The sequence below is a fragment of the Gigantopelta aegis genome, chromosome 4 (assembly GCF_016097555.1).
Source record: "Gigantopelta aegis isolate Gae_Host chromosome 4, Gae_host_genome, whole genome shotgun sequence".
Classification (NCBI taxonomy): domain Eukaryota; kingdom Metazoa; phylum Mollusca; class Gastropoda; order Neomphalida; family Peltospiridae; genus Gigantopelta; species Gigantopelta aegis.
The window spans coordinates 17,219,976-17,342,947 of NC_054702.1; the positions used below are offsets into that span (position 1 = coordinate 17,219,976).

Consider the following 122,972-nt stretch of genomic DNA (forward strand, 5'->3'; position numbering starts at 1 on the left):
TTCTAGGCAAGTCTGCATTACATATACAATTTATCTGTCTCACAACAGTTCATCTTAAAATAGCTAGGTTTTTTGTTGCTTTTTGTAATATTTTAGAATTGCAGTTCTATTTATATTATGCTTAACTTATGTTTTGGTGTATATAATTGATATCTACATAGAATATTGTCATCAGGCAAATATTTAGCACTATAAAAATCTAACTTTCATTCCCAATTCTCAATCATTTTATGTGACCCAAATATGATATATGTGAAGTTTACAATTTTCTATTTCTACATCCTTCCTTTTATTCTATTAAGTAGATGTTAATAACAATTACAAAACAATATAATATGAAGTATGAATAATTATATACTTCTCAAAATAAGTTACTAGTAAGCAATGCCAGAAATGTATTAATTTCTATGTATACACATACTTAGGATTGCCTGAAGCTTTTATTATTAAAAAAACAAATTGACCTGGCTTTTTTCTATAACATATTGAGGCTTCATTATTTAAATATGGTTAAGTATATGGAGTTTATATACTATGTTCACAAATTTATGAAGATGTCCCTCTGTTCTTAGTACCAACCAATTATAATTACCTTTCCTCGGCATGTGTGTTAAAACATTTACAATTCATCTATCTCACAGAAGCTTGTACTATTTTTAAAAACATATTTGTATTTAAATTGTGCTTAATTTATGCTTAGGTTTATATAATTGACATCAGATATAGTCATCAGGCATATCTAGTACTTGACTTTCTTTCCTATTTCAGTCTTATCATCTGACTCAAATATAATGTCTATTATGTTCACAATATCTGTAATTTCTTATTTTGTCCTCTGGGCCTTTGCTTTTGTTCCTCCCTCAGTATGTCAACAGCTCTTGTTATCAGATCACAAACCATCCAATTCAGCTTCAGTATTTCTTTGGACATTTCTCAGCCATTTCTATGTGGTTGAGGAATACCCTGGACTTTGTGATATGACTAATACCATATGAGACCATGGCAATTTGCTCTATTGGTACAGCATATTTTCAGGGAATATCTACTGGATGGAAGGTTTACAACTAATCCACGGTAGCATAATAACAGCATTCGTGGTTTGGCACTAAATTTCTCATGTGAAAGGGGTTCTTCCAAGCCACACTTGATCTAAGGAATCCCTACAAAGGTCTTAAGAGACTGGAAGACCATTTAAATGAAAAAAAGAAAACTCTGCCCTCAGCTTCTTGGGAAGAGGGTTCTATTTGTGAGACAAAGTACATGTTTCAAATGCAAACCATGTCTGAGGGTGTTGTAAAGTGCACAAGAAGATGCAGAAACAAAGATTATACTTCAATGTCTGTACATTGCTGCCAGTTCACCATCCCAGATACGGACATTTGTATACTCTCAATTTGGCAACAAGAGGCATCTTATAGATGTGCACAGCATCATTAAGGATGCAGGGAAGACACCAACTAGCAATTCCAGCTGTGCTTGCCATTACTGGCTATGATACCAACAGTGCTTTTATGCAGAATGGAAAACTGGAGGTTTTGAATATTCTCAAGCAACACCAAGATTTCTTTGAAATGTTGTTAGCTCATGGAAGTTCAGCAAAAATTGATGTTCATATATTTAAGAAGCAGATCATTTCATATACCTTCTCTATGGGAGTGCAGGTGCGAATAACATACAAAAATATCATGACTTGAGAAATATCTGGAAATGTTTGTTGCCAAACCAAGGATGATAATATTGAACTACAGTAGAGTATAAATCAGCCTTCTCCACTCTACATGTATGCATTCACTGAGAATGCTCTGAGAATGCACATAAAGAGAACAAATTGCCAAGTTGTCATTTGGTATCAGTCATGCCAGGCATACCAGGCTATTCCCCAACCAAATTGTCATATGGCTGAGAAATTTTAGAAGGCACACTGGAGATGAAATAGTGATATCATACCATGAGAGCTGATGAACATACTGATGGAGGAACCAGAGTAGAGTCTGGAGAAGGAGAATACCAGAAATTGTGAACATGACAGACATATTTTAATTGCATGAAAATGCAAAGGAATATGAAAGGAAGTCAAAACTTTCCTAGACAATATTTGATGTAGAAACTAATTATATACACTTGAGCATAAGTTAAGCACAATGTAAATATAAAGGCAAATCTGAAAATATTACAAACACAGACTAGTATAAGATGAACTTCTGTGAGATAGATGACTTGTACATGTAATGCAAAAGAAATTATGGTAGGTACACAAAACTGATGCTTTAAATTTTTAACACTGGTGTTTAGTAAAGAGGGACATATTCATAATATTGATGCACATACATGTATACTCAACAAAATTAATTAAGGGCTAGTAAACTTTTTTATATTATAATATAATTCTTTGTTACTGTCATATTATTTTAGCATATTTTGGTCATATATATGGCTTCTATACATTGTTTCAGTAAACTTTTACTGGTTAAACACGCAAAAAACACTGGGTATTTCACATACTTACAAAAAATATTGAAATGAGCATTAGGCAAGTATTTGTTACACATTTGTTCAGAATGTTTTTTGACATTGTGTTCCCTCAAAATTGTTATTTAAGTCATTAAGTTTAAGAACATGCCACAATGCTGACAACTTTCAATGGAAGAAGTTGTATTTTCCCCCATATTTAAAGGAAAATGCTAAAATATCTATTGGACCTTAATTAATTTTGTTGAGGCACATATACTGAACCATATTTGAATAATGCTGCCTCAATATATTAAATACAGTGCAATTTTTAATTGTGAAAGGTCCAAGCAGCCCAAAATATGTATAAATATAGAAAATAATGCATTTCAGGCATTGCTTAACTTTTGCCGATGAGTATATCATTATTCATACCACATATTGCAGTGTTATTTGGTTTGTTACTATAAACATCTAGTATAGGATGAATATCATTCATTTTGGCCTTATATCTGTTAAAAATTTATATGGATGACAAATTTATCACTATATTTAATTTTTCAATATAGTGTTTTTGGAACACAAATGTGCAGCGGTACCCCCATTCAAATGGCGATATTTTTTTTAATCCACCAACATTTTTGCTGCAGACAAGCAGATATTAAATTCATATATAATGAGGTATCTAAAAATAATTGTCTTCAAAAATCCCTGGGGGGGGGGGGGGGGGGGGGGGGGGGGGGGGGGTGGGGGGGGGGGTGGGGGGTGGGGGGGGGGGGGGGGGGGGGGGGGGGGGGGGGGGGGGGTTCGGTATCTGGCCCATGGACTATGATAAATTACCAGATTTTTCGCCTAGCCCTTTTTATACGCTGAAGGACTTCCAGAATTATGAAAGTTTGGATGCATATGACCGTTTTGTGTGTGGTTGGGTGAGGGATGTTGGTGTTTACATCCATTTTACTGTCCGAACCAAAATGTTAACTACAAAAAAATTCTCTCCTACCTTTATTTTTCGTTAGATTTTTCTCACATTTTGTCCCGACAGAAATCAAAATTATTTTCAAATCACTTGCATGATTCTGCAAGTAAGGTTTTGATTGGTGGACACGAGCTCCAACTGGCTGCTGTTAGATCCACATGTAATAGTGGAGCTAATTTCGATTAGATTGGACAGACATCTAGGAAAAACCATTGCAATGACACAGATTTCACATACTAGATGATAACCATGTCACCAATATCGACTTCGCTAAGATCGCATAGGGCAAAAAGCATGTAATTTTGTGCTGGCTGCCATTTTGACTTTTTATGGAATATTCTTCAAGAGGGGTGAAAGGATATGACTTAATCTAGCATCGTCATAACATGTTATGATATAAAAGCAAACGTAATGACGTCATATTAATTTTTTAAATTATTTTTGGTTTGTTTAAATATACCACTAATAGTCCAGTCAAATTAACTCAAAAAAGTGGTCGACCCACAAGAATTGCAACAGAATTGATTTGAATGTTTTTTAAGTCCGAAATACCTCATCTACAACATATTAAAAATATCAAGGCATAGTTGATGGGGAAAGTGCATAAAAATGTATGTATATGACCCATATGAGAAATATTGGCGAGTGTGTTTTATTAGAGGGTAGGGATACATTTTCCAACATAACTTTCTTATTAATTGGTATATTTTTAAAAATTATTTATCATCTTAAAGATAACAGACTTATTCATGGCTACTTCCAATGTATTTGATACGTCACTGTCAATGTATTATTTAATTTATTCATAGCTACTTCGTTTATTTGATACGTCACTGTTGGCGTATTTTTAGATTTATTCGCGGCTACTTTCAGTGTATTTGATACGTTACTGTCATTGTATTTTTAGGTTTATTTGCGGCTACTTTCAGTCTATTTGTTATGTCACTGTCACTTTATTTTTGAATTTTTTCATGGTTACTTTAAGTCTATTTCATATACCATTCACAGTAGTCGACTTCACTCTTTGTTGAAATCGGAGAATTGGAACCACTCGTACAGCGTCATTCTCCGCAACCGACAGAACATTCCATATCCGTGCATCGTTTTGTGTCGCATGTCAACTTAAAACACCTATAGCAAATTATCTCAAGCAGCTTTTCTATGGATCTAACTCAGCATCGTTATCATTTACGCTAATCCATTGTCGATATTGCCAAAAAACACAAAAAAAACACACACTCGCTTGCTGTGACAGGCTACATTTGATTTGGAGGCACGGTTTGAATTTGTACAGATAATTTCTAAAATTGTTTTCTGCATCAGCTATGTAAATCATACTTAACTGCAATGTCTTTGCTTAAATCTTCTTTCAGAAAGTATGCAACAAAACTCTTGTAATTTTGGTGGACAAAAAATAGTTTTAAGGACTTCTCCCTTTTCAATACAAACAAGCTTTGATGTTTTATCACAAACTAATTGCGGATATTACAAGAAGTAAGCAACACATTTTTTGCCTAAGCACCATCTTCATTTTCTAGATATCCCACACTTTGGTTTATATTGTTAGTCTAAAAGTATTGTTTGCTTGATTTAATAGCAGCATAGCGGTACAAGACGATAAGAAGGTTTGTGTCTTCAATGATAAGTGACCAGCTGTATGCATGCACCAGCTGCTTTGGAAATCACCGTATCGGCATCACCGGCAGCATGCATCGTTGAACATTGGTTATCGTGCGAAGAAAATTCAGCCCAAAAGCGATCACGTCTTCGTAGGACATGATGACCAATCTTGAACATAAAGTATACTCCAAGGTTGTCTTTTTCCAGATCATGCATCTTGTGAGTAAGATAGAACTGACAGCCGCATTCTTAAAATAGTTCTTTGGTATCCTTTTCCTCGTCTACCCTCACATCTTCTATCTGGGTGTGTATTTCGACATCTACGTTTGAAACTGGAATTGGCTACGGTTTCATCTTCAACACTTTGAGGACTGCGCTCTTTACCTAATTCAGTATAGGGCAATGTAATTTTAAACGTTCGAGAGACAAGCAAATCTTGTATGGCAGTAAAGAACAAGTTGTACTTTTACTGTCTTTCCTCTCCGTATGTGATTGACAGAAATAAATGCATACACTTTCTGTATAATCTGCTCATTATATAGCCAATGCAGCAAATAAAACTCATTTCTGTATGTAACCCTCCCAACCACAAGGCAATAGAGCAGAGGGGACTTGTTGGAGGTTCCTTGATGATAGTGTTTGCTTCCCAGTACAATGGCTGATCAAAGGTTAATACTGATGTTGATCCCTATCGCTAGGAATGATTAGATACAAAGACCATCGTTGAGTAAATACAGAAAATATCGCTAGCATTCATGTCGATCGTTGGTACGAAAGTCACAGATGATTGTCCTGGGTATAAACCATTCTGGCACATCTGCGTACTTCCAGACCATCCTGGAATGTGTAACCTGAGTGGCAAACTCACAGAAGACAAGATATGATCTGCTGTTGTGAGATGCTTCAGTTTATCAAATTTCATAGTTGACATGCTATTTGACGTTGGCTTGTACGAAGACATTTCAGTTTTCTCCAAGTGTTATTAATTCGTTTTGAGACACAAGTGTTCGTCTTTTGGATCCGGGTGTAACAACTGTTATTATTCCAGTTCTGTCGAAGGTGTTCTTTCTATCAAGTTTACATGAATTGTGGTCTGCAACACACTGTACAAAGCTGCTAGGCAGAAACAAAACCAAGTATATCAGTCCTTGGGAGGCAGAAGCACTAGTTTCAAGGGTACTGAGTATATCGATAAAACATTTGGACCCAAATTGATGGTGAAGTTGAATGACAAATCAAATCAGTAAAGGAGCTGAATGTAAACGAGGACTAGATACCTATAGAGTTGCTGGACCAACAGACAATACTTTCAGTTGAGAATCCTTTACAAGGAATATTCTTTTCAGAAGCTCACGTAAATTTTGTGTAGAGGAGATATTTACTATAATAAGTAATAAATACCCGGTACTATATCCAGTGTATAAGCAAGCAAAATAAACTTTGAAGAATATGAAGGCAAGCTTTGATATTATAATAAAATTAAATTAAACTGTGAAAAGTGTAAGTTATGGAACCAAATAAAAATGAAAATAGAACAAGCCGAGTGAAGTAGAATTATACGAAGAATAAAAATATTTCCAGAAATTAAAATGAAAAAGAAACGAGTCAAGAAAATAAGTCAGTGACCCCAAAATTAACACTAACAATAAAAATGTAACAAACAAAACATGCGTCAAAGCCACAAAACAGATGAGGTAACACTTGTGTTTTATTAGGTTGTAGACCTCGACATGAAAATAACTGAGGGAACTGATTATTTGCTCCCTAATGTAGTTTATGGGGGGGGGGGGGGGGGCAATTTAAAATATTACCATATTGATACTACATGTATATAAATTCACATGCCAAAGGAAACTGTATATTATTCTTCTTGAACTAATTTCAGGTGTGATGGGTAAGTAGAGAGAGATATTGCCCCCCCTAGATGTCAAGGTCTGAGGATGGCTATATTTTATTATTGCTATTTTTTTATTTTATTTTTCCTGCATTCAACCGGTAAGGAAGGGCAACATCATGTGGTAATTTTGCAATCTGTAAAAACAAGCATTTCATTATTACAAGAAACTGTATTTTGTTTTAAGAATAAAAAAATGTATTCAGTGGAACATTATAACTGTTGCCATTACATCTATACAATAAGATATGACAATAATACTATTGTAATTTTGAAGTTGTAAAGTAACAACTTTGCCATTGTTTAATTATTACATATTATTTGGAAATGAAATAATTATTGAATCATAAAAATAATTAACTTAATCATGCATACAAATTTTATTATAAATACAAATTATATATTTTGTAGCCCACATCATAATTATTATATTAATAATTATCTTATCATTTCAAAATTGTTAAAATTTATAATTAACATTACCTGAAAATTGCATCAACAAAAATTATATTCTGCCCAACCTTCTCCCCTCGACATTCAAAGTACACGGAAACACATCGGTACTAAATATAGATTATACTAATTCAGATTCTCGTTGTTCGTTTCTCTTATATGGCAACCCAAGCTGTTATAATACACATAAGACGTATTGTAACTATGTGTTGGCTACAAAAAATAAATGACAATATGCAAGGCATGTAAAAAGTTAATATGATAACTTTATTCTATGTAAACCAGTAATCACTAAGGCTTTGCTTCACCCCCAAAGACCCGGATGATCGGTAACTAGGCCGTGTGACGTCACGCCGGTTCCGAGAATGGGCTTCCATACTTTTAAAAAATGTGAACGAGCAACTTTACAATATTTTTTTTTTAAACAGCAGAACAAAAATGCGTTTTTCGTAATATTTGTTATCAGTACACAATTGTTGATGTTACAGTTGAATATTTGGATCGATTATTCAGAATTATCATAAATCGAAAGTTTTTAGAATGTAAACAAACCGTAGTGATGATGCAAACGAATTTGAAAGCATGCGCCATGAAACTTTATTTTCTGATGTAAAATAAACACATTTGGACTTAATTTATCACATTAAAGTTTTAAATTCTCAACAAAAGCTTTCAGAAGATGTCATATAGTAAAATGATCTTTTATAGCACTAAAAATGTCAACAATTTAAAATGATCATATTTTTTATAGGGCACAAAATTAAAATGTTCAACGAATTTAATGTCACATACTTTGTAGGCTTTCACTGGACCATTTTTTATATTTATTAGTCACATACTTTGTAGGCTTTCACCCCTTTTGAAGAGTATTCCATAAAAAAAAGAGAAGGAAAATGGCAGACGGCAGAAAACTGCATGTATTTTCCCTATGCTATCTCAGCAAAGTCGATACTGGCGACATCGTTACAGTCTCATATATGGAATCTGTGTCACTGTAATGGTTTTTTCACAACTTGTGAGTGGACAAAATTTGGAGGAAATGTAACGGTAATTAAAGGTAGGAGAGTAATATTTTGTAGTTAACAATTTGGTTCGGACATGTGATATCCACGCGGTATGGGTTTTGACGCAGATAAGCAACGATCTCGCGTAGTGTAAAAATAATGATGCTTTTCTTGTTAATATTTACAGAGACATAACCTAATGTATATATATCATTGAAATATAAACATTAAATTCAATATATATTGAAATTTTTAGTTTTAGTTTTAGCTTACATGTGCATACACATACTGTAATGTTATAACCTTTTTGATGTGGTATGTATTTTGACGCGAAACATCCAGATAACTTGTGAATGACCAATATTCAAGGAAAACGACTCCAAATAACTGGAAACGATGTCGATAAATTCCATATTAATAATACACGTCAAAAATAACACAATTAAAATAAATTTTAACCAGATTGACACATGTAAACCATATAGCCCAGTGCAAACATAGTCACTATTTGTACATTGATCGGGTGGGAGTAAATTTGACAGCCATTCGATACTTTTTTGTTTGTTTTTTATAAGTATTATTCAAAACAATGTCCACTTTATATTTCATGTGAAATAGATATTATTTTAAAGGTAGACTAAACTCCAACAAGAGCCTTATGTGTTGGAAAAATGCATACCCGGACTACCGACACATACCGACACTTTAACAAATGAAAAACGCGTAATTTTAGAATAATAAAAAACCGTGATTATTCCTGCTAACTGGGGGCAGCCATTTTGTTTCGTTTTTGTGACGTCCGGTGGTATAGCTTGGGGCGAAGTGACGTCAGCTCAGGTCCAACTTGTCTATTATGCACAGTGTAAACAAATGCTCTAATTTACGACAAGGCGCTTCGCTTTCATCAACCTGACTTGTAAAACAACATAAATGACTTGATAGTATAATAAACTATTTAACTAAATATATTTCAGTTTGCATCAATATAACGAAATGGAGTTATAGTATTTTTTTCTTTTAAATAATCCGAAGAAAAAATGCATATTATTAGGCCTATTGGTAGGATACGTTCGAGCAAAAACGACCACTCACGATACCCAAGTGATAATTTTCTTTTCTCTGGGACTACGTAATTGGTCAGTTTTGTGATTTTAGATGGGAAAGTCTACTTAATCGAGGGTTTTACAGAATTACTTACAGTAATAAAGCTGGTAAAGTCCATTACGATTTGAAGTTATCACAGAATACCCTGTGATCTTAATAAAAGAGGCACGTCTTTTTAGTGTGTCTAGACACAGTGTCTAGGGACCATCTAAATATACATCTGCCAATCAAGAACCACAGGTACAGGCCACGGAAAGAAAAGACCAATTAAGCAAAACACTCCCGACTATTATTTCAGTACGCGGGTTAATTAATATACAAAATATAATACACTTATTTCAACACTTTGACAATGGTGGTTTATTTTGTATTGAAAAATAAACCACATATACACGTTTCTGTGTTACTGGGATAGATATTATTACCGAATATTGCGAATCATTCGCAAAAATCAGGTATGTTTTGTTTCTTCAGTTCGAAGACTAATTCCTGACGTGACACGTTAGGTATTACGTAACCACCAGCTCGCCAGAGGGCGTATTCACTGGGATGGTACAAAATGGCTGCGCCCGTTATATATAATAGCCGTCACATTTAACCGTTTTATTAATTAACTATACGAGTATACTTGTTGATATTAAGCAATAATGTGAATTACCGTATGTATCGTTGAATATGCACACCAGTCCAAAAGCCTTGCTTTAGCATTCCTTTAACTGTTTGTTTCATGTCTTAAAATTGGAGGTTTCAAATGTCATATTATCATATGCAAATAATGTTCACCATACATATCTTTTTAGTCACAAATTAGATATGTCCTGACTCCAAAAGAATCACAAATACGTTTGTACATTTTTGTAGCTTTTTCTCTAAATGCAATAAGGAACACAGAGTCCCCAAATCAACTCTTTTCCACCAATCAACCGATCAATCATTTATTTCCATATATGAATTATACAGACATGAACAATACTATCAACAGCAAGAAAAGAAAAACAAGACATGTTATAATGGTTACACTATTCTAGCACAATTATAATATATAATATACTTGTAACAATATTTAACAAGTGACAATGTCGTTAGGTAGGAGGTCTATCAACTGAAAGTAGAAGACGTCTTTTTTCAAACATGTCGTAGTAAATGACCATATGAAGCGATTTTGAAAACCAGTAAGGCATACTAGTAATAGATAGCATAAAACAGTGATATATTCACAAGGAAAATGAGTATTTCTTCAGGTTATTAGACCTATTGTATGTTGAAGAGATATTTTTATTTCTCAGCTAGTGAACATCACAATAAAAAAGTTAGTTATGCCAAATGAGAATTATAATCAAGTCATATATATTCCTTACATATACCTTACACATTTAACATCCATATATACCTTAATTATATATATACTACTCAAAAGAATTTAAGGGTCAAAAATTTATAACCAAATAAGTTTCAGAGTGTATTAGATTGATGATGTAAACTACACCAACATTTTTATTTATTGTTCCATATTTACAAAACCCCCACAAATAAACGTCACTGTATACAAGAAAGTCACATGACATGCTGTCAAGTTGAAGGTTGTCAAACATGGATTTTACACATTAGAACATTCGTTTAATAGTGTGTGAATCCACCCCTGGCGCGAATACACTCGACACATCGTTGCCTCATGCTGTTGATCAGACGTCTGAAGAACTCTTGGGGAATGGCCTGCCACTCTGCCATAAGAAGTTGACCCAGATCATGAAGGTTGGCCGGAGGGGCATGGTTATCCCGAACTCTCCTGCCTAATTCGTCCCAGGCGTGTTCTATTGGGGCCAAGTCAGGCGAATATGCTGGCCAATCCATCCTGGCGATACCTTGTTGTCTGAGAAAGTCCATTACCACCCTGGCGCGGTGGGGTCTGGCATTGTCATCCTGCAGAACTGCCCCGCCGCCAATCTGCTGAAGGCCTGGGAGAACCAACGGCCGGATAATCTCATTCAGATAGCGGATTCCATTCAGATTGCCATCCACCACATAGAGGGGGGTCCTGTGGTGGATAGAGATGCCGCCCCACACCATGACGCTGCCACCACCGAACCGGTGACGTTGTCTAACGTTAACGTCAGCGAAGCGCTCCCCAGGACGTCTGTAGACACGAACCCGACCGTCGTTGAACTGGAGACTAAACCTGGACTCATCAGTGAACATCACTCGACCCCACTGAACACGTTACCACCGCAGATGAAGCGTGCACCAGTGACGTCTGGCCGTTCTGTGACGTGGTAGGAGTGGTGGTCGAACAGCCTGGCGACGGCAGCGTAGATTATTGGCTCTCAGACGATTGCGTATGGTTTGATCAGACACTCGAGGTCCAGTCGCAGTCCGCAGATTGTCACGTAATCGGCGTGCAGTGGTTGTGCGTTGACGTAGAGCCATATTGGTGATGTAGCGGTCCTCTCTATTTGTAGTGCTTCGGGGTCTTCCCAAACGTGGACGATTTCGAACAGAATTCGTTGCTTGGTACCGTTGCCACAGTCGGCCAACGACACTCTGACTGACACCAAGTCTCAGAGCAACATTTCTTTGCGTATTGCCATCCTGAAGCCAAGCAATAGCCCTTCCTCGATCTTCGATAGTCAGTTGAAGTCGTACCATTATCGAATTTGGAGTGTGCACCGTACACGAACGCAAGCTCCAATTATATGGAAATTCAGCATTGGGAACATGGAATACACGTGCAAAGCGTGCAAATGAAGCCCTTTGTGAAAAAGTAAGTTATGGGCACTTAGCAGACCTTTCGCTTTCGCCCTAATTTACGTGCAAATGCCATGATATATTTCTTCCTATGGAACTTTTCCAGAAAAATTACTTGACCGTAGACTTTTAAAAATAAATTTGAATCAAATTTATCTTTATTAACATTTATTTAATAATACTGTGGTGCAAACATACCTATTATGGATCACTGGTCGGTGCAAGTGGTTTACACCTACCCAATGAGCCTTGCGGAGCACTCACTCAGGGTTTGGAGTCGGTATCGTGATTAAAAATCCCATGCCTCGACTGGGATCCGAACCCAGTACCTACCAGCCTGTAGACCGATGGCCTGCCACGACGCCACCGATGCCGGTTAGTTTCAGTTGGAATAAATTCTATAAAGAAAGTCACAATATTGAGACAATACTGTGGTGCAAACATACCTGACAAAGCGATCCTCCCAAAAACTCCCACAAAAACAAAACGAATCGAACGCCGTTAAGAAAGAAAGAAAGAAAGAAATGTTTTATTTAACGACGCACTCAACACATTTTATTTACGGTTATATGGCTTCAGACATATGGTTAAGGACCACACAGATTTTGAGAGGAAACCCGCTGTCGCCACTACATGGGCTACTCTTCCGATTGGCAGCAAGGGATCTTTTATTTGCACTTCCCACAGGCAGGATAGCACAAACCATGGCCTTTGTTGAACCAGTTATGGATCACTGGTCGGTGCAAGTGGTTTACACCTACCCATTGAGCCTTGCGGAGCACTCACTCAGGGTTTGGAGTCGGTATCTAGATTAAAAATCCCATGCCTCGACTGGGATCCGAACCCAGTACCTACCAGTCTGTAGACCGATGGCCTACCACGACATCACCAAGGCCGGTCGAACGCCGTTAAATTCTTACACCTACACTCGATGACAATCTAATTAAAATTAGCTCCATTATTACATGTGGATCTAACACCAGCCAATTGGAGCTCATGTCCACCAATCAAAACCCTACTTGCAGAATCCTGCCAGTGATTTAAAACTAACAACACTGCGTAGTCCCCAATGTCCAGGTAACATTTCGTCTGTAAATAATAATTTAAATATTGACCAATCAGTCTTCAATTTTACATTAAAAATTATTTATTTTATAAAATAAAACATGTTTTAAGGCATTCGTAATTCACACGAAATATGTCGTATACCCACAGGATAATTCGGAATGTTTTCAAATTATTTTTAAATCACTGGCAGGATTCTGCAAGTAAGGTTTTGATTGGTGGACATGAGCTTCAACTGGCTGGTGTTAGATCCACATGTAATACAAGAGCTAATTTTAATTAGATTGACTCGATGACACTATCATCATTATTTAGCTTCGTATTCAATTCGTTTTAGATATTTGATCGTAATTGCACTTCGTATCCCTTTTTTTTTTATAGGTACAGTTGTTTAAATTACATTTTTTATTTTTCAAATACGATCAGATGCATTGGTAATCATCAAATTTAAATACGAAGTAACGCGACAAAAAAGTAAATACGATTTCTATATTTTCACTAGCTAAAATACAGTGAAAATATGACTTTTCACTGATATCACTTTTATGGTTTCCGTAGATCTATATATTTCATTGCTATGTATATAATAAAGTACTATATTTGTGTCCGTTAAATGACATGTATGTTATGTTACATTGTTACGATTGTACAACTCGCTATTTCCTAAAATGACGCATCACTGAAGTCTATGGAAACTGTTTCGTCGTTCAGACCGACATTGTAGATTAACGAAGTTCCAGGATTCGTTACAAGTCAGATCGTTACGGTACGCACGATGAAACAGGAGTTCATAATTTTGACCCTAAATGACAAAAAGAAAGTTTGCAATGGAAGCACTCCATGGCTCTCTCTCTCTCTCTCTCTCTCTCTCTCTCTCTCTCTCTCTCTCTCTCTCTCTCTCCAGAAAAAGAAATCAAAAGGTGTTTTTTGTGCGAGTGCGAATAATTTTTACATGCTCATATACCACTAGAGTTTCGAGCATGTCCGTCTCTGAAATTTACATCCAAAAATTAAATAGTGGGCCTTTAAAATTTTGATGCGCATCTCTAATTAATATAATTAATAAAGAAAATTCTACTCATTAAATTTGGTCGCTAGATTAGATCGGGTGGGGGTTTTTGTATCAAAAATATATGATTTTAGTTTTGTGGGATTCTGAAAGACTGTTAATGATCGCTTACCTCCAGAAAATTTACAGTTTGTTTTGTTTAACGACACCACTAGAGCACATTTATTTATTAACCATCGGCTATTGGATGTTAATTAAGGCACCACATATAGGCCTAGGCTACTATAAATGGGGATTACTATGCAGTTACATTGAAATGGTTGTGATATGTTATTAAAACCAAACATCGTGGTACCCTGGAGTAAGACATCATGCTTTTATATCTCAGTGCGTCAGGTTACACGTCTCAGCTCAGGGTGGTTGTTTGTTTTGTTTGTTTGTTTTGTGTTGGGATTTTTTGTTGATGTTTTGTTGTTATCTGTTTGTCGTTGTTGTGGGAGAGGGAAATTGGTGGGGTTTTTTTTAATGTTTTTTTCTTCTTCATCTTTTGTTTGTTTTTAATTCTGCAGCAAATGGATGTTGTTTTGAATTGCTTCCTCACCCTCCTTATTCCTCTAACCATATGCACTTTCAGACGTTTATCAGTTTCCTAAACAAAAAGACAAGTCACAGGAAAGCAATTTTGCTTCCAACGATGACATCACATATACAATATTTTTTAAGTAGTGACTAATTAAATCCAATGAGGTCAAATGTGGTTACTTTTTTAAAACATGCATATGGTTCCCATGGAACCCACAGGGCAGAAGAGAAAGAGGCCGCCTAAAGAACACATGGTGAAGAGACCTCCAGGTGGACACCAAGAAAACAGGATACACCTGGAGGCAGCTTGAAACCAGAGCCCAGGACAAACAACTCTGGAAAACAGTAGTCAACGGTATATGCCTAGTAATATGGTTTCCCCATGGTATTACATCAAAAATAATTTTAGTCAGTAATACAGTGTTTGTTGTCAAAAATAGATATCTGAGCAATAAATACATGGAAATTTATATCATCTACTACCAATGTGTGGAGTGCCCTTGTGCTTGAAACATGTATATGGTACCTGTAACTACTACAATTGTGTGCGAAACTAGGATTAGTAATATTGAAAATGAGACATGAAAGGTTCCACTTTCGTCAATTAATACTTTTGGGGAGGGTTGTAGTAGTCATATGTCATATGAGTAGTAGTTTGACAGTATCAGGAGAACCACCATCGCGTGCAGGTCTTCTGCAATATACTGCATATAAATATTGTCTAGTTAAAGACTGAAGTGGATAGTTTATATTCTGGTATGTGTAGCTTATGTTCTGAACAGTCCATTATTAATTGATTAGTTCCCGTGCCTGGAAAATTCCTTCCCAATTACTTGGCGACTGGATCAGTTCTTTGGCTTTTTTCCATGTAAGTCTTGGAGTTCATAGCATACAAATAAGATTATGTGCATGTCCTCTAGTTCACAGACAAACATAGTGGCGAGTCAGCGGACTGCTTGGCAACGTCAGCCTGGAGCCTATACTGTCCCAAAAGGAAAGGCTCTTTGCTATACATAGGCATATGGGCTCCCATTTTTGTGGGGGGGGGGGGGGGGGCAGGCTGAATCTGGATTATAACGTTTGCATTACTGCCAAACAGCTATATAGGGTTGCGAACGAATCGCCACGCATTTTTACATGGATTACAACTAATATTGTGGGTAGAATGGTGGAAATACATGGTGAAAAGTGTTCAAACCAGCTCATTTTCCCCTAATTTCTCTTTTGTTTTTGCCCGAATTTGAGGATTTTCTCTAGATAAGATATTTGGATTTCAATGGGCTTTCTGCCATCATGCCCGTTCTTTTAACACTTCCCTGTTCATCACAGAAGCTACATCAGAAGCATTAGACCTGAATATTACTATTTTTGTGGCATATTTAGATGCTACGTTAGTAAATGTAATGTAGTTTGGCATAAATGTGTGCTGGGCAAACTACATTATATCGGGCGCTATATCGTGATATGTACAGTAAGTTCACATCCTAGGTCAAATGGAATGGCCATGCATCTTGTACGCTTATGTTGGTGCAAGCACGCTGGATATCTCTAGGGGAGTCGTTGACAGAATCGCACAATGCGACCTATTCTGCAGGCATGTAGGTTGAGATATCCCGTCTTGTATCACACTTCAAAAGCTTAGTAGACCGGGCAGTAATGTAACGTTCGAGGTTGTTTTACACTGGAATTTCGGTGGTGGGTTGTTCAGTAACCCGTAGGTAGGTCATATAAGATCAGGAGCTCTTTCGCAATATTGATTCAACTATGAGACGACGAATCTTTTACTGATAATTATCTCGCAATCCCTTGTGTCCCACTGTGCCCGGCTTTGCAAATAGAGTCAGAGTATACCGTGCCAAGACGTCATCAACTGATACTTTGCCGAGTGCTAGGTATAAACCAGACGTAGCTGCGCCTGGTGGTAAATGCAACAGTCGTCTCATTCCAATAGCCGATGATTAATAAATCAACGTGCCCTTGTGGTGTCGTTAAACAAAACAAAATTTAACAGTTATCTCATTGTCTTTGGTAGACAACACTATTGTCCTTGAGAGGAGCTGTTAATAGTAAGACATGAAGGCCATACCTTAACTCCGGCAGTATCTAGCAGTTCCGGAGTTTAAGACGGGCACCAACAGGAAGTCCGCTGAGGTCGTGCATCCCAGCACTTATAAGTGAGTACGTTGTGCGACGGGCTGTCATAATATTGGCATTAACTGTTTTCTGGCTTCTTTTTTTTTGGTCTGGCTTTACATATAGCTGAACGTTGAATACCGAGGTGAGTTTCAATCAGTGTTACATTTAAGATGTGAGTATTACTAGACCACATCTGGTAATGTTCCCAGGTAGAAATATAGGTCCTGCTGTTCATCGACATTACTTCAGTCTTTGAGTCACTAAGTCCATACCTATCCTGATTTGCGTCATAATCAGCCATGTGTATCAGTGCTTGTAAGGAATCAGATATGGGGCCATGTGCAAGTAGAGAGACGCCGTCCGCATACTTGGATGGTGCCAATAACAAAGTCCAATCCAGAACGCGACAAAGTCTGGAACATATTATTTCCTCGGAGCTCGAATATTTCATTGGATGGTAGAAAATGTACTTTGGCCAGCACACATTTATGCCTACTACATTAAACTTTACTAACGTAGCATCAAGATATGCCACAAACAAAAAGTGGTATGCAGGTCTTATGCTTCTGGTGTAGCTTCTGTGATGAGCATGGCAGTGTTAAAAGAATGAGCATGATCGCAGAAAGCCCATTGTAATCTAAATATCTTATCATGTAAGATCACATTATTGGGGATGAGAAGGATCTTCTCCAGCAGCTTACCATTTGTACAAATAACGGTGATGCGGCGATAGTTGTCTGTCAAGATATCGGGTAAACTTGTTCTGCTTAACACAGGTTTTATCAAGCCGTGTCTCATTTGGCTTGGGTATGTTCGCTCTCTTACAGTGCGATTGAGGAGAAGCGTTATGATACTGATGACTGATATATGTCAACAAGAACCAGAAGTTGAGATACATTTTTAACTAAATGCCTAAAGAAACATACTATGTTATAAAGTAGGTCATATATGTTCATACTTATGTCTGAACTAAAACAAGAGTACTAGTGAGGTACATGATACGCCCGTCAGGACTTTGATGGAAAACCATATCTATATTAAGGAATATGTTTTCGGTCTGATTTAATTCTATGTGAAATTGCAATGGGATGAATGAACAATTTGTTTTGTACCAACCACCATCCCAAGTTGTTCCATCATGTGGTTTGATGATCCTGTATGCATCTGTATGCAAGATATGATCTAGACAAGGATTTACTGTCATGTGCAGTAGACCGTGAAAACTAGGTCACAGTAACTTAGTAACAGTACGCGACACACCGTCATCCCAAGTTGTTCCTACATGTGAGGTTTGATGGCCCTGTATGCAAGATATGGTCCGGACAAGAAAAAGTTAACAGACGGACGTACGTACAGACGGACGGACGGACGGACGGACGGACAACACCATACCATAATACGACCCAAAAATGGGCGTATAAAAATGAGTTTTCCTTTTTGACAGCCCAGGACAGGTAACACCAATTGTTGGCTAATTCTGTTATAAAATGTTCAACCAAAGGAAAAATTAACATACCAGATCCTCTACCACAACACCAACTTGAACTAACATATATACACACTACGTATACATACATGCACATATCGTATACACAGTATATAATATTCATTACCATCGTTACTATTACTGTATATATCAGATTTAACCATTTTAACCGTTCTTAGTATGTGGTCCAATGTATGCTTTGTCATTTTATATAATCCATATATGAAATAAATGATTTGAATTGAAATTGATATACACTCTTCAAAAAAAAGTAGGGGAACCTGAAATATTAATGTTAATATCAACTATTAGTCTGAACATACGTTTTGACCACAGACATCCTAGTAAAGAACGTTCAGGTCTGTTTATCAACACACCGAAACACATTCCATAGTTTGCACATGCATCACGCAGTTGCCCCGTACACGTGCGTGGGGTGTCATTTTCGATTTTGACCATTTCCAGGAAGGTCGATTAATCACTGTGGAACATTATTTCTGTCAATCTTTTTCATTCTGTTGATCATACAGTTGTTATTGTTTTGTTTTTAGTCATTTTTATTGTTTGAATAAAAAACGTCAACTTTCAAATTTCACTTCTGACCCCAATCATCCTTCAAGATCTGTGCCAGTTTGGTGGTAATAAAACCTACTGTAATACTGAACTACTGGTTGTAATGTTTGCCCAATTAATTCACTATTACCATATAACCATTCCCCACAGCTAATATACCCACCCACCCCAAACCCTTTCCTGTCCAGGACTGAGGAGTCGGCATAGACCGACACCTGCACCCATGACAGGCGTGCGCTACAACAGCTTGCTCTCAATGTGCACATTAAGTCCTATGGCCTGACCTGACCTGTCATCCTAGTTTGTTGTAGCTCAAACCAGTTTTCCTTCCAATAATTTGGTACGTACGAAAACATAGTATATTACGAAGTGAAATGAAAAGACACAGCTACAGACATCAGCACACGATCGCAAACACATTGATATTCTAAACAATAAAATCTCTTGAATATATTTGAATATGTAAATTTTGGTCACGAGAAACACCTTTAAAAGGCTGAAAACTCAGGATTAACGTCTATTGGATTTAATTTGATGTAGTATCTTAAAAAAAAATATATACAGAACGATAGATGTATTCGATCTAGGTGTAGAAGTCTATAAAATCGATTCGAAAATTCCTGCCCACTTACGGATTCAGCCGAGGGGTTCCGAATAACAATCCCGAGAAATGCCTATCATTATCTATTTATAACCACCAATGATCATAAGGGAAAATTATTTTTAGAATAATATTAAAGAAGAAACGCCGGAAGTTACTCTGATAAACAAAATGAATGAAATCGTTGTCAGTGGAACCAGATAGAAGTTGGTTTAAAATAAGAATATGGAGTTCCTGCAACATCTGGCGACATCTTTAAAACGTGGAAGAACAGCTGAGTTGCCACCAGGTAAAAAAACATACAGACGTGAAATTTTATAAACTGTATGATCTGCATTACGCTGGTAATTAGTCATTTTATGTCGGTTTTTGGAGATATTTTTTTTTTTTTTTTTTGAAGTTGTAACAGTGGGGGTGGGACTAAGGGAGGGGAACCTGTTCCCTAGCTGGAGGGGCCAGAGTTAGTAAGGGCCAGAGTATGCTTTGCCTCTTCCCCTTCCCATCCCCGTTGAAGGGCACTCTAGTCTTTCCCACAGCTCACAGGGAACACCTTTTTTCATAATGATACTATGCCTATGGATTCAAATTTAAATGTCCGTCTAGCTCTCTTACAGTCAGAGTACTCGGGCTAATTTACTACAAGTTATTTATTTCTGAGACAACTGTTTTCTAAATTGCACAAAAAAAGAGGTTATTATTTTTGGAGGAGGATGGGAAATTCTGACTACCAAAAAAACCAAACCCAAAAAGACAAAAAACCCAACATCTACTGCGATTTTTGCAGTCCGCAAACTAGGTTCGTAACACTTCGGTTTGAAAAAAAAAGAAAAAAGTTCCTACCTACCTACCCTATTTTTTCCAGAGATGAAACCTGAAACACATATTATGTTTTTGGCCTAACGTAAATGAATATTATTATTTTTGAAATTTTCTCTAACTGAAACAGTACAAGAATGTAGCTCATAATGTTACATAATCTAGTGGTACATGCTGTTAGAAACCAGAGTTCGTTACAAACATTCTGAATTGTTTTATTCAATTTTATATCTTCATTTTATCTGTCTTGGAGCAGATAAGCAATGGTCTTATTTGTTCACAACCATTATTCATGTGATGTTATATTTTTATATGTTTGTTTTTTCCAGATTTTAAACAAGCTTTCTATTTGTTGATGCCAATGGTGATAGCCAACCAACATAGGTAATATACATATTAGGTCAAACAAAATATATTGCTTGTCTCTGGTCAGCGCACATGTCGATTTTGACCCTGCGCATCAATATACATGTGTATATATTTTAAAAAATCAAATTTACCACAGTAGATACAACAATACCATACATACCTGTACCGTACCAGAAATAAAGCCACAATTGTGATGCACCGTGACATTTTGGTCCAGATAAGCTCATTTGGGATAAAGTTGAAATCATTAAAGTTGCCTTGGCTATATGAAAAATGTGACGGAAAGCATTTCGGGTACCAAGGCAAATGAGACCAATGAGAAGTGACTATGGCAAATGAGAATTACATTTAAAAAGCTCAAATATACCCGCCTTTTCTGTCTAATCCATGCTTTTCAACAACAAAAAAAAACATTCTGAGAGTACTGCTAAAGCAATACATGTTCCCTACTGGACCCAACAAATTTTTGTTTCTCCTAAGATCAAGGGCCATAACTCTGTAAAACAAAATGAGTAAATTGCCATGAAAGTTAAAGCTGATCTTTAACAGTACATGATAAAGCTATATACAAAATTTCATTTCAGTATCTTCAGGTATTGCAAAAAAGGTCTAGAAAACATGTTCATATCTCCTAAGTTAAAGGGCCATAACTCTGTGAAAAATGGGTAAATTGACATGAAAGTCAAACTTTGTTTGTATACTAAAGCTATATATAAAGTGTCATCTTAATATTTTGAGGCATTGTGGGGAAAAAAATCTGCAAAACTATATGTGGGACAGATAGATGGACAGAGACAGAAGGATGGAGATTATGGAGATTAAACCTATAGACTGAGTATAGTCCCCTCTGGTTGGACCGGTAAGGGACTCGTACAGAGAGAAGAAAAAACTGCATTACCAATTATTATTTTACCAAGGACATTAAAATAATTGCTTTGCTGTAAACCAACATTAATTTCTAGTACTAGATTAGTTTATTTTTCTGACAGAGGGTATGTGGTTCAAATCTCAGTACTAGAAGTTAAATTATCACTTAATCTAATTATATATATATTATTGAATATTTTTTTAATGCAATTGATCTCCATGTTACATAATGCACTTAGGAGCTGTTCACAATCATCAAAATGAAAATGTTGATAATTGTTATCAGCCCCATCAATGGCTTCATTATAGATCATTTCTCGTTCCAGCCAGTGCACCATGACTGGTATATCAAAGGTCGTGGTATGTGCTATCCTGTCTATGGGATGGTGCATATAAAAGATCCCTTGCTTTTAATCAAAAAGAGTAGCCCATAATGTGGAGACAGTAGGTTTCCTCCCTCAATATATGTGTGGTCCTTAACCATATGTCTAATGACAAATAACTGTAAATAAAATGTGTTGAGTGCATCATTAAATGAAACATTTCCTTCCTTCATTATGGATCTTTTTTTTAACTCTTGAAATTGTTTTCAGGTCTGTGAGTGATTTGTTGTGCAAGTCGAAGTATGACGTCAGTTATTCATGTGGAAGAGCTCACAGATCGCTGTTGCACATTGCAGCAAAGTTTGTATTACAGATTTTTTTTTTTTTTTTTTTTACAGATTTCAAATTTATGCAGACAATTATTGATCAGTACTTAATAATTATTAACGTTCATGAAAGTATGATAGCAACTGGATTCGAATCAGTACCAGTTTTAATAAACCCGATAGGTTAACCTTTGCACATTTAAAATCATTTTAAAATAAAGGGTCTAAGATACACATGACTGCTTTTGTTTCAAGCATACATGACATTGGTATTCTTGCTGGTTGTGTCCAGGTCAAAAAAGAAATTAAATTAAAATCTGTCCTATACATATATACATGTAATCATGTATTTCTGTGCATTGGGGTGGGACATAGCCCAGTGGTGTAAAGTCCACGCCTGATGCACAGTTGGTCTCTGATCGATTCTCGTCTGTGGGTCCATCAGGCTATTTCTTGTTCCAGCCAGTGCACTATGACTGGTATATCAAAGGCCGTAGTATGTGCTATCCTGTCTGTGGGATGGTGCATATTAAAGATCCCTTGCTACTAATGAAAAATGTAGTGGGTTTCCTCTCTATGATAGTATGAATGTGTCAAAATTACCATATGTTTGACATCCAATAGCCAATGATTAATAAATCAATGTGCTCTAATTGGTCGTTAAACAAAACAAACTTTAATTTCTGTGTATTATTCCACCCTCATTTACAGAGACCCAGCTATATTATCTGTTTCATCTTTTCAGTTGTGGATCATATGAGTGCCTGTGTCTGCTGCTGAAGAAAGGAGCTGGAGTGAACACTCAGGACGTGTCTGGGTGTACAGCACTACACCTTGCTGCACGTAATGGGTTAGTTGCCATAGAAACAAGCTTTTTTTCAGTTGTTATTTGTTCATCTTTACACCTTGCTGCACGTAATGGGTTAGTTACCATAGAAACAAGCCTTTTTTCAGTTGTTATTTGTTCATCTTTACACCTTGCTGCACGTAATGGGTTAGTTGCCATAGAAACAAACCTTTTTTCAGTTGTTATTTGTTCATCTTTACACCTTGCTGCATGTAATGGGTTAGTTGCCATAGAAACAAGCCTTTTTTCACTTATTTGTTCATCTTTATACCTTGTTGCATATAATGGGTCAACTGTCATAAAAATTAGCCTTTCTTTCAGATATTTGTTTTACATCTTTATACCTTACTGGATGTTATAGGTCAGTTGCCATAGAAACAAAACTTTTTTTCTTTCTTTTATTATTTGAACACCTTTCCTCGTTGCACATAATGGTTCAGTTGTAAAAAAAAAAAACCCACAAAAAACAAGCCTTTTGTAATATTATTTGTACATCTTAACATATTGCTGTGTGTAATTGGTCAGTTGCTATAAAAACATTCATTTTGTTGTTATGTGGATCAAGATTCAATAGTTACAGTATGAGAAAGTTTAAAGATGTGATTGACTCAGTAGTAGATAATCTAACAGATACTCAAGATAATATTTTTGCCATACTGGCAGGTCAATCCCACCATGTGACCGTATTCTATTAATTGTCATGCTCCCCTCCAGTCAGTTTTCCATGATCTGTACTGTCTGGTTGGAAAATGTATATCATGGCTCATTAAATGTCTTTGAACCACGAACGGCATGGAAAGTTTTTCTCTCATACAAGGGTTGAAATTGGCTGAAATTTCTGCCAGATCAAACAAGATCATAAAGTATAAACATAAAATAATTGCTGATTTAACTTTAAAGAAATATTTTCTGACCCTTGGTGATGTTGACCGGCAAAAACACATTAGGATGGCAGTATTTAGATCCTTGCCATAAGTGAGATGTCTTAAAGTTGAAAATAGGTTGGGCTGCTCAATTATATTGGTATGCACTTTGTCATGTCTACATGCAATGAACACTAAGTTACATATATTTCTTTACTTTATTTTGGCAGACATTTGAAATGTTTGAATAAACTGTTGGAGGTAAAATCAGACACCAATATTCGAAACAACGAAGGCTTGACGGCAGTAAGTTTTTGTCTTTGTATTATAGTGACTTTTTATACTTATTAAATGTATCATATTAACCCACAGATGCTTAATAGCTTATGCCATTCTTAAAGATGTGCATGTTAGTTAAATACTTGGTTGGAATTAAAATAATGTTGGTTTCCTCAAACCCATCTCTACATTTGAAACACTGGTTAAAATGTAAAACTTAATTATTTTTTTTTTTAAATACCAGGGTTTCATTTTTTTTTCTTTTTAGTAAGTAAAACAAAACTGAAAGTTCTGTGATAAAATACTTAAAAATAGGCTTGTGTTAAAATTATTTTAAAGTTTACCAACTATAACTTGTAGACTTGTTTTGGGTTGGGTGAAGTCATTTTTTTGTGGGTTTTTTTAACATTATGAATTTTTTAATAGATTTATGAAATATATTTTAATAATATGTGGAATTATTTTTCTTTCACCAGATCCACTGGTTGGCTGTGAATGGCAGAACAGAGTTGCTGCAAGCTCTATTTCAGCATGTTAGAGATGTCGATATCGAGGTATTTCCATTTAGAATTCATATTATTCACATGCTGGCTAGTTAAATAGTCCATCATTTTAGCATCCTAATTAGATAAAAACATATCCAGTTAGATTAGTTCGGCAATATCACTTGTGATGGGATAGGTGTCTGCGAACTTTATCTTTGTAGGTGGTTCCAAATTATTTAACTTTATTGGTGTGGGTAGTGCTTATTATAAAAATATATGTGTGTATTATTCTTATTAAACATTAGTAATAGGTTTTGCATTTAGTGTTTGAAGCTATAGTTAAGGACTTATATAGAGGATAATAAACAAGCTACCAGATATTAAATTTATGTCCCGATTGAAATAATTTTCATTTGTCACGTCAGGGCCGTAGCTAGGATTTTTTGTGTAGGGGGCAACTGAGTAGTTAATAGTCTAAAACTCCTTAAATGGTTAAGAAGAGAAATTTTTTTAAGTTTCTATTATTCCCCCCCACCCCCCACCCCCACCCCAGTAGCTACAGCCCTGCACGTGCTTTAGTGATTTTTTTTTATTTATGGGAAACATAAATTTGATAATAAGTGGTACCGAGTTTGTTATTCTATTTATTACCTCAGCTCTTTGTTTTCTCTAAAAGCCTTTTTTTCAAATTTAACAATAAAAACTGAGAGGCATAAATGCAAGCTCTTTAAATAATGTCACGTCATTATATAGTTTTGTCAAATCGCGATAACATATTTAGTACACATAAAGTCATTGGTTTGTAAGTGCCAGATCATCCAATACTATTGTACGTTACACCAATGCATAATAATTTCTCACTGAGAAATTATAATTATATTTCCCCGGTTATGAGTGCCCGCTGGTGTAATAAATATTTTTAATAATTATTATTTTATTTGTAGGATTCACAGGGTCAAACAGCTTTACATGTTGCTTGTCAGAATGGTCACAAATCTGTAAGTATTTTAGTCCGAATTTATGGAAAGTGTATATAAAAGTTTCCTTGCTATTGTCTGATAGCAGTTACCTATCTGGTAGAAGCAGTTTTTTCTTTAGACAAAGTGTTAGACACTAAATGTGCTGAGGTATCTTTTTAAAAATGTTTTAGTCTAAAAATGTTATATACATCTGGATATTTTTTGGTGTCAGGGTAGGTCACAAGGAAATGGACAAATTCCCTCTGTTCAGTTTGGCAGGTTTAATATATTAGTGGTTTGCTTAAAGTTTATTATTTCGCCTTCATGTAAAATTCTTTAATCTCATTGGTTTTTTGCCGTTGGACAAATCCCTTATACCCCTGTGGGCGGAGCCAAATTCTCTTATACCCCGTCTGTAATTTCCAACAGTTTCCAGCCACCCCAGTTAATGCTAAAGCAATAATTAGATTATAAATAACATTGATAATCAATCAAGTATACATAATTAATTTTATTTTTACTATAAAATACACTATTTCAATACTTTTAAAAGCTGCAATGTTGAACTCGGCCACCTAATTACGGTCGTGGTGTTATTGTATTAATGCGCGATTAGCAATATTCTTGTTTTTTTTTGTTTTTTTTAATATTTTAATTTTTTTTACTACATACATTTCTGATAAAAAAAAAGTTTTATTTTTTATTTTAATTAATATCTGTTTCAGATAATTTCGTATTACAAACATTTGAAGTTAAAAACTCGTTTATCGATGAAACTTTTTCATTACTGGCAAGTGGTTTCGTTCGCGTCGGCGTGGTACGGCTCCGTTAATAAATTATTGTCTGGCGTTATTTTGATTATTTGGCTATATGGTTTAACATGTCGGCAAGATAAATTCGTTGTAGAAGCATCTCTCGGGGTACATGGCTTTTTATGTACCCTCTGTGTGCTCTTTTACCCCCTCGCCTTCGGCTTGGGGTAAAAGAACACACAGAGGGTACATAAAAAGCCATGTACCCCTCGTGATGCTTCTACAACTTATAATGTTCAGGGTTTCTCGAATTTTATAAAAATCCACTAGCCATGGATCAGTGATTTAAAAAATTTACTAGCCATGATTAAAAATTCACTGGCTCCACTTTAAATAAATACAATTTTACTACTAATAATAATCAGATATGTCACATAAAGAGGGAGATAGAGCTTAGAAACCCTTAGATTGGGTGTGGGAAGAGGGGGCAGGATATTCATATTTATAAAATAAGACTTAAATGCAGCATTTGACAAGGGTTTATTTTCCACTAGCCATCGGGCTAGTTATGGTAGTAATTTACTAGTCCAACACTGAATATCACTAGCCATGGGTGTGGGGCTATTATAATCTAGAAGCCCTGATGTTGATACACTGCATAATGAAACTGATGATCTCGGTAATGTGAATACATTGAGTTGGAGTTACATAAAACAACAGGCTGGATATTATTTCAGACCTTGCTGTGTCTTATAGACAATGGAGCATCTGTTAACAGGACAAATCATAATGGATGGACGGCTTTGCACTTTGCATGCAGGTTCGTATTTTTGTTATTATGCATCGTATTATACTTCATGACTTGACCAATAAAACACGTAACACAGGAGTATTAATGTCTGCAGGAAATATTAGACCAAAAAAAGAATGTTTTTTTGTTGATTGTGGGGGTTTTTAATCGAAAAATTAACTAAACAAGAATATGTTTTGTCATAAATTTCAGCGCATGTTTTTGTTTGGGTTTTTTTTGGGGGGGGGGGGGGTGTGATTATTGAAAAATGAACTACACGAGAAGATGTGTCATGTATTTTAGAAAATGTTTTATTTAAAGAACAAATAGCATGATTTCTTTTTCATCAGAGCAAGGTTTTTAATACTAAAACATTTAATTTAACTTGTGCCAAAGTGTAGTTAAAGATTCATTCATTTATTTTTATTGTACACAACTACTGTCTTAACTTCCACAGTCATGGGCAGCATGACGCGGCTTCCATCTTGCTACAAAGAAAAGCACAAATTACTCTAGAAAACTTTGGGAAATCTCCCATGGATTTGAGTACAGAGGTAAGAATTATTTTTCAATAATATTTAATATTTTGTGGTAGTTGAATGTTTCCATAAAAATTGTTCTCTAATTGCATAAATTTCATCAAATCTTCCTAATTTTGTTTCTGTATTTATTTTAATTTATATCCAATTAAGGTTCAAACATGCTATCTTTGGTGCGCACATTGACTAGCTGGGTTATCCAAAACAGAGCTTAAAGGAGGGGACAATTAAGGCATTTGGCCTGGTATGCATATTCAACGATATATAATGCACATTATTGCTTAATATCAACAAGTATAATCGTATAGTTAATAAAACGGTTAAATGTGACGGCTATTATATATAACGGGCACAGCCATTTTGTACCATCCCAGTGAATACGCCCTCTGGCGAGCTGGTGGTTATGTAATACCTAACGTGTCACATCAGGATTTTTGCGAATGCAACGCAATGTTCTGTAATAATAGCCATCCCAGTAACCCAGCAACAATTTAATTATATATTATTTTTCAATTCAAAATAAATCAACACTGTCAAAGTGTTGAAATAACTGTATTATGTTCGGTACATAAATTAATCCATGTACTGAAATAATAATCGGAGTGTTTTCTTGGTTAATTGGTCTTTTCTTTCCGTGGCCTGTATCTGTGGTTCCTCATTGGCAGGTGTATATTTAGACGGTCCCCAGACACTGTGTCTAGACACGCTAAAAAGACGTGCCTCTTTTATTAAGATCACAGGGTATTATGTGGTAACCGTACGGATACCCCTTCAATCGTAATGGGCATTATTAGCCGCCCTGCTTTATTACTGTAAATAATTCTGTAAAACTCTTAATTAAGTAGACTTTCCCATCTAAAATCACAAAACTGACCAATTACGTCCTCCCAAAGAAAAGAAAAGTATCACTTGGGTATCGTGAGTGGTCGTTTTTGCTCGAACGTACCCTACCAGTAGGCCTAATAATATGCATTTTTCCTTCAGATTATTTAAAAGAAAAATACTATAACTCCATTTCATTCTTTTGGTGCAAATTGAAATATATTTAGTTAAATAGTTTATTATACTATCAAGTCATTTATGCTGTTTGATGAAAGCGAAGCACCTTGTCGTAAATTAGAGCGTTTGTTTACACTGTGCATAGAGGAAATGGACGGAGCTGATGTCACTTCGCCCCAAGCTATAGGTTCCATAGACCAAATCAATTCCTATTGCCGATAATGTTAACGTTTACTAATAAAACTGATATGAGCAGCGTTTCAACACACCCAGGAAGTACAGCAATAGAAAGTGTGGCACCTCACATCTAATCTAGCTGAAAGAAAATGGGGGGTCACGTATCATTTAAGAGATTTAATTTATGTTTTTAATAGCAACCTTCGTATTTGCTGAAAATTGCAGTTCCATTTTTGGGGGTACCCTGCATTAGTTTCAACCTCTGGTATATACTGCATAACAACTGTATAACAAATAAAAGTGTATTTATTTATTGTCAATGGATAATAGTATTTGCACAAATAATCAATGTCACATATTACTACCAATCACACCCACAGCTGCTTTTACTCCGTAAATATTTGACGATGCATGTCAAACTTTGACACGGTACTCTCTTCTTTGGTACTATGCAACCTATATCAACAAAAAAATATTTTTCAAAAAGTGTCCAATTGGGTGTTTTCATGACTATCAGGATCTTCTGTGTTCTGATATGATGTGACAACATAATTGAAAGTGTTGTTCCTACAGTGCAACCTGATTTAATGTACACCTCAGGAAGCATCAGTGTTATGCAAAGTTGTATACAAATGCAATGTATCATATTTAAAACAAATAATAAATAAAAATACTACTCTTGAAGATACATACTATGGGTTGGTTGTGTATGTCTAGTTGTATATGTAGTGTGTGCATGCATAGCCAGAGTCTCATTTCCAATAAATAATTACTTTAAAACTCATTTATTGCAGTGACCCTGTGTTTTGAAAGACTTTAATGGGCATATGATAAGAACTTCACTAGAAAAAAAGCATATTACATGTGGTATCTGAAATGAACACCACTGCATCCACAAATAATAGTAGTAAATGAATGTGGTACACATCATGGTGGGGTAAACACCCAAGGTATGGACTATGCTTGGATGTCAAGTCACTGAATGCAATATTTTCAAACCCTTCAGCCTAGTTGGTTTTTATATATGCATTATTAAATCCACTGACAGCTACCAATATATCTGTTGATATTTTATTAATAATCTCCAGTGATTGGTGCTTACAGACATGTATCATATCTAGAGTTATCATTAGGGTTTTACATCTTTATTTTTTATTTGTCATAAAAAAAGCACATTCAATCCATCAAAAGAGTGCGAAAGTCATTTTTCTTTAATTATTTTCTGTTTTAACTGAATATAATATTTATATTGTATGCATTACTACAATCTGTAATGTAACACATCATTTACATAGTAATATTGGAAAATATAACTTTACAAGTGTGGTAATAGTGGAAGATAATACTAACACACTCCTAGGTAGATTAACAAATGTGTCAAAATTGGTCTTGTACTTGGTATATACTTCAAATACCCTTTACTATAGAAAACTCACTGAATATATGGACAAGATTTAATGAACTGACCTAAAGCTATCATTACCAAGCTTATATTTGTGTACAAATAAAGAAGAGAATGCAAAATGGCTACACAGAACCCACTTCTGTAGATTTTAATGTTTTTGCCAAACTCACAAAAACAATTGTAAAAACTCCCATATTTGCCTAAAACATAATTCACCAACCTAAAAAGTATGTTAAAATTACAGCAGAAATCAGGTTATTTAAATGTAGTCATTCCAGAGCCAATTGCATTCAAATACACATTGTTAATGGAGATCTAAAAGCTTAACCTAATACCGTATCAGCTAACATTATTTTTTAACTAAAAATAAATTATTACTAATAGCTTATTTCATCTTGCCTAGACTTATTATCCTAAATAAGATCAGTGTTATATGACATGTCCATCACCTTGGATAAATAAGCTTTAAAATATTTTAAGTAAAAAATATGGGCCAAAATCTCCAATTGGTCAGCACAGACTTTTTTTCAAACTCTATTCTCAGCAGTGCACAGTAAATTAATGCCAAGGTCAAGGACATTATGAACTCCCATGCCTGAGTGTAACCTAATTAAGCAATTATGACTGTCAAATAACAGTAAATGGCACACAGTATAAAAAAATGATAATATAGTGAATATATGCTATAGGTTCCATTAGACTAAATCAATTCCTATTGCCGATAATGTTAACGTTTACTAATAAAACTGATATGAGCAGCGTTTCAACACACCCAGGAAGTACAGCAATAGAAAGTGTGGCACCTCACATCTAATCTAGCTGCAAGAAAATGGGGGGTCACGTATCATTTAAGAGATTTAATTTATGTTTTTAATAGCAACCGTCATTTTTGCTGAAAATTGCAGTTCCATTTTTGGGGTACCCCGCATTAGTTTCAACCTCTGGTATATACTGCATAATAACTGTATAACAAATAAAAGTGTATTTATTTATTGTCAATGGATAATAGTATTTGCACAAGTAATCAATGTCACATATTACTACCAATCACACCCACAGCTGCTTTTACTCCGTAAATATTTGACGGTGCATGTCGAACTTTGACACGGTACTCTCTTCTTTGGTACTATGCAACCTATACCACTGGTCGTCACAAAAACGAAACAAAATGGCTGCCCCCAGTTAGCAGGAATAATCATGTTTTTTTATTAACTTTAAAATTACATGTTTTTCATTTGTTAAAGTGTCAGTATGTGTTGGTGGTCCGGGTATGCATCTTTCCAACACATAAGGCTATTGTTTGAGTTGACCCTACCTTTAATGGTTAGTGCTAGTTGTTATTGAGAGAAAAGCTGGTATACTGGGCCTTACACTCCTTACTAACCTATTAAACTCACTTTGGGTTGGGGCCAGTATCAGAATATGAAACCAAAACACCTACCAACCTTAAAGCTAATGGCTTAACTACTACACCACTATGAGCTGGTTTTGTAAAAAAAATCTTCTTTTTTTTTGTGTTGGTTAAAAAATTACAATATTATCAAGGAGCTACCAGACATAAAAACCAGGAGCCAACCATCTTAAGAAGTCGGATTTCGATACTTTTTGAAGTAGTTGCAAAACATATTCAGTTGTAATGTTTCTTACTGACATAAGTGTACAGCAAAATCAATAGAGATCTTCGAGCAAAATGTGCTAACCTGTGGCCTATTTACTGTGTATTTCCATCATTCTACTCGCAAAATTAGTTGTAATTGATGTAAAAATGCATAGTGATTCGTTTGCAACCCTATATAGCTGTTTGCAGTAATGCTTAATATGAAAAAATGTGACCCAGATTCGGGCATTTTCGTTTAAATTGGGCAAAAACCAGACTGCCCCCTACAAAAATGGGAGCCTGTATGCGTATGCTTATTGAGTATTTTGACCATGTTAGCTTTATTATCATATTCCTGATATTATAGTCCTGATGATTTTTTTTTTTCTCAAGGAAAATTGCAATATAGTTTCTATAAACTAAATTGTTTTCCAGGGTGGATATGGTGAGACATGTGAGGTTCTGCTACAGTTCTGTCCTCGATTGCTTTCAGCATTGTTGCAGAGCGTACAAAAGCCTTACATTAATGAAGAGTCGGTAAGTAACCTTTATTTGTAATACAACTATCACCAACACTGCAGCAGTTACAAGTGTTTTGGTCATCCTTAATACACCATGCCACTATTTCCTGTTTGGTTACTACATGTAGCAGCTGTTTCCTTCCTACTTGTAGCAGCTGTTTCCTTACTACTTGTAGCAGCTTAGTGTTGTCCAGTTTAGAAAATAGCTCTTTGTTAAAAATATTAGATCAAATACAAAAAATACCATTTTGATTATGAGTAGGTTTACCTTTGTAGAATTTAAAATAAGCAGTCATTTTTAGTTATATGTTACTGTTTTATTAATTAAGTGTACTTTTGGTATGCTGTAACTTGGAAATAGATATATAACATCAAAATATGATCATGTTTAGCTTAAGGCTGTTAACTAAAAACAGTTGTGGTTAATCTGTACTAAAAAAAATTCAAATCGGTTGAAAGTGATTAAAAGTGTACAAGTATTGCATACTTTAAATAATGGTGGTGATATATTTATCTCAATATTGTGACTTTCTTTATAGAATTTATTCTAACTGAAACTAACCGGCATCGGTGGCGTCGTGGCAGGCCATCGGTCTACAGGCTGGTAGGTACTGGGTTCGGATCCCAGTCGAGGCATGGGATTTTTAATCCAGATACCGACTCCAAACCCTGAGTGAGTGCTCCGCAAGGCTCAATGGGTAGGTGTAAACCACTTGCACCGACCAGTGATCCATAACTGGTTCAACAAAGGCCATGGTTTGTGCTATCCTGCCTGTGGGAAGTGCAAATAAAAGATCCCTTGCTGCCAATCGGAAGAGTAGCCCATGTAGTGGCGACAGCGGGTTTCCTCTCAAAATCTATGTGGTCCTTAACCATATGTCTGACACCATATAACCGTAAATAAAATGTGTTGAGTGCGTCATTAAATAAAACACGTCTTTCTTTCTAACTGAAACTATGGAAATTCATGCAACAGTGAAGTATGATGTCCCATAAATTTAGTAGTCAAACAACTTTTAAATCAACTCTGGGTTTTTTAGAAGAAATATTAATTTTAAATAAATAAATTTTTTCAGCTTTTGAAAGTTTTGAGTTATCTTTCCAAGGAAGATAAACATGTGAAGGAGAGAATATTGCCTGGATTGGCTGAACAAGCTTCACTTCTGGGACACAGGGTTCTAAGGTAACTATAGTCCGTCCATTTCACCATCCTACAAAAATGTTTTTTGTAAATAATTTCAGTTTGGTTTGATGTAAGAAGAAAAATAAAAGTGTTTTGGAAATAACAAAAAAAAAACACCTATTTTTGTGTGCAATTTAGAAAACAATTGGTTGTGGGAAGGACTATAGACTTAAAATTCATGCTTGTTTATAAAACATTTTAAAAAAAAAATCATTTAGCACATTTTATTGCACAAATAACAATATATAGTGAAATATGTCAAAACTGTACCCTCTATAAACCAGTATTTTTTGACAGTCCCTTTTTAAATATATAGAATAGAAACTCTCTAAACCTGATTCCGTTCAAAACCGGACAGTTTACAATATAGTATGAATGGTGACAATATTACATAATGGTACTTTTACAACTTCATTTCAATAGCATACAGTTTTAGTTTAGTAAAGCATCCTCATGAGGTGCAAGAGAATCTACAATCAGCTTTTTTTATTTTTATTGGGCTATTTCTTGTTCCAGCCAGTGCTGGTATAATAAAGGCTGTGGTATGTACTATTCTGTCTGTGGGATGGACGTGCATATATAAGATCCCTTGCTGCTAATTGAAAAGAGTAGCCTATGAAGTGGTGACAGCGGGTTTCCTCTCAATATATGTGTGGTCCTTAACCATATGTCTGACACCATATAACCGTCAATAAAATGTATTGAGTGCATCGTTAAATAAAACATGTCAACAGCCTTTTGGCTTTATTTTGACAGCTGCAAATGTTGCAAAATGCATTATTGTGCATGAAGTCACCAATAGAAAGTTTGTTTTGTTTAACGACACCACTAGAGCACATTGATGTTACATCAGCTATTGGATAGTAATAGAGAGGAAACCCGCTACATTTTCTCATTAGTAGCAAGGCATCTTTTATATGCATCATCCTACAGACAGGATAGCACATACCAAGACCTTTGATATACCAATTGTGGTGCATTGACTGGAACGAGAAATAGCCCAATAGGCCCATTGACGGGGATCGATCTTATACCAACCGCACATCAGGCATGCGCTTTGCCAGTGGGCTATGTGCCGCCCCCATGAAATGACTAGTTCTAGGCCCCTAATAATCAGTGGACCTCATATCATATATATTTAACGTTGTACTGTTTTGTATTTTATAGGATTAAAAAATTAAAATTAATAATAATAATAATATAATTATAATAAGTAAAACCCCAGTACTTGTGTTTTGCAGTGTATCAGGAGATGGGGAAGCGGATGTGACAAGTTTGTTGAAGTGTGTGAACATCATGCAGAAACTCTCGGCTCAGCAACACTCCCAGTCCGTGACCCGGCTGACGGAATCGGCCCGACAGAGGTCGTCGTCTCAGGAGTCGGGCAGCTCCAACACTGATCTGACCACACCAGCGGCCTTTCATCAGTTTCAGGTTAGCAATACATGTATCTCCAATGGGTGTTTTTAATTATCAGTTATTAGATATTAACTACAGGCTCATATAGACTGGATGTGGTGAGTGTGTGTGTTGTGTCTGATGTGTCTGGGTCTTGCATTTTAGACATATACACCATATTTGATTATTTCATTAGGCTGGCATTTTGCAGATGCAGGCATCGCATGAATCCAATCTATAGTCTGTCTCTATAGAATGCCTTTTTTCATACTACGGAACTTACTACAAGTTATTTATTTTTGAGCCAATTGTTTTCCAAATTGCGCAATATTTCCAAAACACTTTTACTTTTCTTCTTATGTCAAACCAAACTAAAATTATTCACAAAAAAACATTTTTGTAGGAAGATGGGATGACTATAGATGCTCATATTGAAACTAATTTATTTTCATTTCTTTTTATCCAAACTGCACCCATGTACCACATCCATTCTATATGAGCACTAAAGCTGTAATCATACTTTACCATGTTCCATCATTTACCAAGAGTCCATTCATATTATCAACATTTTTAAAAGCATATAAAGCATACTCCTTTTTTGCTTCTCCTTGCTCCTTCCTACAGCTGCCTTCATACAACATAATCACATGCATGTAAAGCATACTACTTTTTTGCTTCCTGCTGCCTTCATACAACATAATCACATGCATGTAAAGCATACTACTTTTTTGCTGCCCAATAGCTGATGATTAATTAATAAATTAATGTGCTCTAGTGGTGTCATTAAAAAAACAAAAAAACCACTTTTCTCTCCTCAAAGACGCCATTATTCAAGTCTGTTGCCATATTTTAATACAGGTACTTTGTAAAAGAATCCAGTAGAAAAGCACCCCATTTTTTACTGTTAATAAGGAGAATTATACATTTCATTTGTCCCCCATCCACACAACCTTTTGATTTTCAGTATTGCTTAAATTCTGTGTATACTCTTATCCTGACTGTTAAGTCGCCTTATTTGGAATTTCCCCATTTTTTAAAGTAATATGCCACCTACTGTTTGTTTACGTTCCAAGTCTCTCAATTAGAAGTGCAAACAGTCAAGCAGCCAAGAAATTTTAAATACAGTCAAACCTGTCTTAAGCGGTCACACATGGGAGTAGAGAAAATCGACTGCTTAAGACAGGTTGCCGCTGATTACAGGTTGCCACATATACAGTCTTTTAAATGTTTGTTGTTGTTTCTTTTTTTACCATCTGTACTACTAATTAATAGTTGTGGGCTCCACAGTTGACAATAAATTAACTTTCATGTATAGTCATAGTATGTGCATCTACAATTGTCAAGCTTAACCTATCCAGAAGCAATAAGATGCATTCCAGAGTCGTACTTTCTTAATTGATTCACAGTAGAGATGTAGGAATTGAATGGGTACTAGTATTCCTGATGGTGTGAAGATCGGTTATTTGCTGCACCTTGTCACTGTTGTTAAAATATCCCTTTTATATAATAGTAAAACTTCACTGTGGCTGCTTAATACAGGTATTTTAGTGATTTGAGATCCCATTTAGGTAGCCGCTGGCTGTGTTAGACAGGTGACTGCTTATTACAGGTGCATTTACATTAAAACTCGTTTGGGAGGGGAAAACCTGGCTGCTTAAGGCAGGTGAATGCTGAATACAGGTGGTCGCTAGGACAGGTTTGACTGTATATCCATTTTTTTTTTTTAGGTTTTACGTTTTATCTTCAAAATTATGAGATTCTCTAAAATATTGGTTTGACCCACTCCCCTTAAAATCTATGTAAAAACATTTAAATATTTGTTCAATACAGTAAACTAATTACTTTTAATTTTTCCAGCCACTTGAAACTTTATGGCAGCTTTTAGAAGACTGGCTTCACTTTATGTACCAAGAAATGGAAAAACCACAAAACATAGAAAAAGAAAAACATAGTTCCAGTACATCAGTGATAGATGAAAATCATACAAATCTGGCTGCATCAAAAACCACAGAAAGTGTTTCCAATACATCACAAGAATTACAAGACAGTTCTTCAGGCACAAAGACAACTGATCATGCTAAAAACAGTAAGACAATGGGAATTGAAAATCATGAAAGTTTGGATGCATCAATGAAGCCAGAAGTCATTTCGAATTCATCACAGAAAGTGCCTGATGGTTCACAAAGTGAAAGTGTATCTGGAAATGATAAAGAATGTAAGGCAGTGGGCACTGAAAACACAGCAAATGTTCCAACAACGTCACATGGTTTACACAGTAGTCTTCCTGGTGGACTTGCAGCTGTGCATGATGTAGAGGGTAAAGCAGTAAGAAACGAAAGCCTTGAATCTTCACAACGTACAAACATTGCAGCTAAATCACATGAAGTACCGGATAATTCCTCAAGAACTGGGCATCAGGAGGACAAATACAAACAGACTGATACGCCCATGCTGGACATAAAGGACAGAGAGCGGAGTCAGTCAGTGGGGACCATGTTGAGAGAACAAGACATTGTGACAGCTGCGTTTCCCAGAATCTGTGCCTTGATTCAAGCCTACTACGTCTGCAGCCGGTCCAGTTCGGAAGACACATTGTCATGGTATTTCTTATTTTATAAATTAAAGTCTAATCCTTTGACAGCCACTGAATGTTTAAACATGGTTGGAGATCCAAAGGCTGGGTGTTGGTGAGTGCACATCTCCCCAAACTTTGAAGTATCCTGATAATCCAGTCTTTAAGAGAGGGATATGGGCATTGTTTTATTTTATTGATTTATATTTTTATTTTATTTTTTGGTGGGAGAGATGTAACATGTGGGTTGATTGGTATTTTTGGAGATGCTTATTTGTGTACTTTGGATTAATTTAGGAGCTTTTTTGGTTGCATCTTCTTCCAAGAAAACTCTTGCATCTGTTAGGGACCGTAACAAAAGTATATTGAAGCCAGAGAGACTAAGTCACTTAGTCTTGATTCTGACCCCCCACCCTCCTCAAAAAGACTAAATGGGCAGTTGACTTTGGCTTCATCCAAATTGACGTTACAGAACAAGGTTTGGAAAAGACCAAAGGAAGACAGTAGTAATATAAAAGATACAAACAGTATTTATTCATGAATGCACATAGTGAAACAATGTTTTTAAACAGTGATATGAGGCCAACCAAGGCACTCTGAAAGGCTTTGTAACTATTAAACTATACATCCAATGACAATATGCCCATTGGTATCTTTCATCAGATGCCAATGACATAAGCTCCAAGTTGGCCTATTTCTCAAGTCATATTTTCCAGCAATTTAAGATAATTTATGCTTCTTTTCTCTTCTTTTTTTCTGTTGCAATTGCCGTTTTTCGGCTCTATTCCAGCGCTTGATGTGCAAGGTAGAGATTTTTTAAAACAACTTGTATTGTTGTTAATATCTTGATGCAGCAGAGTTGACTTGTTCCTGTCAAGTCTCTTTTTGTTAATTAGAAGTTACAATATATCGTGAAATGTTTTAATGCGCTGTTTATTGGGAGAAAATATCACACCCACCCGCGACACGACGCCACACGCAAATTTCGATAAGTGAAAAAAAGAGAAGTGACTCTTATTAAAGAAAATCATCCTAAACACGCTCAAGATGTATAACAACAATTGTTTGTTTGTTTTGTTGTTTTGTTTGTTTCATTACTTTATTATTTATTAGTGTTACACATGATTGCCAAACCACTTGTCATACTAAGAGAGCTAACTCTTTACGATCGTTACAACGGCAAGACCTGTGTGGTACCAACATGGCCGTTATAACGAGAGTTGACTGTAATACATACCTAGCCACCTTGATATCCTGGTTTGCATGGGCAGTAGGTCGACAATAAATACCTTGACCAGTGTTTTGAAGCCTTTTGGGTTGTGTTTGTATGATGATTTTCAAGTTGAAAGCAAGTGAAGCCAAAAGTGATAAAAAGACTAAATGGAGATGTTGAAATCGTAAACCCCCTCCCCCCCAGACTAAGTGACTTAGTCTCTCTGGCTTCAATATACTTTTGTTACGGTCCCTTACTGATGCATGGGGCCAACCTCTAGGCTTAGGTTCTGATTCTCTTGAAGATGGATGTTGTTGCTGTTATGTTTATGTCTTTTGTTACTGAAGTGTTGTTAAACAAACTTTCCTTTCTTTATTATTGATTCAACAATCAATTTCTTTTATTATTTTTGAAATGACAATGTAGTTAAATTATATTTTATTAATAAAGAAGAATTAGAAGATTCTCACAAAAAAATTAAGAAACCCTTAATAAGAATAAAAAATTGAAACATATCAGTACTATATTATTTTGAGGGAAAATGTTTTGCTTGTCTTATAGCTATTCGATCTTGTGTATTTTATCAAGTGTTTAGTGTTTTAACATGTTTGACTTATTTTTTTCTTTCAGTTCTGCTGAAAATGATGAGTTCTTCAGTTTTGTTCATCGCCATCTTCCTGTTCTGAGGATGCTTGTTGCAAGGTGTGATAGTGAGAACCATTCTGTTATGCTGGAAAATGTTGTCCAGAGTGGGCATTATGTATTTCATAATATGAGGCTGCTTATCCGAAGTAGAACTCTTTGTTAAGTCCTCTGAACCATTGTAATTAATCTGTATTTCATTTCAAGTTTAATTTTGGTCGACTTAAGGTGCATTTATCTTAGCTATCTCTGCCCAGATTTTCAAAGCTATCGTAGCGCTACGAAATCATAAACTGTCTCAAGCTATGACGTCACTATGGCATATGCTGTAGTGACGTCGTAGTCTATGATGATTTTACGATTTTGTAGCACAAAGATAGATTCAAAAGTTCCTAACCAGGGCAGAAGTTAATGGTCAGTTGTTAGTGGTTTAAAGAGATTAAAGACAATATTTATGTATTTTAATGATTGTTTGCAAAATATTAGTCTTTTATCAGTGGTGAATCTGGGAAGGAGAGAGTAATAAAGGACCATGGCCACATAACTTTTGTATTTATCATTTCAATTTAATAATTAATGAACAAGTCAGTTGAGTGCTTGGCTGAGGTGCTTGCGTTCCAGGATCGAACCACCTTGGTGGATCCATTCAGCTGATTGGGTTTTTCTCGTTCCTACCAGTGCACCACAACTCATCAAAGGCCGTGGTATGTGCTTTCCTGTCTGTGGGAAAGTGCATATAAATGATCCTTTGCTACTAATGGAAAAATGTAGTGAGTTTCCTCTCTAAGACTGAATTACCAAATGTTTGACATCCAATAGCCGATGATTAATTAATCAGTATGCCCCAGTGGTGCTGTTAAATAAAACTAACTTTTAACTCTGCAAGCGCTCTACCTCCTGAATACGCCATTGCTTTTTTTTTTTTTACAGAATGTTAATGAGGGTTTTTTCTTTAAGTGTCAGTCATAAAACATTTTTACTTACAGGGAGCCAAAGCTGATTTTTCGCCATTTTAATTTCTTGCTTGACTGCAGCAGTCTAATGCCACACTTCCTACCAGTAATACGATTACAGGTGAGAAACATCACTAACGGTTACACACCACCATTAATTACTCCGTGCAGTTCAATACAATTTCTAGGTTAAAATATATTCTATGAAAAATACAACACTGTCGAGAGGGTCATGTGACTACTAATTTTAGGGAGTGCTCTCAACTTACAAGTACTGTGTAAAAAATCAACATGGGTCGACCACAGAAATGTTCAGTTAACAGCCCCCATGCCTTAGCATTGCCTTGTATTGCTGTTATACCAGTGACACTATACCACTTGCACAGTTGTTATCAGTTAGTACTAAACATAACAAGTAACTTCAGACCAATGGGTTATTTAAATACTACTTACGTGTAATCATCAAAGAAAGATTTCAAAAAGCATATCAGAATTTTGTCTATTTTTTTTATGAGGAACTATTTCCTAAACCAGATTATTAAGCTACTACAATAAGTAATGACACGCCAAATGGTGATGTGTTGCCTAAAGTATTGTTAATTCATTTATGATCTGTTTTCTCTTTATCATACCATAATAAATAATACAGGCTTTTTTTAATTATAACATTCCTTCTGGAAAACAAACCCAAATTGGGTTTAGAACTATACCATAGGGGAAAAATATGAAGAGTTTAGGCACTAAACACGATATATCCATTTTTCATTTTCAGTAAAAGTGATTTTCTTAATTGGAGTATATCGTGTTATGATTAAAAAAAACGGGATTTATCCAATACAATTTCATAAGGATCAATCACGTTTTGCGGCAAATCAGCGGGCCTATGATTAGCCCTTACTGACATACAATAATGGCATTAACTAAAAACTAGAAAGAAAATGGTTTATATCGCGTTTTGCACTTGAACTCTTCATATACAGATTTTGAATGAGTTAGTGTTAAGAACTGTTGTCCATATTTTTCAATGTTTTGGGTTTGGGTTTTTTCACATTTTCAGTCCTTTGACATGCGCAGACAATGGTTTTATGACAATCTGGGACCAGATGATCATGACAGTTTGATACCAAATACACAGGACTTGAACATGATAACAGTAAGCAGAGGTGTGTACCAGTACAATGTGTAAAGATTGTAATCGTTTTTTAAACAATGTATCTTTTAGACAAGGGGCGGGATGTAGCTCAGTGGTAGAGCGCTCGCGTGTTGCGTGGTCGGTCTGGGATCGATCCCCGTCGGTGGGCCCATTGGGCTATTTCTTGTTCCAGCCAGTGCACCACGACTGGTATATCAAAGGCTGTGGTATGTGCTATCCTGTCTGTGGGATGGTGAATATAAAAGATCCCTTGCTGCTAATCGAAAATGGTAGCCCATGAAGTGGCGACAGTGGGTTTCCTCTCAATATCTGTGTGGTCCTTAACCATGTCTGACTCCATATAACCGTAAATAAAATGTGTTGAGTGCATCGTTAAATAAAACATTTCCTTTCCTTTCCTTTTAGACAAATGTTTTAAACAGAGCAGAAGATTTTTCCAAATTATCGTTGAAAAAAAAAAATCAAAAATCAAAAACTGCATAAACTCAATGGTTTTTCAAAATAATATTAATCATTACAAGAAATTATTTATACAAATTAAAATAAAATTCACCATTTATTTTTTAAATTTGAAATTGGCAAATTTGGCAAGTGAAGAGCTAGTCTCATTTAAAGCTGCAGTAACTTTTGGAATAGATCATCGACTTCACGTTTCTTCCCACAATGCACCATTCTTCAGTTTAAATCTAGCTTGTATCTACTGTCTAGGTCTCGTAGCGTTACACTGTTAGTCATTACAAAGCTGAGATCTTCACTTGGTCAATGTGCATATAAAATTATCTCTAATCCCATGTATAAGTCATTTTGTCATACCTGTAGTATGTAATACTCATTCCTTTAGTTTTTATACATTAACCTGACCTCAAATGAGTGCATTTCCTCTCCTTTTACCATGACACAATAGAAGATAAAAGCTATTGAGCTTTTTATGCCAGTCCATGGGGAAGGCGTGTGTAGGATTGCACTTACAGTTAAGTTTTAAATTTTATATTGAATTTAGGGGTATCTTCTGATTATCACGACTGCCATATATATATTTTGCAGAGCGCTTGTTTCACACCAGTTGTAAAGAAGTGCTGAAGAAAAGCCCAAGTCTGTTAAAACAGAGTTTTCTGATCCAGTTTGATGGGGAAGACGGAGTGGTATGTATGCTTTCCATTATATATTCTGTGATTCTAATAATAATCAGAGCTACATTAAACAGAAATTATTAGAGTTAATACTTACAAATTTAGTATCTTAATATTAATTACACTAAATAAGAAGGTACATGTTGCGGTAATAAGAATTAAACCAAGCATTGTTGGTTCGACGGAGTGGTATGTATGCTTTCCATTATATATTCTGTGATTCTAATAATAATCAGAGCTACATTAAACAGAAATTATTAGAGTTAATACTTACAAATTTAGTATCTTAATATTAATTACACTAAATAAGAAGGTACATGTTGCGGTAATAAGAATTAAACCAAGCATTGTTGGTTTTTGTACCACGCTTACATTGTTTTCCCATTAACATACTTGCTTACTTAATCCCATTTGTGCTAAGAAGCACATACAGCTGTAACCAGAGCTCACCACTGCTGCCTGTCTTTTGCCAGCTTCTCCAGCAGCCCCCAGCTCAAACTGCCCTCTTGGATTTCCTTCACTACTGTCCTCCTCCATTAACATAAGTGTGCAATAAATCTGTATAACCGCACACCCTTTAAACCTCACCTCTCAGTAAGCAACATTTTCTTACCATGTCATGCACTGTGACTTAGAGGAATGGTACACGTCTGTTACTGCATAAACTTACTTTGGTTGACAGCAGATAGACCCTCATGTTGTCGCAGTCGATACTATTGGCTGTCTAAACAAAACATCAAAAGTGTGCAACAACCATGCATACCACTCATAAGTTTGTGAGGTAACTTTAGCATACCTTTGTTTTTTCTTGTTCTTTAGTTTTTTGGTACTGACCTTGAACATTGTCCTTGAATAATTCAAATTAGCCTTGTGAACCTACTTACTTGCTTATTAGTATTTGATGTGACTATATATCCAATTAAGGTTCAAACAGTCTCTCCAAGACAGAAAGGGGGTTGGACAAAAGGTGCTATGTCATTATTTGGTTAATTAGTGGTATATAATCGATAAAATTAGTGAGAGTATATTCTAAATGTGACCTAAACATATTGGGCCAAAATTACGAAGCCTGTCTTTCTTGGACACAGGTGTTTAAAGCATAGTCAATGTACGTATAAAGCAGACTTTGTAAATTCTGCCCTTTTGCTTCTTTTTTAGGGCCATGGTGTTGTTCGAGAGTGGTTTGATATACTGTCAAAAGAAATCCTCAATCCCGATTATGCCCTGTTTACCCAGTCAGCGGATGGTACGTTTCTTTATCTTCTCATGATTACAAACTTCCCGCTGTTATATGATTTACTCATTCTCATTGGATGACCTCACTGAAAAACATAATGTTATCCTTTCATAAAATGCACGACTTGTATATCAAAGACTGTGGTGTGTGATATCCTGTCTGTGGGATGGTGCATATAAAAGCTCCCTTGCTACTAATGGAAAAATATAGCGGGTTTCCGCTCTATGACTGTCAAAATTACCATATGTTTGACATCCAATAGCCAATGATTAATAAATCAATGTGCTCTAGTGGTGTTGTTAAACAAAATAACTTTTTTGTTTGTTGATAAAATGCAAAACAATTAAATATCATTACAGAAAATGGACATGACATGAACAAACTAATTTTATTTCTGTATACTACATGAGTTTGTATTATTTGTAATTTTAAGAACTGTTTTTTATGTTTTGTGAATTAATAACAGTCACAAATATGAAATATGTACACAAAAATTTCTGTTTATGAATGTTCTTAACTGTATTATTCTTCATTCTTTTCAGGTTGCACTTTTCAGCCGAACAGTAATTCCTCCATTAACCCTGATCACCTGAGTTACTTCCAGTTTGCCGGGCAGGCGTTAGGACTTGCTGTCTACCACAGGCAGATTCTGAGTGTCTACTTCACCCGGTCCTTTTACAAGCATATTTTAGGTAAAGTATTTAACTATGTAAAAAAAATCTGTAAATATATTGACGATCAAAAGAATGTTTACCGAAACATTTTTATATTAAACTGCACGTGTGACCAGGGCCCGTGCATATAAAACATTTAGAGTCCAGACTCAATCTCTAATGATGTCACAAACATAAAATTTGTATGGCGTGGTCATGACAATACTGTCTCAGAATCTATTAGAGTTTTGAGTCTAGACTTTAAAAGTATTATAAGCACCAGGCCTGGTGTGCTGTTTGTGAAATGTGAGGTACATACTGTATAATACTTTATTTTCGCGTGGAATTTATTTTCGCATTTTTCGCGTGTGAATGAAATTCGTGAAAATATATTCCACGCTGTACGAGGCTAGTAGTAACAAAGCAGTGCTCCCTACTGTCACGGAACAAACCACAAAACACAAAAGCTGTTTAAAACTTTAAATCAAGAACACAATTGTAAGTATATACATGATAATAAAACAATACTAACACTAAAAAGCTTTATGCTGTTTTCTTTCGCATGTGCTAGCGATCAGTTTATCAGACAGAGTCTACATGTGTTCAACGACGGAAGTAAACATGCATTATCACAGTATATTAAAAATGTGGAAGTGAAAAAATCCGGACTGGGCTTTGTTCAGATGTTTCACAATTTAAAAAAAAAAAATGGCCTGTTAGCCAATCACAAACCGTTTTGAACTAGTATTTTGACGACAATAAATATTGTTTCAATCAAACTTAAGTTACTGAGTACTAGTATCTTGTGCCTTCAAATTTCGTTTCATTTGTTTTCGGTTTTTGTTTTTATAACAATTATAAGGATTAAGAAAAACTGTACGCGGTAAGCACCTTCTGTAAGCTTATTAACTTGTAAACAATAAAGTCTTGATTGGTTAAAGCAGGAAAACTATTGTTTTATGTGTATAGCACTCGTGTGTACATGTAGGATTAGTTCTACAGATTAGCATAACAACTGGCAAAACTAAGTTCTGTTTTTAAAACAAAATTATTGACATCTGTACTTCATTTTTTCATTGATGGGGTTTGGGAGATTCGCGAAAATAAATGTTTGCGAATTGACCCATTTTCATTAAATCGCGAAAATTTGATCCCGTGAAAATAAAGTATTCTACAATAGTTGATGAATTTTAAAATCTATAAAAAAAAAAAAATATGTGTCATAGCTTCATATTGCATGTTATTATATCAGATGAAACAATAAAAAATATTAAGACGGACAGATTTAATAAAAAACAAAACAAAAAAACCTCTATATAGAGAATAACTAGCTAATGACGTTTTCGGTTATCGGTTTTATCCTGTGAAGGTAAGAATGGAAAATGAATGGGAAAGCCTATTATTTCTGTTATTTCAGCTATATTGTATGATGACCTAGAGGTCAAATGATCAATTTTGTAATGTAGCTATGCGTGTGATGTCATATGAGTGACGTCAAAAGTCATAATCTACTAGTATACGCTTATGACTTTGCTTTAATCGGTCATCATAATCGGCCACTAAAAACAGTGGTTGCAGGATAAAAGGTCACATATTGCTCTCGACTGGAATATGAAAAAATAACACCAACAAAAGTATGATTCTAGACTGATATTTCTGTTAATTATGTTGGATATTTTACTTTATTTTCAGGAATTCCTGTTAACTACACAGACGTAGCCTCCATTGATCCTGAATATGCTAAAAACCTTCAGGTAAGTACAGACACAATCACAGCTCAAATAATAAACTTCTGTATACAATTAGTTATAGTTTGTGATTGCTGCAGTTGGTTTCACTTTTTTGTCTTTTTATGATTTCAGTGGATTCTTGACCATGACATCAGTGAGCTTGGCCTTGACCTAACATTTTCTGTAGAGACTGATGTATTTGGAGTGATGGAGGAGGTGGATCTGATACCAAATGGAAGAGAAATTGCTGTTACTGAAGACAATAAAGTTGGTTTTTGGAAAGTCTTTGTGTATTATCTCCCCTTCTATGAAAGTCTAGGACTAATCTTTCCCAAAATTATTCACTACATTTAGGCCTTTGTGCAATATTTTTAATGGTAGTGACTCAGTTCTAATCAGTATTCTTGTGAAACTCCACAACACGAAATAACCACAACCGCAATGTTCAACACACCAACACAACAACACAAAACAACAACCACAACCACAACACAACACAAGAAAAATAAACATGAAATCACTTGGGTTTTCCTCCATGTATTAATGTAACTGGTATAAAATGAAATATTACTTAAATGAGACGAAAAAGAGATAAACAGGATTTTTTCATATGCACTGTCATCAATGTCATCACAGCAATTTTCAATTTTCCTTGAAAATACAAATTACTGATTGCAATTAATATGAAAATGTAATTTAATATAGGGATCTTTTTTCTACTGTTGTGTTTTCAGAGGGAGTATGTTCAGCTGGTGACAGAGCTGCGAATGACTCAAGCCATTAAACCTCAGATTGAAAGTTTTCTGTCCGGATTCCACGAGTATATTCCTCATGGTCTGGTTCAGCTCTTTGACGAATATGAATTGGTAAAATCTTAATAAATAATATACAAAAATGTGTATATTAAGCCCTAAAAACAAATGGTATGTTTTCAGGAATATGTTGAAAACTTTATATAGGGTAGGTCTTTTTTTTTCTTCTTTTTTTTCTAATTATATACTACATTTGCCTATGTGGGTTCAGATTAAATGTTATGTATGAACTCTTTTCACCTAAAATAGAAAATTATACATTCAATAATTTTAGTTTTCTCCTGAAACACACTATTTTGGTATTTAGGCCTGTTAGCAAAACACTGTAATAGTTGAAAGTACTTTATATTGCCTAATAACTAAGGTCAATGGCTTTAGCAAACACGACCTTTGATCTCTTAAAATTGTGAAATACATATCTTTATCTATATTGTAGCGAAAAAGGCACCTACAAGTAGTTGTCCCTGTCAACAAAGTTTAAACCAGATATCGAGAATATTACTTATTCTCTATCTACTTAGTATTTATCAAGATGACATGAATAAATTACTTTCGAGAAGCACATCATTTTGATTCCAGCTCCATAGTTAATTATCATACAATTTCATGCATGTTGACGGTTTTTGTCCTTTTCCCTTAAATACATTCAATGTAATGACAGTCTTACTTGCTGACAATTTTTTTCAATATCCTTTAAATGTATATACCATACAATTTTAATTTAATGTATGTCAAAATATTATTGGTTTTTATCTAGGAGCTGCTGGTATCGGGACTTCCCGAGATTGACCTGGAGGACTGGAGGACTAACATCTCTTACACAGGTTACTCAGAAACATCCCCAGTCATTCAGGTGAGACATGCTTTTTATCAAAATATCTTGTCTCCATTGTATTTGGATTTATATAACAGTTTGGGGTGTGATATAGATCAGTCGGTAGAGAGCTCACCTGAGGTGTTTTGGTCACAGGATCAAACCTTGATGGACCCATTCCTTGACCCATTGCTTGAAAAATCAACAAGTAATTTTTATTAATTGAGACCGTCACAATGCGTAGGAAGGGGAATTATATTTTGTTTGAAGTGATGTTTGCTTTATTCTGAACATCTGTTTTAATATGAAAATTAGAAAACAAACTACAGTCAAACATTGCTACCTGTGTTATTTGTTGAGCCCAGGTCATCTTGAGGTCGAAAATTGTCCCTTGGAGTACTATTCACAAACATCTATTATATGCATCTCGATCAGTTGATATCTTGTTGGTTCTGTCCCTTCAACATCGAAAAAACCAAGTTTGACTATGTTATTAGTTAACAAAATACATGTACATTAAATGGCATCACTGTATATATTTGATATATTTCCAGTGGTTTTGGCAGATTGTTTCTGAATTCAGCCAACAAGAAAGAGTCTTACTGCTTCAGTTTGTTACTGGAAGGTCAGTATTTATGCAGTGTTCTAGTTTTAATAATATTTAGCATTATCTTTCTGTTTAAATTTTATTTAGAGAATAACTAACAAGTTATGAGGAATTATGAATTATCTGTCCCGAGTGAATGAATGTTGTAAACCCGAGCCTTTGGCAAGGGTTTTACAACATTCATTCACGAGGGATAGATAATTCGTAGCGAGTTGGTTATTCTCTTTATTACCCATTGTCAATTTTAAATGATTTTAATGTAAAAATTCCTCTGCAGTCTACAACAAAGCCATCAGCCATTACGTCATATAATCTTACGTGCATTACATGACGTAATGTAAGTGACGTCATAGCATAACGGCGTTCTTTTTACATCCAAATGTTTACAGTACAAAATAATACAACTGTATTTGCATTTGAAAATAATTATTTTTATATATTACTAAAGCCACTGCTTATGAAAATATACCATTTCATGTTTATGAAACAAATGAGTCCATTTGTTTTTGTAAATCTTTGTAGATCGTATAACGTATGTGTAATCTGCCTCATGAATGGAAACATTATATGAATGAAAGTGAAGTTCCGGCTAATGGCAAGCTACCAACCAAACGTCGTGATTTTTAAGCCAGCCAATCAGTGGCTGTAGAAGCAAACTGCACACTGTGCAGAGATCAAAAAAATAGTACTCCGTATATTTGAGCCCATATGGGTAATAAAACAAATTAGGCTATCCTGAAACAAATATTTTTATAAAATACTTGAATATCTCATTATCTTTTTTGTCCAGCGGGAGAAATCGCTAAAGAAAAAACATTAAGATCTGCTGTTTCAGGGGACAATATTTCGATATCTGAGGTAACCGGAAGTCGGTTCACGTGGTTTTTACTTAGGTAACCAATTGTTCGGTTACGTGAATTATATTTGCATAACCTGTGGATTACCTGATCGGTTACCTCAAAGTTACATTGAAATTATATTTTAAATACATAAGTTTTAGCTCAAACAGAAAGTTAAAACGAAATACAAAAGAAAACGTTTTATAAATCAGTTTCTTTAATGCTTGCAAATCGAAAGAAGTGACTTGTAGATTCTTTTGTTTTCGTACGATCGTAGCATTGTAGATTTATTATTATTATTATTATTCACCAATTGCCATCGGGATCGCAAAAGGTAATTTTTAGTTGCCCGAATCTAAAAACCACTGTCCTCGGGCATCGGGCCACCGTATTCTAGAACCTCTGTGAAGCTTGCGGAAGTTAGCACTATTGTAAAAGGACTAAATATCAGCCCAGTACTGAAACAAAATAGATACATTTGGAGGGAAAATGCCCATTCCCTGGTGCATGATTAGACTAATAATTTTCTTTTATAAATAATAAATAAAGGCTACCATTTGTCACTGATAATATGTAAAATTTAGTATACAGCAGATTTTTAAAAACCCCATTAAAAAAAAAAACCCATCAAAAACCCAAACAACAAATGTCCAGTTCCTCTGAACTATAAAAACAGGCTACTCATTGGTGCATGATTAGATTAATAAAAATAAATCTTATAATAACATAAAAAGAAAGACCACAATTTGACACCGATATTTTGCGGTGGCGATGCAACTTTCACTTTATCGATGGTACTTCTATACTACAGTGACGTTCCAAATGTTTATTTAAAGCTCATTATGCGATGTTAGTGTTTTTCAGCTTTTGTGACATTTTTGCATTTTTGTTTACGTTAAAACCGTTTTCAACCTTTGTAAAATTATAGGCAATCCAATATTATGTCTACATTTATTCCTTTAGAGATAGAATAGCAGCAGATAATTTAGGCACCTTAGCGGTCCGTGCACATTTCTTTAAAACTTTTGGCTCGACTATATACTGAGCCTTTGGTCGCAAGTTACAACCGTTCCAATATACCGTTGTCTACTGGTTTGCTGCATATCAAGTATCTAAAAATCAGTCTAAAACATTTGTCGGAATACTAGTAGTATGTCTGCATGAATAAACTTACTGTAATCGTGAAGTTTGCAAGTTTTAATTTCTGAACGTCTACAGGTCACGACGTAACTGATTTGCTGTTTGCGTAAATTTAATTTTGCGTAACCGACACGCGAACAGAACGGCGGTTCACGTGAAATATTGTGCCCTGTGTTTATTCCACACTGTAGTAGAGCATGACATACTTTAGTGGTAAAACTTTCTTCTGATGTACAGTGTATTGCAGGATCAGTCCCTAAATGGATCCAGAAATTATTTCTTGTTGAAACATATTGGGTATATCAGAGGCCATGAAATTTATGCTAGGCTCACACTGTCAACTGTCACGACGAGTTGGCCAACTGAACGGTTGCATTGTAATTTTCTCAACTGCCAACTTACGACGGGTGTGTTCAGATTAACAATTAAATGGTCATAGAAGTGGAATAGGATGAAAATTGAGTTGTAAGAGCACTCAGACTAGCAACTGAACAGTCGTAGAAGTTGTTAGAACAGAAAGTTGGCCAACTTTGTTGTGGCAGTTGGTAATCTGAGCCTAGTAGCATTAGGCTACATTGTCTGTTGGAAAGAACATAACAAGGCCTCTTGCTGCTCAGTGGGAGTATTCGTGTGACAGAAGCAGATTTCTTCTCTCATGCTGTGACCAAGTCTGTCAATTAACATAGTTATTCATTAACACTGCTGCTAATAATATGCTGAATTGCTGTTATACAAGCAGTCCTTTATGTTCTGGAGCCCTGCTTGATAAAAAAAAAAAAATGTTCAATCTTTAAAATTTGTCTTGTTTTCAGTTCTCGAGTTCCTTATGGTGGATTTTCCAATTTTAGCAGCAGTGGCTTCTCACATCCTTTCACCATCAGTCACGTCAATTCTAGCAGCAACTCACTGCCAACAGCCAGCACATGGTATGTTTTCATACCACTCTCGACATTCATTTTAAACTCGCTGCCAACAACCAGCACATGGTATGGTTTCATACCACTCTCGACATTCATTTTAAACTCGCTGCCAACAACCAGCACATGGTATGTTTTCATACCACTCTCAACATTCATTTTAAACTCGCTGCCAACAACCAGCACATGGTATGTTTTCATACCACTCTCAACATTCATTCTAAACTGAAACATGATTTGTTCACTAATTGACTGTTGTTACATAACAATGTTTTGAAAAATGCAGCATATTCATTCAGAAGGGCAATCTTGAAAAAGGGTTATAACCCAACTGAATCAGTGTTGTTTGGCCACACTTTCTTCATTTTGTGCTTCTAATAACAACTACAATTTTTAATAATATCTATAAAGTGAGTTAAGATACAGGAAACCCGTCCAAAACAAAAATAATCTTGACTTTTCAGGATGGAGAAAAATGTCCAAATGACAACAAATTCATCTTTTCCTTTAAAACATTGTTAATTATAATCTTACACACAATTGTAGCATTATTTTATTCAGACACTTTAAGGGACAAGGAGTATATTAATTAAAGGAAGAATATTTTTTAAAGTATTGTCAAAATATTGAGCCAGTCAAGCCAGGTGTTATCAGTCAATAATTTTTAGTTAAAACCATTATTTCCAAAATTCTATCTGTTCAAGTCCAAAAGATATTCAAACAAACTTGAATCTTATAAATTCCTATCAAAACTTTAGCATGTTTGTCCCGTGTTTTTTTATTGTCCATGCTTAATGATCATCTTTCCCCACTTTGTTTCTTTTCAGTATCAACTTGCTGAAGTTACCTGAATATCCAAGCAAGAAAGTTCTCCAGAAGATGTTAAATATTGCTCTGCAGTGTGGTAGCCAGGGTTACGGTCTTGTGTGATTTATCGACAAAATAATGAAACCAAACACAATGTCGTTTCACAATGTAGGACAAACATTAAAAGCACTAAGCCACCCAGTGTACTGTGTTCAATTAAATTTTGTTGAGATATATACTTCTTTTTAAAAGATGTTTAAGTTGTTTTAAACATGGTTTTAGAGGATACAGAAAATTACATGTGCCCATTGGATATTATTTTTCTTACAACTTGTTTATAACTGTCCCCTTCTCACATTTCATACATGTATGTTAGTTTTGAAACCTGTTATTTCTTGTAAGATAAAATTGTGTTTTATTTCTGAGTTAAGATGCTAAGGTTATCTATTACACACAGCTTGAATAATATTTTTCATATTATTTCACTGAAAAAACATCTACCTTTGGTGTACCATACCATCTTGTAAGTATTCAATAAAATGTCACGCTCAGGTTTTTAAGAATTATCTTTAAAAATATAAAAGACAACAAGTTGTATCAGTATACTGATAATAGTGTGAAGAGAGGCTCGCATAATTTCTATGCAATAAAATAGTAACAAGTTTTGGGGGTTAGTTTTACAAAATTGTAACATAGGTGTGTGGAAACAATAATAATAAACTTGGTACCAGCAATTCCAAGTTTATACCTGTGAAATAATTTTAATTTATGACTTGCTTTAGCTTGTAATAAATAAAACCTTTCACTCCTGACATACTCGATAATAACTAGTAACTTGTTTATTATCTGTGTGGTCGTATGTATATTGTAAAGTTATATGTATGTTATCGTTCATTGTTACATATATTATTCTAGTGATTCTATATTTTTTTTTATTGCTTTTGTCTTTCAACATATGCTTTTATTTTTTATACACATAATTATTGTTTTGAAGAAAATGTGATATTGTTTTAATGTTAACATTTTAATATTCTTAAAAGTTTGGATGTTTTGAGTTTTTGTTTCGCCTTTACGAAGTAAAAGGTTGAGATATAGCTATTACTTTTCTGATGGCATCAACTTTTGAGTTAAAGTTTCATGTTTACATCAGTTTCTTTTCACAAACTATATGTCCTAGATCATTGAAACTTGTGTTGTAGTTGCTCCTATGGATGTTCATCACAATGCAGGTGAAAAGAATTAAAAATTAATTAATTAAATAGTTTTAATTAAAATATATTTGCTTTTTGCTCAGTGTTAATGTTTTCTATTTAGATCTGTTCCTCACAAACTATAAGTTCTACATCAATAAAACTTGGTTTATAGTTGCACCCATGGAAGTTCATCACAGAGCATGTTAAAATTAAAAATTAATTAATTAAACATTTTTAATTAAAGTACATTAATACATTTTGTGTTTAGCTGAACATTAAAGTTTGGCATTTAGCTCCATTTCACATAAACTGTAAGTTCTAGATCGATGAAGCTTATTTAATCATTGTTCCTATAGATTTTTATCACAATGCATGTCAAAACAAAAGAATTAAAAATTAATATAATGGTTTTTAGATGAACATCTTATGGATGATGGTGGGACGTAGCCCAGTGGTAAAGTGTTTGCTTGATGCGCAGTCGGTCTAGGATCGATGCCCGTCGGTGGACCCATTGGGCTATTTCTTGTTCCAGCCAGTGCTCCACAACTAACAAAGGCAGTGGTATCTACTATCCTGTCCGTGGGATGGTGCACATAAAAGATCCCTTGCTGTTAATCAAAAAGAGTAGCCCATGAAGTGGCAAAAACAGGTTTTCTCTTTCAATATCTGTGTGGTCCTTAACCATATGTCTGACGCCATATAACCATAAATAAAATGTGTTGAGTGCGTCATTGAAAACCCCATTTCCTTCCTTCTTATGGATGCAACTATCAGTGACACTGAATATGTTTATAATAGGTGAGACATTGTTATTTCATGTTTCAGTTTGTCATTTTGATGTTCCTGCATGGAACATTTTGCTTTCAAAATTCTGATTAACGACAAGTACAAATCAGTTTAAAAACTGATTGGCAACTACCATTTAACATTTTAAAATTGTGTTTTATATATGCTGGGGTTTATATTTGTTTTTATGTGTACTTAAAGTGCTGTGCCAGATGTATGATGTATTGAGCTATATCAATCAAGATATTATTTAATATGATTAGAATTAGTTTTTTTTTAAATGTAAAAAAATTATATACCAGTATATTTTCCATTTAAAAATATTCCCCTGAAAAACAGAACCAGCTGAATTTGTTTCGGGAATTTCCGTAAGATTTGATCCGTGACGTCACGAAGGGAACTCCTTTCGATAGTCAGCGCCATTGTTCATTGCTTCTTTTGTGTTTATTATGGTTAAATGGCGTGTTGTTGGCGGCTGTAGCAATACAAAAGCCGATAAATTTAGTTTTCACGGATTTCCTAGTAATGTTGCTGTGAGAAAGCTGTGTGTGAATTTGATTAAAACAACGTGGAAATACTGGACAAGAAGAAAATGCCGGAGACCGTTGCGACAGCAGACACTTTAGTTTCGATTCGTCCGAACTGGTTTGTCGGCTTAACCTTTAGACTACTGGATTAATTTTTAACAAAAACCACGTTGAGTGGGTACAAGTTTATAATTTTTACTCACATATATTCACTTAAATATTTGATAAATACATGAAATAAAGTTCATATATGAATTGGTAAGTATAGGAGAAGCCATGTGTTTAGGGAAGTGACGTCACGTATCAGCATGCGCGCGCATCTGGTAGGCAGAAGTCTATCATAATGGCCATTAGTAACAAAGCGAACTAGCGTAGCGTGAATAGCAAAGAATGGCCAACACGTGCTTAAATTACCGCTTGTAGCACGGGAACGCTATTCTACATAGCTCCTGTATGGAGGAGATACATGTACTCTTTCCACCCATAAAATATGACGATTGACCGAGTTCAAAACTATAGCAAACTTCCTTTTTTCTTCTTTTTCTTTTCACCTGAATAAATATTTTTAGTCCATGTATTTTTAAAGCGTCTGGTCCATATTTCAAGTAAAGCATTACAAACGAGCGCGCGCACACACAAATAAAACTAATAAAATAAAACGAGTAGCCTATATTTTTTATTTAAAACTGTTTAAAAGAAATAATTGGCCTACACTTTGTTAAAGGAAATTATTTCTATAAACAATTTTAAATAACCCATATAAATATATATATATATATATATATATATATATATGCATATATGTATATATACATATGCATATATGTATATATACATATACATATATATGTACATATAGATACATATATATGTACATATAGATACACATACATATATATATATATATATATATATATATATGAACATTTGTTACAAATGAACAACCAGTAGACAGTATATAGACAGTAGTTATATATATATATAACACATCAGACTTGTCTACTGGTTCATTTGTAAGGCTTTTCATGAACAATAAATTTAAGCAAGTATCTTATTAGAAAACTTTACAAAAACTTTTAAAACTATTAATTTTATCAAGTCCTTTTTTATTCCTTAAACTTGTTGATATCAGATACATATTAACACATTGTATTAAAATGGAGGAACCAAAATTTAGTTTCCATACATGTTCCATGACCACACATACATTTCTCCCTCTAGCTACAGCGTCCCTTTTTAAATATTAGTACAGAACTTAGCCTTTTAAACCGGATACATCTCAAATTTAATTTACTTGGTCCCTCACCTTTGTGCTTTACATCTTCAGAACATTTTGTAGCATTATTTTTTATATATATATATACATAAAAATTGCCATTAATATTTTAATCGCCTAATCCCATGCAGGCCAGGACATAGTTTAATACGCAGTCGATCTAGGATTGATTCCTGTTGGTGGTCCTATAGGGCTATTTCTCATTCCAGCCAGTGCTCTACAACTGGTGTAACAAAGGCTACACTATTTATTATCCTGTCTGTGGGCTGATGCATATAAAAGATCCCTTATTGTTAATCGGAAAGAGTAATCCATTGTGTGACAGCAGCAGGTTTCCTCCCTAATATTATCTGTGTGATCCCTAAACATGTCCGACTCTATATATCCGTAATTAAAATGACTTGATTGCATTGTTAAATAAAAAGATTCCTTCCTTTCAAATCTAAAACAGTGTCAGTTACCTTTGACAAGAGGCACAGTTTCAAAGGCTATCACTTTCAACCTGATTAATAAACCAGTTAAAACAACAAATTACTGTAAATGGTAACAATACAATGTTTAAATGTAAGACACACATTAACACAATGCAAATATCATTTGATCATTGGTTTATAATGATAATAGAAAAAGAAAATAATAAATATGTGTTGTCTATTGTTTCTCGATATAATTTTATTGATTTTGTAAAGTCTGTTTTTATTAGAAAATAGAGATCCTGGTAAAAAAAGATTAAATCCAAGTGTTATCAATGTCATCATCACATACTGGATAGCCCCAATAATATTGCACATGGTAGTTTGGAAAGTCAGTGAAAAAAAGGTTCTGGTATCCTTCTTATGCACAGAAACATGAGATACTGTAGAAAAGAATCGCTGAATCCAATACCAGTGTTCTCCTTAGCATCCCTTAATTCACCCTAAAACTTAAACGCCCTTAATTCATCGTGAAAGGCCCATTTTTCATCCAAGAGTTGCCGGTTCTCTTTTTGTCCATAAACAGGGATCACTGATACCTAGAAAAAAATAAGAAAGTTGGTAAATTTCTATGATATATAAGTATGAAAGTTTTATATTGTGTATATTGAATATTATTGAAATATTTGAATACACATAAATGTATTTGTGAAGACATATTGACATCTGTCACTGATGACAATAATACTTGTAAATACAATCAGCTCCCCTTTTCTTTCTTTATTTGCTGCAAACAAATTCAGATAACTTATATAATAAATGCATGTAACATAATTTATGTTTTTAATAAAATATGGTGGCTATCACCAACTTGTGGATCAATATCCAGTTTTATTATTAGTATTTATTTATTTTTAATCCCAAACAAATGATTTAATACATTTGATATCCCACCCTGAAATGTTTATACCTTTTATTTTATTATTAAAAAATCAACTTACACATTACAAATACACCTGTGGATCACTTCTTCAATACAAAAAGTAAAACATTATAATTAACATATAATATAATTAATAAATGGAAATATTTCAGAACCATTTTCATATGAAACAATATATATATGCTTGATTGTACACACACACACACACACACACACACACACACACACTCCCTGTTATTTAATTAAAAATATAAATACTCCAGCCACCTACATATTTTATGGCATAATACAATATAAAATATATTCAGATTTTTGTTTTACCCACTATAATGGATCTGTCAATACAAACAAAAAGTTACATAAAACGTTGTTTGTCGATTGACTGGGTAGGCCTACTGTTCACAGGGCATCTTTGTTTCCATGTCAGTTTGGTGGGGTTTTATTTTTTATTTTTATTTTTTATTTTATTATCTTTTCAATTTTCATTTCAATAAATACTGACGTGTATTAGTATTACGAATGAATAACATACAACAAACCTTGTATAAAATGACGATCTCCGTAGTGGGATGGGCAAAGTTGATTGTTGTCAGCTTTAACTGTTCAACGTTTCGCTTCCACTGTATTTGATGAAACTAATTTCATAATCCTTACTACAGTGACTTGTGCATCTAACAACAACGTATGAAATTACCATGACAAAATACCATTCATCAAAACTAGTCTACACTGATTTAATTGACGGAAAAACATTCGATTGTTCATTACTACTAATGCCAGTATTGTCAACTGGTTTCTTGCCTACCAGCGCTCGCGCGGTACCACGTGATCAAAACATGTGACGTCACCGTGGCTTCTCCTATTATTTTCGTGTCTTTTTTTGTATTTTTTATTATTTTAGATCGGCTAATGGTGATTAAAATTAGGCAAAAAATCGAAAAAGTTGCGTTTACTTACGGGCATTTGTGGCCAACTGTCCAGTATTTATGTCCATTATTCCCGATAACAGTGGTTTTCTGACCAGAATTTTTTTTAAAACCCGAACTACGATTCATATTGCAATATTTGGTAATTTTCGTTGTTGGTAAAACGATCAAATTTATTATCAAATTAGCTGTTATAATCAGCTATCGATCCCTGAAAATTACCGCGACGTGCCGCCATTGTTGTCAAGCGAAAATACTTGCCGAAAACCACTTTTTGAACTCAAAATTTCAAGGTATTTTCAATTGAAAAAATCAAAACAAAAACCACCATTTTGAAAAAAAATCTTTTTTCTTTAATTATATTTCCGTTTCCGGTGAGTGTCGTGTGCAAAACGGCGGGAAATATGAATTGGGGAATGCACTGTATACAGTGTACAGTATATCGACTGACGTGACGTCGGGCGAGATATCTCGCCTGCAGTAGTCAGAAGGTTAAGCGAGATATGGGAGTACCATGTGTTATGGCTTTAAAAAAAAAAATGCCGTACCAACAATTTTTCTGCGACACAAAACAAACGACAACAAGCCGACGCCATCCACACCGAAACGACCTTTGGGTGCATATCGTCAATGTCCCAAATTGCGTTATGCTTTCAACTCCGGTCAGTTTGTTTTCTCGTGCACGGTTTGTGCAATCATCGAGATCCGATTTGTTGTCGTTTGCATCTCGTTCATTTGTGAGATTTTTCTTTACAGTTCGAGAACATTAAAACAATGAAGTACAGACAAGTAAGTATCTATAGCCTAGTCTGTCCCATTCTACAAAAAAGTAGGGTTTTTTTGTAAAAAGAAAAAAGAAAAAAAAAAAAAAGCTAATTTTGTATGCATCTTAGAAAACAATTTGCTCAGAAATAAATGACTTGTAAATTCCATAGTATGAAAAAAGGCGTTCCCTGTAAAACGGACTATAAATACATTAAATTAATTTTACTATACCTCCCACAGAGAAAACCTTTTTTCATACTATGAAAACAGTCTGCTCAGAAATAAATAACTTATTTATTTCTGAGCAGACTGTTTTCACAACTGCTCACAAAAAAAATAGTATTGTTTTGTTATTTCCAAAACACTTACTTTTTTCTTTTTTTTTACGTCAAACTCAACTGAAAGTATTCACACAAAAAAACATCTTCATAGAGGGATGGGACGGACTAAAAGTGGTTTTTGTTTATTTCTTAAAATTACCGATATCGGGTCCACTTGACTCGTAGAATTCAAGAGTTATTTATCGTCTTTTCTACTACATCACAAGAATTAGAACATACAGGGTAGCAAAATAATTCGCACGAAAAGCTAAAGAATAAAACAAGAATAAAAGTTGTAAATTAGTGGTAAGCTGTCTCCACGACCATTTTCATCGTCATCTGTCGGGCCGGTGGTTCGTCGGAAGATGTTCCAGGTTCAAACTGATAAGGCATTATTTGTTGTGTTGCACAAATATTAGTCCAGTCGTCATTACTACACTATTCATTATCGAAAGAAGAATCGCATGATCAAGCTTGGCAGTCGCTGTCGGTCCCGCTTGCGCTGGAAGTCATCTCGTGGTAGGTTTCTGTGAAACGCGTTCCCTTCGTGACGTCACGGCTATTTACAGGCAAATGTTTTTACCGAGAATTTTACTCGGTCGTTTCCGGCAGTGTTCTACGGGAGTGATGTTTTAATACTTTTATGGGGCATTTTCGTAATTATTGATTTACATATCGGTGTAAAATATTATTGCAATGAATTAAGAAAGCATTTAATTGTGGAATTTGAAATTTTAGTGTATGGTCTGGCACAGCACTTTAATAGTCACAGATTAGATATTAAAGATACAATTAGTGAGTTTGTAGAATCCATCTCAGTGAACCCAATAATAGGTACGTGGTTCTGATCCTTCTTGGGTTCATTTTATTCTGATTTTGTAATTGAAAATGGATCATTTGGTGCAAACTGATCATAACCGATGATCAACGATGAAGTTCCAACACTACAACATATGAAACGGTCAACTGTTTTTAACATTCATTAAAGATGCCATCTTGAGTACATTTACCATATATCTCTCTGCTTAAGACAGTCCTTCACATCTGAGGTACACAATCACTTTAGTGTGCCAAGTGCTCTTAATGTTATCTCAGAGGGTTAACCACCTAAAATATGGTAAAAATGCTCCTTCCGCTGATTATTTAAATAGAATCTACTTTAACTGGCTCCAGTATTTGATGCTACATTGAGTTATTATTATTGTGATTGTAAGTTGGGATTATTTACATTTATGTTTATGTTCAAACTATTCACAATCAAAATGTCAGTTGTCAGTGTCAATGATATACACATGTTTCTTGCAGAATGCTAATCACTCACCTGGAGCTTATGAGGTGAGTGATATTTTCAAACATGAAAGACTGTTCAGATTCTTTTATGATGTACTGATCTTTATTTTATGTTGGCTGTTATGTCATAAAAATCATGTAAAAATACATATTAGCTTTTACAACATACGATGAGTGCTCTGAAATGTTTACTAAAAGAATATATTTTTTAAATGATGATCAAATGTGTATGTTTCATCTACTCTTTAAATAAATGCATAATATTACTGTACCAGGTACTTGGTTTATTATTTATATCTCTTTTTTTTTTGCAGAATATTATGTAATGTTTTGGTAAATAAATGTTTTTATTTGTTACTTTTTCCCATCCCAACTAGTACCCCATAATTAATATATCAAATGTTGTGGTATGTGATGTCCTGTTAAGAGAAAAGTACATCTTAAAGAAATGGAATACTGTAGTCAGAATTATCAAATATTTGACATCCAATATGTCATGATTAACCAGTGTGCTCTCTTGGTGTCATTAAACAAAACAGACTTTAACTTTATTTGTTAAATTAAAAAAAAAATACACTTCACATTTATATATTTATTTATAAACATTGGATCGGTGATGTAAATTTATTGTATTAACTGTATGATTATGAATTTTTTTTAAAGTTAAATAAAAAAATAATATATTAAAAATTAAAAATATTTTAAAGGATAAAGAATCTTAAGTAAGATGCAACCATGTTTTTCAGTCATCGTGTAGTAGTAGTATTGTAATCCAACGCCATATAACCGTAAATAAAAAATGTGTTGAGTGCGTTAAATAAAACATTTCCTTATTTCCTTAGTATTGTAATATTTTCTTTGTATATACCGGTAGTATCCAGAAATAATTTATGTTATTTTATGTTTTAACTCGATTGCTTTTTTTTTTTAATATGGTATTTTTAAACCAGTACATGTACATTGTAAAATGTTTCGTTTAACTCTAAATTACTGGTTATGTTGGTATTATTTACTTTGTGAACATATTTTTAAAAGAAAAAATTTAATATAAAAATGGGTTTTTGAATAGTCACTAATATTCATTCAGTAAGATATCTTTGCAAAAGCAGATATAAATGAAACACTATTTTTTAATATAAATTTTGTAAAATACATTTTGAAATAGGTTATCTTTGTGTAATAACACATTGTTTTTATTTAAATAATTTTTTTAATTGAACATCTTAAATTGTGAGAATTATAACTCTTTCTGTAAATATCTTTTGTTATAAATGTTTGGATTGGCCCAAAAAACCACGTTCATCACGCTTAATTTTTTTATTACTTACGGCAGTGCTTAGAAAACAATAGAGATCCATTCAGCTATTTTCTTTATTTTATTTTAATAAAATGACTGTCTATAGTATAAACTTTATACATTAGTTATTAGTAAATGTTGTTTATTGTTTAAAGTTGTGTTGTATTAATGTATAAAGAAAGAGCTTGATTGTCATTCCATAGCATTTTAGAATAAATTTATTATTATTCACTTGGAATTATAAAAATTGAAAGTGATAATTTTTTACGTTCACGCTTTATACACTTATATAACAATAAATTAAAGTGGTTATGTTCTTCATACTTGCATGAATGTCAAAAATTATCTTGTTCAATTTAAAGATGCATAACTCACATATCAAAGACTGTGGTATGTGCTATCCTGTCTAATTGTCCTTTTTGTATAATAATATTTGTAAAATCTTACTTTCATGTGATAATTTTAACTTTATTTTTTGATAATAAATTAAAGGATTGGTATGCTCAAAAGCACATACCATTATCAATTCTTTGTTCTCCATCTACATTGTTCAAATTATTTGGTTGATTAGCTTATTCATATGCATTATTTATATGCAAAATATATTCACCTGATACAATATGCAATATTGTTCACTTAAATAATATCAGACATAAAAAATAAATGTTCATATCAAGATAATCAGTGTTATATTTCACATAATAATAGATTATAACTTAATCTGTTACTATTTATATACATGATGGCATAATTTGTTTATTTTTGAAGTTCAATAAAAACATTGTTTTGTATATATGAATTGAAATAAATTTTTATATTTATTTATAATTGTTTTTGTTTGTTGTTTAACCCTATGATATTGTTAGATTTATTATTATTATTATTATTATTATTATCATTATCATTTTTTAATGTATAGGCAATAATAAATTCACATGAGATAAATTCACATTTTATAGTTCATATCATGAAGCAGATAATAGGATGAAATATAATAAGACACCATTAGGGCCTTCACGAGTCAAAATATTGAATTCCAGTACTCAAGGGTCAAAGTCGACCCAGACTCCAGCACCTGACACTTACACGAGATGATAATGAGACTAAGAAATAAAGTAAAATAGCATTATGCATCTTAATTCCAACGCACCAGCCTCGGTGGCGTCGTGGCAGGCCATCGGTCTACAGGCTGGTAGGTACTGGGTTCGGATCCCAGTCGAGGCATAGGATTTTTGATCCAGATACCGACTCCAAACCCTGAGCGAGTGCTCCGCAAGGCTCAATGGCTAGGTGTAAACCACTTGCACCGACCAGTGATCCATAACTGGTTCAACAAAGGCCATGGTTTGTGCTATCCTGCCTGTAGGAAGTGCAAATAAAAGATCCCTTGCTGCCAATCGGAAGAGTAGCCCATGTAGTGGTGACAGCGGGTTTCCTCTCAAAATCTGTGTGGTCCTTAACCATATGTCTGACGCCATATAACCGTAAATAAAATGTGTTGAGTGCGTAGTTAAATAAAACATTTCTTTCTTTCTTAATTTCAACGCTGAACATCGATGCCAAATCATGCCATTGTATTACATTCCACACATTCTCATAGCCCTATAGGCCTAATGTAACTAGTGTCAAGCATATGGCAAAATGACATTAAAAAATAATTAAAATTAAATGAGAGTGCCCTTCCTTGAACGGGTTCTCAAGTCACATGAACAGACTAGTCTTTCTAGACTAGACTTGTGCCTGAGTACTCGTGAAGACCCTAGACACCATTCAAATATTCTGTTTATATTTCAAATGGTCCGTTATAGTTGTCACAGTATTTTTATTATTATTAATTAATTAATTAATATTATTATTATTATTATTATTAATATTAATATTATTATTATTATTATTTTTTTTTTTTTTTTTTTTTTTTTTTAATATTATTATTATTGCAACAACATCAGTTTATTTACTTAATATTTATTTTAAATAGGTATAAAAAATTCGATTACAAAACCCTTCACTATTTTGAAAAGCGCTGGCTTCAAACAAAAGTTATTCCGCATTATCAGAATGATTCTGTAAATATTTTATACATGGTGTGTAACCTTCACAAATTTTGCAAACCAAAGGGAATTAACTCTGTGTTTTTTTTTAAACTCTCCAAAATAAGGAAATAAACTCGCTGAAGATACAACACGCAGAGTCACTCACTGCAGGTTTTGCAAATCGAACTAAAATGGTATGTTCTGTTTTGTTAATGTTAGTTACATGGTTTGTATGAAAAACTAATCTTATCGTGTTGAAGAAGGTGTTTGGGGTTGTTTTTTTAATATGTGGGTATTATAGTTTGAAACGCAGTCGGGTTGCTTAAAAGCCTGGGAAAAATTGTTAAACCAAAGGCAAAGAATCTGAAAGACTCGGAGTGGTTCATCAAGATAAACGTTTGGGCTTGTTATTCAAGTTATTGTGATGTTTTCTGCTGGGCCCAATAGATGTCAAACCCCCTCTCCCCTATAAACAAAAAACCGATGGAGGATGTTTACATTGGTGGACTACTCGGAGAGTAAAATACTTAAAATTTTAATAATAGTTGCTAAGTTGACCAGGATTGGCAGGAAAGGAGATGTAATTCATCAAGATAAACGTCTCCGGCACAATATTATTGTAATATTTATTGCTGTGTCATAATCGGAGGTCCAATATTAGGGAATAAATGTCAAAATGTTAAAAAACTGACCATAGATGTTTACCTTGGTGAACTAGAAAGGAGAGTATTCATGGCATGGGATTCCGGCTTGTTTCGCCGTAAAACTAAATGTCATTCATATTGAGTAGTTTCGCCCCCCCCCTCCCCCTCCCCCCTTTATTTTTTTCTGTTTGTTCATTACCAAATATTAAATAATTTTCTGTCTTTGGATATTAATGCCTTATCAGCAGTTTACTTTGTCAGCTGTAGCTGGGCGAAATCAACATACTCGGAGTTTAAACCTCGGACGGTTAGATCTTGGTGAAAATCGATTTGCGTAGTATATTTAATAAGAAACCACAGCACATCAGTTGTATTTTTATATAAGTAGGCGCCATCTGGCTCCTAGATGGAAAAGTTAACATAGAGGGCTGTATATTATCATAGGCTACATATTTTGTGTATATGGCTTGAGTAAATGATATATTGTGGTCTAATGATAGCAGTGTTATCGCTGCTCCATTTAAGCGGGGCGCCCCGCCCCGCTATTCCATTTTGCCGCCCTCCTTTCACGTTCCCCGCCCTCCTTTATTTTTGAGCACCCCTCTTTATTTTCCAGCACCTATCTCTGCTATTTCCAAATGCACACTTTTTTTCAAAACAAAAAACAACGATCAGTCTGCACACTGGACATCAAAGGAAATAAGCAGCGTTGTGTACGAAAAAGCCAATGACGAAACATTTACGACAGTTACCGCAACGTAATTTAACAGTATTTTTAACAGCCTCTATTTTGTCCAATATCTGTATCCATTTGTATGTTTGATAGACACAATTAAAAGTTATATTTTATGTAAGCAATGAAAACATTTAATTTTTTACGGATTCTGCAATCTCCGATTGAAAAAAACCCCTCTTATTTGGCGCCAAATTTGTCAAGTGATCAGAACGGTCATTCTGTCTTTTGTTTCCACTATCGTTTGATATTTTGTCCTCAGTTGCAGATATAATTGGTTGTAACTGATGATTTTTACTTACTGTTTTTCTGTTTATTCAGCAGTTCTTTATAAAATATTGTAAACTTTTCATTTTAGGGGGATATGAACGCTTATAAAAACAACGGAAGTGGTAGTGTTTATCATTAAATACATTTATCTTGAGTGCCAAATAATATATACACCGCCTTTACAAAAACTAAACTACTTTTTATCAGCTGGCGATAATATTTTATCACAGCGATCGATTCATTCGATGAAGATGGAAATAACAAAAATGTATCTGACATTAGGAGATCACTTTACAAACATCTTTATTGTTTTTCGTATATCTTGAAATCTTTATTGAAAATAATAATATTAAAACTTTGATCGGTCCAGCAAAACCGGAACTGCCCGTGAATGTCAGACCGATATCATCTTCGGTTCAATTAAAAGACGAGTCTTTTTTATAAACCTTTGCACTTTTTTGTAGGCAAAATAAGGAGTATGTCTTTTCTCAGAGTCTACCAACACACAACAATATGGTAACCAAACTACCTCCCCCCCCCCCCCCCCCTTTTTTTTTTTTTTTTTTTTTTGCTTTTCGTTTATTGGTGGGGTTTTTGAAGGGTGTGGTGCTGAGCGGCCGCCCTCCTTTAATTTTCACCCAGCGAGAACACTGGATAGTAATGTTGGAAATCAACAAAATTATAAATTATTTTTATCTGTAAATTTATATAAACACGCTCAAAACAATAAAGCCTTGTTATTGACAGCAGTGTGTGAAATCTAAAATTCAATAGGATACATCAATAAATGTTTTTTAGTAACAAAATAAAATTATGGGCAAAAAGAAACATGGGTCGAAATGATTTGATTAAAGGATACGAATCAACCCTGGTCAAAACAACTCCTGTTACCATAGCGCGTTTTGGGAAGAGTTCTGCCCGATCCCTCTTTGGGGATATTAGTTCTGCAACAATCGGCAATGCCACAACAAATGCAAACGTACTGTAAAATTAATTTGCAGAATCATTTTAATGCCATCGTAAAACTGAGAAAGGAAAAAATGTCACCTCTTTGAATTCCTCATCTGATTAAAAATATTGTAGGAACTGTAATCTGATTAATTTTTCCATATGTCGTCAGTCTGTATAATTAGGTTTATTCTCATACAGAAACATATCAAAGGGAAATCTCTTGAGAACTAGGGCTTAGTGCTAAGTAAGATATATTTTGCTATTATTGTGTCAACAGTCGCACACAGTGCTACTCAGCTATTCCAACAGTGGATTTGTTAAAATTAATGCTTCCCAGGCAAAGCAAATTATCAAACATAAGTAAATGATGTTCTTACACATTTTTAAAACCTAACTATGTACAGTCAACTCTCGTAACAACGTCCATATTTATGCTGATCCTGTTTTGCCATTATTATTAGTTTGTTGGTATAATGCTCTTGTGAAGAGTTATCTTCCATAGCTTGTATTTGTAGTTTTAGCAATTAGTAATGTATAATAAATTGCTAACCAAGAAACAACAAGAAAACAAACAAATATTAATTTACTGGTGCATTAACGAACCAAATTATTACAGTCTTTAGGCGCACTGGCTCATTTTGCTTTATCACGCAAAGTACTATTACCAAATATAACTTTGTTGGCCAGATTTTCTGCTATGTAAATGTTGTAGCCACTGTATCTAATTTTGGCTAATTTGGCAATGGTCCTGTTGTACCCAGATTAGTAAGATTTAAAGCCCCTGTAACTGTGTTTGCCAATATTTCAAGACACCCCATCCTTGATATAGTCACATTTTTCTGTGGCAATAATAACAAATTTTAAAAATGGAATTGAGACGGAATTTTTGTGTGATGGTGTTTTTTGCAATTAAATTAATATGTAGCATTGCCCTCACTAATAAATTATATTTGATAAGCCATATATATATATATATATATATATAAATTATAATACATGTACATTCTCTCTTCTTTTATTTCTCTGCTTTCAGTTTCGAAACCAGTATGACAATGATGTTACAGTGTGGAGTCCACAGGTGCTTGTTTTTCTCTCTTCAATGTGTGACATTGTATTATTACTATTAATTAAATAGTATGTCATTGTTCTACATGTACGATTACAAATTTCCCACCATTATACTATTCTATTCTGATTGGATGATGGCATTAAAAATCTTAATGTGATCCTTTGATAAACCTCAGATCATTGCGTCACATGGAACGTCATTACATAAAAAATGTCATGGAAAGGACATTAGAAACTGATTTATATGTATTTTTACCTGAATAAGTCATATTGTTTGTAAAGTTTTATCCAAATTCTTTGCAATTTTTTTGGTGAATTTATCTAATTAAAACAGTCACAAATTGAGTATATAAAATCTCAATTCCCCCAAACAACAAACAATTCTTCTATAATATGTATACATTAATGTAAGTTGCACATGTATATCAGCTCTATTCCTTTAAAGAAATGTTTTTAACATTCTTCATCCTGATTTTTTTTTTTTTTTTTTTTTTTTTTTTTTTTTTTTTTTTTAGCCTTTTAATATGTACAAGTATGTAGTATATGTCATAACATAATTTGGAAAAGCCAATATTTTCTGAAAATCAAGTTTTAAAAATAAAATATATGTATATATGTAGACTAAACTAATGCCGACTGTTGACTTGTATAATTACATTTGTACATTTATATAAAATTATACAATGTTTGATGTTAAAAGGAGGATAACTGCTGGTGTAGTAGTGTATAAAATATATTTCCAAAAAAAGAAAGAAGATATTTCGAAATATGTATAGAAAACAAAAATAGTGTAAAACAAATGTTTATTTAGTGAAGCATACACATAGCTGAATACAGGATGCAGTGTGATTTTTAATGACACTAACATAATTGTTGAGATTTGTTAATGTGATAAAAAAAAATTATATAAAAAGTAACTGGAGGTTTTTTGTTTTGTTTCAGGGTCGAATCCATCAGATTGAATATGCCATGGAAGCAGTTAAGCAGGGCTCTGCTACAGTCGGGTTGAAATCTCAAAAATTTGCTGTTTTGGTGGCTCTTAAGGCAAGTAAAGCTGTAGAATATGTTTTTCTAATTGTCAGGGCTCTATGTTAAAGCATGTCCACTTGTTCAGGCAAGTGGTTTTGATTGTTACACAAATCAGACTGAATGTCAACTGAAAATCAACTTAAATACTGCTCGACTCTTAGCAAAAACCATTCGGATGAAACTAGCACAATTCAGATGGAGTTAATGTAGAGCCCTGTTTCAGACCTAGCCAGGGCTTATATAATTTTTTATAAAATCCACTAGCCATGGGATCAGTGAATAATTTTTTTTTACTAGCCACGATTAAAAATTCACTAGCCATGGGATCAGCAATTTAAACAATTTACTAGCCACGATTAAAAATTCACTATGGGATCAGTGATTTAAAAAATTTACTGGCCATGATTAAAAATTCACTTGTCCTACTATACTTTAAGTTCATACAATTTTACTAAATAATAGTAATAATCAGATATGTTACTTAAAGAGAGAGATAGAGCTTAAAAACACTAACATTGAGGGTTGTGGTGGGGTCAGGATATTCATAATTACAAAATACACTTAACTGCAACAATTGATTTTAAAAATTCACTAGCCGTCAGGCATGACAATAGTGGTTATTTACTAGCCCAACATTGAATATCACTAGCCATGGGAGTGGAGCTACCATAATTTAGAAGCCCTGCTTAGCGATGAAAATTTAACTTAGATTATGGAGAGCTCGTTCAGATATTACCATATTAAAGCCATATAAATTCACATGTTAAGGGGAGCTAAAAATTACTCTCCTTCAGCTAGTGTCAGTGGAGCGAGAGTAACTGCTTGTCTTAAAGGGTGAGATCTGCTGTTTGTGCTTGTTTACCTGGATTTGTCAGACAGGTATCGGTGGTATTGATTGAATTTTTGGTGTTGACAGCAATATAATGTGTCCAGACCTTGAAATTTAGACACTTTATGAATAGCAGTCAAGTGTTAAATAAATATTCTTTTCCTTTCATGAGGGCAGAAACCTAGTTTGTATTTCATAGTACTGGAGGCATTGTATTATGTATGTTAATGATATGTTAACTTTAGTACACGTACATAATTATCAATAATAATAAAAATTAATGATGATATGTTAATTTTCGTACACATACAGAATTATAAATAAAAAAAAAAACATTTGCACAGTTTCTCACTTTCGGTATTTTGAGATTTTACTGTATGAAATTTTTGTAAAATTGAATAAGGATTTTGTTTATTTTTGTGTAGCGAGCTCCTTCAGAATTATCTGCCCATCAGAAGAAGATCTTACCCGTTGATGATCATGTAGGTGTGTCTATAGCAGGACTGACAGCAGACGCCAGGCTTCTGTGGTAAATATAAACCGACTTCAAAACTTAAATAGCCTTATTAGTCTTCAGGGTTTTTGTCAGAAAGAAACTTTTGGGTGTAGCGCTATGGAATTGAATATTTACTGAATGCAACCACAATCGACAGAGGGTATGGGGTGGCCTCAGTTGAGAAAATCATACAGTAATAATAAGAGTCATTAATTTTATCAAACAGTTAACTTAAAAGAAAAATATTGGGTATGGCACCATACCCATTTTACCCTCTGGGAGAAACCCTGGTCTTTGATTGCAGATTGGCCTACATGTGGCAGTGTTTGAAGTTTATTCAGAAATATTGTGTGTACTTTGGCTTTCTTTTCTTCTTTTAAAAAATATATGTAGCCAAATTAGCAAAATAGAAAATGGTGCAATGTTACATGTGCTACATTGTATATGTGGCATTAGCTTTTTTGCAAATTTGTTATGAAATATATCTGCCACATTTAAAGTTAATATTTGGTGATTTAGCATAATGACAGCTTATAGTATTACTAATTTAATGCAAAAAAACCCACAAATATAGTAACATTTAATCTTTCTATAAAATGAAGTTGTCAAAGTAACAACGATATAATTATTTGCAAATTAAATTGTTTTATTGACTCTTATATAATTATTGGAATAGATGTATATTCAGAGGCTTGAAATAACAAATTATTAGGGTTTGTGTGCTGTCAATTATATTGTCAATTGTGACGTTATATCACATATTGATATTGAGGTATGACCAGTGTTCTCACTGCTCCATTTAAGCGGGGCGCCCTGCCCCACTATTCCATTTTGCCGCCCTCCTTTCACGTTCCCCGCCCTCCTTTATTTCTGAGCGCCCCTCTTTATTTTCCAACACCTATCTCTGCTATTTCCATATGCACTTTTTTCCACACAAAAAACAACGATCAGTCTGCACACTGGACATCAAAGGAAACAAGCCGCGTTGTGTACGAAAAAGCAATTGACGAAACATTTACGATAGTTACCGTAACGTAATTTAACAGTATTTTTAACAGCCTCTATTTTGTCCAATATCTGTATTCATTTGTATGTTTGATAGACAAAATAAAAGTTATATTTTATGTAAGCAATGAAAACATTTTATTTTTTACGGATTCGGCAATCTCCGATTGAAAAAAAACCCCTCTTATTTGGCGCCAAATTTGTCATGTAATCAGAACGGTCATTCTGTCTTTTGTTTCCACTAACTATCATTTGATATTTTGTCCTCAGTTGCAGATATAATTGGTTGAAACTGATGCTTTTTACTTTCTGTTATTCTGTTTATTCAGCAGTTCTTTATAAAATATTGTAAACTTTTCATTTTGTGGGGATATGAACGCTTATAAAAACAACGGAAGTGGTAGTGTTTATCATTAAAATCATTTATCTTGAGTGCCAAATAATATATACACCGTCTTTACAAAAACGAAACTACTTTTTATCAGCTGGCAATAATATTTTATCACAGCGATCGATTCATTCGATGAAGATGGAAATAACAAAAATGTATCTGACATTAGGAGATCACTTTACAAACATCTTTATTGTTTTTCGTATATCTTGAAATCTTTATTAAAAATAATAATATTAAAACTTTGATCGGTCCAGCAAAACCGGAACTGCCCATGAATGTTAGACGGATATCATCTTCGGTTCAATTAAAAGACGAGGGTTTTTTTATAAACCCCTTTGCACTTTTTTGTAGGCAAATAAAGGAGTATGTCTTTTCTCAAAGTCTACCAACACACAACAATATGGTAACCAAACTACCACCCCCACCCTTTTTTTATTATTTAAAAAAAATTTTTTTTTTGCTTTTCGTTATTGATGTGTGTTTGTTTTGGGTTTTTTGTTTTTTTTGAAGGGTGTGGTGCCGAGCGGCCGCCCTCCTTTAATTTTCACCCAGTGAGAACACTGTATGACGTTAGTCATTTATTTAAAGTTTTAAATATAAATCTTTTCAAGTGTTGGTCGAGTATTTACAAACAAATGAAATATGTGAGTGTTGATTATAAATTAAATAAAAGCACAAACTGTATATCACCTGACCCCATTCTTTTTAAACTTTACAGTACATGCTCAACACCAACTTTTCATATCCTAGTTTCAATCAAGAATGGATGGACTATAGCTTCAAACATTGACACACAATGACTGTCAATTTCCCGAAACCTCTTTATTTCTTAGTGATGCATGACAACATAGTCTTGAGTTATATCTTTATAGCAAGCTTGGTTATCCCATATTTACATTATCATGAAGTATGTTTTTTACTTTTGTAGTAACTTCTTGAGAACAGAGTGTCTGAATTCAAGATTCGCCTATGCAATTCCTTTACCCGTCTCCCGACTGGTGTCCATGATTGGAAACAGTATCCTTTGGAGATTGTCACAGCCTGTAATGTTAGATCATTGCTAGACGATAGTTTTGATACTCGTTATTTTTAATGTCTGTCAAAATTACAAATCTTTTTATATTTTGTATTGCATTCTTGTATTTTGATTGTCTGTTAAAATAACAAGTAACTATATAATGTCTGTTTATAACCAGGCAATTATCTAGGTGTCAAAATTATTTTTTCCCCCGAAAATTGGCATTTATTTCGTTAAAACCATAGTAATGAAAACTGGTTGTGGTTTATTTATAAAATAAAATAATGTCGAACCTTTTATCAAACTTCTTCCCATTCTTCTAGAAATGAAGAAACACTTCTTATACTTTTTCAGTTCTAGATTAACGATCTTGATAACACTTATCTGAATTTCAGTTATTATATGCCTTTTTGTTCTTTAAAAAATACAACTTACAAGCCATAACACATTCTATGTAGATGTGCTTTATTAACATAGCCAGCAGTTTTTGTCTTTTGTAAATATTGTAAAGAATAAGGTATGTTTGTAATATGCATGTTTCAGTGATGTTAGGATTTCTTTACTGACAAGAATCACAAATTCCAACACAGCGTTATGGTAGAAGACCATTTGGAGTAGGGTTGTTGGTGGCAGGATATGATGTAAGTGGTCGTTATGAAAGGAACTATATAGTAGTTTGTCACTTACAAGAGTGCCACATCATGAAATTTGTATGGTGTTGCCAAGAAGTTAAAATCTCAGACATAATTAAAGTCTTAAATCTTGACTAAAACTTCTTTTTTTGTGTGTAATAAATTTACATTGTATGCATTAAAAAGTTTGTTAAATATATATTTTTTTTATTCAGTATTTCTTTGTGTTCACAGTTTAATTTTAATATGTTATTGTTTCATTAGGATGCCATAATGATCCAATCATGTCCATAAATGCTATACCTAATAGTTCCTTGTAACATTTAGTTAAGTTGGATTAGAGATCATGTTCAGTAAAACATTTTCACCTGAAAAAGTATCAAAAAGGTAGTCTTATGAAATATGCGGATGTATAATAAACTTGGGAGTGTACTGTAGTGATCTATAAAATGTTCATCGCCTTTGTTATGTATGTAAAACTATAATTTGTATATTAGGCTATACTTCTACTGAGATAACTGGTTAGACAAAAGGGGCACCCTCTAGTTTCATACTGGATTTTGATGCGATTATTCATTTTGAACTTTGAAGATGAAAACCCTGATACTGGTAGGGGTGGGTCTGTATTGTAGTACCATCTCCAGTCCAGAGTGAGTACTTCAGGGTGATTCTCATGTTGTGAATGAGGGAGACCAACCACAACAGCCCCCAATAGTCATGGTTCCAGTATGAGCTAAATTACTCAAATAGCTGCATTTCATTTTAATGAACTGTTTGATATTAGGTGCCAAATCACCTCAGAAAATTTTGTTTTGGACTTTATCCTACGGGACATTCAAAATTCAATAAAGCACAAGTGCCCCACCCGCTACCAACCCTGGTCGGGCTGCTGGTGCTTTGTTGCACTTGCCAGTGTAGGCGGTCCCTCCTCCCCTGTCCTAGACGGAGGAGCCAGTGTAACAGCCCAAATATACACACACCCCCACCACCACCACCACCATTTCCTTCCTTTTTTGCAGGCGATGGGTCCACACATCTACCAGACGTGTCCATCAGCCAACTACTACGACTGCAAGGCCATGGCTATCGGAGCGCGATCTCAGTCAGCTAGAACATACTTAGAGAGACACTTAGACAAATTTTCAACATGTGAGTACATTTTGTTCTCCGATGCTTCTATGGTTGTTCTTTTAATAGCTTTGCTTTTGTAGGATTTTGAGATTTTCACTTTAAGTCACTATCAGCCCCAACAGGCTAGCTGTCAACAAACTACAGATCTGAGCAACAAGCAGCCACTAAAGCAATGTCTCTTCTCATAAAACAAGCTATATCCAACACTAAAATTAACTCTAAACTGATGATAAACATTAATTAATAATACACAATATACCGGTAGGTCTGATTAATGTTTTAAACTTGCTAAACGTAAAATGTTAATAAACATTTATTATGTAGGTCTAGCTGCTTCATATGGAGATTGAATGTTTAACCAGAACACCATAGTATTGCTGGTTGATGGATTATAACAGATTTTCTCAAATTAATGGTTTGTGCTGATGTTTTGTTATGTAGGTTCACTAGATGAGCTTGTTAAACATGGACTCCGAGCATTGAGAGACACGTTACCACAGGAAGTTGAATTAACAACCAAGGTACAGAAATAGTATCTAACATTTTCCATATATTTGTCATATATATTTCATTATAATTTCACTTCCGACTTTTTTGTTTTTAATGGATACTTTTTGTTTTTGGTCTCTTTTCTTTCCATTCTGAACATAGTTTTTCAGCTTTGTTCATCTTCCAATCCTTGAGTCCAATAGCAACATCAGCTTGTCTTCTGTGGCCATGTGTACCACCCATCTGTTAAATGGCCAATCCCATTAACAGTGATGTAGTTTTCAGGGTGTATACTACCAAATCAAATCCCATAGACGACAATAGTAACATATGTGGCTAAAACTCCTACCTGCAACGTATCAACCGACATAAACGCCACGGATATAAATACTACCACCCCTTACACTTAAAGTGAATCAGAAAAAAATGGGGGTCAAGCTGCTCGTTTCTGAGATAACGGGTAGCGTCTATGACTAGTTTCGCACAAAATTCGAGTAAATTTTTTTACAGGTACCCCATACATGTTTCAAGCACAAGGCTACTTGACACATTGGTACTAGATGAAATAAAATTGAAATTTTTTTTTACCCAGATGAAACTATTATTTTTTACAACCAACACACTCACATTTATAACCAATCACAGGACTTGTGGTGTTCACTTCTCTATCAAAAGTTCGGTGCACCTTGAACTTTGACCCAGCCAGAAGTTATTTGGTTTAGTACTACCTTCAAGGGTGGGAATTCTCCTCGGATCAGCTGTTTTCCTTTCAAGGAACATTGCGTTTCCTCACATTTTAATCGTCCTTTCCTCCAAAATGTGTCAGATGGCACAGTTTTTAACCTAGGATTTCAAGAATTTCCGTGACCCCTCCAGATTTCCTCTTTTTTACAGTTCACGAATTCCCACCCCTGAGTTTTAGTTTGGTCACTTTGAAAATAATTTGGTTGTGACTTCAGTTATAATGAAGACCCACATGTAATCATCTAATATTACCACTGGAACAGCATGCAGGGAATTTCGAAGGATTGTGGACTTACTGTGTTGAGATAATAAAATAACATCTTGTCATGACAGTAATAAGCATACAAGCCAGATGAGATTGGTGTTTGCTATTATCTTTACAACCAATCAGATGACTTACCTATTGTGATATTTACTCTTGTTTTTTACTTGACCATCGTAACAAATACATGTATTATTGTTATGTGTTATTTGGATTGTTTCAAACATTGTATGTCCAGATTCATTCATTATACCCTGTGAGGTTCCATTGTGCACAACTCTTCAAGCCACTAGATGTTTTAATACATACCTGTACATTCTTTTAACAGAAACATTTCAATAATGTAATTAGATTTATGTTTTAGTATTGGGATGGTTAATGCACAGATTGAACATTTTATTTTGCTACCCGGAAGTTGTTTTCTGTGTTTGCTAACAAACTGTGTCTTTTCAGAATTGTTCTTTAGGCATTGTAGGCGAGAATATGGATTTTACAATCTTCGATGATGATGAAGTAACGCAATATGTATCCTTGTTCAAGAGTCATCTATTCCAAAGAATATTATGATCAGTTAAACATATGACTGAATTTACAAAACCTGATTTTGTCTTAAACACATGTACATGTAGCCACAAATTGTTACAGTGCTTGAACACATGCACATGTAACCACGAATTGTTAGTGCTTGAACACATGTACATGTAACCACGAATTGTTACAGTGCTTGAACACATGTACATGTAACCACGAATTGTTACAGTGCTTGAACACATGTGTTTAAGAAAATAAGGCTTTGTAATTTCTGCCCAGCAAATTACTTGGTCTAAACAATGTTTGGAACTAGATCTAACCCGTGCTAATTGTGGGAGAGTTTAGATAAGATGTGATGGTCTTGCACTAGGATTTGCCTTTAAAAATATGATAGTCGTGAATACGGCCAGCCCTCACTAGCCACTTCTGTGTTTAGAAACAAATTGGTGACCTCCATTAAAATTGTATTTATGAAATTCATCTAATATTTAGTCGATCAGACCTGCGCACAAAAAAAAAGATCCTTACAAAATGAGTCTTCGGTTAAGTACAAAGAAGGCAGTCAGCAGTACAAATCAAAACAGAAGAAATTGTCAGAATGATGGGCAAACAGTAAACATGATCATGCATATTATATTATAGATACTTTTTTAACAGCAGTTATTAGTCTACATATTGAAGCAATGTGATCAAGTCTGGGAAATACTGCATAGGTTAACAGTATTTAAAACTCTTCTTTTTTATTGTGGCAGGTATGATTTTGTTTTTCTGTTTTGTGTGAAAATGATTCCTTAACAGTTGCCAGCTATCTATGATAGAAGGTGAAGAAAGGTCGGCCCCACCTGCTCCAGAGGAAGCACCAGCCGAGGTAACCATTAATTTGTGTTTTGTCACATGTCTTAACAATGGGGGCCCCCCTTTTTAATAAAAATAACGATAATCTGACACATAATTTTAACAGTAGGTCATGATATCTTGATGGACATTTTAAAAACATGTATTGTATTGGAGATAAGGAAGTTACAGCAGCTGTGGCTCTAAATGATTAAAGTTTTGTTTTGTTTAACGACACCACTAGAGCACATTAATTAATCATGGGCTATTGGATGTCAAAAATTTAGTATTTCTGACTCGTAGTCATCAGGGGAAACCCACTACATTTTTCTTAATGCAGCCAAGAAGCTTTTACATGCACTTTCCCACAGACAGGAAAGCACATACCACAGGCTTTGATCAGTTGTGGTGCACTGGATGGAACGAGAAAATCCGATCATTTGGAACAAGAAAATCTAATCAGTTGAATGCATCTACAGAGGTGGTTTGATCCTGCGACGCAAGGACCTCAAGCGAGCACTGAAACGACTGAGCTAAATCCCGCCATAAATGATTAATTAATATAGAGCTATTTGAGAAATTGTTTCTCGTTTCTTGGATTGTGGGGGATGGCATTGAAATTGTCATTTTATGGGTGGTGGGTATGCTTGAATGTCTTTTAATCTGAATAATAGTAACTCATTGATTGATAAATACGCTAGATTTTGAAATCAAATTATATTTTACTTATTAGTCTCCTATCAGTCCAACCAGAGAGGACTCTAGGTTTCGTCGCTGTCATTGTCTGTTTGTCCAACATTTAGTTTTCGCACTGCCTCAAGATATGGAGCTGAAATTGTTTGTATTGCTTTATCATGTACCATTACAGATGAAAATTGAACTTTCATAGTGAGTTATGGCCCTTGAAATTAGAACATACGAACATTTGTTGGAGCTGGTAAGGGGCATGTATTGCTTTAACATTTTCTGAGAATGCTTGTTTTCACTGTAAATTTTTTCTCTCTTTTTTCTTGATTTTCAGAATAAAATGTATGAAATGCAACTGTTTGTATACGCATTTTACTGAACATTTCTATCATTTCCAGGGTGCGATGGAGACTGAGCCTGCTGAACCTACTGATGATGGAGGTCAGCCGTCTGAACCTAGTGGCTCCGGCCCGCCAACCGAGGGCATGGATCAGTAACAGTCGGGACCAGGGTGAAGAAGAAAAACATGTTAATCATCAGCCATTTATCATTAAATTGTACTGCACTGTGTAAAGATCAGTCATTGACTTTCATTAGTGTTGGCCATGTAACTTGATGTTTGGATTCCATATAAATTTGCACATAGCTGTTTGTATGGTTCTACATTTGGTTCAGCAGTTCTTGTGGAAACATACAAACTGTCTGAAGATGTACAAGGTTTTTTTTCCTTCTAAGGGAAACCAAAATGGTGTAACTTTGACTCTTTGCTATTTCATTCATTGTTCTTGTGGAAACATACAAACTGTCGAAGATGTACAAGGGTTTTTTTTCCAAAATAGTGTAACTTTAACTTTTTGCTATTTCATTCATGTCTAGTCTGTTTTAGAAAACATTGAAAAAAACTTAATGTGATGCATTTGCTTTACAATTTACCATGAGTTTAATGTTATGTGCAGCCATCTTTCATTGGACAAGACACAGTGTACAGATCTTGTTCCATTCAAAGAGACACTTGATTGGTGGATTCAAACTGAGTTACTGACGTTTGGTGGGGTTGTATTTAAATTGATTATGGACTCACTGAATTCCATTATTTGTTACAGAGACAGTTTAAAGAACGATTACCCAGTAAATGGTTACAGTTTCCACGTTATTCTAAAATCTAATTTAGTTTAGTTGAAATGCCACTACAAATTGTGAACTATTTGCCTGAATTTTAGGCCGACATGTTTTTGACCATTGTGAACAGAGATACATTATTATATTTCTGATTTCTTTGTTGTTTGTTTCCTGAATTTAATAAAGGTGTAAAATTTAGCTGAATACTAGGCTATCATAATATCTGTTAACAGTTGAAACTCTTGGCATATCCCATTCTGACTAAAGGAAAGGAATGTTTGTTTAATGAAAGTTTAAAGTTTTTTTTTTTTCAACAATACTGCTAGAGCACATCCATTTATTTTTTAATTACTGACTATTGGACATCACTGGCAAACATTTTATCATTCTGACAATTAGTCTTAGATGAAACCTGCTACATTTTCCCATTGGCAGCAAGGGATCTTTTATATGCACTTTCCTACAGACAGGATACATCAGTCATAGGGCACAGATTGGAACTGAGAAAATTCAGTCCAAGAATGGATCTGCCGACAATGTTCGATTCTGACCCAAGCACCTATAGCGAGCTCTCTACCGACCAAGCCAGATTCTGCCACACTTTGATGTCATCTCAACATATTTCACATAACAGCTAGCTGTGTGGTTTCTAAAATGTGGTCATTTTTACACTGGTCAAGAGTATAGGAGGGGAAAGTTAATACTGCCATGTGAGGTAGTCACCAGGGCTTACCCTGTCCAGGGATCTCACTGACCCTCGAAAAGTGTCTTGAAGCATGGAACTTGGACAGGACTCTTATTTTTTTAGTTTTAACTTAAAATCCTATTATGGGACTCCCCAAATTTCACAAGAAAGCTCAAATGACCCCCAATGGAGAAAGTCCAGTGAGAACCCTGCCTGTCCATTGCCAAATTAGCCAATTGCTAATTTTTATACAAAGTAGCTACAACATTTAATCTTTCGATAACAAAATATTCCTTAAATTAGCCACATTTTAATAATTTTCAAGAAAATATTCAAAATACTTGAAAATTGTCAAAACAGAAATTAGTTCCAGTGTGAGCCCCAAGTCACATGCCATGATCTTTGAGGTAGCAGTCATTTGGGCGCTGGTGGGGACAGGAATAAACCTGATGGGTCTATTGGTGGCATTCGATCCCTTGACCTCTTTCATCTCAGGTGAGCACTCCTCCATTGAATTCCATCCTCCACTCAGTCCTTAACCATATGTCTGATGCCATATAACCGTAAATAAAATGTGTTGAGTGCGTCGTTAAATAAAACATTTATTTCTTTCTTTCATCCTCCATTTCCTAACCCAACTACATGTACAGTGTTCATAGCTGGTCAGGTCTATGAAAACTGGTAGCCTACAGGTATGTCAAAAAATAAACATGATTATTACGTGACTAAAGTTAGTCTTGCCACTCTTATCCAATGATTGTTTACCTGTGCAAAACAAAACTATGTACAGTTTCCAGGGGTCAATATACATACATTGCGTTATGAGGGTGGGGTCTGATGATTGGCTGACTGGAATAAATATTCTGAAAAGAGGAAGGACAAATCAAAATTCAACTCCAGGTTTTAATAAATTTGAGGGATTTTGCGGTTAATTGCCTAGCTACAACATAAATTTCCTGAAACAAAACACTACAGAATGTGCCCTGTACTGCTTTCAGTGTGTCAACATTGCTAATCATGTGCTTTAATATCCGATAATGGATAGCATTTTGTTAACCTTATATACATAATTACGCTATTCAAACAAGGATAGGGTTGTGTTTTATGGAACATTTTTAATTGTTTTAATTATTTTAAAATCTGTTATCATTTCTTGTATTTAGTACTGGAGTGTTTGTTGTCAGAGATAGTTATACAAATAATATAAATCATGTAGGGGAAAAAATAATAGTTTTGGTCCATGCATGAATGAACAAATGTTTAAAGACGCCCCAATACACACAAAAAACCCATCAGCTATGTCAAAAAAAAAAGAAGCATATCACATCTGTAAATTTATTACACTGTCAACCCTAGCCTGAGTACTCTGACTGTAAGAGAGCTAGACGGACATTTGGACATAAATAAGCTCTAATGAGAGCGTATTTATGTCCAAATGTCCGTCTAGCTGTTACAGTCAAGAGTACTCTGGCTATGTCAACCCATGTGAATTTTTTTTTTATTTATTTAAAAATAATTAAGCATTTAGAACAACAACAAAATATTTTAACCCATACACTTAACTGTTTTTGAGTGATTTTCTTAAACTATTTTTATATAGAGAGATTATTACCAGTGTTTTTCGGTATCGTCAATATCATATTAGGAATAAAAAAATTATTATGCGAGCATAATACATTATTTTTATTCCTAATATATGATATTGACGATACCGAAATACACGAGGGTAATAATCTCTGTATCATATAATCTCAAGCTTAATATAACGTGTAACGTGTAAACTGTACAGCAACTTTAATTCCAGTCAGCCATTACGCGATATTCAAATGACGTAAGAATATGTGGCGCGGTGTATTTTTGAATGGAAATGACGTCATTTTGGATGTCCTTACATCAAAATAAACTAGGGCCTAACGTTTTTTGTTTTCTGAACGCTGGACAGCTTTCAGTGTAAAATTGCTATTAAAATGTTTTTATTTGATGACTATGAATGCATGCGTCAATTATGGTGTGTCACCCATGTGCGTTTGCTTAAATGTCAATAAACCTAGTGCCGTGACCTCCATTAATTTACATCTAATTTGCAAAGTTATCAAATTGTTAAAGTATGTGATCTGAAAAATATCACATACTTTGATTGCACTGAAAATGTAAGATATATGATAAATATATTTATATAATATCTTACATTTTCAGTACAATCAAAGTATGTGGTATTTTTCAGATCACGTACTTCAAGAATAAATTTTGATAACTTTGCAAATTAGATGTAAATTAGTCGAGGTCTCGGCACTAGGTTTATTGACAGTTAAGCAAACGAACTTGGGTGACACTCCATCATTGACGTATGCATTCAGTCATCAAATAGAAACATTTCAATGGCAATTTTACACTGAAAGCTGTCCAGCGTTCAGAAAACAAAAAACGTTTTAACTTTATTTTGATGTAAGGACATCCAAAATGACGTCATTCGAGTTTGACGTCATTTCCATTCAAAAATACACCGCGCCACATACATTATTCTTACGTCATTTGAATATCTAGTAATGGTGGAACGGAATTAAATTTGCGTGTACAGTTTACAAAAATACGTTGTATTAAGCTTGAGCTTATATGATAAAGAGATTATTACCCTCGTGTATTTTGGTATCATCAATATCATATATTAGGAATACAAATAATGTATTATGCTCGCCAGAGGCTCGCATAATACAATTTTTATTCCTAATATATGACATTGACGATACCGAAAAATACTCTGGTAATAACACCTCTACCTCTCTCTCTCTCTCTCTCTCTCTCTCTCTCTCTCTCTCTCTCTCTCTCTCTCTCTCTCTCTCTCTCTCTCTCTCTCTCTCTCTCTCTCTCTCTCTCTCTCTCTCTCTATATATATATATATAAACTATACATATAGAAAATGACAGTTGTACACACTGAAAAAAAAGTAATGGGCCTAATAAAAAAACACATAAATAAAGTTATATAATAGCAAACAACAATAACCAATTAAATAATAACAAACAAAAATGTACATGCCCTAAAAAGATAAGTGGCATTTCTCCCCTTCACGTAACCACACCACCCACTGATAGGCCGTTTCTAGCGCAACAGTATACATGTACTAGTAATCACACGCAATGTTTTGCAATCTCCAAAAACTGTAAAAAAAACTTTGGAGGTGTGGTCAGTTTCAGCCAATCAACATCATCATAAACAGGTTTTTGAGGTGAAGGTCAGTTGCCTTCAGCATCAATAATTGGTAGTCGTATTATCATAAGCAATGGATGCACCATTTTCCGCTAAACGAAGACGTTTTGACACAGAAAACGGGAACAAGGTATGATGCAATATTTAATATTGACATTGAAATCACATAAGAAGAATTAAGTGTTTTGATGCAACCTTCAATCGTATATTGTATTTACATAAACATTTTCGATTTACCATCGATAAATAATGTAATATCGATCATACTTAATGTAATAATCCATATGGTATCAGATATTTGTGCTTTGTATGTAGAAGGCTATTTTTGTTTCGGTACAGATAACATTTATCGATCTAAAGGCGAAGACAACACAGATCTGTTATTTAACCTCGGTGAATATATTATGGGTAAATGTCGCCCGAGTACTCTGACTCTAAGAGAGCTAGCTCAGTATTTATGTCCAAATGTCCGTCTAGCTCTGTTACAGTCAGAGTACTCGGGCTAGGGTAAATGGCACAGTCCACTCAATTTTTGTGGGGGAAATTGCAGCATCAACCTCTTTTTATACGTTGTACTTGATAATAATTAGCAGGAGTTAACAAAATAAATAATTCAGTATACTTGCAGTTAAATATTATATGTGTAAACGAATACTGATAAGTTGTTGGTTCACAGCGATCATCATGGGCGTACGACCCGGGGGGGGGGGGGGGGGAGGGGGCAATTGCCCCCCCAAAAAAATTCGGGCAAAACAGTGGGGGAAATTTGGGCAAATTTTAAAATTTCGGGCAAATCAACCCCTCCAGCCCCCCTAAATCAAAAGAGTCCCCATACGCCCATGGCGATCATACCGGTGTTTGTATGTGCTTACTAGTATAGCGGCTGACAAGTGGAAAGAAAGAAGTGTTTTATTTAATGACGCACTCAACACATTTTATTTACGGTTATATGGCGTCAGACATATGGTTAAGGACCACACAGATTTTGAGAGGAAACCTGCTGTCGCCACTACATGGACTACTCTTTCCAATTAACAGCAAGGGATCTTTTATTTGCACTTCCCACAGGCAGGATAGCACAAACCATGGCCTTTGTTGAACCAGTTATGGATCACTGGTCGGTGCAAGTGGTTTACACCTAGCCATTAAGCTTTGCGGAGCACTCGCTCAGGGTTTGGAGTCGGTATCTGGATTAAAAATCCCATGCCTCGACTGGGATCCGAACCCAGTACCTACCAGCCTGTAGACCGATGGCCTAACCACGACGCCACCGAGGCCGATCTGACAAGTGGACGCTTTGCACGAACATGATGTGCAAGTATTACAACCGGTTTACCGTACTTAAATTAATCCTGCTTTTGTTTTGCATGCCTATACGTGAATTTCTTACTGTGTGGTCAAGAAAAAGAAAATGTATTGCACAATGTGCTGGGTCTGGTGTTAAATTTAAAAAATAAAAATAAAATAAAAAAAGAAATGTTCCCCCCCCCCCCAAAAAAAGAAGAAAAAAAAAAAGAAGAAAGATATGGGAATAAAATAAATAATATTCATTCACTAGTAAGTTTTTGACTTAATTATCACTGTATAAAAGTATTATTCTCACTATAGATTTGTCACATGAAGATTTAATGATGTCATTGGTTGGTTATAATAATCATGTGTTTTCAGAATAAAGGAAAAATGATGTAAGTTATATAATAAATACAGTTCCGTACAGTATGCAATTTAAAAATAATATTGGGGGTTGGGGGGTTGGATAAGTAACTATAAAAGAAGGACCTTTGTTAGTGTTGACATTGAAATGACATTGAAAGAGACTCATTGTTGCATGCAAAAAGTAGGTCTTGTAGGTTTGTGGGGGTGGGGGTGGAGGATCGATTGGAGGTGCACATTGATCGATGTATCTCCTGGATACTGGTTTAAAATAGACATTAATCATCTGAAAACAAAAAAACTTTTGAAATATAAATAAAAAATTAAATAACTTGTAAATACATATATTTTTTAAATGTTTCTACAAATAGATTTAGTGTTAAATTAATACCACATGTTTAATAAAAATAAATATTAGATGCAGATTATACTGGTTAATGTTTTTATTATCATTTTAGCACCAACATTTGTTAAAATGTGATTGTAAGGGCATAAGTGGAGTTTCTGAAGTGGATTCATTTTTATAGGAATGTATGAAGGGTGTTTAATTTTATAATGAACTGATACATTCATTTTTATAGGAATGTATGAAGGGTGTTTAATTTTATAATGAACTGATACATTCATTTTTATAGGAATGTATGAAGGGTGTTTAATTTTATAATGAACTGATACATTTTTGTTTTTAACAATGAACTACCCCCCCCCCCCCCCAAAAAAAAACAAAACAACAACACAACCCCAAAAACAACAAACAATTAACAAAAAAGATTTTGTCTTAAACCTCTGAAATCCCTGGCCATGCACCTGTTATAAAGTACTATAAACAGTATTAAACCTGCTTAACTGTACTTTGTGAGCCCTGCATCTCTGGTTTCAAACTGCAATATAAACAATACACTGGTGTGATAACAGAAAATTGACCCATATTCCACCTCAGGCAGTTTGATATGCTGGTGATGTACTGTAATGTGTAGGCAACATTATGACACTCGCTGGTGTTACTACAGGCTAGATATGCTTTTCCATGCTAATTTGTGTCATTTAGTTTGGTTTCAGAGCAATTGTAGGTTTCAGGGTGTCACACATGTCAATACAAGGTCACCTGCTGAGTGGTCAGACTTTTTTCTGATATATTTAAAAAAGTGCGTGCCATTTAAACTTTTTAAAATCCAAATTGAAACAAAACATACTGCAGTGGTAAAGCCTTCACCTGATGTATTTGGTCTAGAATCGATCCCCGTTGTTGATTCAATTAGTTATTTCTAGTTCCAGCTATTGCATCACAACTGGTATATCAAAGACTATGGTGTGTGCTATCCTGTCTGTGGGATGGTGCATGTAAAACATCTCTTGCTACTAATTGTGTAGCAGGTTTCCTCTCTAAGACTATATGTCAGAATTATGAAATGTTTTACATGCAAACAATAGCCGATCACTGGCATAGGAAAACGTTTCAGATATTTTGCTTATATTTGCTTTATAATAGTGTAAAAGTGTGTAAATATAAAAATGTGCCCCACCCCCCTCCTTTTTGGCACCTTCCTACGGCACTGTCGATGATTTAATAATCAATGTCCTCCAACGGTGTCATGAATCAAAACAAACTTTAGCAAAAGAACATCTACAGGTGTTTTATTCTTCAAGCATCACCATAACAATAATATAATATCTAAGATTTTGAGAAGTCTCTTTCCATGGTGACTGGTGAGGATTTAGCTTATTCATTAGAGCACTGTCATTAAGTGCTTAGGTCATAGAATTAAACCTCTTTGGCAGACCTACTGGTCTTTTTCCCATGCCAACCAATGCCTTCCAATTGATATATCAACGGTCATGGTATGTTCTGTTCTGCCTTTGGGTATAGTGCATATAAAAGATCCCTTGCTGTTGATAAAAACAATTTAGCAGGTTTCCACTGAAGACTATACATCAGAATTAACAAATTGGTCTTAGATACATATGTCTTAATGATTGCTTTATGAAGGCTGGTTGAAGAGACAAGGACTGGGATGTGGAGGTGGTTGACAGCGAAAGAAGTTGAAAGATAGGAGGAGTTGTCAGATTGAGAAGAAATAAGATGGAATTCAAAGGAGTAAAAGGAAAGGGGCAGTGGGATAAAAAAAAAGGGGGGGGGGGAAGGCCAGTTATATGTTCCCAAATGATAATTTCTGGAATATATGTTGCTCTAGGGTGGAATTACACACTATTTCAGTATGTCACCCCTCAAGAACACAATATCCCAGTATGTCACTCATTATGAACACATTATTTAGTATGTCACCCCATCATGAACACATTGTCCTGGTATGTCACCCCTTATGAACACACTATTTCAGTATGTCACCCCTCAATAACACAATATCCCAGTATGTCTCTCCTTATGAACACACTATTTTAGTATGGCGTCCCCTCATGAACACATTATCCTAGTATGTCACCCTTTATGAACACATTATCCTGGTATGTCACCCCTTATGAACACACTATTTCAGTATGTCACCCCTCAAGAACACAATATTCCAGTATGTCACGCCTTATGAACACACTATTTCAGTATATTACTTCTCAAGAACACAATATTCCAGTATGTCACCCCTCAAAAACATATTATTCCAGTATCCTACACCTCATGAATACAATATCCTAGTATATCTCCCCTCATGAGCACAATATCATAGTTTGTCACCACTCATCACATCAGCACAATATCATGGTATGTCACTGCATGTGAGCACAATGTCATAGTATGTCACCCCTTATGATATATCCCAGTATTCCACTCTTCATGAATACAATATCTTAATATGTCATATCTCATGAACACAATATCACAGTGTGTCACCATTCATGAGCACAATATGTCACCCATTATGGTATTTATCTCAGTATTCCACCACTCATGAATACAATAACCTAGTATGTCATCTCTCATGAACATGCTATCCCAATTGGTGACAACGGTCATGAACTGTCCCACTATCCTACCCCTAATGAGCACACAATCCTAATATGTCGCCTTTCATGAACATAATATCCTAGTATGTCAACCCTCATGAACACAATATCCCAGTATTGTACCCTTCAAGAATACAATGTGGTACATGTACTGGTCAGATCTTCCAAATGACCCATAGGGAAGCACAATTCATATTTTATAATCTTTGTGATTTGATGTTTCATTGATACATGCACTTATAGGTTTTTTAATGATAATGACTGGGATTCATACAGCTTTTTCAACTGATGTAACAAAGGCTGTGATATGTACTATCCTATATTTAAAAGATCCCTTGCTGCTAATCATAAAGAATAGCCCATGAAATGGCGACAGCAGGTTTCCTCTCTCAATATCTGTGTGGTCCTTAACCATAAGACTGACGCCATATAACCATAAATAAAATGTGTTGAGTGCATTGTTAAATAAAACTTTTCCTTCCATCATACAGATTTTTGTAAATATTGGAGACTGGGACATGCTTGACTCAGTATATTATATATGAGAAAATTACATTGTCAATAAATAGTGTGCATTTTGTTTTCAAGAAGGGAGGAGGAGCTGGGACCTAAATCTAGCTCTGCAACAAGTATGTTGATCTTCTGCTTCTTAGAATTAATCTTTTGTTCAAACCCTTTGGTTCTGAATTGTGTATCTTGTTTTATCTTTTGTTTGTAAAATCTGGAAATGTACAAACAGTTTCAAAAGACTGTTTTTCAAGTATCACCAGAATCAACTTGATCCAGTGGCTTTGTTATGTTCTTATCATGTGGTGAGTGCTGGATTCATATATTCAAACACTGCACCAAAAAAACATACCCTTGAAAAAAATGAATGTAGTCCACTGCAAAATAAGTCCTGCAGAGAATTAAAAATGCAGCTTCATTGCCATTGCTGTGGGCAACTGCCGAGGCTGTACCATTCATTGTGAGTAGGGTGGGCAGGGTGGGTGGATGGAGAGTCAAGATGTAGCTCCATATTTTAGCATTTGCCTCAGGTATGATGTTTTATGGGATCAGGTATAATGTTATGGGATCAGTCAACCTCTGTAAAGCTGTCAGGCATTTCATTTTCAAGAAGTCGTCCCCATCCCAACTCGCAAACAAAAGGCTGTGCCATGTGTTGTCCTATCTATGATGGAAGTGCCCACATAAAAGTAACCTTATGTGGTGACAGTAGGCATTCTTCTCTTATGAGAGTATCTGTATGGAGTACAGTATCAAAATAACGGTACGTTGAACATAAATAAGCATTGTTGAAAATATGCTGAGCAGTTGTTAAACAATTAATTCTTTACTTTCCTTCAATGTGCTAGGTGTAATATTACTGAGCTGACCTCTCTCACTAATTATTAACATTTGTTCTTGACAGACAGCCCAGATAGCCGAGATTTGTGCCAAAAGCAGTGCGCTTGAACTTTAATTTGACATTGCACAAAAATTAATTAAAAGTTTATAAATCCTTTAATTTGACATAGGCACAGATATGAATTAAAATGAAAAGAATTTCAACCCTTTAATTTAACACAGGCACAGATATGACTTAAACTGAAAAAAGTTTCAACCCTTTAATTTAACATAGGCAAAGATATGAATTATACTAAAAAACATGTTGTCCCAAGTTGCATTCACTGGAGTTTTATTTTTCATCTAGTAGAACTAAATGACTAAAATTCTGAACATAAAAATGTACCAATGTTGATAGCTATTTTACAGCCATAATAAAGTAGAGCAATATAGCACCTGGTGACAGGTGAGTAAGTGTTATTACACTAAATAAAAAAAGGAAAGCAAGGTATGTGTAGAGACTGAGCAGACCATTAATCATGGGTGTTGTTACACGATGGGACATATGGAAATTGCATCAGAAGATTGTCCTATATTCCGTCTTTTGCAGGCAGGAGGAAAGAAGTTTCTTTATTAATTTATTAGTGACTGTTAGATATTTAATACTGTAAATCAGGAAATGTCAGCGAGCATAAAATTTTAGCAAATTTAGCGAGGTCATACAAGATGCTTATATTTCATGATGCTAAATTTATATGTACATATAATAGACTGTTTTTAAAAACTTGTGCAGTTGTTTTGATTAGTGATTAACTTAATACCCAATAATGGTTACATGCTGTTGGTTAGTTAGTATGCACAATGCTGCAATATTCTATTAAATTTAAGTTGTCTGTAAGCTGCATAATGTCATAATTGATCAAAAGTATAATGTGTAGCTGATAAGAACTTAAGACTTCTTTTTTTTCTGTGTTTGATATGATGACCTCTCTAAAGTTTTATGTCACCAATCTGTCACTTATTTGGTTTTTGCAAAATTTTAAGAACGCTAATATTTTATGATTTACAGTATTTCGTAAATGCAGTATTTGGACTCAAGTTGTGTAATCAGGATTTCTGTATAAACTAGCACAATATCAAAGCCTATATGAAAAGCCTTAATTAGTACGACAAACTATTAATATGAAATAATACTTAGTTGTTTTGTTTTAATACACCACTAGAGCACATTGATTTATTAATCATCACCTATTGGAAGTCAAACATATGGTAATTTTGACGTAGTCATAGAGAGGAAACATTTTTTCATTAGTAGCAAGGGATCTTTTATATGCACCATTCCATAGACAGGATAGCATATACCACAGCCTTTGATATACCAGTCGTGTTGCACTGGCTGGAACTAGAAATAACCCAATGGATCTACTGACGGGGATCAATCCTAAACTGACCACGCATCAGGTGAACACGTTACCACTGAGCTACGAAGTTTGTTTTGTTTAACAACACCACTAGAGCACATTGATTTATTAATCATCGGCTATTGGATGTCAAACATATAGTAATTTTGACAGTTATAGAGAGGAAACCTGCTACATTTTTCCATTAGTAGCAATGGATCTTTTATATACGCCATCCCACAGACAGGATAGCACATACCACAGCCTTTGATATACCAGTCATGGTGCACTGGCTGTGACGAGAAATTGCCCAATGGGTCCACAGATAAGGATCGATCCCAGACCGACCATGCATCAAGCGAGTGCCTTACCACTGGGCTACGAAGTGACAGTAACTGCAGTTTAGGGTCTCTTGAGCTTTCTTATATAACATCACATCATCCTTCCATGCCAGTTTGCAAGGTCCAAGAGTTTTAGTGAATATAAGACTCCTGAATGGTACTGGTAGTAAAACATGGTAATCAAGGATTTATCCAGGTGTTCTGTGGGTTCAAATATGGGTCAGAACATAGGCCCCTTCTCAAAACAAGATGGCACTGAAAATTCCTAATATATATACATTGTACATGTATACATGTATTTAATTATGTCTGTTCTAATAAAATATTTTAACAGTGGTGTACTGTATCATTCACTGGCCTGAAAAATATCTTAAGTATGATTTACTTGCACTAATTTTTCCAATCCCATCAGACATTGGACCCTGGCGCAACATTTTTTATAAATTCCTGACAGTGTATATTAGTGTAACTATGATTATCTATTCTTAGTAAATTAACATACCTTTGTTTAGGGTATAGTTATTATGTAGTTTACATCAGAGACTGAAACTAATATTATCTTGCATGCCTTGGTGAGAAGGTCATTTGTTATTTATAATAACACACATAAAAATTAAAGACATACAGGTTGCTGCTCCTAGGTGATGACCTAGTCACCACAGCCATACCATCTAATTAAATAGGCACCATGAAAATTAATAGCTTTGTGACCTGTAGGTTAACCTAAAACTGATTGTTCTGAGAGACTTAAATACAAGTGCCATAAATAGTTTGAGTTAGAGAAGATGTTTAAATCTGTTTTATACCTGGTTTTTGAAGATATCATTTATCTTACAATTCTTTGTTAAAAAAATGTACCCAACTTTTGCTCTTTAGATATGTTTTGAAAGAACTAGTAAAATAAATGAATCTAACAGCCATTCATGTACTAATATGTATAATTTTTTAAAATGCAATTGCCATAGATTAATAACAGTTTATATCAGTTTTATTTTAAAATGTTAACATTGTCATCAATGTGATTGAGTTGATGTAATACTTTATTTTAAAAAGTTAACATTGTCATCAGTGTGATTGAGTTGATGTAATACTGTATTTTAAAATGTTAACATTGTCATCTGTGTGATTGAGTTGATGTAATACTTTATTTTAAAATGTTAACATTGTCATCAATGTGATTGAGTTGATGTAATACTTTATTTTAAAATGTTAACATTGTCATCAATGTGACTGAGTTGATGTAAAACTTTATTTTAAAATGTTAACATTGTCATCAGTGTGACTGAGTTGATGTAAAACTTTATTTTAAAATGTTAACATTGTCATCAATGTGACTGAGTTGATGTAAAACTTTATTTTAAAATGTTAACATTGTCATCAATGTGACTGAGTTGATGTAAAACTTTATTTTAAAATGTTAACATTGTCATCAATGTGACTGAGTTGATGTAAAACTTTATTTTAAAATGTTAAAATTGTCATCAATGTGACTGAGTTGATGTAAAACTTTATTTTAAAATGTTAACATTGTCATCAATGTGACTAATTTGATGTAAAACTTTATTTTAAAATGTTAACATTGTCATCAATGTGACTGAGTTGATGTAAAACTTTATTTTAAAATGTTAACATTGTCATCAATGTGCTTGAGTTGATGTAATACTTTATTTTAAAATGTTAACATTGTCATCAATGTGATTGATTTGATGTAAAACTTTATTTTAAAATGTTAACATTGTCATCAATGTGACTGAGTTGATGTAATACTTTATTTTAAAATGTTAACATTGTCATCAATGTGACTGAGTTGATGTAATACTTTATTTTAAAATGTTAACATTGTCATCAATGTGACTGAGTTGATGTAAAACTTTATTTTAAAATGTTAACATTGTCATCAATGTGACTGAGTTGATGTAAAACTTTATTTTAAAATGTTAACATTGTCATCAATGTGACTGAGTTGATGTAAAACTTTATTTTAAAATGTTAACATTGTCATCAATGTGATTGTTTTGATGTAAAACTTTATTTTAAAATGTTAACATTGTCATCAATGTGATTGTTTTGATGTAAAACTTTATTTTAAAATGTTAACATTGTCATCAATGTGATTGAGTTGATGTAATACTTTATTTTAAAATGTTAACATTGTCATCAGTGTGATTGTTTTGATGTAAAACTTTATTTTAAAAAGTTAGAGGTTTTTTTTTTTTAATGACACATTGATTTATTAATTATCGGCTATTGGATGTCAAACATTTGGTAATTTGAACATATAGTCTTAGAGAAGAAACCGGCCATTAGTAGCAAGGTATGTTTTATATGGACCATCCCACGGCCTTTGATATATCAGTCATGGAGCACTGGCTGGAACGAGAAATAGCCCAATGGGCTTACTAACAGGGATCAATTCTAGACCAACTGTGCATCAAGGGCCTAATTCACAAAGGTCTCTTAGCCTCTGCTAGACAAAAAAGCATCCTCTTTGCAAGACTTTTAGCATTGCAATGCGAGATCACAAAGTTGCGAGATCACAAAGTTGCGAGAGTTTAGTTATTTAGCCCCTGTTGAGCACTTTACCACTGGGCTACTTTATAGTCACAGGTGTTGATGTTACAATAACCAGTGAATTGTTTGTCAGTTTATTTTGACAATCTTGTCAGTAATAAAGTTTCCATTTAACAGTCAGTGGGTTGCACAATCAATCTGTGTAGTGAATCATTTGGGTTCTTTTTCGTTCGATCCAGTACTTCAGGATCTATATCAAATATTATGGTATGTGCAGCTGGATATGTGCTGTGCTGTCTGTGAGAAATTGCATATAACAAATAGACAGATGATTTTTCTGTTTCAGATTGTATGCAAATTCTATTTTGATAATTTTTTCTAGTTTCTTATTAATGACAGGTGATAATTTTAGTTTTTGCTACAAATAATGTGAAATTTTCATGGGCAAATTTATTATAAATGGATACACCCTAAGTTTTATAAATTGAGGGTTGATGGTGAGTACAATCCAGAGACACAGAAAAACAATAGAAACAAAAGAACTAAAAACCCTGTTTGTACAATTGGAGTTAAAAAATAAAGTATATGTAAACCATTTTAAATAGTGTGTATGAAAAGCTAATTAGTGTTTAACACATGGACAACATACTGAAAGAGTAACCCTATCAAGTTCAGGAGGCTGAGTGTTCATGAACATTTTCACTGGGACCATTGCAGTGTTCGGAAGGCTGAGCGTTCATCAACATTTTGACTGAGACCATCACTGTGTTCAGGAGGCTGAGTGTTCATGAATATTTTGACTGGGACCATTGCAGTGTTCTGAAGGCTGAGCTTTAATGAACATTTTGACTGGGACCATCACAGCATTCATGAACATTTTGACTGGGACCATCATGGTGTTCAGGAAGATGAGCATTCATGAACATTTTGACTGGGACCATCGCAGTGTCCATGAGGCTGAGTGTTCATGAACATTTTGACTGGGACCATCACCTCCTGCTACCACTGGATAGGTTACTTCTATTGAACAAAGAGGGTGGGACATAACCCAGTGGTAAAACGTGGTCGGTCTAGGATCGATTGGGCTATTTTTTGTTCCAGCCAGTGTACCATGACTGGTATATCAAATGGTATGTGGTATACTGTATGTGGGATGGTGCATATAAAAGACCCCATGCTACTAATAGAAACATGTAACAGGTTTCCTTTCTAAGATTATATGTCAAAATGACCAAATGTTTGACATCCGATGATTAATAAATCAATGTGCTCTAGTGGTGTTTTTAAACAAAACAAACTTTAACTTTGTGGGTTTCCTTTCTAAAACTGTATGTCAGGATTACCAAATGTTTGACAATAAATCAATGTGCTCTAGTGGTGTCATTGAACAAAACAAATTTTAAACTTTTCTATTGAACAACAACAAAGGATCTTTTATATGCACTTTTCCATCAACAGGACAGCACATAATATGGCTTTTGGCAGTGTTTTTTTTCTCACACCCTAAACTAAGTGATACAATAACGATATGTTAGATACAAAATAACTGTGAACATTCTAGGGTATTATCAAAAGACCTCAGTTAAGGAGAGCTGTAACTCTCACTCCCAATCACTCCTCTGAGACTAATCCAACAAGAGTAATTTTTAGCTCTCCTTAGCATGTAAATTTATATGGTGATATCTCAGGCCTTTGAGACTTGAAAATATTGCGTAAACCATTTATGAGTTATGCAAAAACTAATTCAGGTAACCCATTTCGTTTTTACTTAACCCGTCATGATTATGTAAATGATGTCATATATTCAATGCGTGAACGAAAAATGGGTTACGCAAACTATACTTAAACTTATTTGAACGAAACTATTGCTCTCGCAATTTTCTGAGGCCTGTATCTTAAATATGTCTCCCCATAATTTAAGTTAGGGGAATAATTAAACACTCCTCTCATTGTAGAGATCTGCATTAAACATTCCTAACCTTTCTGTTCCCAATAGCCATTGACCAGTGCACCACGACTGGTATATTAAAGGCCATGGTATGTGCTATCCTGTCTGTGGGATGGTACATATAAAAGATCCCTTGCTGCTAATCGAAAAGAGGAGCCCATGAAGTGGCAACAGCAAGTTTCCTTTCTCAATATCTCTGTGGTCCGTAACCATATGTCCGATGCCATATAACCGTAAATAAAATGTGTTGGGTGTGTCATTAAATAAAACATTTTCTTCCTTCCAATAGCCATTGATTAACAGTGAAAAATGTGCCAGAAATAAGTATGGAGTTTGATATATTCTTTTTGAAAAACTGAAATCAATTTTATTTTGTTGAAAAAATAAATTATAACAAAGCTTATTAAGAAAATCTGTAATCAAATTCATTTTGTCATAAAAAAAAGAAAAAAAGAAAGAAAAAAAAGCTCATTGAGCATGATGTTTTTTGAAGCAGTGAATGTACTTAGAAATATGTTTTTCAACTTGAGTGTAAAGCTAGCAATTCAGGACATGAGAACTTTAGCCTGTATAGGGCTATGTTAACACACAGATGTCACTAAACACACAGTCGACTTACAAAAAGATCTGGTGCAGACCAAACTGACACTAAATAAACAATCCTTTTCTTTTCAAGCATATGCTTTTTAGGTTAACAGTGGTGCAGAATCACTGGGGTAAGAAGCGGGGGGGGGGGGGGGGGGGGGCATGTGCCCACCCACCACCCCCCACCCCCTTTTCAGATAGTTTGCTTTATATTTGCTTTATAATAATATAAAAGTGCACACTTTTTGGCACCTTCCTATGCCACAGAATAATAGGTCAGTGGCAGATCACTCAGCTGAGGTGTGACGGGTCAGGGGATCAATTCCCCATTGATGGACAGTGCTTTACCGCTTCCCAACCAGTGATTCAACACTAGTACATCAAAGGCCATGGTATGTACTATCCTGTCTGTGGGAAAGTGCATATTAAAAAGTTAAAGTTTGTTCTGAAGGACCACTAAAGGACATTGATTTATTAATATTTTATATGAACCATCCCAGGATAGCTCATACCACAGCTTTAGATATACCAGTCATGGATGGTGCACTGGCAGGGCCACCAATGTGGATCGATCCCAGACCGACCGTGCATCAGGCGACCACTTTACCACTGGTCTACATCCTGCCCCAATAACATATAAAAGATACACTGCTGGGGTTGTTGCTTTTTTTGCTTTTTTCCCAGTGGCAGAATCATAGTTTAAAATGTGTTGAGGTGTGATTAAACATTCCTTTCATTTATTGCCAGGCACATCACAGACAGGGCTATGTGGAGGAGTATCCAGACCGGGAGGGCAGCACATCCCTCATATTTGCTCTGCAGGAGAAAGTGGGAGCTCTGGCAGAGGCTCTGAAGATCTTTGAGGTATGTTACTTCAGTGTTTCTCATGTTGCTGTGAGTAATAAACTAAATCATTTTGTTAGTACCGGTGTAGAATTAAGGGACTTTTTAGATTATTGTTTGTTAGTTGGTTGGTTGGTTGGTTACCATTAGTTAATCCACTTTTTAAAAATGTAAGAAAAAAGGCTTCAATTTTGAATGGTATTGCTAACTGATTTAAAATCCATCACTCAATTTATGGATTTTGTTTCTCATTGATTTAAACTTTATCTATCCATCCATTCCATTATTTATAGATTAGTCCAGCCATTGATCCATTCAAGGAATTCATCCATTCAATTATTCATCCATAGATCATCTATTGATAGATCCATCCATCCATCCATCCATCCTTCCTTCCTTCCTTCCTTCCTTCCTTCCTTCCTTCCTTCCTTCCTTCCTTTCTTCCTTCCATCTATCCATTCTTCCATTCTTTCATCCATCCATTCATCCATCCATCCATCCATCTATTCATATATCCATCCATCCATCCATTGATCCATCCATCCTTCCATCCATCCATCACTTGTCTCCATGTCCACAACTAACAGTTCTGTAGCGATGTTTTCACCTCATTTCCAACTGACTGCATTCCTCTTTACTTGTATATTGTTTGTTTTGTTCTCACAATTACAAAGTATGTGCTGTACCCATGTATTGTTGTCATGGTAACATTCTTTGGTGTGGATTATTTATCTCTAATTAGATGTGTACTGGTGTAGATATATCTGCTGTGCATGCTTATTGTCATGTTGTTTACCTACAAAAACAATTTATTTTTATTTTAGGTCACCCATCACGAGATAATAAAAGATAATAAAAGTAGTTTCAGTATAAGTTCACAAGTTTAACACTGGTTGCCTCATCAAGTTAAATGTGGGTTAATATCTGTTTGGTAATAACCAGGCCATGGACTCTCAACAGTTATTTTTTTAATTTATCTGTAATCTGTAGTAGTGTTACATTACATAACAGATGTTTTTACTCTGCCAGTACAGACAAACCATAGTAAATCAGTCCAAGTTTTGAGGGATCATACTACGGTTCAGTGAGTGGCCTGTATGTGATGAGTTTACAGTGAAACCTCTCAAAACCAGACCCTCTGTAAACTGGAATTCCCTCAAAACTGGACATTTTTCACAGTCCTTTTTTAAAAATCAGAAAAGAACTTAACCTCACTAAACTGGATACCTCTTAAAACTGGACATTTTACTTGGTCCTGAGGGTGTCCGGTTTAGAGGGGATTCACTGTACATGTAGTTCCAATGGAAAGAGTGCCCCTTTTCTTTGTCTTATTTTGTTGAAATCACGTGATCTGACTGTTAGATTATGCAATATTGAAAAGAGGGGGGGAGGGGGTGGGGGAGTGTATTATAGTGTAAAAACATGGTTGATTCGTGCATCTAGAACTAAATGCCATATTATGTAGTGTGTTGTCTGTATACTGAAGTTTAATGAAGTTCAGTACTGGTGAGATATCTTAAGGTATCATACAATCATTTCCCATTACATGCAGAAGCTTTTTGTTTTCAATGAAGGAAGGAAGGAAATGTTTTATTTAATGATGCACTCAACACATTTTATTTACGGTTATGTTTTCAATGATGTCAAAGTAAATTGATTTTTATAGGCCAGTCATTTTTTATTCTACGTTTTGCAGGCCTGCCGACATGAAGTTTTAAATTTAGAATAAAAATAAATTTGAAAAAGTTGCCCTTTTTTATTGCAGCTGATACCATCAATTTATCAACTACACCTATTAAATACAAAATTTTAAAAGTTAGCATTCTTTGGATACTGTTTTCACTAGATAAACACATTTTTATATATGTGACATACATGTAAATAACTTGTTATATAATATATAAATTATTTCAATTCATATAATATATAAATTATTTTAACTCATATTATCTAACATTGTAATTTCTTGGTGGTTAATTTTTTTTAAAATTTTATTTCTTGGTATTTTAATTTTATTTTATTTTTATTCCAATTCATGACATTGTTTTGTGTAAGAATTAGCCTGTAAAACTTAAAATAAAAAATATGTGGCCTACTATTTAAATAAAACAGTCATTTAGAAGGCTGTTAATTTGTTTCTTTCTTTCTTTGTATGCTACCAAGTGGAAATAAATATATAATAATCAAATGAGATGATACTCTGGCTTAAAGGTTGATAACTTATAATGTTTGTGTTCAACCATTGTCAGTTGTTTTGCATATCAGCTAGGGATTATTTCCAAATTTATCTGCATTATTATATGTATTTGTATTTTTGTCATGTCAGGTGGAAATGTATCAGTAATGACCTATGCTCTGTTAGAGTGTGATAAGTTCATTCATTTGGTTGCCAGTCGATAAAAAAAAAATACCATGTGTTTGTTGCACATGACACATATAAGAGTTTGTTTGAAAACAAGGCAATAACACACTTGACCTTGTATCCAGTTCCATAACTGAGTACGTGCATATGGTAAATGTGGATGGAGGGAGGGAGGGAGGGACGGATGGATGGATGAATGGATGGACGGATGATTGGATGAACATTGAATCCAGTTCCAAAATTGAGTAAGTGCATATGGTGAATGTGATAACTGGATGGATTTGATAGATGGATAATTAGATGGATGAATGGGTGATTGGATGCATTTATTAATATATAGATAAATGGATTAATTAACTTTAAATCAGTAATCAACAAAACCAATGGATCATGATGCAAGGAGATGGATTTTAAATCAGTCAGCAAAACAAATTCAAAATTTAATCCATTTTACAATCCTTTTTAAAACATTTCACTTCGATTATTTCTGATTAGCCACTGTTATGACGCTTAATAACAGTTAAAAAAGAATACCACCCACAGAATGTAAATTCTTAATTTTAGTTGAAACACTATTATAACCCGTAATAAAACAGTTTAAATAATGAATACCACAAAACCACGGAATGTAATTAGTCAATTTGACTTAATTTTAGTTCAACCACTATTATGACCCTTAATAACACAGTTAAATAATGAATACCACAAAAATCTACATAATGTAAATTTTTACTTTCAGTTGAACCACTGTTATGACCCTAAAATAATGAATATCACAAAACCCACAGAATGTAATTTTTTAATTTCACTTTATTTTAGTTGAACTACTATTATGAACATTAAGAACACAGTTTAAATAATGAATACCACAAAACCCATGGAATGTAATTAGTTAATTTCACTTTTGTTTAGTTCAACCACTATTATGACCCTTAATAACAGTTAAATAACGAATACCACAAAAATCACAGAATGTAATTTCTTAATTTCGCTTGAACCACTATTACGGCCCTTAAAGGGACAGTCAACTCAAACAAGATGGAAAAATGCATACCCGGACCACCAACACATACCGACACTTTAACAAATGAAAAACGCATAATTTTAGAGTTAATAAAAAAACGTGATTATTCCTGCTAACTGGGGGCAGCCATTTTGTTTAATTCTTGTGGTGTCTGGTGCTATAGCTTGGGGCAAAGTGATGTCAGCTCTGACCAACTCCTATATGCACAGTGTAAACAAACACTCTAATTTATGACAAGGCGCTTCGCTTTCATCAACCTGACTTGTAAAACAACATTTAGACTTTATAGTATAATAAACTATTTAACTGAATATATTTCAGTTTGCATCAATAGAATGAAATGGAAATGTTTTATTTAACGATGCACCCAACACATTTTATTTACAGTTATATGGCCTCAGACATATGGTTACGGACACACAGATATTGAGAGAGGAAACCCGCTGTCGCCACTTCATGGGCTACTTTTTTCAATTAGCAGCAAGAGATCTTTTATATGCACCATCCCACAGACAGGATAGTACATACCACGGCCTTTGTTATACCAGTTGTGGAGCACTGACTGGAACAAGAAATAGCCCAATGGGTCCACCAACGGGGATCGATCCTAGACCGACTGCGCATCAAGCGAACGCTTTACCACTGGGCCATGTCCTGCCCCCAGAATGAAATGGAGTTATAGTTTTTTTCTCTCTTAAAAATCCAAAGAAAAAATGCATATTATTAGGCCTATTGGTAGAGTATGTTGGAGTAAAAATGATCCTAATGATACCCAAGTGTTAATTTTCTTTTCTTTGAGACTACGTAATTGGTCAGTTTTGTGATTTTAGATGGGAAAGTCTACTTAATCAAGGGTTTACTGAATTATTTACAGTAATAAAGCAGGATGGCTGATAATGTCACACAATACCCTGTGATCTTAAGAAAAGAGACACATATTTTTAGTGTGTCTAAATACATTGACTGGTCTAAATATACACCTGCCAATCAGGAACCACAGGTACAGGCCACGGAAAGAAAATACCAATTAACTAAGAAAATATTCCGATTATTATTTCAGTATGTGGGTTAATTTATGGACAACACATAATACAGTTACAGACAATGGCGGTTTATTTTGTATTGAAAAATAATATATACTTATTGCTGGCTTACTGGGATGGACATTATTACAGAACATTGCGATGCATGTGCAAAAATCAGGTACATTTTGATTCCTCGGTTCTAAAACTAATTCCTGACGTGACACGTTAAGTATTACGTAACCACTGGTTCGCCAGAGGGCGTATTCACTGGGATGGTACAAAATAGCTGTAACTGTTATATATAATAGGGGTCACATTTAACTGTTTTATTAATTAACTATATGATTATATTTGTTGATATTATGCAATAATGTGCATTATATATCGTTGAATATGCATACCAGTCCAAAAGCCTTGCGCGAGCATCCCTTAAATAACACAGTTTAAATAACGACTACCACAAAAGCGACAGTATGTAATGTTTAAGAATGTCTGTTTTCAGAACCACCATGTGAATCTGCACCACATAGAATCTCGCCCCTCCAAGGAGAACCTGTCCCTGCATGAGTTTTATGTGTCGTGCGATGACACCAAGGGAGGGCTGAAGGAAGCAATTGAGGAACTCAAACTCAAAACCGACGAGCTCACAGTTTTGTCAAGAAACCCAAGTGACAAGACTGATGAAGGTAAGCCTCCACACACATCAGGGGAGTGGGGATATAGGTCTGTAGTAGATCATTCACCTGATAAATGAAGGGTTGTAGGATTGATCCCCATCAGTGGATAGATTCATTTGGATTTTTTTCTGTTCCAGTGTTTCATGATTTCGTGTGCCAATAGTTATGGTATGTGCTATCATGTCTGTTAGCTCAAGTAGACTAATAGTAGTCAGGGTGATGTTTGTTTTTTCCATTCTCTGTATTCCACCCCAGCCTCCACTAATGATTTTTTCACTATAATTCATGATTGACATAAAAAAAGAAAGAAAAATAGTGTTTTGGAAATAACAATTTTTAAATTTTTTTATGTGCAACATTGGTCAAATAAAACAGCAATACTTACCAATAATGAAGAATGTCCTCTTCTCCAAAGAGAAAATATAATTTCATTCACCATGGAGCAGACAACATTCTCCAGATGGATCTATCAACTAAGGGGGATCAGTCTCTTAATTGGAATGCCTGGCGTGTGAAAGTATAGACTTATGTGCAGTGCACAGTGCTATGCTTTGATTATAAGGGCTGAATTTACGCAGCCTGTTTATGACTTGTACACATGTGTAACTACATATATTTCCAATGCTTAATCACGTGTTTAAGAAAAACAGGCTTCGTAAATTTGGCCCTTAAAGTTTTAACTTAATATATTTTAAATACAGAGCACTAACAGTTGTGATGAAATAGTTATGTATGTAACATATACTGGTCATATTAGCTTTTTAATGCTAAAATGCATTTGTAATACTACGTCTTTGTATTATATTTTAATAAATGTATCGGCCTTATGCGGGGCACAATATTTCACCCGAACCATTGTTCAGTTCATGTGTCAGTACATGGTGAATAATTATCTATTCTGAAATTAAAATTTGCAGATACTGTCATTTGGATGCATAGTGAACTGCACTACACATTCTAAAATTTCAAAATTTAGAAGATAACAAATTTGAATGTAATTTTGAGATAATAATTCACGTAACTGAACAATCGGTTACCTAGGAAAAAGTCAAGTGAACCGAATTCCAGTTTTTTATAATTTTGAAATATTGTTCCCTATTTATACTTTATTACAAAAATTGACATTAATGCTATCCCAATGAACAGCTGTTCATTTTAAACTTGTTTGACATATTGCTGGCTATCAAGTTTCAAATTAACTGGTGTCAGCAGATACCATTTGCATCCTGGTACTGACTCCAAGCCAGAGTGTTTTAGTGTCTTGATTGGGAAGTGTACAGCTAATTCATTAAACCTCTCTAATCACTATGAAGTGACCAATAACTTCCATCTTGGATGGCCAGCCCGGAGGACTGATGTGAATGCCCAGGATAGTGTGCTTGTACTTGCAGAGTCACAATTAAACAAAATCTTCATATTGCTTTATATCTTTCCATCTGACCTGACCCCCCTCTTTCCCAATGTCAGCTTATGAGTTAGTATTTTTAGAAATTTATTTTGCATGATTTTGTTCTTGATTTGCATGACTGTAGCTTATATTTGTTTGTATTGTGTAACCAGGATGTTGCCTAAATATTGGACATGGTATCAAAGGTTAGTAACAGTTCAGTACTTCATGTGTTCATGACTAACACATGACACATAGTCCAAATATAAATCTTGCCAATTCATTTATATGTTAGAAAAACATACTGCCAAAACATTTCACAAATCAGTTGCTTAAATATTAATCCACCATTTTCACGTTATCTCATTATTCATTCATTCATCTCTTGCTCCATCCCTTTCTACCTCCATCTGATAAAATATAAAATATTGGTGTTATTGAGTGATCGTGTGCTTACTAACCATTGCCATCATGATTTTGCAAGCTTGAAGCCTGTCATGGTGGAAAAGAAAGACAAGAAATATTTGTTTAACAACATCCCAACATATTTTCAACTATGGCTGTCTAACATGATTAGTTCAACACTTTTATCAGCAAATACAGCTGCTACATAAGTGATTTCTACTAAAATGCAGCAAAGGATCTTTTATAGGCACTTTTCCACAGACAGGACAATACATACCATCACCTTTGATGTACCAGCCCTAAGTTCAGCCAGCGAACGTTTGCTAATGTTTGCAAACTATTTGATTGGTTCCCTACATTGCCATTTGGTTTAACGTAAAGCACATAAACCAGTCTAGAGGACGTTTTACTGCTCCGTCTGGCTGAACACAGCCCTGGTGTGGGAAACTGGTTGGGATGGGGAAATTAGTAACTCCATTGAGGTATCACATTTGATGTACTAGTTAGTATAGGAAAAATCCTAAATCCATTGAGAGCAGTTGATCCTATGACCCTTAGCACCTCGGACAAGCGCTTTGCTTCTAAGCTACATCCTGCTAAATTAAAATTAGAAGAGAAGGGTGTCATTTCATTACTTACATTAAAACTCATATTTTGGTTCCATTTTCATCTGCACTACTATCCCAGATAGCATCTGTATGTTAGTCCATCTGTAATTTTAGTCAGAAATCCCAGAAATGCCACAACAGAGAATCAACACCAGTTTCTAACCATCAGTGAGCAATCATGGCTGCCAGGATGTTTTTTTAATGTTACAGTTTATCAATATTATAAATAAAATTATTCCTGAAAATGTTCTCTTTTTTTCTCTTCCTTTTTTTAAAAAATAAATTTTATTATGTAATGTTGTATATTTTAAATGCCTTATCATCTTGAACGCTTACGGTGATTGTAAACTGATTGGTGGTTTAAATATAATAAAGATGACAGTGGACCAGTTTGAAGAGACTGAGTTTCATCACTTGCCACCAGCAGCAGGCTGTCTGGGATAGAGCAGCTTGTAGGGAAAAACAAAATCACAGCTTTCAGCTTATGCTTTCCAGTCTTAAAGCGTTTGACTAGTTCTTGATGGCAGTGTAATATTTTTGGCTATTGCAAGCTTTTTAAATATTAACTTCATGATATTTGCATAAATCATCAATTTTGAAAAATCCAACATGTGTCCAGGGCCAATTTTTATAAAATTTTAGAGTCTATAGATTCAAATCTTTAATAACATCACACATATGAGATCACACATATGAAATGTGTGGTGTTGTTGTGATATTAAAATGTCACACTCATTTAGAGTCTTGAGTCTAGATTAAATGTTTTAAAAGCACGGGACCTGGTCATCTTGCTGGTTGTATTAGTACAAAATTGATTTTATGCAAACTAGGTTCAACACCTATAAGCTTATACTTTTTTGACATTTCATGTCATTTTGTGATAATTTCTTGCTTAAAATATTACATTTTTACTCAATTCGTTCTATGCTAGTAGCCCAGTTATCTTCAAGCTGATATTTATAGTAACACAAAATAGCTTTTGCCATTGTGAACCCTATAATTGTTTACATTTAATAATAATAATACTTTATTTAAAAAGGGTAATTCAGTTAGTACATAACTATTCTCTCCTGAATACATGTCTATGAATCAAAGGATACTACATAACAATGTAAACTATACAATAGGCCTATATACAAATGTACAAGGCATATGTTGTGCTCATACAACTCAGTTTCATAATATGTAGCAAAATGAACAGTGAAGATTAAAGAGGGTTTTTTATATATCCTTTGATTTCATTTATTTATAATATCTTTCTTGGATTATTACCTCTTATATATTTAATTTTGTTTGGTTCATAGTTTTTGCCATTGTGAGTCCTGACTAACATATTTTGACATTTCATGTCATTTATTTCTAATAGTTTGCTTGGAATATTAAGTGTTACACATTATTAATGTGATGTTCTTGTGATGTTGGTAATAAAACAATGTATTTTACTGTAAAAATACAAAATTGATTGTTTTTTATGGCATTAAAGTTTGTTCTTGATCATTGATTATTTTTGAACCAATTAAAGATAATTGATTTTTAATGTATTTATTGTTATTTTCTAATTATAATGAATATTGTTTTAGAAATATTCTAGGTAAGATGATTTGAATAGATTAGTTTCTGTTATTTGGATATGTTATGATATATGGCTGTGAAAACCATTTGGGAGGGGAATATGTAAGCTAATACTTAAATATACCCAAGTGAGTCTACACACGTGCATACACACACGCATGCACGTGCATACACACACACACAGAGTAATATTTGACACTACAATTTTATTTTGGATATGCAGTTAATATATTTGTAAGCAATAAATATGATTTAACATTATGTAAACTGTTCTGAGGAATTTCAGTTCATTTAACATAAATATTCCATGATATTTTATTAGCTTTCTTTTTAAAATTGTCTAATAGAATGACAAGCATATATTAGTATGTCAGGGCCATTCCAGAATTGATTACATCGGGGCAGTGGGAGGTACTGTAATGATTATTTTATGCGAAGTGAGTCTTCTGCAGTTTTCCCTGTATTTGATTTAAAGGGACTGTCCTGAGTTTGCAGCCATTGTAAGATGTTTCCAGCTAACAGTCTTTTTACATGTAGGCAACTAAAATTATGTATTAAATACATTTTCTTGTTTAGAGTACTGGTGTCTGTATATCCAGTGAATTTGTGGTAATTTTCTAATATTACAGTCAGTTTTAATTTTACTTCATAGTACATGTTTTGTCTATACAAAATTATTGGAAAGTAAAATCTGGTTTGGGCCGCTCTAAACATTAGAATGAAAAACCACTGTGTTTATACAAACATTTATTATTTACAGACTGATATGCTAAACAAGAAAATGTATTAAATACCGGTATGTAATTTTTGTCATGAAATACACTCAGTTAGTTGGAAATATTTTACATTGGAATCAAACTCAGGATATAACCCTTAAGAAAGATAAAAGAAAAAAAGAAAAAAGAAAACAAATTAATTTTGTAGCTACTGGAACACATGTATATGGTTTCCCATCATCCCACTTGACCAAACTGTCATGAATATTTTTTTTATTTTTTATTTTTATTATTTATAGATAAGCTATTTATTTCAAGGTATTTAATTTAAGATAATTGAATTTAATTAAAATGTTCTTTGATACTTTATTAATCTTCTTTTTATTAATTATAATTTTTCATTTCAAATATTAATTTCAGTTCCCTGGTTTCCGAGGAAGATCAATGAACTGGACAGATTTGCTAATCAGATCTTGAGCTATGGATCAGAACTTGATGCAAATCATCCGGTATAACTGTAAATTGTGATAATATCTTTAACATAATGATTGATAATTGTGATGATAATGATGATGATGGTGATGATGGTGATTATGATGGTGATGGTGATGATAATGATGATGATGATGATATTGATAATGATGACATTAAGGCTGTCTAAAAATTGTTACCAGTAATTAATATGTAATTTTTAAACTTTAAACTGTAGAATGAGTGGCCATCTTGAATTGGCAATTATACATGTAGGTAAGGCAAATAATAAATAAATCAATCAACAAATAAATAATAAATAAATAAATAAGCATTTCATTGTATTCCACATCTTAAGACATGAAATTTTTTGTTCAGTAACATATTGACCAAAAAATTATAATAGTTTTTATTATTTTATAACAGATCAAGCACATGCCACAAAACTTGCTATTGTCACTTAGTGAGATTTACAACCTCTTTGTAGCAAGGCTTTTAAAGGCTTTTAAAGTTGCTGAGAAAACTCTTTTATATATGTGTCAAAATTATTAACTGGCATGTGTTATACTAAATCCTTTTGACAATTGTATTATTTACTTCACATACTGGTATATTTTTGGGGTGGGCTTTAATAGCTGTTAGTAGAGTGCTCACCTGAGGTACGATGGGTGGCAGGATCGATTGCCTTCTATAGACTTGTTTTTTCTCCCCTTATAATTTTAGTGCTAAAATCACATCGTAAAATGGGGTCCAGGGCCCCGTTCCATGAAGCGATCTTAGCCCTAAGATTACCTTAAGTGCATAGCTACCCTATGCACTTAAGTTGATCTTAGGGCTAAGATCACTTCATGGAACGGGGCCCAGTACCTTACAACTGATAGATTATATCAAAGGCAATGGCCTGTTTTTGGACACATTTCCCGGGGCACTCAAAGGGCATGTCCAGGATAGACATGATTAAACCTTTAGTGGTTATAAACACATCAAATGATAGAAAGTTAAAAGTTTGTTTTGTTTAATGACACCACTAGAGCACATTGATTTATTAATCATTGGCTATTGGATGTCAAACATTTGGTAAATGTCAAATGATAGAATTAATGATTGAAAGGTAATGGTATGTGCTGTCCTGTCTATCTGAAAGTGCATACTGTACTGGTGTTTTATCAGTAGGAGTAGCCATTTCCAGCAGTTTTTTCTCTCTTTCTCGACAGTGCCAAAATAACCACATAATAATAGACTAAATATATGTGGTTTAAAATGTGCTGAAGTGTCGCTAAACAGTCACCTTTTCTTTCGTACATATCTATTTTTTCATATTACGCACACCTTCATATATGTGTTCAGTGCCCCATAGTACAGTTAAAATCGTAGAAATATATATATATATATATATATATATATATATATCCTATATTTTCACCATGTTATTGGCTGATTCTGGGCAAATCTTTTCACTCTATCAAAATACTGGCTTGAGAATAACTGTTTAACTGGTATCATCACTGTTTCAAGTAGTTTTTGTTTGCATAAACTTAAAACTTAGTCTATAAACATAATTTTTACTCTGCATTGTAAAGAGATATGGCCTTGACTATGATAACTGGTTTGTCATTAGAATGGGACTATAAGTTTTGTCTCCGTTTGTTCATCTGTCTGTCTGTTGTCCGACATAGATTTTTTTCACAATGCTTCAAAATATAGCACTGAAATTATTGTGTATTGTTTTACCATTTAGAATTACAGAATTGATCAGGTTTGATTTTCATGGCGATTTACTCATTTTTATACGCCCGTCTATGATGGGTCATATTATGGTATGGCATTGTCCGTCCGTCCATACGTCTGTTAACTTTTTCTTGTCCGGACCATATCTTGCATGCAGATGCATACAGGACCACCAAACCTCACATGTAGGAACAACTTGGGATGGCAGTATGTCGCATACTATTACTAGGTCACTGTGACTTACTTTTCACGGTTTACTGCACATAACATTAAATCCTTGTCCGGACCATATCTTGCGTACAGATGTATACAGGACCATCAAACCTCACAACTTGGGATGGCAGTATGTCACATAATATTACTAGGCCACTGTGACCTACTTTTCACAATCTACTGCATATAACAGTAAATCCTTGTCCAAACCATATCTTGCATACAGGACCATCAAACCTCACATGTAGGAACAACTTGGGATGGTGGTGTGTCACATACAATTACTAGGTCACTGTGATACAAATAACGGGTGTATCATGTACCTCACCGGTACTGTTGTTTGACAAGAGTTATGGTCCTTGAACTTATGGGATATGAAATTTGTTTAGCCCAGTAGTGGACACACTTCTTTAGCAGTACTCCCATAATGCTTGTTATCCTTTAGCTAACAGGAAATGTTTTATTTACCGACACACTCAACACATTTTATTTACGGTTATATGGCATCAGTTAGCTAACAGTGTCTGTTTAACTACATGTAACTCATTATTTCAGGGTTTTACAGACCCAGTGTACAGAGCAAGGAGAAAGGAGTTTGCTGATATAGCTTTTCATTACAAACAGTAAGTTGAGACCATTGGAGAAAATTGAAAGTTGAAGTTATTTTGTATAACGACACCACTAGAGCACAGCTGAAATTTTAACAGGGGAGTCCAGACTGGCAAGCAAAGTTTATGGTGGGGGGGGGGGTTAAGTCATGCTCACTTGAGCAGAGGGTTTGAACCCTCAACCCCCCCCCCCCTGCACAGTGATTAATTAATCAACAAGTATTGGATGTCAAACAGCAAGGGATCTTTTATATGTGCTTTCCCATAGACACTAGTCCTGCAATTTAAAGAATTTGAAATCATTAATGAATTCATGGCATTGGCTGTCTTTAATGAAAACATAAATGAGTTACTGATATCTGGGTTTTTAAACTGTCTTGATATTCCTTCATCCATGGTTTTTTCTCATTCAGAAAATCACTCTAATACTTGGTCATTTACAAATACAATACTTACTAATGATGTATGTAACATATGTTTTACAACTGAATAGAAATATGTGGGTTTATTTTGTTGTCCTTTTTTAATCATTTCAGTGGTACAGCAATTCCTAGAGTTGAATACACTGAAGATGAGAAAAAGACTTGGTATGTATGTAGTCCATTTCCTAGCATAGAAATACATGTATAGTGAAACCGGTTTAAACCGGATCACACTGGGGATCTAATAATTATCCCATTTAGACAGGAGCCAGTGTTTAGAGGGTCGTACTTTATAATTTTGAAAATTTGGGACCATGAAACTTGGCTGGTTTTGACAGGATTCCAGTTTGTTCAGTGTCCAGTTTAGACAGGTTTCACTGTATCTAGTTTTTGTCTCATCTACAACATTAGTTACAAACAGGTGATACAGGTACATGTATTACTTTTTCAGTGGTAATGGCATCAGTAATGCTTATGAGACTAGTTTAAATTTTTATCTTTTGTTCTCCAGCTAAAAGTTATCCGATAACTGGCCTTTTTAAACTGAAATTATTCATTTGAAAGCAATGTTTGTATATTAATACTTTACATGCTGTTTAATCATTAATCATAATCTGTTTGTTGTGATAATTTGGACAAGAAAATTAGAAGAAGAAAAAGTTTACGGTGTACATGGCAGGGCTGTACATAACAGATGAATCAAATATTTGGATTATAATTATTTTTAACAATTTTTCTAATGATAATTATGCAGAACAGTCTTCATCCACTGAACACGTTTGGACACCACTCCCATACTTCTTTGTTTCTTCAGGGGGACAATATTTACGGAACTGACAAAGCTGTACAAGACTCACGCCTGTCGGGAATTCAACCATGTGTTCCCCATTCTCATTGACAACTGTGGTTACCGTGCCGACAACATTCCACAGCTACAAGATATTTCCGACTTTCTTAAAGGCAAGTTATCTTAGTTCAACAATATTACTTTGACATCAAGTGTGTCATTAGCTAGGTTCAGTATTTACATGAATCCCCTTTTTGGCCATTTATTTTCTTGTTTGCTGTTCTTTGCCTTCAATAAATTAAAGATGAGCCATAATATATACTACACTTGTTAAAATATTTTAGAGATACAGAATTTTATTCCAAATTTTAATTTACATATCTGTAATATTTATAATTTTGCACAGCTCTTTTCACTGTGTTTTAACTTAACTTTAGATTTTTCATATTGAATTGATCAACACTTTTTCATGTACAGTACTTACCTGTGCTTGACTCCCACTAGTTGATGTTCATTAAACATTAATTAATTCATGAAATGCAAAAGTTCATCATCAAAGTAAACACATTTAAAAATTTCTGTTTGCCCATTCATGTTACCTAACTAGCATTTTGTCTTCTTGTGGTTTTGCCCATTGGGCTAATTCTCATTCCAGCCAGTGCACCATGACTGGTATATCAAAGACTGTGGTATGTACTAGTGATAGAAACAAGAATTTTTTTTCATTAGTCCACCGGGCAAATACATCTAGAAATTACTTGTCCACCAATATTTTCACTTGTCCAAATAAATGATTTGTTTTATTCAAGTACCAGGATGATGTTTTTGATTGCTCAGAATAAAATTACACTGAAAAAGATCCCTTGTTGCTAATTGAAAAAGAGTAGCCCATGAAGTGGCAACAGCAGGTTTCATCTCTCAATATCTGTGTGGTCCTTAACCATATGTCTGACGCCATACAACCATAAATAAAATGTGTTGAGTGCGTTGTTAAATAAAACATTTCCTTCTTCTTCTTGTGGTTTTAGATTTTGGTAAACAGAATCAGTGTATATTTTTACAAACAGATTGTATTATTTTTTAACAGACTGCACTGGCTTCACTCTGAGACCTGTGGCAGGTTTGCTGTCATCGCGTGACTTCCTTGCTGGCCTAGCTTTCCGTGTGTTCCACTCAACTCAGTACATTCGACACGGCTCCAAACCCATGTACACCCCAGAACCGTAAGTTTCTTTTATTCATGGATATTTTTCATAACTATTGTATTTTGACTTTCTGACAAGTTTAATTTTCAGAGAATTCAATTCCAATTCAGGAAATTTTACTGGGCTCAGAAAAAATTAAAAACCATTTGTTTTTTAATTAATGGACCTTTTTTAAAGATGCATTTTCTTACTGTAGTGTAGTTTTCTTACATTTAATTTTCACAGAATTTGTATCAACATAATTGTGGAATGCATAGTAAATGAGTTATCTCCCTTAATAATCCATGTTGCATGTAATCTCCATTAAACATGCAAGTATCTCAAATATACTGTACATTTTCAATATAATTTTAGACAATAGTAAGCTATTTCCTATGAAATATAGTAAGCAGTTACAGTCCTGATGGCAATGGTTGTTCTACAATCATTTTGTGTCATGAAAGTCTTTTAAATTGTTTACTTAAAAAAGTACTATAGAGCAAAAATATAATAGGCCTTTTAAGTAAAGGGAAAAAACCCATAGTAACATTGAGCTTAACTAATCTAACTGAATGAGATCTGATGTTACAGCTTAATATCCTTTTGATTCCGATCTCCACTTAAAGCTGTTAGAACTGACTCTTCAAAGTTCTGATAGGAATATTGCATCATTGTTGTAGTAACGTTACTTCAGGCACCGATGTCATTTTGTGTTTATTTGCTCATTGTTTCAGTGATGTCTGCCATGAATTGCTGGGCCACGTTCCCTTGTTTGCTGATCCACCTTTTGCACAGTTCTCACAGGAAATTGGACTTGCAAGTCTTGGTGCACCAGAAGAATACATCCATAAACTTGCTACTGTTAGTTTACTGAATATACTTTTATATAATATATCATTTTATTAATATTATTATTTTCATATTGGCCTTGGTGTCAGTCCAAGGACTGTTGTAATAGCCCCGGCAGGCTGTAATAGCCCCAGGAGGCTGTAATAGCCCCAGGAGGCTGTAATAGACCCAGGCAGGTTGTATTGGCTCTATTAATACCATTAACTTGTATTATATTTTACAATATTTTTCTTCAAGGACCATGTGCCTTTTAATGGTGAATCCAGATTGTAGTTTCTTTAATCACCAAACATTTCATTGCAATAGGGAACCGATTCTCATTTTACATTTCAATTTACAGTTGTACTGGTTCACCGTGGAGTTTGGGCTGTGTCGTCAAGAGGGACAACTCAAGGCATATGGAGCTGGTCTTCTGTCCTCTTTTGGAGAACTTAAAGTACGTACATTCTTCACTAGATGTAACCCCTGCTAGGCATGGGAAAGTTTAGATTGGGTGTATAGTGGCCTTATGATTCCTGTGTAGATAGCCAGCCTTCATTAGCCGAGGCTATATACACGGCTGCCATGTATATAGCCCCATCTATGTTAATTACAGTTGAATTAATGGAATTCATGTCTGTATGCAATAATAGTATTTAGCACAATGTTTGTATGGTAGTTGACTTGACTTGAGCATTAAAAGATCCTGATGAAATGCAGCATCGACTAAGTAAAAAAACGGCATTCAGCAGTACAAATCAAGAAAGGAGAAGCAATCAGAAGCATGTGAAACTGTTAAAACGGCATTGGGCATTATATTCTAGATAACTATGTTTATATATTATATGGGGACTTCATAAATGATGAAAAAGAATAAATTTTATTGTAATAATGTAAAAATATCTTTTGGTGCATTCAGTGATATGAGTGTATGAAACTTGGGTCAAAGTTGCAACTGTGAACAATAAGAACATTAAAAAAATCAATTTAATTTTTTTTTTTTTTTTTTTTTTTTAAAGAACTAGATTAATTTTGAATTTTATATCACAATTTTTTTTATTATTATTTTTTAAAACCAAACTAGTTTATAGTAGGCAAGACATTTTGATTCTGTGGAATTCTATGTTAATTTTGTGTTTCTATTTGTACAGTACTGCTTGACCGACAAGCCAGAGAAACTTCCGTTTGATCCAGCGATGACCTGTGTCAAGGAATACCCAATTACATCGTACCAACCAGTCTACTATGTGGCTAACAGTTTTGAAGATGCTAAAGAGAAACTTGAGTAGGTAGTTTTGTGTCACGTCATTTGAATATCAGTTGGGGTTTTCTGTTCTACTTATATATTATATATTGCACATCAATATGACAAAAACAGTAGCATACTCGTAAAGATGAACCTTTGTACAAGAAACAATAACATGGAGATCTACATAAACCAGTGTTGAATTAACATCGACACCAAATAGCAACTTCAAGTTTATATAGAGAATTTGTTGTTACCTAAATATTACACTTACTGCAATGAAATGTAAAATTCTGTCATATTTTTTGTTATACTTTCTTTTTGTATTATACAGCTAAATGTGTGTATTCTGTTTATTTTTAACAGATTGTTTGCACAGACTATTCCTCGCCCATTCACTGCGTGGTACAATGCCTACACTCAGAGTGTGGAAGTCATCAACAGCAAGGAACAAGTCATCAACTTGACCAAAGCCATAAGAGGTCAGAAATATTGTATAATTTATAATTACTAACTTGCAACTGTCATACAATTTACTCTATTCTGATTGATCGATGTCACTAAACAACTGAATGTTATCCTTCTATAAACCTCAGAAAATGATGCTATTACATCAAATGGGACATCATTATGTTTTGTGAATTTATTGACATTTAACAGTGACAAATTTAGTATAAAATCACTGCACTATTTTTTTTTTTTTACTACATATTTCCAGTGAGAAGTATAAGCTGTATTTTTAAAACTTGAGATGTTTTTTCTAAGTAAGTATAACAAATCTGGTTTTTTCTTTAAAATGCTTTAAAAGAAAATACCTAGCTTATAAAACCATATTTATGGGTAAACATTTGTATTAAGTTTTAATCAACTTTTAAAATGAAAATGATTCATTCTTGTCTATTTTAGGTGATCTGGGACTGCTTGAAGATGCCATTTCTAAACTGAAGTAAACAGGGAAGGCAGTGAATTAAAATTATATTTGGAAAACTGACGGCATTAAATGATCACTCAACTTAAGTCATAGCAAACAGGGTTTAAAATTACTGTTGTGTTGTAATTTGTTGAAAGAAGAAGATCTAGCAATTTTTGTCTTATGTGTTACTATTGTCATCTGTGGGATTTTATTTAGTGGTATGCAACCCAAAAGTACTATCTGCTTAGTAAAGGTGGCTGCTTCAACAGGTTTGATTGTAAGTTGGCAATTGTGTTTTTTGTACATATATTTTGGCTATGTCAAGGATAAGGTGATTTTCAATCTTTATTTTACATTGTTATAATTAGGTACATAAAAACTAGTTGGGTTAAAACAGAAGTGAGTTCAATCTGAGTCTATAGTCTATAACTGATTGTAGACTAGTAAATATTATAGTCTATGATTGTAGACTAGTAAATATTATAGTCTATAACTGATTGTAGACTAGTAAATAGTATAGTCTATATCTGATTCTAGACTAGTAAATAGTATAGTCTATAACTGATTGTAGACCAGTAAATAGTATAGTCTATATCTGATTCTAGACTAGTAAATAGTATAGTCTATAACTGATTGTAGACCAGTAAATAGTATAGTCTATATCTGATTCTAGACTAGTAAATAGTATAGTCTATAACTGATTGTAGACTAGTAAATAGTATAGTCTATATCTGATTCTAGACTAGTAAATAGTATAGTCTATAACTGATTGTAGACTAGTAAATAGTATAGTCTATATCTGATTCTAGACTAGTAAATAGTATAGTCTATAACTGATTGTAGACTAGTAAATAGTATAGTCTATATCTGATTCTAGACTAGTAAATAGTATAGTCTATAACTGATTGTAGACCAGTAAATAGTATAGTCTATATCTGATTCTAGACTAGTAAATAGTATAGTCTATAACTGATTGTAGACTAGTAAATAGTATAGTCTATATCTGATTCTAGACTAGTAAATAGTATAGTCTATAACTGATTGTAGACCAGTAAATAGTATAGTCTATATCTGATTCTAGACTAGTAAATAGTATAGTCTATAACTGATTGTAGACCAGTAAATAGTATAGTCTATATCTGATTCTAGACTAGTAAATAGTATAGTCTATAACTGATTGTAGACCAGTAAATAGTATAGTCTATATCTGATTCTAGACTAGTAAATAGTATAGTCTATAACTGATTGTAGACTAGTAAATAGTATAGTCTATATCTGATTCTAGACTAGTAAATAGTATAGTCTATATCTGATTGTAGACTAGTAAATAGTATAGTCTATAACTGATTGTAGACTAGTAAATAGTATAGTCTATAACTGATTGTAGACTAGTAAATAGTATAGTCTATAACTGATTGTAGACTAGTAAATAGTATAGTCTATATCTGATTCTAGACTAGTAAATAGTATAGTCTATAACTGATTGTAGACTAGTGGGATCTGGTTCCAATCGGATGGAAGAAAGCTATATGTAATTGAAAAGAATTTTGTAACTTCACACCTCTGCCTAAGTTTATATTAACAAGTGTTTACATCAAATGCTCATGTGTACAATTTTAACTGAACTAGTTTTTATCTATACACATAGTATACTGAGAGGCATAAAAACACAATATGTATTCAAAATATTTTTTCTTATATCCATTGCGTTATTTATGTCTCTCAGAATACTTATTGTTTGCCTTTTGAATCATAATATATCAGTATACTGGTATACTGCACATTCTACTTATTTACAGTTGATTTTATATTTTGACATTGTTAGATTCAATAGTTTATGGGAAAAAATTTTTGTTAGGATTCATAACATTATTATTTGTAGGATGTTGAATTTATCACATCAAAAACACTTTTTACACTTTACATTTGTAAACAGGTATGTAAGTTTTTTGTATATTTACCACAGCATAAAACTTTTATTTCCATAGGCCTATACTGTATTTAAACTAACAATGTAAACACATATACAATTGAAAATCTAGTCAGGTTATCATTTAATAAATATTATAGAATTGCTTTAAAGTGATCTAGTCATGTAAACATTGCATTAAACACTTCTTTACTCTCAGGCGGTATAAATATCTAGGATTTTTTGTATAGTAGATAATTAACTATGATAAATCAAATTCAGTTTAAAACAATAGGATTTCTTTGTTTTTTAAATTGTATTCAAATGTGACAGATTTGATTGAAATGCAGACTCAAATGCATAATACATGTAGTAAGGATTACTCAGAATGCAATACATTTTTTGTTTCATTATTTGATAGTTAAGTAACTATTTGGAGAGTAATTTGACATAAGATTCAAATATGAACCAGGGCTCCATTCTACGAAGCAATCTTAGCACTAAGATTACCGTAAGTGCATAATTACCATATGCATTTAAGGTGACCTTGGCACTAAGATTGCTTCGTGGAATAGGCCCAGATGTAGTGTTTGGATTATATATTCAGCAGATTTGCTTGGACATTCCAAACACTGTTTACACCCAACAAGTATAAAAAATTGTTTTCATATTAATATTTACCGTGTATATACTATTATGTTTTTCATTTTTAAAAAATTGTCATTTTTGGTGACTGGTGTGCAAGTTTAAATTTTAACTCAATGTGGGATTTTTATATACATTTTAGCCCGGTTTCTTTTACTTAAGGACCAAGATTGGTTACCGTTACATATTTTATAACCATTGTTCTTGTTACGGATGTACTTATTTTATAATGGCTTTTAAGTTGCAGTTAATTAACAGGAATATTAACACATATTGCATTTACAAATTTATAACAAAGCAATATTTTATGCTATTAAAAGTTATGAAATATTTATAGTGTGTATTATTGTGAATACATATACTTCTCAACTGTACACTATGTATGAAATAATTAAAACTGTATTCGATTGCAATTTTCATAAAAGCCGGACGAGGTTAGTATGCATTACTTGCAGGGATTGAAATGTTGTTTTTAAAAATCCAAAACCAGTCTATTTTTCAATGTACCGGTAAATTAAAAGGCAGACTAATGAGGTTCTATGTATTGATGATTTAGTATACTGAACTCCACTGAAAAAGCACCAGTCAGATTTGTAGTTGTCAAAATGATACGAGAAGAAATAATAATACATTTATCCGATTTTGTATAACTGAATGTAATCTGGTAGGTAATAAATAACCCCAAAATTGTGTACAAGGGTTAGGGTTATTGTATTTTACAGCAACCCAACACTTATTAACAAATTAACAACTGAAAATTGGGTGGTTTGTTTTTTGTGGAGTTCAGTATACTTTAATCTTAAAAACTAAGTTTATCCATCATTGCGTGTGTATATTGTATAGAGAATAACTAGTTAATGACGTAGGATATCTGCTTTATCCTTTGAAGGTAAGGATGGAAAATTCTGTGAGGCTCTGCCGAGTGGAATTTCTCATTCGGTCTTAACAGGATAAAGCAGATATCCAACGTCATTAACTAGTTATCTTTATCCTGCAGACCATAAAAATTCAGAGGAAAAGCTATTATTACTGTTATTTTAGCCACAATGTATGATGTAGAGGTCAAATGAGTTATTTTGTAATGTAGCAATGCATGTGATGTCACTCATACATGGGCGGATCCAAGGGGGGGGACCAGGGGGACGCGTCCCCCCCAAAAATTGTTCAAGTGCCCTCAAAATGTCCAAGTGCCCTTTTTGTTTGTAGAATTTTTTTTTTTTTAAGTAAACAATAATTATATTGTAGATAAATGAAATCAAGATTTTCGTGTACATGCGCAAGCTTGCAGATATGTGTCTGTGTTATTGAGTCTCAATGGGGCCCCATTGAGGTTCTAACGCGAGTGACGCCAATTTACTTCATTATTGCTAGTATATTATGACGTAGAACTGTAGGAATTCATATTAATTGTAAATATCAAAACTTGTAGTAAGGTGCCCTTTTGACGAGTCAATGTGCCCTTCTTTTTTGGTCCCCCCCTAAAAATATTTCCTGGATCCGCCCATGCTCATATGACTTTGGCTAATAGCAGGATATGACTTTGCTTTATCCGTCATCATATTCTGTCAATAGAAACGGTGGTTGCAGGATAAAATAGTATGAACAGGTAAGTTGTCCTTTGATAGTTCATTTTTGAATCTTAAAATATGTTCCTTCGGTAGGCCTATAGTTAATTTTTGAATCTTAAAATATGTTCCTTTGGTAGGCCTATAGTTCATTTTTGAATCTTAAAATATGTTCCTTTGGTAGGCCTATAGTTCATTTTTGAATTTTAAAATATGTTCCTTTGGTAGGCCTATAGTTCATTTTTGAATTTTAAAATATGTTCCTTTGGTAGGCCTATAGTTCATTTTTGAATCTTAAAATATGTTCCTTTGGTAGGCCTATAGTTCATTTTTGAATTTTAAAATATGTTCCTTTGGTAGGCCTATAGTTCATTTTTGAATTTTAAAATATGTTCCTTTGGTAGGCCTATAGTTCATTTTTGAATCTTAAAATATGTTCCTTTGGTAGGCCTATAGTTCATTTTTGAATCTTAAAATATGTTGTTCCTTTGTTAGGCCTATAGTTCATTTTTGAATCTTAAAATATGTTGTTCCTTTGGTAGGCCTATAGTTCATTTTTGAATCTTAAAATATGTTGTTCCTTTGGTAGGCCTACAAACATGAATACAAAGTGTCTAGGCCAAAAATACTGAGAAATGGCAAGTTGGAGAAAACAATGTTTTGTTAAGAATAGCTCCTGTAAAACATTTCAAATTCATAATGCATGTATTTTATTATCAAACATTTATGGAATTAATATTAATTAATTTTGGTGTATTTAATTAATATAACTGGATGTGGTAAAGGTTGTTTTGAAGAACATTGTGGTTTAGGAGACTTTTCTATAATATATGTTGTTTTAATATTGTTGATACTAGAGGTTTGAACTACCCTTTTTAATAATAGTAATAATATATTATGCTGTAAATATGCTTCCATATACATACAGTTGGAATTGTATATAGACCATATTGGTGTAAAAAATGTTCTGGTTAATTTTTTGTTTTGTTTTCATATTTTATTCTAAAAACATAATTTGTATAATATATAATATGTGGCAGCTGTTACACAATTATTTGGTAGAAGTAGAAAAGATGATTCTGTATTTATTACTGATAAAAAAAACTACATTCTGGAGGGGTATTGTAACTTCATCTAGCATGTATATTGGTTCAGGAATTCAAAATTTAGGAAGTTGTTATAAATTAAATGTGATATATATATTTATTATACATCTATATATTTTAATGGGGGTTTGGGTGAAATATTTTTTATAGCACATTGAGCAAAAATATTTTTTTAAAATAATTTGGCAAAGTAAAAAAAACCCAGGAATAGGTGGAGATGAAACCTTAGATTTTATAATGGCCTAAAACACATTAAATAGGCGGGATCTTGGAACATGCCATGTGATTAGGGACATCCCACCCTTTCTATGTGATTTCTAGAATTTAAATAGCAGAAGGCAGGTCTTGTATTTAATAGTTTTATTCTATACACATGTATATGTTTACATCATCTGCTGATAATAAATGGCATTAACAATTATAATTGATAATTGGTTTTTTTGGTTTTTTAAAAATATTATTCAATTTTCTTTTAGCAGTACTACAAGGTCACCACACAATTAAACTAATACACATATGTGTAATTTGTAAGGGATGGCATTTTGGAGGACTCAGAATGAGTGAATGTTTAATGACACCACAGCACAAAAAATACATCAGCTATTCTATAAACTTTTAACACAAGACAGAGAGAATACTACATGAGTGACCGTTAAATACCATATATCTTACAAGTTGTTTTAAAACTTAATTTAATGAGCAAAAATGAGCTGGATACAATGTTAAACAAGTTTTAAGATAAATGCAGTGTTTCTGCCAGAAAGAAATTGTTGGGTATGGCACTAATGAATTGAATGTGACCACAGTTAACGGGGTATGAGGAGCCTCTCCCAGAAAAAAAAAATGGATCAAGTTTAGGATTAGGGTTTAAAAAATCATACAGTAATGATAAAGAGTAATTAATTTTGTCAAAAGGTTAACTTTAAAAAAAAAATCTGCTAAATTTTGGGGGCATGTCGCGATCCCGTTTTTACCCTCTGGCAGAAACCTTTAAATGGTATCTAATAGACACAAATGTAGTATTTTATTTATTATTAAAGATCTACAAAACCCAAGTTTATAATAAATTTGAATGTTTTACCTATTTACAGCCTTTTTTGCTTCTAGTGAACTTGTTCATCAGAGTAATCAGTTTCAGGTTAACTTGTATTTCACAGTGTAGTCAATTTTTATAGAACTTTTTTCATTGGATGGTATTGGTTATGGTGACTGGGTCATTGCCTAGATGCAGCCAGTTGTACGTCTTTAAATCTAAATAGTACATGTGTGTTATTAGTGTATATCATGTATAACAAATAATGTTCTCACCATTGGGTGTGCAAGAAAATTACATAGTACCAAGCAATTGGGGTGGGGTGGAGAAGAGCCACACACACCTACACGTACATGTACTATGTTGAGAATTACATGGTACTAAGCAATTGGGGTGGGGTGGAGAAGAGCCACACACACCTACACATGTACATGTACTATGTTGAGAATTACATGGTACTAAGCAATTGGGGTGGGGTGGAGAAGAGCCACACACACCTACACATGTACATGTACTATGTTGAGAATTACATGGTACTAAGCAATTGGGGTGGGGTGGAGAAGAGCCACACACACCTACACATGTACATGTACTATGTTGAGAATTACATGGTACTAAGCAATTGGGGTGGGGTGGAGAAGAGCCACACACACCTACACATGTACATGTACTATGTTGAGAATTACATGGTACTAAGCAATTGGGGTGGGGTGGAGAAGAGCCACACACACCTACACATGTACATGTACTATGTTGAGAATTACATGGTACTTAGCAATTGGGGTGGGGTGGAGAAGAGCCACACACACCTACACATGTACATGTACTATGTTGAGAATTACATGGTACTAAGCAATTGGGGTGGGGTGGAGAAGAGCCACACACACCTACACATGTACATGTACTATGTTGAGAATTACATGGTACTAAGCAATTGGGGTGGGGTGGAGAAGAGCCACACACACCTACACATGTACATGTACTATGTTGAGAATTACATGGTACTTAGCAATTGGGGTGGGGTGGAGAAGAGCCACACACACCTACACATGTACATGTACTATGTTGAGAATTACATGGTACTAAGCAATTGGGGTGGGGTGGAGAAGAGCCACACACACCTACACATGTACATGTACTATGTTGAGAATTACATGGTACTAAGCAATTGGGGTGGGGTGGAGAAGAGCCACACACCTACACATGTACATGTACTATGTTGAGAATTACATGGTACTTAGCAATTGGGGTGGGGGTGGAGAAGAGCCACACACACCTACACATGTACATGTACTATGTTGAGAATTACATGGTACTAAGCAATTGGGGTGGGGTGGAGAAGAGCCACACACACCTACACATGTACATGTACTATGTTGAGAATTACATGGTACTAAGCAATTGGGGTGGGGTGGAGAAGAGCCACACACACCTACACATGTACATGTACTATGTTGAGAATTACATGGTACTAAGCAATTGGGGTGGGGTGGAGAAGAGCCACACACACCTACACATGTACATGTACTATGTTGAGAATTACATGGTACTAAGCAATTGGGGTGGGGTGGAGAAGAGCCACACACACCTACACATGTACATGTACTATGTTGAGAATTACATGGTACTAAGCAATTGGGGTGGGGTGGAGAAGAGCCACACACACCAACACATGTACATGTACTATGTTGAGAATTACATGGTACTTAGCAATTGGGGTGGGGTGGAGAAGAGCCACACACACCTACACATGTACATGTACTATGTTGAGAATTACATGGTACTAAGCAATTGGGGTGGGGTGGAGAAGAGCCACACACACCTACACATGTACATGTACTATGTTGAGAATTACATGGTACTAAGCAATTGGGGTGGGGTGGAGAAGAGCCACACACACCTACACATGTACATGTACTATGTTGAGAATTACATGGTACTAAGCAATTGGGGTGGGGTGGAGAAGAGCCACACACACCTACACATGTACATGTACTATGTTGAGAATTACATGGTACTTAGCAATTGGGGTGGGG

General features: G+C 34.3%; 3 protein-coding genes across 5 annotated transcripts; all 3 read left to right on the forward strand.

The window, feature by feature from the left end:
- Positions 1–19,841: 19,841 nt before the first annotated feature.
- LOC121372752 (E3 ubiquitin-protein ligase HACE1-like) lies at positions 19,842–53,698 on the forward strand. Its single transcript, XM_041499243.1, has 26 exons — positions 19,842–19,985; positions 20,842–20,896; positions 22,342–22,431; positions 23,143–23,247; positions 24,338–24,413; positions 24,863–24,940; positions 25,816–25,869; positions 27,320–27,402; positions 27,830–27,926; positions 32,525–32,626; positions 33,687–33,793; positions 35,035–35,227; positions 37,049–37,791; positions 39,607–39,678; positions 40,605–40,692; positions 41,629–41,734; positions 42,769–42,866; positions 44,013–44,100; positions 44,634–44,783; positions 46,437–46,498; positions 46,607–46,741; positions 47,209–47,340; positions 48,044–48,139; positions 48,655–48,725; positions 51,499–51,612; positions 52,431–53,698. Exons 1-26 carry the CDS (start codon positions 19,922–19,924, stop codon positions 52,531–52,533), a joined length of 3,162 nt encoding a protein of 1,053 aa, XP_041355177.1. The 5' UTR covers positions 19,842–19,921; the 3' UTR covers positions 52,534–53,698.
- A 7,127-nt stretch (positions 53,699–60,825) lies between these two features.
- LOC121372753 (proteasome subunit alpha type-1-like) lies at positions 60,826–79,194 on the forward strand. Its single transcript, XM_041499244.1, has 12 exons — positions 60,826–60,894; positions 64,305–64,373; positions 67,811–67,855; positions 68,788–68,889; positions 70,129–70,232; positions 72,527–72,615; positions 73,187–73,257; positions 74,268–74,397; positions 74,821–74,900; positions 76,328–76,399; positions 77,211–77,273; positions 78,325–79,194. The coding sequence occupies exons 1-12, from the start codon at positions 60,841–60,843 to the stop codon at positions 78,421–78,423; spliced, it is 978 nt and encodes a 325-aa protein (XP_041355178.1). The 5' UTR covers positions 60,826–60,840; the 3' UTR covers positions 78,424–79,194.
- A 3,732-nt stretch (positions 79,195–82,926) lies between these two features.
- Positions 82,927–117,564, forward strand: LOC121372754 (protein henna-like). 3 transcript variants are annotated; one of them, XM_041499245.1, is made up of 14 exons: positions 82,927–83,067; positions 96,407–96,523; positions 101,416–101,599; positions 103,151–103,183; positions 106,699–106,787; positions 109,246–109,313; positions 109,835–109,885; positions 110,535–110,680; positions 111,595–111,730; positions 112,426–112,552; positions 112,881–112,976; positions 113,671–113,804; positions 114,132–114,247; positions 114,672–117,564. In XM_041499245.1, exons 1-14 carry the CDS (start codon positions 83,011–83,013, stop codon positions 114,713–114,715), a joined length of 1,398 nt encoding a protein of 465 aa, XP_041355179.1. In that variant the 5' UTR covers positions 82,927–83,010; the 3' UTR covers positions 114,716–117,564. The 3 variants fall into 3 exon arrangements, with proteins under 3 accessions (XP_041355179.1, XP_041355180.1, XP_041355181.1); XM_041499247.1 differs by lacking the exon at positions 82,927–83,067 and adding an exon at positions 88,780–88,818; XM_041499246.1 differs by lacking the exon at positions 103,151–103,183.
- The last annotated feature ends 5,408 nt before the right edge of the window (positions 117,565–122,972 follow it).

Excerpts from the sequence above, each read along its gene's own strand:
- LOC121372754 (XM_041499245.1), top strand. The coding sequence starts at position 83,011 with ATGGATGCACCATTTTCCGCTAAACGAAGACGTTTTGACACAGAAAAC. Across the intron at positions 106,788-109,245 it reads AACTTGATGCAAATCATCCG|GGTTTTACAGACCCAGTGTA; the intron begins GTATAACTGTAA and ends TCATTATTTCAG. Across the intron at positions 109,886-110,534 it reads GAAGATGAGAAAAAGACTTG|GGGGACAATATTTACGGAAC; the intron begins GTATGTATGTAG and ends TTGTTTCTTCAG.
- LOC121372752 (XM_041499243.1), top strand. The coding sequence starts at position 19,922 with ATGGAGTTCCTGCAACATCTGGCGACATCTTTAAAACGTGGAAGAACA. Across the intron at positions 27,403-27,829 it reads GCTTTGCACTTTGCATGCAG|TCATGGGCAGCATGACGCGG; the intron begins GTTCGTATTTTT and ends TAACTTCCACAG. Across the intron at positions 32,627-33,686 it reads CTTACATTAATGAAGAGTCG|CTTTTGAAAGTTTTGAGTTA; the intron begins GTAAGTAACCTT and ends AAATTTTTTCAG.
- LOC121372753 (XM_041499244.1), top strand. The coding sequence starts at position 60,841 with ATGATATACACATGTTTCTTGCAGAATGCTAATCACTCACCTGGAGCT. Across the intron at positions 60,895-64,304 it reads ACTCACCTGGAGCTTATGAG|GAAATAAACTCGCTGAAGAT; the intron begins GTGAGTGATATT and ends CTCCAAAATAAG. Across the intron at positions 64,374-67,810 it reads TTGCAAATCGAACTAAAATG|TTTCGAAACCAGTATGACAA; the intron begins GTATGTTCTGTT and ends CTCTGCTTTCAG.